General features: G+C 40.6%; 5 protein-coding genes and 1 long non-coding RNA gene across 6 annotated transcripts; 5 read left to right on the top strand and 1 right to left on the bottom strand.

Moving 5' to 3' along the window:
- Nucleotides 1-2,703: 2,703 nt before the first annotated feature.
- Nucleotides 2,704-4,962, top strand: LOC124268918 (chitin biosynthesis protein CHS5-like). The gene is made up of 3 exons (XM_046703938.1): nt 2,704-2,821; nt 4,144-4,404; nt 4,529-4,962. Exons 1-3 carry the CDS (start codon nt 2,704-2,706, stop codon nt 4,960-4,962), a joined length of 813 nt encoding a protein of 270 aa, XP_046559894.1.
- A 185-nt stretch (nt 4,963-5,147) lies between these two features.
- Nucleotides 5,148-7,166, top strand: LOC124268919 (sporozoite surface protein 2-like). The gene is made up of 2 exons (XM_046703939.1): nt 5,148-6,669; nt 6,712-7,166. Exons 1-2 carry the CDS (start codon nt 5,148-5,150, stop codon nt 7,164-7,166), a joined length of 1,977 nt encoding a protein of 658 aa, XP_046559895.1.
- Nucleotides 7,167-17,605: 10,439 nt separating this feature from the next.
- On the top strand, nt 17,606-32,927 carry LOC124268916. Its single transcript, XR_006896371.1, has 3 exons — nt 17,606-17,713; nt 22,862-22,867; nt 32,916-32,927. It is a non-coding gene; the product is annotated as an uncharacterized LOC124268916 (long non-coding RNA).
- A 25,949-nt stretch (nt 32,928-58,876) lies between these two features.
- On the top strand, nt 58,877-91,458 carry LOC124268920. The gene is made up of 7 exons (XM_046703940.1): nt 58,877-59,196; nt 81,961-82,155; nt 83,559-83,723; nt 84,276-84,296; nt 86,012-86,265; nt 86,678-86,769; nt 91,347-91,458. The coding sequence occupies exons 1-7, from the start codon at nt 59,130-59,132 to the stop codon at nt 91,456-91,458; spliced, it is 906 nt and encodes a 301-aa protein (XP_046559896.1). The 5' UTR covers nt 58,877-59,129.
- Nucleotides 86,175-111,819, top strand: LOC124268914 (von Willebrand factor D and EGF domain-containing protein-like). The gene is made up of 10 exons (XM_046703934.1): nt 86,175-86,265; nt 86,678-86,764; nt 92,573-92,909; nt 93,463-93,554; nt 100,211-100,274; nt 101,915-102,109; nt 102,903-103,129; nt 105,067-105,331; nt 109,596-109,744; nt 111,678-111,819. The coding sequence occupies exons 3-10, from the start codon at nt 92,871-92,873 to the stop codon at nt 111,679-111,681; spliced, it is 1,035 nt and encodes a 344-aa protein (XP_046559890.1). The 5' UTR covers nt 86,175-86,265; nt 86,678-86,764; nt 92,573-92,870; the 3' UTR covers nt 111,682-111,819.
- Nucleotides 111,820-128,349: 16,530 nt separating this feature from the next.
- Nucleotides 128,350-129,114, bottom strand: LOC124268921 (uncharacterized protein K02A2.6-like). Its single transcript, XM_046703941.1, has one exon. It carries the CDS (start codon nt 129,112-129,114, stop codon nt 128,350-128,352), a length of 765 nt encoding a protein of 254 aa, XP_046559897.1.
- Nucleotides 129,115-144,179: the final 15,065 nt, after the last annotated feature.

The following is a 144,179-nucleotide window of genomic DNA, read 5'->3' on the forward strand; positions in this document are numbered from 1 at the left end:
AATGTGCGTTGGTTGTATACAAGGCAGATCTGATCGGTACCCTCATACAGTTGTCGCCCCTGTTTTTGACGTTGACCATGGCTTGTTTTTTTTGTAGTAGGGGGGTAAGTTCAGGTACATTCCACCTCTGAACGGCATGTAGTTGCCTATGTCCAAGTAGACCTTATCAATTTTGTCCACGGCCCACCCGGAACCCCTGTGCGTGTAGCGTTCCAGTTACTCTTGTACTTGCTGAAGCGAGGTGTCGATGGACTCGTCTACCATCTTGGGTTGAGTCACGACTTCTTGTTTACCCCTGAAGTAAGGCTCAACATACTCTGTGCTCCCGTCCGCCTGCTGTTTATCGAGCCACATGTTTACCGTCATTTGGAATTTGAGGCTCTCAGTTGGTGATGTGGAAGGTATCGTTGGCCTTGACCAAACTGTCGAGAGACGACAGCAGGAACTGAACTAAGTCGATGAACCTCAGGATGTTCAGGGAGAAGGAGATGTATCTCTCCATGTTGTTGGGGATGCACGTCAGGCTGCCGTCGACCCTCGTGATGACCTACATGATCAAGTGAGAGTCGTACCCTTTCAAGTTGTGGAAGTTGATTGTTTTAGGGTTGATTCTGGGTTTGAGGTTGCACGCGTTGTGGGCTGTTCCTCTGTACTCACCGGTGATATGACAGTGATCTCTCACCGAATCACCATTCAGGGGTGAGTCACACATGTGGCAGTGAGTGCTAATGTCGTGAGCTCGCCGGTCGGCTTGGGTCATACGCGTGGGAGCGGCAGTGTACAGCCTTTTCCTGATGGTTTTCTCTTCCTTTGCAAGTACTTGAGGAACATATCAGCCGCACTGGGACCTCTGTACACCACGGGGGCATTCGTTTTTCCATCACATCAGATAACAGCGTACCTGAACACACAAGCCTTGTGCTCCTGCGTTTTATGAGTGAAGCTCTTGTCTGTGGATACCTCGATAGTGGTGTCAATGTGCTTGATGAGGGCTTCGAAGTCAGCGTAGATGATGTAAGGTAAGGGCATCTGGTTCTTGTGGTTGTCGAATTTTAGGGTGTTGTCGCCTTCCTTCGGCATGTCGATTCGTATTGCCGTCTGCCTCACACCTAGGCAATCCTCCCGGTGTGATTCCAGCAGGTCGGCCTGGGCGAAGCCGTGCAGTCACCGTTCGCAGAAGTGCCTCTTTTCTCTCTGTGTTGATTGGTCGTAGAGCAGCCTGCTGAAGTGTTTTATCCACACGTAGTGGCGCTTGTCACCTCGCTTGGTCATGAATATATTGATCGCCTTGCGGCCTTCAGTCACCGGGCTGATCCTGTGCACGATCGTTCTGTTACCTTCATACCTGAAGACGCTGATAGCTATGTGGGCGTTCTGTTTCTCGATTTTGGTGATCTGAGATGGGGAAGTCGTCTATGCCGTCCCAGTTGAGTCTCTTATCTTCAGGGTAGCTGGAAAGTCAGTCTGAATGTGCGTTGGTTGTATACAAGGCAGATCTGATCGGTACCCTCATACAGTTGTCGCCCCTGTTTTTGACGTTGACCATGGCTTGTTTTTTTTGTAGTAGGGGGGTAAGTTCAGGTACATTCCACCTCTGAACGGCATGTAGTTGCCTATGTCCAAGTAGACCTTATCAATTTTGTCCACGGCCCACCCGGAACCCCTGTGCGTGTAGCGTTCCAGTTACTCTTGTACTTGCTGAAGCGAGGTGTCGATGGACTCGTCTACCATCTTGGGTTGAGTCACGACTTCTTGTTTACCCCTGAAGTAAGGCTCAACATACTCTGTTCTCCCGTCCGCCTGCTGTTTATCGAGCCACATGTTTACCGTCATTTGGAATTTGAGGCTCTCCAAGTCGGTCAGATCCTCATTTTCTGGTATGATCCCTTGTTTTACAAGGATGTCCTTGGTGACCATTGCCATACCCAGGTTCATGATGAGCATGCCCATATCCTGCAGGACGAAATTGAGCTTGATAGTCTTGGTCAGACGAGCGTATGCTACGGCTAGGCCGGCGACCACGGTGGCGTGGTATGCTTCATTAACGAACGTTTTCCCCTCAGACATGATGTATGTGATATAGAAATATATTTATAATTATTCAGCGTAACAGATACAATGTCGATTTTTGAGACCTTATAGTGTGTAACCTAACCTTCATCTCACTATGTTTCGCTTGTACCAGGTATTACAGTATTAAAATTAAAAATCGCTTGATACATTATAGGATGGACTGCAACGAACTGCTCGAACAACTGATATCCGAGGGTGACGATACGCCCTCCCGGGTTGATGATAAGTGTGAAAGGTTAGTGGCCCTCGTCGTGGGTGGGAAGGGGAAACAATACTTTGGTGGGGACTATACCCCTGATAAAATCCAGAAACTACCAGCTGATGAGGTCCACAAGCTGTAGGTGAGATACGAGTCCAGACTCGGAGCTGAGATGACGGCAACCATAGGGTCAGCTATGACTCAGATCTACACCGGCATAACATCATACTTCCTTCCCATTCCCCCAGAACGTCGACTTTACTTGTGGGAGGACCTAAAGAAAGACCCGTTCATCGAACATGCTTTGAGCTCTGTCAGCTGTGTGCTGTACCACAAATACGGTATGTTTTTAGCCCCGGTAACTGCGGCGATCATCACAACAAAGCATTGCCGATTTAATGAGGTAAAAAATAATAGTAATGGTATACAAGATGGATCAGGAAGTGACTCTGACCCTAGAGGAGGAAACACTGACACAAGTCACCAATAAGAAGAACCCTAAAAGAGTCACCGCCGGTAGAAAAGGTGGTTTGGCTAAGCACCACATGAGTAACTATACTCTGTGGGTGGTTGTAGGTGCAACTGTTGATGCTACTGCTCTCTCATTATTCATGCTACATAAGAAATCCCCAAAGCCAACCCCACAGAAACAAGTAGAGGTCAACCCCCATATTATGCTATAATATCATATACATCATGTTTGAGGGGAAAACGTTTGTTAACCACCGAAACCGAATGAACCCCACGGCACGATAGGGAGGGCCATAATTACCAGTAAGTTTGGGGTGCGAACGAAAAGTGGTCGGTGAAATGTTGGGGGAAATGATAAGGGCCCGACAAAGGATTCATTTCATAGATAGAGACTTATATCAGATGTGGTCCAGAACCCCCACTGTTAGTCGTGGTCCTGTAGCCCAGGTCATAGTGGCTGAGGAATTCATACCCCATGACACGATGGGGCCACGGGACCAGGGAATTCCATAATTACCAGTAAATTTGGGATGCGAACGAAAAGTGGTCGGTGAAATGGAGGGAAGGGGTAAGAGGCCCGACAAAGACTTTACTGGATAGAAAGAAGCCTTATGTCAAACTTGGTCCCGTACCCCCAGTCTGTATACTACTAACAGAAAAGCGCAGCCATACTCATTTAGTCATATGTAACGTTCCACTCAGCCACAGCAATATTTCAGATATATCACACTGGCCAGGAAATAATCCGCAGGACCAGCCATTGTAGTGATCGATTTTATGAACGTCAATCTAAAGCAGACATCATGTATTGATATATTTCGTTGTCATTTCAACGACGGGCATAACTGAAACGCATTGTCATTTTTGCAGTTCAATCTTATCAATAAAATACCAAAGAGGGGATATCATGTGGAGACCACGTGTCTGCAGGTTTACAGGATCAACGGTTTTTATTCTGTTGAATTATCGTCTGTGTTTTACTATTTGTTTCAGAGCCTATAGTCCATCAAAATATATAATAGATTCGCCAGCTGACTCAGGCAAGAATCCAATGGATTCAAGCAGCAATTTAGTTGACCTACGAAACTTCTCCAAACAACAATTTAGTGAATCCAAGCAACACTCCAGTTGAACCAAGCTGCAATTTAGTGGATCCAGGCTACAATCCAGTGGATCCAAGCAACAATTTAGTGGATCTAAGCAACAATTCAGCGGATCCAGGCAGCATGTAGTGGATCTAGGCAACAATCCAGTGGATTCAAGCAACAATTTAGTGTATCCAAGCAACAGTTTAGGTGATCCAAGCAACAGTTTAGGCGATCCAGAGAATAAACCAGTGGATCCAGGCAACAAACAAATGGGTCCAGTCAACAAACCAGTGGATTGAGACAACAAACCAGTGGATCGAGACAACAAACCAGTGGATCGAGACAATAAACCAGTGGATCCAGGCAACAAAGCAGTGGATCTAGACAACAAGCCAGTGGATCGACACAACAAAGCAGTGGATCCAGGTAACAAACAAGTGGATATAGGAAACAAACCAGTGGATCGAGACAACAAAGCAGTGGATCCAGGCAACAAAGCAGTGGATCCAGACAAGAAACCAGTGGATCCAGGCAACAAACCAGTGGTTCGACACAACAAACCAGTGGATCCAGGTAACAAATCAGTGGATCCAGGCAAAAACAAGTGAATCCAGGCAACAAACCAGTGGATCGACACAACAAACCAGTGGATCCAGGTAACAAATCAGTGGATCCAGGCAAAAACAAGTGAATCCAGGCAACAAACCAGTGGATCGAGACAACAAACCAGTGGATCCAGGCAAGAAACCAGTGGATCTAGGCAACAAACCAGTGGATCGAGACAACAAAGCAGTGGATCCAGGCAACAAAGCAGTGGATCCAGGCAACAAACCAGTGGATCCAGACAACAAACAAGTGGATCCAGGCAACAAACCAATGGATCGAGACAACAAAGCAGTGGATCCAGGCAACAAACAAGTGGATCCAGGCAACAAACCAGTGGACCCAGGCAACAAACTAGTGGACCCAGGCAAGACACCAGTAGATCCAGGCAACAAACAAGTGGATCCAGGCAACAAAGCAGTGGATCCAGGCAAGAAACCAGTGGATCCAGGCAATAAACCAGTGGATCGACACAACAAACCAGTGGATCCAGGCAACAACCCAGTGGATCCAGGCAAAAACAAGTGAATCCAGGCAACAAACCAGTGGATCGAGACAACAAACCAGTGGATCTAGACAACAAACCAGTGGATCTAGGCAACAAACAAGTGGATCGAGACAACAAAAAAGTGGATCCAGGCAACAAAGCAGTGGGTCCAGGCAACAAACAAGTGGATCCAGGCAACAAACAAGTGGATCCAGGCAACAAACCAATGGATCGAGACTACAAAGCAGTGGATCCAGGCAACAAACCAGTGTATCCAGGCAACAAACCAGTGGATCCAGACAACAAAAAAGTGGATCCAGGCAAGAAACAAGTTGATCCAGGCAACAAACCAGTGGATCCAGGCAACAAACCAGTGGATCCAGGCAACAAACAAGTGAATCCAGGCAACAATCCAGTGGATCGAGACAACAAGCAAGTGGATCCAGGCAACAAACAAGTGGATCGAGGCAAGAAACCAGTGGTTCCAGGCAACAAACCAGTGGGTCCAGGCAACAAACCAATGGATCCAGACAACAACCCAGTGGATCGAGACAACAAACAAGTGGATCCAGGCAACAAAAAAGTGAATCCAGGCAACAAACAAGTGAATCGAGACAACAAACCAGTGGATCCAGGCAACAAACAAGTGAATCCAGGCAACAATCCAGTGGATCGAGACAACAAACCAGTGGATCCAGGCAACAAACCAGTGAATCGAGACAACAAACCAGTGGATCTAGGCATCAAACCAGTGGATCCAGACAGCAAACCAGTGGATCGAGACAACAAACCAGTGAATCGAGACAACAAACCAGTGGATCTAGGCATCAAACCAGTGGATCCAGACAGCAAACCAGTGGATCGAGACAACAAACCAGTGGACCGAGACAACAAACCAGTGGATCCAGGCAACAAAGCAGTGGATCGAGACAACAAACCAGTGGATCGAGACATCAAGCCAGTGGATCCAGGCAACAAACAAGTGGATCCAGGCAACAAACAAGTGAATCCAGGCAACAAACCAGTAGATCGAGACAACAAACCAGTTGATCCAGGCAACAAACCAGTGAATCGAGACAACAATCCAGTGGATCCAGGCAACAAACCAGTGGATCTAGGCAACAAACCAGTGGATCGACACAACAAACCAGTGGATCTAGGCAACAAACCAGTGGGTCCAGACAACAAACCAGTGGATCGAGACAACAAACAAGTGGATCCAGGCAACAAACAAGTGAATCCAGGCAACAAACAAGTGAATCGAGACAACAAACCAGTGGATCCAGGCAACAAACAAGTGAATCCAGGCAACAATCCAGTGGATCGAGACAACAAACCAGTGGATCCAGGCAACAAACCAGTGAATCGAGACAACAAACCAGTGGATCTAGGCATCAAACCAGTGGATCCAGACAGCAAACCAGTGGATCGAGACAACAAACCAGTGGATCGAGACAACAAACCAGTGGATCCAGGCAACAAAGCAGTGGATCGAGACAACAAACCAGTGGATCGAGACATCAAGCCAGTGGATCCAGGCAACAAACAAGTGGATCCAGGCAACAAACAAGTGGATCGAGACAACAAACCAGTGGATCTAGACAACAAACCAGTGGATCTAGGCAACAAACAAGTGAATCGAGACAACAATCCAGTGGATCCAGGCAACAAACCAGTGGATCTAGGCAACAAACCAGTGGATCGACACAACAAACCAGTGGATCCAGGCAACAAACCAGTGGGTCCAGGCAACAAACCAATGGATTGAGACAACAACCCAGTGGATCCAGGCAACAAACAAGTGGATCCAGGCAACAAACAAGTGAATCCAGGCAACAAACCAGTGGATCTAGACAACAAACCAGTGGATCCAGGCAACAAACAAGTGAATCCAGGCAACAATCCAGTGGATCGACACAACAAACCAGTGGATCCAGGCAAGAAACCAGTGGATCGAGACAACAAACAAGTGGATCCAGGCAACAAACAAGTGAATTCAGGCAACAATCCAGTGGATGGAGACAACAAAGCAGTGGATCCAGGGAACAAACCAGTGGATCGAGACAACAAACCAGTGGATCCAGGCAACAAACAAGTGGATCGAGACAACAAACCAGTGGATGGAGACAACAAACCAGTGGATCCAGGCAACAAACAAGTGAATCCAGGCAACAATCAAGAACAACGTACTGTTGCCGTGGACAATGTTATTGGCATGTGGCTTGGCCAGCTTGTAGATTGTTAGGTCTTCACATGACACCGTATCGATTGTCCATGTCTTAGCAGTTGCCTGATATGATGAATGTTGCATGGACATGGTCAGCTGATGGTGACCTTTCGGGCCACCGCCTTGTTTACCTGGCATGAGTTTTCACTGTTAAACGCCTTGTGAGTATAGCTGCAGGAGTCATGTAACGCACTAACTCAAACACTGTTGTATCGAAGAGGAACTGCCCTACGAAACTTGCCCCTTTATCTCAGCTTCGATACAGCAGCAAAATAATGACTAAACAAAGAATACATAGGAACACAGGAATACACGGGAATCAATTAGGAAAGTACAATGCATATATGCAACTTAATTCAGATAGCAACAGTTACAAGTGACCATTATGGAAACGTTCTTTTGTCAATCAGTTTACTGTACTGTAATATAGGCCATAGGCCCATAATTACAACAATGGTTACAGGCTTTTCCTTCGAGGATGTATAAGAGATAGCCACAGATGAGATGTACAATCAGGAGGATGTGGAGCGTTTTACATTTGCATAGAAAATATACATAGCAGTATTTCTAATAACTTCAGTATTTGCAGATGACATTAACATATTAAGTTTTTGTAAAGATGGATACTTGTAAAACCTTTCTGCTATATATTTAATCCTTAAAGGTCACATGCAACCAAAAAATCAAACGTAATTAAAACACAATTATCACTTATTCATAACATATAATATACATTGCTGGTTATGAAAAAAACATATAAACAAAATTATAAGCGTACAATCGCAAATCAAAAGTGCAATATTGTGTACTTCGCTTTACTTCCCAAGAAACGAAGCAGCCGGGATACCGAACCCAGTCAGAGCGGGTGGGTGTGCACTCAAGTGTAACGGCTGGTTCATTTGCAGATGCCCTCACGGGTCATTGTGTGTGTATATATAGACATGTTGGGTTTTGTAAATACATGTTCATTTTTTGTGTATAACATTTTGCAATCAACAGACATCATAACATGTCATGTGTTCAAGTATCACACCTGCCTGTCTGTGTAATTACATAATGTTGCAGAGACTGAACTCGGGCCATAAATCAATGCATTTTGTTTATGGTGTATAGCCTGATTGGTGTTAAGTTCAAATTGCATGTGGTCAGTGATAGCAGCTGTGTATTGAATATTGTCATTAGCAGACAGGCAGGCAGACACACATGTGTCAATAAAACAAGACATTGAGTTTAGTCTGTGACAACGACATATCTATATCACAGTTGGAAAGTCTGTCAACGCTAAATAATGACATTGCTTTTAAGTATCGAACTGAGAAAGTGACTCGGTAAGAAGAATGTGTGGTGAAATAGACAAATGAAATTATATAAACAGTTAATTAACTGTCATAACATATAAAAAGCTCGCGCCTGTGAGATATCAACAAAACATTAGAAAAATAGCTCACACCAAAGCCTTCACCGAGTATTCACCGGACAACCGCTTCCAAGCTGCGCGAACCTACTTCACTGCGCACGTGCTATAAGCGCAGCCCATCTGTTGAAACCCGTTTTCCCCAGAAAAGTCGGGGAAAAATTAGTGAAACGTTTGAACTCCGATTTCGCGCGTTTTTTTTCATCGCGTTATTTTTCAACTTTGTAAGCTGAATTTGCATTTTTGACGATTTGTTTCGGTAAGTCCATACCGAAAGGTATCAGAATCTGCAAAGTTGTGTTTTACGTTGCATGTGACCTTTAAGTCATTGTAATAGCAACATACTAATTAAAAAATGGTATTCATTTTCAATACATTGTCTGTTACAATATTCACACATTCTCTTATCAGGCTGCTTTTTATTGTATCTACCAGTTTCGATCCTAAGGTTATGAGATCCACATCTAAATCTTGCCATGGCTTTCCTAAACTTGTATATTTGTACACAACTTAAACACAATTCTCGCCAGAAACTAGGCTTAAAAGAGCATATAAGTTTGTTTTCTGACTTCCAAATATAAATGAGTGCCAGTTTTGCTCATAGCAAAATTTTAATCTAGAATCAATCTCTGAAAAGAACTTTTGTCTATTACTAACAGACTGCTATTCCCAAATATATCCAAAACCTAAACAATGAATCAGATATTGAACATTAGATACCCAGTTTACTTTACCAGAATCTGCTAATTTCAATAACATATCATATGCTAACGTTACATATCTACTTTTTTGCAGAGATACGATTCGTACCCAGAATTTAATGATTCTTTTATGAATAAGGATACTTAAGGGGTTCCGTCCACATTCCCCATATACAACATGATTTAGAGAATTCCTTTGTATACCTAATAAGGTTAACGTTTACTTACTTGTAGACGAATAGCTTCAATCTCATTTAGGTTACCAAATCCCCAAACTTCAGACCCACATAGCAATATAGGTATGACCTTAGTATCTAAAATCTTGAAAAATACATCAAGTGGTAATGGCTTTAAATTATGCATAGATTTAAATATACCACAAACAACCTTTTTGGCTTGTAATGCAGCGTTATGAACATGATTATTCCAAGATAATGTCTTAGGAAAAAAATACACCAACATAAGTATAGGATGCCACACATTCTTATCTATGTACCCCCAAATACCACTTTTCCATCTTACATATAATTCCTCCATTATTAAAAACGACTACCTTCGTTTTATCTAAATTTACTGTTAAATGATATTGAGTACCGATTTCACACTGCATTGTTTTGTATATAGATATAAAGGGACGAGTAAGTTCAGCAATGGACCAGAAATAACATTGGTGGGGAAACAATCTTCACGTTTATCATTACTTCCACCAAAAACGAAGGCAGGTCAGCTAAATATGCTAAAAAACAAGAAAAAGAAAAACGAATGGCAGACTTGGTAAGTGCCAAAAATGCGAATACGTTTCCAACGACACATCCTGACAATAGATGTGGAAGTGTAATGTTTCAGGCAATTTAGGGTACTGACTGCATTGAACCAAGGTCGGTTACCTGTTTATGAAGGATTGTATTCAACATCCTCGCATGTCATTGCTGCAATGGAAACTTACGTGCATGTTAAAGCACACAGCATATCGGGCACCACATACTTTGCTTTGTAAGAACTTGTCTAGGGCTCATCTTGTGGCCAAAGCTAGGTCTATATGAACTTAAAATACACATACAAGTACATCTACGACAACGGGGGCCGCAGCCCTAACTGCCCCTACCAGCCGGAGGAGTGTGACCGCTACATCACGGAGAACTGGTACCAGGTGGTCAACTACCATGGGGCTCTGGAGATGCCAACATATATCAACAGCGTTTGGTGGTGTGTGACTTTTAGTTGTAGTCACATTGTAGACCAAAAGTCACTGTGTTCTTTAATCTGATTGGTTGAAAAACATGATCAAATGGTATTCGATTCCAGGAAATTGAAAGACTTTTCACTGGGTATTGACACGTACAAATATTGCACACAATTGTATTGTTGGGTCGTCAGCAGTGGTGACGTCATTCAAATCATATTGTGACGTAAGATAATACAAGACAAATCTTATAGATAACAACTTCTTAATTTATTTGTTCACAACGTTGCTAGGCTTGTTCCTGCCCCTTATGTCCACCTGAAGAAGGGGCAAGAACATGCCCAGAAACGTTGTGAAAAAATAGATCAAGAAGTTGTTATCTATAAGATAAGTCTTGTATTACTACACCAACTTTTAAATGCCTTTGAAGAATTTCACGGAGAGGGTTTTGTCACTCCTCTTTCCTATTTACTAATAAGATACCATGTCTGTAATTACCCCACAATGTATTCAGTGCCTCTTTAAATTGGTTTCACTAAAAACTGCGATGTTATCGAGAAACTGATTTGATACGGTTTTACGATACTCTGGGTAAGAAATGCTACCTGTGAGAGCTACAAACGGCATGAAAAGTTTTCTTTGTCACACAAACTCAGCTTCACTGTCACACTACCTGATCACGTTAGTGTGTTATGTACCTTGAAAGTATTGAGTAAGCACCTTGTATGTATCAAGAATCAAGAATAATATTACAGAAACAATAAATATTTTTTGTATTACCGTCTTCACCACACTTGTGGCTTTTACTCTGAGCGCTATCCGTGGTACGGTCCAGAATGAGCAGAGGGCGTCATGGACAATGACAATTACAACATTCTTTGGATTATGCCAATTTTAGCCTCAGACATATGCAAGCCAACAATGCTGATCCTGTCCCCGGGTTCTCCTCCGGGGAGCACAGCTCACAGCTACTGACACTCTGGGTAATGCAGAAGGTTGCAGTGTCGGGGACCATTGGAACGTTCGTGGTGTGTTCGACAAGGCAGAAGTCCCATTCGCCGTCTGAGCTGCGCGCAGAAAGGGCAAGGGCCCTGAGCTGATGATGAGTCTAATCAGCCTGAACAACCAGGATCACTCGAACCCTCTTTGCTACATATTTTAATTCGTAAAACATAATAATACAGTAATGAGGACTGTCATACACGACTGTACAATAAATATAGTTATCAGTATAGTTTTCAGCACAAGAATACCTTATCCGAGGACTTTCATACATGATTGTGTCACAAGTTTAGTTAATTTGAGTTACCTGTGCTATAACGCCAATACCTTTCTGGAAGGAAAGCTAGTTAGAAATGCTTCGCTTATCAACAAATCGCACATTAACTTGGGTCTGAACATATCTGAAATTCGATGACGCGCATACGTTTCTTCAACTGACCATCTAGCGATATGATACTTATTGTCTGAAAGCCTATTGTCTTGGCAGCTTTAATACTATTTGTCACCTGTCACTGGAGAGACGTCCAGATCATGTGATCAGACCCAAGTATGTTTTAAGCCATGCATCATATTTGGGGACGAGGCATCCCTGATCGTGTTATGAACCTACATGGAACCTGTACGTTGACAGAACACGGAGTCATTAAACTTTCAACATTCCTTGCTATGTATAGTCACGTTTTCTTTTCATATTTTGCTTGATTATGAAAGAAATGTATTCGTTTGTAAATTACATTTCCCATATATTTTTGATAATTATCTTTGACAAAGAATCAAAACGTCCCATCCTGGATTCGTTTCACTGCATGCCTGCCACAACCATGACTTGTACTCTTCAATACATGACCTTTGTATTGCTGTGTTGGCCAGTGTAATAGAGCTCCATGTTCCTGTTGTTGATAACAGCTTACTTTGAGACACACATTCAACCAGCGTTGAATGAAACCATAAGTATGACTAAATCTATTACTCTCTTGTTTTAAGAAACCTTTCCCTATTTATATTAGCAAATGAACTTTTGATTCTTTGTTGATATTAAGCCATTAAAAATACAATTAAATGCTTTTATCTCATGACTTTTAAAATGCATACTTCGTCCAAGCATATGACATTAAAGAGATAAGACTGAGGCCGATCATTGAAACATGATCATGCATGGAACATGAAATATGAATATCCCAAGACTGAAATAGTGTCGTTTTTATCATCATTAATATTCCTATATAAAAACCGATTAAAACGTGACTTAAATTGGACAGAATTATTGACACGTTATGGTGTCACGACGCCCCTGTACCAGCTGTGCATGCTTCAGTGGAGACCAACAGATTGAGCTGAAGACGGGTATTTATACGACAGTTGAGAAGTAAACCACGTACAGTTAATAAAGTGGTTAGACATGTCGAGCGGATGTTATCTTGTGTTGATGCTGCTTCTTAGCTCTAACATTACACCCTGTCACAGTAAGTAATTATAGCATCAGTAATTATATTTGTTTCATTAATCTATCCGTCAGTTTCTGTACACGGCGTCGGAACTAAGTTCGAAGTCAGGAGTTTATTAGTCTAGGGGGTAGGGAAATGAGAACATACTCAAAATATTGTTTTATGCTCTTCAGTACATACCGTATTTCTTCGATTATACGCCGGGTGACAGGTATGAATACAATCGACAAAACAATTTCCATATTTTCCGACTATATCTCGAGCAGCTTTTTTATCTTACCTTCATGTAAAATACTTTGATTTCATTTGTCAGTGACACTTTAACTAGTTTCCGTGTCACCCCTTAGAGTAGGGTGACAACTGGAAAAGATATTATCCGCTGCCACGGAAACCGCCAAACTCTCCGCCGAGAAGCTAACAATCGTATGACGAAAACCGTTCGATTAGCTGTTTTTGAGTTCACGATATGTTCATTTATTTTACTGATTTATTTAAACTATTTTATATATTGAATCGTTTGCACATTCAACTTAAACATATTTAACCGTTTTTATAGCAGTTTTAAGCTTGTCAGAATATGTTTTACCGATTTTATAAATCCAGTCGAGAGGTAGACGCCATTTTGTTTATATGTCGGTAGCGAGCATATCGATCTTCAAAATAAAATAAAATGATATATTGTACATTTAACATGGCGGTAAGATAAATACGTTTTAAACGTCTCCCTTGGGTAATACGGTCTGATGTACGCCTTTTCGTAGCAATGCCATCCCTCGCCTACCGGTTCATATGACACTGCTACAAAGAGGCGTACATAGACTGTATTACCCTCGAGAGAAGCATACAACTTATAATGAATCATTATCAAGTATTCTCTGAAAGGGGAACGCATCCTGTCTCCGTTACAAATATTTGCAGAAGAAAGTCATTTTATCATCCAAAACTGTGTTCTACTGGAGATATTGCTTCTGTGACATCTCCTTGGATCTCAGTAGATTTTGTACAATGCCCTGACGTCATCAATTACATGAGTCACAAACAAAAACTTGATGACGTCACAATGCTATGACATCGCTGCACTGCAAGTCTAATGGCAGTACCGTGTTCAGCGATGTATATTTTTCATTGAAAACTAATGATGAGTGATTTTTATGATAAATAGAATATCACCCTCGTGTCTACTAATATCAATTATATCAACACTCGTTGATAAAAATATAAATATCCCTGGCGAGCGTCGGATATTTGTAACTTTATCAACTCGTATGGATATAATTGATATCAGTAGACACGAGGTTGATATTCTCTTCTTCCCTCCTGAGAATCTTCGAGAGAAAAAATAAGGCATTGCATGTATATCTGTTCTGTCCCTATTGCGATAAAATAGGAAATTTCCACCAAATTCCTACCTTCATGCAAGATATCCTTAGAACAATTGCAAATATCAATAACTTCGAAATACAAGTGAAAACGGTTGCCATACGCACGCACCGGTCGCCTGTATTCCTAAACCACGCGGGAAAAATCGTTTGAAGGGAATTGGCTAATTGATATTTAATGAAAGATATTAGATCACTGCAAAACCTGAAGCTTAAGTTAAAACGTCTTATCCAAATTACCTTGCTTTGATTTTGCCAACCGCAGCAGAAAGTCTTACTCATCTGGTTAGAGAAACGGTTCCGCAAAGAGGGAGCCAAAACGAGTTGTAATGCACGAAATATGATCAGCTAGACGAGGAACAGATCCTGGTGCACACGGGGATGTATAAGAGTCTTAAACACAAATCTTACATATCATATTATCAAGTCAGAAGTCCACTATTTGAAACGTGTTTTTCTCAGTTAACACCAGATGCAATTGTCTTGCATTTCTGACAAACTGTCCTGAAGCTTGAACAAAGATATGTAAGTCTATTAATGGTAACCACTTTTCGCCAAAAGTTCCATTTACTATGTTTGTAGTGTGTATGGTTTTACGCCGTGTTTATCTCAAGCAATATATGGGCGGGGACACCCAAAAATGAGATTAACACATGCATTGTTTTGTCGGGAGTTGAACTGGTAGGCTATTTAACTTCATTTAACTGGTGCCGTGATATTGCTGGAGTATTGCTAAAAGCGGCATAAAACTAAACTCACTCATTCATTATTTTGTTGCTGTGCAACGTTTCATGTAAAAAATTCAAGTTTTCATTGTAGGAGGTAAACCTTTCATCTGATAAGAGACTTATGGATTAAAGATACTCTCATTAGTCTTATGTGGTGTTAAGGAAATAGCGCCACTTTACCAACGGGTTGATATCGAAGCTTGTAACTGTTTCAATTGACATAACATAATTGTTATAAATGTTTAAAAAACAACGCATTTACTTAATGATGTTTACGTGTTGAAACTATTCAGCTGTACAATATCAGAGTCCAATTCCATGATATGATATATTGGATATACATCATATTTCTGTTTAGTCGCAGCAAATATGTCAGATTCAGTTGCCAAGGCGATAATGCATTCCCCTTTCTATTGTACCTCTCTGATCTCTTCCCAAAGGCAACGACTTAATCCAATGAACACAGTGATAAATTCAAGGGTAAGAAGTCTTTTACTTATCCACGTAATTTTACTTTACACTTGCATTTGCATCAAACTTCCATAACATCATAACATTAGCGATTGAAATGAAAATAAAATTTCATGCTTGTTTGTATTTTACATTTAGCATTTTCACCAAAATCCAGAAACATTAGTGAGTCTGAAATATAAATGATAAAATAATTCACCTTCAATAAACTAAGCCTTTATCGCTTTCTATGTAAACACAATGCAATGCATGTTTGTATTCTGCTTCAGTGATATTCTCATGCTTCCATACAGTAATTATCGCATTGTGATGTCACAATATAATGCTGTGTCAATAGAAAGAGAATCACATGTACATAGCATCAGTATCAAGGTATGAATACTGCATGTCATTCCTGAAAAAAGCGATAAATTATATAATTTTGTTTTGTTTGGTGTTTCAATAATATTCAAGCTGTATGCCGGCGGTCTGTAAATAATCATATTTGGGCCAATACATATAACATATAGTCCTCACAAAAAGTTAAGCAACACACATTTTTAGTCTCATTACATTTTCATTTATTGAAATTGCAAATCATGGAATGATGCAATAGAAACGTGAAACATATGTACACACGATTAACAAAATGAAATGAAATGGTATTGAGCAAAAATAGACTTACAAATCATCAAAACAGTCGTGCAAAATGTGCTGCACTGATGTTAACGTTAAGGTTCAAGTCAGACAGTGAAGCAGTGTTTAGTAACGCGTATGACCACCATGAGCACAAATGCAATCTTCTACACGTCTTGGCATAGACCAAATGAGCCTTTAAAGTTGCTATTGTGGAATGATCTGCCATTCTCAGGTACCATATGTGTCATGATGTTGATCTAAACAACACCATTAAAACCTTTTTCTCGGGCATTATTATATGACGGGTAGATTTCCGCCCTGCTGATTGGCCCACTTGGTCACATGACAGCTTTGACGCTAAGCGATGTCAACCTCCCGTGGCTAAAAATAGATTTGGGATATTCCAGCTGTGAACTCCGTACTCCGTGCGTCACGCTAGATAAGGAAGCGATAGGCATCGCTTCGTCCCTGTGACTGTGTTGGTTTAGAGTTACGTCCTATCTGTATCAAAATGGCTGCACCTCTGGGTCATGTGCAACGCCATCGGTGGTATGCTATGTGACAGAAGAACAGGTATTCAGTACTTTTGTCATAACATAAAACAATTATTGACTTCAGTTCGGTTGATCCAATGATTTATCGACCTTGGTCATGTGATATTCACCCCGGCTTCGCCTCGGTGAATATCACATGTCCAAGGTCGATAAATCATTGGATCAACCTCACTTGAAGTCAGTATTTGTATATTATCATCCATGGACAGGTATTATCATCCATAAACATGGGAATGATTGCAGGTAGGTTTACACCGATCAGGGTGCATGTGTGAAGAGTGGAGCACATCCATGCCACACAATTTGCATGTTGTTTCTGAGGTTGGATGTGTTCGGGCGACGTTATCAAGTTATCAGATAAATCAATCTGACAGTCACTAAAGGTTATGTAATCTTTGAATATTTACCTTTCAGTAACATGTCGGCAAAAATCGCTATCCAGATTGATAAAGATATTACACTGAAAGTACTTGTTGCTTATTTTTTTGCGATGAGTATATATACATTGCACGGAAGAAATGATGACTTGTGACATTAGTATCATTTGCTGAGTCTTTCCCATTTCATGGTTAGGTAAGAAGTGTTTACTTATCCTGCCAGGTCATATTGCTAATTTGTATATCACCTAACACCACTGACAATGAAATAAAGGTTAGAAGAATTAGTCGTCAAGAAAAAATCCTGTAACACATTTAAAATGCAACCACAGTTCACTCACAGAACACCCAAGCATACATCTCTCCAAGAACATGAATGTAGTGATCGATATGAGTTAGATCAGTGATAGCATTACTCCAGTATACTGATTTGTTGTTTGATAAAGTATATAAACTCACACATTCCCTATTTGGAAGTTATTTGCTATCTGCACACGATTGGATATCAAAGGTACAGAAAAGTGTCCTTAAATTGTATACTTTGCACAGACTGGATCCCTGGATGGTTTTCGCATACTGACACTTCCACAGGTACAGGCACAGACTCCAAGACAGAAACAGCCACAGACACAGGCTCGAACACTGGCACGGGAGTGGAAACAACGATGAGCCCAACCATAACCACGACTTCAGGTACCATACGTGTCATTTTCTTCATTGTAAGGGTTTGGTGTGCTAATAATCCAAAGTGTTATCAGCCATTGCTAGAACTGGGATCTGAACACTGAACCTACATGCATGGGAACAACATAGCCTAATGGTTGCACGTGTTGATACAACAACAAAAACAAAACAACAACAACAAAACAACAAAAACATAAATGTGCACATTGGTCTTTTCCCCAATTGCATCTGGATATAGATGTACCTTCTCTCGTAATGCATTCGTGACACACATAGGCACACAGCACTTGTGAATCCTCCATAAGTCGTCATTGCAAGTTGCTGCATAGTTACATTGGTCCGAAGTATAGCAATCTATTACTTCTTCTCATGCAATAAGTCATAGTCGTAAACACAAACATTGTACAATTCCAACCTTATCATATACGAGCTCATATGACTTACTATCAAATATTGACGATAGAAGTTTTTGCAAAAAGGTGATTATATCTTGCCCAACGAATGTCACTAACACACGCAAAGCTAAATCAAGCATTTACCCCCAAAAATCAGTAAAACAATGTTACATGTTAGAATAATGAATTGCATAGTAAGTATTTTGTCACTCTGGCATCAAAGAAATAGAACACCCATTCTTCGTACTTCACTACGTCTCGAGTTGTTCCAAGAGCTCTGGTACAGTTGTGGTAACTACAAGTGATGCTTCTGTCCATATTAAACTGTCAGAATAAATATTCAGGAAGTATATTGTTAAGAGGCAACAATGTTTCAACTATAAATTCAGTAAGGGGCACTGGTGTGCATTATTGAGATTTGTACTAGATTAAGATAGAAAAATCTTAAAAGGAATACAAGGAGCGTATTCCAAAATCATCTGCCATAGAGTAGAGTTCTCTAGCATCTTATTGTAGGGTATATAATGAGCGTTAACTCTTTCCTCTTAGCTCAAATTACATCTCAAGTCACCACAAAATCAGATTTGGGTGTTGCTGTTTCAAAATGGGAATCAAGTTCAATCAACACGTACCAGAAAGTAGTAGCTCGTCCAGGATCGAAATTTAATACATCACGAAATTGTCAAAGTTCCTGAGAGGATATGTAAGTCCCAAAACCATCATAAGAAATTCAAACATACCAGCATTTTTAAACGTAAAAGAATTGTTATTTAAATTATGGCTAAATTTCCCTACAATCGCCAGGATCTGAAGGGATGGTGTAAATCCACCTAGGGTCCATGCAGGCAGCAAAGGCACTGTAAGTCTCCTTGGTCCCTAGTTTGGCGATTTACCTTCAGTTGTTGGCGTTCTATATCCTGTTTTTATATTGTGTTGTCATGTATGGCTACAATGTTTTAACTTTAATTACTAGCTTTAAAATTTATATCTGTGATAGTAGTAGTACAATGGGGGCTCTGCATCATCTGCGGCTTAGAGGCTTATTTATGGGACTTAGCCCCCTCCAAATAGTGCGGATCATCATTGATATGCAAGTTCAAATAAAAAAAAAGGCAAAAGCCCTCTGCGGCCACAACCCACGGAGGAAGAAATTGTGTTTTGACCAGAGACCCGCCTGGTCCCTGGTCTGATGATATTTGTGTTGCGCTGGTATTTCTCCCGTGGAGTTCGGGATGGCAGTTTTCGAACCTCGGTGACAGAAATGTGCAACTCTGTACCTTGATTGTACCCAGCAGTCGTTCGACTGAGCCACAGAGGACCTGATAGCCGAGTGCTCGGTTTAACGGGTCTATCCTGAGACTGCATCATCCTCTTAAACCGGGCTCCGTCTATAGTAGCGCAAAGGATTCTAGCGCAGAAAATGTCTACAACCTGTATTAAGCTGAGCTCCGTCTATACTAGCTACAGTAGCGCAAAGGATGTCTGAAACCCGTTATTACACTTACGCTTCAATACTTCGTGCACGTTTAGTGGCTTTTTTCACCTCGAATCCATGTCTCATAAAATACAAACATGATGCCCTTAGGTAGTTTGAACCACGCTGAATACGATACATTAGTCGACGAACGCTGAAAAAAATTGAAGAGGCCACAATCCATTATTTATCTTGAGCTAGGCTTCGTCTCTACTAGCCACAGTATCGCAGAACCAGTCTCGCTTGCCTCGTGCACGTTTGGTGGCTTTTCACCTCGAATCAAGGTGTAATAAGATACAACCACGATGGTCTTAGGTAGTCTAGATCATGCTGATCACGATGCATGCGTCGAGGGACGCTGAAAACAAGTTTAGGAGCCACAATCGGCTAATTTAGAATCGGGTTACATAAGCTTGCAAAGCGTATGAGCTTTATATAGCTTGAATGCACCATCCCTGACAGAGTGAAATTGCTGGTCTGATGGGAACACGCTGGATATCTGACGTAGAGTTTGAGTGTTCGAATCCCAAACAGAACAGTTTTTATCTTTTGTACTCTGAAGGGAAAGTGCAGGTCCTAGAGTTTTAGCGTTCGAATCCCAGGCAGAACATGTTTTTATTTTTTTGTACTCAAGGTCATAATGATATCTACAAAGCAGTTTAACATGAATCTTTTATGGTATCTTTGTTCTGGGTCAGGAAGGTTTGAATGATTTGTTGTCGGCCTTGTTCTATGAGCATTTTTTCTCGTCTTCACTGATGCCAGCGGTTTTCCGAGTCTTGGTTCGAATCTCTTCCTTCATGCGGTGGTATTTGGCAATTTCCGACATCACCAAACGAAACTCTATGATCGTCGATAGTGTTTAGCTTGGCTTCGTCCAGAACCCTGATCTCGTCGTGTTTTAAGGCCTTCAGTTGCATACAAAGTGAAATGAATTTCAGGGTTACTCCCGCCAGCTCCAAAACCCTGGCGGCTATTTCTAACCCGAGGACGATGGGTGCGGCCACGATGGTGGATAACAAGCTGACGCCTGCTACGCCCAATCCCATGCCAGCTGCTACGAGAGATGTGTCCATGCAGTCGATGACATTGACGGCTCGATGGTATTTATTGTGAATCGCGTGTCACGTTATCGTTCCGATTGGTGTTTGATTTCACCGATCTGTCGCAACCAAAATCCATCCACAGTTTCGAGCGTTTGAGCCTCGTCATCCATGGCCAGATACAATCCCAACAGGTTGGTCGTGGGAACTGTTCCAGGTTGTATATAAATACGGCAACGTTGATGTTTATGTTCGCTACCCCATCCAAAAGGATCACCTCATTTTGGGGGGCATTTCCAAGATAGCATTCTAGAATCAGTGTTGAATGTAATTTAATACTGAAATCTGGATTTATAAAATCAAATTGATATGGGGGAATACCAAATATCAGTGTGGCTTGTTTATGGGTGGGGGCTAACATAGAGCCACTATGATCTGGTCTTTGCAAAAGTTCTATCGAATGAGGTGCTGGAGTGGCAGTCCTTCTATGTTTTACTTCGATGACGTAACCATTATCATCTAAACTTATGTAGGGGTAGATGAATTTAAGGTTAACAAACCAGTCAACTTTTAGCATCACCTCTCGTGATGTTCACGCTGTTTTGCAAGTGCAGGACGTACAAGGCGTCTTCCATCCCGGGTTCGTCGAATCATCGCGTGTCCCCGAGATCGGATAATGTAATTGTGACGCTTTGATTTAGGGTTGACACGTCGCCCATGGTTATGCTCGTATTAGGGAAGAGCCTTCAATATATTCTCCGATTTGGATTTAGAAAAATCTTCGTGAGTGAGATTTTATTATCCAAGGTAATCGTGACGTCTTCGAAACTCGCGTAAGCATTGCCGTCTTTCTGTATATATATGGAGCACACGTGATTTTGATGTTTTCGTGGCCAAGGGAGGTTTACTCCCGGTATAATTTCAATATTTTGGGTGGTTGATGCCTCTTCGAGAAAGACTTTGATATAGAGCATTGAATTGGTTGGAATCCCTTCTAGGACATCGGACACCTCTTCAAAGTCAAGCACCAACTGTAAACTCATATTTCGACTATCCAGTCGACTCGCTAGCAAATGACCTGCTTTATTCGGGATGAGGGTCACGAGCACTCTCCTTCGTTGCAAGGGGACGTAAGCTGCAATGAGAATCCCCTTATTGAGGACTTTTGTTAAATAATGATCCTTCGTCTCCGCAAACACGTAGGGAGAAATGAGGGTGATATCGAGTAGCCACTAGATTCGGGAGGAGATCAACGTCCATTGGTTATCATCGGCGAGGATCGCCTAGATTGCCATCGAATACCGGGACCATCACCCATTTGTTATTGTCGTTGCGGACGAGATTGTACTGCGTGTTTTTCAAGAGCCCTCCGGTCTCGACATAGTCTCAATCCCCTAGGTTAGCACCACCACCACCGCGGACATCCACTCGCCTGTAAGTATTGCTTCTTAATTCTAAGGCGTATATTTTGCCTTCGACCCAGGATTCGTCAATGCCGCGCGTGTCCCCGAGGTCAGATATCGGTGTGGTAGGACATTTTCTCACTCGCATGGCCGTTCCGGGACCCGAAGCTTGAGTCATGGTTGTTTGATGTGCAACGTGGCGCTTAGATAGCTGATATGTATGGGTTTATGTCTTATATCTAAAACGGATAGTTTGAGTTCCGTGATGTTGCCCCGCCTTAACTTTTTGTACTGTAAGGTCGAAAACAATTCCGTTCTGACATTGTTGCACTTTTCCGTTTTGACGGACACTGCTCTCAGCAGCGTGGAAGGACGTTCGCCTTGAATCTTGTCCGTCATGCTTACCCGGTCGAGATGAACGTACACCTCGTGATATGCCACGAGGCTCGGTAATTTCAAACGGTGTCTCGGGGTTGTATGTTGCCTGATGGCAACCCGAGCATTCTCTCCAAGACTTTACTGAATCGGATGGGTTTTTCCCCATTCGTGAACGTCATCGTGCCATTCGACTCGTTGAGTTTTAGGTTGGCTCCCGTGGGTTTGAAATTTCGTCGTTGAGCATGCACATGCTGTAATAACCGTCGGACAAATCGTGGCGATTGCCATCGATGAATAGCCTGGTGTTCCCTTGAGGTTGACTGATGTTCGTCCATCGTGGGTAGTAGGTGAGATCGCAGATCACGTGCTGCAGTATAACGGGGCTCGCCGTTCGTGATTCCTGGGAGCGTGACGTACATGTTACACATATACGAGATACTGCGGTATACTTTCAATATGGTTAGACTCGAGTTCAGGCCAAAGTTTTTTTTCTAAAAGCGATAATTTAAGTGCTACCTATTTCATGCAGATGAAGATCGTGGTGGATGCCAAGGAGGGTTCCCACTTTCAAGCTCGGTTTTTCGATGTCTTTGAAAAGTATAGGCTGACGGTCACGACGGTGTTGTTGAATGACATGTGTTGTTGAACGACATGTGTCCCGATGATTTGAGTTGGTCCGTGTTCTATTTCCACGTGTAACACCAAATCAGATGGATCCTGAAAGAAATCAGCGCCCCGATTCCGCAGGATACGACTAACAATCCGTTCGATCGACGGGCTTATGAAAGGATTTGCAACAAATTCGAAATCCAACCGAACACGGATTATAGTATAATGGGTGCGAACTACGGGTTGGGCTTTCCATAAGATGGAGGGCGACCCGTGAAAGAAGTCAGTGATGATTTACTCAGACATGGTAAACTCAACCAGAAAATGGCTTTGTCGAGTAATGAATGGCGAGATGATCGTATGAATTTTACGGGTGGGGTCGCTTTCACCGTTCAAAAGGTGGAGCAGCCTCGACACTCTGAAGATGATTGGAAAATGTTTATGATAAACAGGTCGAGAGGGCTCACTAGTATGGTTGAATGATTCCATTCGAACGTACGTGTGGGCACTGGTGGGTGCGTAGGCACAAACGCGTTCCGGCATCATCGGTAAGGGAACAGCTTACGACACACAGAAACAATTTGTGTCGAATGTTGCGGATGCCATCGCCAGACCGGTGGATTTACCGAGTGCCATCGAACGCTATCAAAACATGTTGCAAAACATCCGGTCAAAAGTCGACTACGTGTTCGACATGGTGTTGTACATGGCTCCTAGCGACATGCGACTGGAGATCAACAACGAAATCGTCATCGCAACCAGCGATCAAAAGTTTTGCACCAATCCCGATATCAACGTCTTGTCCCACCACCCACGCATATTGGTGAAACAGGCATAGTAAAACCATCCCCGGAGACGCCCAGCATTCGACCCACACCACCAAAGCTGCCGAAGCCCAGTATTCAACCACCACGCCCCACATCCGCGGTTGAACATCAGCAACACCTCGATCATAAAACGCGGTCAGAGTGTGCCTCATTTGGTTAAAAGTTCTTTCGTAGTGACATACACAAGACCGGCCACGCCGACGACGAACGCCCACAGGTTCTGGCCGCGCCATGTGACCGTTTTCGACAACATGACAAGATGCTTCCCAAGATGCTGGGTAGGGCCTAGGCGGCTTTGCCCGCCAGTCTCCCCAAGGCTTCCCCGAGTGATTTCAAATGTTTTTTTATCCAGTCTCTGACGTCGCCACCTTTTTTGGGTGGTGTCGGTGTCGTACCTCCGCTTCCACCGCCCATCAGTGCTAATATGAGGGTCGATATGATGAAGCCCAAAGCCGTCAGAACGCTGGCGATGGTGATCCCTTGTTCCCGGAACAACGTTCGGATCCTGTCGGCCAACAAGGTGTCCTCGTTCAACACTGCGGCTGATCTGGGATCGAAGCTCGTCTCAGTTGTATGACGCTGCTTCTAATCGGGTCGATCGTTCTTCGTGCAATTGACGTAACCTTTTCTTCGATCCGACGCCGGCTGATGTCGTCGTCCATATCATCTGCTTGTTCGAGTTTGGTTGTCTCATCAGCGATACGAACGTCTAGTTCTTTCAGTTTGGCCATGTTGTCCACGAGCGATCCACGAATGGTTTGCAAGGCTGACGGTCTGCTTTAAGAGTTCGTCGCTCAAGAGGTCGCTCGTTAACGATGTGTCTGTGTAATCATAATGATCATCAAGCAACAGGGTTCTATCGTCCCCGAAATTGGCCACTTCAATATCATCATAACCACCTTGGGCCATGGTTCAACTGAAGATATGAAAACATACAATCAATATAAACGATGTCGTCGCAATACAGGCATAAACTAAACCCTTTCTGAAGACTGAGAGAACCCCTGGGGGTCAAAGACGTGCGCCAGTCGGTGACGATCACCAACAATCCGAGCACCATTGACGAAAACCAAACCTGGGTACGGACAACGTCATCGTTCCGGGAACGGCTCACCTGTCCTTCCAGATCAGTTTGGAATCCGACGAAAAACGCGAAGTCGTGGGGAACCTGGGTCGTGCCATTGTGAAGAAAACGACCATCAAAATCAGCGGTAACGAAATTTTGAGCATCGACGACAGCAACATGTTCTTCAGCTACACGGACCTCTGGAGAACCACGAGCGAACGGGAAAACATGAAGTACCAAGGGATTTGTCCAGCCGAGTGTCGAGTGGGATAAATGCAAAGTCGTGGGGAACCTGTGTCGTGCCATCGTGAAGAAAATGACCATCAAAATCAGCGGGAACGAAATTTTGAGCATCGACGACAGCAACATGTTCTTCAGCTACACGGACCTCTGGAGAACCACGAGCGAACGGGAAAACATGAAGTACCAAGGGATTTGTCCAGCCGAGTGTCGCTCATGGGGTACGCTTTCAAACAAGCTGAACTTGCCGCGGTAGCGAATAAACACAAGGCCATCACCGAGGCGTATGGGAACCGATTTTGCATCCCGCTCAACTTTGAGTTGCTGGAATGTCATGTGTCCTTCTACCAAGCCACGTTGGTCGACCGGCTGGAGTACGAACTCACTTTTAACGATTACAGCCACGTGATCGTGGCGGAGAACGGTGATGAGGGTGACTACACCATAGTCATATTTCGCTGGAGTTCGACAAGGTGACGAAATGACATATTTGACATATTCGCAGCCAGTATTCGGGCACGTTAGCCATCCTGTACAATCACGTGCTACGCCACAGGAAGATCGTCGCGAACAAGAGCGACACGCTGTGGAACATCAATCTGAACGTACATGCACGATCGATGAAGGGCATTTTGATCCTGCCGGTAGAAGAATTTCAGCAATTTCAAAGGGTCAACGAAAAGTATTGGAACCCTGAGATCACAAAAGTCGAGCAGATCGTCGAGGGCGTGCCCAAACATCAGTTGGACGAGATCCCAAAGTTACTGGCGATCAAGCGCCTGCCGGAAATCAACGTGATCGTCAGGGACCTCAGTCTCGCCTACGTGACGCTACGTGACCTGACATCCAAGTACGTGCTGTGGTTGGACATGCGATCCACGGACGACGATCAACTGCACAGCAGCGAGCGTCGCATCGAGAACAGTAGCGAGGGGATCACCATCCAAATCGCCAAGAAGGCTCAAACCGACGGTAACTTAAACCTTTATTTGTACGTGATCATGGATGTGCAGCTTAATATACAAAATGGAAGATTCGGGCAAGCCATCTATAAATATCGAACTACCTGGAGATCGGCATTGCGCCATTGTGTCAGACGGAATGCAGGAAGACCGTGTTCGTCTTGGATCTGCTGGGTACTATCGGAATGTGTTCGATCATATTGTGATTCTTTGCCCTACAATACGCGTCAATAAAACGTACGCGGAGAGAGCGTAGGTACTGAACGACGCGGAGGTGTATAAAATCGACCCGGGAGTACGTTTACAGGACTGGTGCGAGCCTTTCACGAAAAGGTCGAGGGAGAATCGACGCTGTTTATCCTAGACGATTGCAGCGCCAACGAGGAGATCACCAAAAAGAGAGACATGTTATCGTCCTCATGCAAAAATTAAACTCGGTCCTGAAAGACCTGAGGAAACAGACGCGATGGCTCGCCCTGTTTCACTGCAAGGATAGGGATTCGTTCGAAGAATGTTTGAGAGAAAACGACGTCATTCCCACCAAACCCAAGCGAGAACGCATGAGAACCTTGTGAGAACGCATGAGAACCTTGTGCTGAAAACAGACAAACCCGTGGCTTATGCGGTGAGCTAGCTTAGCAAAATCAAGCAGCCTGCTTAGCAAAATCAGCAACCTGCTTAGCAACACTTAGCAAAATCAAGCAACCTGCTTAGCAAAATCAAGCAACCTGCTTAGCAAATTAAATGTATAACCTGTTTTACCTGACATTCCTCTCGTTCTGTGTGGGTTATGCCGAATTCCGTTATGTTAGATTTAAAAACAGAATAATGTATTACAAGATGGAGTTGGACCACATGCTGGTACAAATGGTATCCGAGGAGGAGAGTGAAAATGACCCTGTCAGGGATAAACGAGAAAGACTCGTGGCCCTAGTCGTGGGTGGGAAGGGGAAACAATACTTGGGCGAAAACATGACCACAGATAAAATTTATAAGATGTCCGAGGGAGACATTGATAAACTGTACGCAAGATACGAAGCCCGATTCGGGTCAGAAATGGCGTAAACCATAGGGTCGACTCTAACGCCATGTTACACCGCGATCGCTTCATCACTGCTTCCCATTCCACCAGCACGCCGACTTTTGTGCGAAGATCTAGATGCGGATCCGTTTATCGGTCATGCCTTGAACACCCTCAGTTGCGCGCTGTATCACCGATACGGCGTGTTCTTAGCTCCCATCGGCACGGCAATCATTACCGCAAAGCACTGCCAATTTAAACATAAATGTTCGACTACTGATACACCGAAACGATACCTGCGTTGGAGGAGGAGACAATCCCCCACCAAGTGATTGATACCGTCACGAAGAAACCCAAGAATTCGAAAAAAGTAGCCGCCGGTAAAAAAGGAGGGTTAGCTAAGCATCGTAAACCGACCCCACCATGGATTCTGTACGCCGTGGTACCGGTGGTGACGACCCCACCATCAACGAACCCACAATTAGAGGTTAACCCACATCTTATGTTATAATCATGTCTAATCCCGATGGAAAAACGTTGCCACCTGGGTCAGCAGACTGGCCATAGGCTACGCTCGATTGAGCAAAATGATCACCAAACAACCGGCACCCAAACTCGATTTCAACATGCAAGACATGGGCATGCTCGTGTTAGACGTGGGACTGGCGATGGCCACCAAAGAGATGCTCGTCAAGCAAGGCATCATTCCGGAAAACATATTGAAGTAAGGAGTCGAGACATGATATGTATAAAAATGGCCACGATCGCGTTGATGGTTCGCGGGGCTATAATCAACGCCCTGGCCTTTTCGGGGAGCAATTATCTCTTTTCAAAATTATACAAATCCAACGCAGCTGAAGTCGAAGGGGAACGAGCCCAACTCCAGCGTGAAAACCACGCCGTTCGAACGTTCAAGGACGCTGACCACGCCATGCAACAATACTACCTGCTCACCGGCAAACGACTCGACCCCCTCGGCAGCGAACCCACCCTCTCTCAGTATTACACCCCTTCCAATTCACAACAAGACCAGGAGCTGATTTTTGTGGCCTTAGGATTAGCTGCCACCGTAATGATTGACATTATCAGAAACCAACTGATTTACCACAAAAAGAAAGATTATCTCAACGAGCATAACCGACTCCTCACAATAAATATTTACAAGAATAAAAAAAAAAAAAAAAAAATTATGAGCGCTTCAGTTCAAGAGATGGTTGGTTGGTTGGTTTTATAGTTTTAGGGCGACGTGGGCCAATAAGAGAGGCCTATTTGCGCCCAACACATTGACTTGGTTTAATAAACAATCATATGTAATTTCATCGCCAAAAGGAATCGTTTAGCTAAGATAAAAGAAACGACAACACTATTAATTTGGATAGATGTATACATATATGGAATAACCTCTGCTTCGTGTTACGGATTAAAAACCTTAAGTAATCACTTCCATTTCTGAAACATGAAATACTCATTCAATAAAAAAGCAGTCGGTTCAGATGACAGAGTGTTAAAATGATTTAAAACCACAGAACTAAATCTGTCTAAGCCATTCGAGAGCCTGTCTAGATTACATCATATTTTCCAGATGACGAGACAAAATCTAAAACTGCTCGTTGCACAGACCCATGCATGATATTGGGGCCAAAAACTGTTTCTAATGAGAATACATCATCAACCTCAAGTACAGCACTTCTGAGATTTTGTCTTATGTTGTTATGCCCAGGGCATGTAATTAGATGTTTTCAGGCGTCTCCAAATTGCAATGGCCACATTTAGAAGAGACCGTCTTATCTATAATACTCCTGTAGGCATTTAGCCCACAGTGTCCAAGTCTTAGACGTGAAAGAATAACCTCATCACGCCTTTTACGACGACGAATTTTATGACCAGATTTTAGTGATGGTCTAAGTTTGTACATATGTCGGCCGGTAGTACCTGTATCCCACAACTGTTGCCAACTCCTTGCAACAGATTTCGATAAAACATTTTCATAATCTTTAGGGATTGGTTGAAATTTAAATAAATCAACTTCAGGAAACTGTAACCCGGATTTTGCCAAATTATCTGCAATCTCATTCCCATGTATTCCAACATGTGCTGGGACCCACACAATGTCGCATGCAATATACTTCATGTTTAACGATGTATCCAACTTTAATATCTCATGCACAATGTCATCTCTAGATCCATTTGCACCAGCTTCTATAGCTTTGATTGCTGCCATAGAATCTGTAAAGATAATTGCTTCATGGTCATGTTCATCTACCCATCTCAATGCTTGCAAAATGGACAAAAGTTCAGCTGCAAAAACAGAAAGATAATCAGGGAATCTGAACACTTAAGCGATCGATAAATTGGGTATCCAAAAAGCCCCAGCAGTACGATTATTGGATGGTTCTTTCGATGCATCAGTGTATATATGTGTGAAATTAGAATAATTTTCAGACAGAAAGTCTTGAGTTATCACTTTTATTATGTTTTGGTCCATTCTCTTATTCACGATTAAATTGAGTTCCGAATTCAATCCAGGCTTCAGCAGAACCCACGGAGGTGTGACAGGCGGAGCAGAAGGATCAACTGGGTTACAGTTGTAGATACCATGTTGATCAGCTAATCTCTGAATATTCAAGCCAAAGGGTAATTTGCCATGAGTCCAGTGACACATGACATATTCCACGCAGTCATTAACAATCTCAGTGACTGCGTGGTGTTTGTTCTTGGTTTTCATTTTCAAGAAATATTTCAAAGATACCTGTTGTCTTCGAAGGGGAAGGGGCATTTCTGAACACTCAACTTGAAGAGCTGAGGTTGGAGTTGTACAATATGCACCAGTGCATATTCTCAGAGCTTTAGACTGAATTCTGTCAAGCTTATTAAGATGACATTTAGCCGCCGACATATACACCTGACAACCATAGTCAAGTCTGGACAAGATAAGGGCCTTGTACAGCAATAACATAGTTGACTTATCAGCGCCCACTTTGTTTTGAAATACACTTTAATAGATTGATGATCTTGTTACATGTGTTATACAAATGTGTGATGTGATGAGATCATGTTAATCTTTGATCAAAATACACACCAAGAAATTTGAACACTGACACCATTTCCAGTTTATGATGTCCAAGAGATAAACTGATATCATGAGGGATCTTACGTCTTGTGATCATCATTGCCACTGATTTTGATTTTGAAATCTTAAACCCCCATTTTGAACACCATGTACTGACTTTACTTAAGCAGTTTTGTATAGATTCTATGACAAACTGAAAATTACCAAAGCGTCTCCAAAACGATCCGTCATCAGCAAACTGTGCTGCATTTATGCTTAGAGGCAGGTCCTCGATCAGTTCAAGAGAGAAGGCTGATGGAGTTATCTCCCTTTGAAAACAACAACCTATTAGACATTTGACTTTGCATGTGGATATAGCAAATCAATTAGACATTTGACTTTGCATGTGGATAAAGCAATCATGACTAGTGGGCCAGCGAACTTTGCAAAGCAATCATGACTACCGTCAGCGAACTCAAAGCTCTCGCTAAAAGTCCAGGATTGGTGTGTTGTTGTCGCATGAGGAAACCCCAACTGCTCACCTTGCTGGAAGACACCGAGCCGGTCGAGTTGAGATTCGTGCCGACAGACCATGCCGTGGGTAAGTATCTGAGAGGCTGGAATATGATTGTCCAGTCTAATATCGACGTCAACAGCGTCAAACCCCTGATCGCCGACAAAGTCGAAGAAAAGTTGGCTGATTTTAAACGTATCAAATACCAGTTGACCATCCACATGTCGCTCGACAAACAGCAGACGGATGGCAGTACCTAGTCCATCGAGCCTTATTTCAGAGGCAAGCAGGAAGTCGTACTTCAATCAGTCTCGATCACTTCAACCCTCGATACCTCGCTACAAAAAATACAAGAATCGCTGGAACGATGGACGCACAGGGGCTCCGGCTGGGTGGTGGGAAGTGTCAACACCATCTATTTGGACGTAGTGAACTACGTACCGATCGTACCTAGACTTGCCACCTTACTACAGAAATAAAAAAGACATAAATAACATTAAAAATAAAAACGATGCTTGTGCAGTATATTCGGTGAGAGCTGGCTTATTTCCAGTAGCTATTAGTAAGAACAGACCTTCGAGCTACTCCGAAGACGATGGGCTTAACTGGGATGGCTTATTTAAACCAGCACCCATTTCCTACTGGACCAGATTTGAAAAACTAAACCATTTAGCCATCAACTTCTTCGGCCACGAAGGCAATACGACCATCGTACACCGAATAAGCTCCATGCCTGATGATGTGGGAAGAATCAATTTATTTATGACCAAAAAAGAAGGTAAGTATCACTACACACATATTGAAAGTCTGAGCAGACTGTTGTACGATAAATCGATGCACAGAGAAAAGAAACATTTCTGCGACCGATGCCTGCACAGCTTCACTCGAGCCAACCTGCTGCAAGCGCACCGGGAGGATTGCCGAGGCGTGGGAGAGACGGTGATGATCAACTCGCTCACAAGCGTGCTAAGTGTTGCCACGTGTGCGACCAACCCCTGAACGGGGATGTTGTGAGAGATCATTGTCACATCACTGGTCGGTACCGAGGTGCCGCTCACAACGCGTGCAGCTTAAAACTTAGAAGCGATCCCCACAAAATCATCATCCCTGTGGTCTTCCACAATTTGAGAGGGTACGATGCTCACTTGATCATGCAGGCCATCTCGAACATCGATGGCGATATCAAGTGCATCCCCAACAACCTGGATAAATACACCTCATTCTCGCTCAACGGTCTGAGATTTATCGATAGCGCTCAGTTCCTCCTGTCATCGCTCGATAGTTTGGTCAAGGCCAAAGATACCTTCACCATCACCCATCAATACACCGATGAGGCGACTCGACCTCTGCTGCTCAAAAAGGGCGTGTACCCGTACGAGTACATGGACGATTGGCCCAAGTTCGACGAGATGCAACTACCTCCCATCGACCGATTTTACAGCAACTTGACCGAATCCCATATCTCCCAGGACGATTACGACCACGCTCAGAACGTGTGGAACAAACTGGGTTGCGAGAATCTGGGCGACTACCACGACCTGTACTTAAAAACGAACGTGCTCCTGCTGGCCGAAGTGTTCGAGATGTTCAGAACGACGTGTTTGAAACAGTATCGACTCGACCCCGCCTGGTACTACACCAGCCCCGGTCTCTCTTGGGATGCGCTCTTGAAGAAAACCAGAGTCAAACTGGAATTGCTCACGGATTACGACATGCACCTGTTCATCGAAAAAGGCATGCGCTGTGGGATTTCCATGGTCTCCAAACGGTACGCGAAAGCCAACAACCCATACGTGGCAGGCTACGACTCGAGCAAGCCCACCAACCATCTCTTGTATCTCGACACCAACAACCTCCACGGCTTGGCCATGAGCCAGTCTCTGCCTACGGGCGGGTTAGAGTGGTTGGACAATGAGATCGATATCACGAGCATTGCGCCGGATTCGAACAAAGGCTACATCCTCGAAGTGGATCTGGAGTATCCCGAGGCATTGCACGCTGCTCACAACAGCTATCCGCTGGCTCCCGAACAGTTGATGGTGAACCGAGACTGGATGTTGGACTATCAACTAACGTTGCTCGGGAAAAATAAGCTGGCCAACGTGGAAAAACTCGTTCCAAACTTAATGCACAAGACCAAGTACGTGGTGCACTATCGGAATCTGCAACTGTACCTGTCGCTGGGCATGAAGCTGACCAAAATACATCGGGTGCTGCAATTCGATCAAAGTCCCTGGATGGAACCTTACATTCGGTTGAACACCGAGCTAAGAAAACAGGCCACCAGCGACTTCGAGAAATACCTCTACAAACTGATGAACAAGTCGGTGTTCGGCAAAACCATGGAAAACTTGAGAAAACGGGTGACGGTCAAACTCGTGCGATCTCACGAGGAAGAAAAACTCAGGAAACTCATCGCTAGCCCGGCCTTCAACTTGAGCAAGCTATTCGAAAACTACTTGGCGGTGCTGCACATGAACAAAAGCCACATCAAGCCCGTCTACGCGGGGATGAGCATTCTCGACCTCTCCAAACATCTCATGTACGATTTCTACTACAACCGACTCAAGAAGCAATACGGTGATCAATGCGAGCTGCTGTACATGGACACCGATTCCTTGTTATTGAATATACGTACCGAGGACAGATACGAGGACATGGCAAAACACATGCACCGGTACGACACCAGCAATTACCCCCAAGACCACGACCTACACAGCACGGCCAATAAAATGAACCTCGGCAAGATGAAGGATGAATGTGCGGGAACACCCATCGCAGAATACGTCGGATTGAGACCCAAGATGTATTCCATCCTGAAAGCTGACAACGGCGAGATCTGAAAGGCGAAAGGGGTCAAGAAATACGTGGTGAAACAACTCATCCAACACACCCTCTTCAAACAGGCTCTCTTCGATAAACGCACGTTCAAACGCCCCATGAACGCGTTGAGAAGCGACAAACACACCATCTACGGCATCTACGTCGCTGTCGCCCATGGATACCAAACGGTGGATTGCGAACGATGGTATCCACACTTATGGCTATGGATCCCAACAGTCTGTCTAGACCTCGACGCGTTTGGAGTTTCCGTGACCCCCAATAAAGGAAACTATTTGATGGATAATAGCGTGTATACATCATGGAGAAGGTTTACTACAGACCCAGGGGTTACTGGAAAGGTGTGGGCGCCATCCCGAAGATAGCTAAAGCCGTTCGCGTCTCCGCGGATACCGCCAAAGCTTGGTTTTAAAAACAGGCCATATGGCAAGTGTACCTGCCGGCACCCTGATACATCCTGAGAAGAATGTTTGACATTTCTGTACCCAATCGTACCCATCAAGCCGACCTCCTTTTTCTCCCGCACGACAGGGCGAGAAACAAAACGTACAAGTACGCCCTGACCGTCGATGACGTTGCCAGTTGCTACAAAGAAGTCGAGCTGTTAACGACCAAAGATTCGAGTCAAGACGCTAAGGCCTTAGAACGTATATACAAATGCAGTCGCTTGACCTGGCCGACCGAGTTACAAGTCGATCCCATACGCAAGTTCATGGGAGCCATGTCACAGCTGTTATTGAAGCATAAAGTTCAGGTGAGACGGGGCGTGGACGGAGCTCACCAAAGCCTATGTTGAAAGATTCAACAGGACTTTAGCCGAGCGTTTGTTTGGACATCAGTATGCCTGAGAGATGGTCAACCAAGAAAAACGATTGACGGAATGGGTGGTACGCTATCGCCAGTGGTGTCGGCGATCAACAACGAAGTCACTCGACTCCTCGATAAAAGACCTGTTGAAGCCAATCGAATGAAATCCGTGATGACTGAATCGGCTACGCCATCGCGTCACGGCCAAGAGAAAAAACTACTGGACCGGGTCGTTGTGAGGTATCTGTACCAGCCAGGTGAACTCGAAGGAGGGGACAAACGCCACGCCACAGACCCCCTATGGTCCATGAAAACGTACCAAATTGACTGAGTGGACATTAAAGACGACGAACCAATTCGTACTACTTGCAAGATGGGCCGGGTAGGGGATCCGTCCGAGAAATTACAAATCGTCCCTCACGACACGGTATTGCCCCCTTATTTAAGATTCATCTTATGTTTCTCATACATGTGGAGATTGATTGAGAAACGGTTGTTCAGACGCGTCGCGGAGGACGTCCAGGGCCTCGATATTTACGCTGCCCTGCGTAGAGTCATAAGTCGAGGGAAATTCACCAGCCTGTACGATAGTTCTAGGTAGGTCTCATGGGTACCGAACGGTTGCAACGCCTTATGGATACGTTAATCGATTATAGCTTCGAGACCAGGGAATGCAATGTCCCGTACTGCTTAATCCACTTCGAGGAATTCATGGCAGACCCACCCAATAAAGTCGTCTCCGAATATTACGGCTACATTTAAATCAAATCCAAATGTTAAGCTCGGTCTAACCTGGAGGCACATCGGGGGATGCCTCGCGCTACACCCTCGCCGTTTTTTAAGGGGGGCTGGGGGGCTTAAGTTCCATAAATAAGCCTCTAAGCCGCATGTGATGCAGAATCCCCATTGTACTACTACTGTGATAGTCTAGTTGTTTTACTGTCCTTCGTTGACAGGTTTTTATACTTTACCTATTATTAATATATAACTGGATATAGTCATGATATAGCTGAAATACTGTCGATGTGACTTAAAATCTAAACTCACTCACTCACTATTTATCAAAGTTTTGGGATTAAGATTGTGTTGTCTGACATTGTGTGAAACCAATAATCACTGTGACGTTTAGTGTAGAGACGTTGGCTGGCCAACCTTCTAGGGAGCAAGCCTGTTTGCTAAAAAAATCTGATCTGGTCGGATTGGCCAATTAATCCAACTTTGACATCAAATCTGGTATGCTTAAGGCCGATTTCAAGAATACACCATTAGATTCTCAGTTGTGGAAGAAATGTCGGATGATGATGTTTTGGCATTGTTTGAGGAGAAAACAAGTCTGAAGAAATTAGAAGAGGAAATTCAGCTTGAAGAAATTGAAGATGTAAAAGAATTGGGATTCAAACAATTGAATTTACAAGGTCATTTCGCTCTCAGTACGTCAACAAGTGACAAATCTTACAAGGAAAGTCTGTTCTGCCTTTCACTTCACATGATGTTGAATGGGGTTTTCCTACATCTTGTAAATGTGGCTAACAATTTGAGAATCATTGTACCATGTTGTTTGCAAAGTGTATTAAGGGGAAAAGTTCAAGACGTTCATTTTGTCATACCTTTTGATAGGAGTGTTGATCATCAGACTGTTAAGGCTGCAGTTTTGAAGGCTTGTGAATTGGTGCCTGCAAACTTTGTTTTTTTCTTACCAGCAGAATGCTTAGGTCTGTTATGAATGGTTCTACTCTTGGTGACTTTGCTAAGGAGAAGCAAACTCTGTTTGCTAGGTGGTGTACTTCAAAAGAGGTCAGTTGTGATTGTGACTGTTTGAGGCAGTTGGCTTTGCTTTGCGAAGTACATCACTATATTCGGTTTGCTTAAGAGTATTCAGCCAAATCAAGGCTCCAATTCCAGAATTGTCAGACGTTTTCCAACAAGCTATGCATCAGTTAGGCATTTCACATATTAAGTCTAGTGCGTATCATCCTGAGGGAGTTCTAGAGAGATTCAATTTTAGATCATGAGACTGAGAAGGATTGGGATGAAGGCATTCACTTCCCGTTGTTGCTGTGAGGGAGGGAGCACATGAGTCCTTAGGTTTCAGTCCTTTTTACCTAGTCGTTGGCAACTTGAAGGAGCAACGGCTTAAAGATAGGTCTGAAGTTAGTTTGTTGAACTAAGTTTCATTATTTTGAATAATGCCTTCCAGATCTAGTGAAGTTGCTACGGATAATTTGGAAGAATCCCAGGACATGATAATAGTACAAAAGGCCTCAGGAAAGAAGTTTCAGTCCTGGTCAACTGTGGGCCATATGCTAATGATACGTGGTATGGTAGCACCAAGGCCATCGTAAAAGAAACGGCTTTGTCACGTCAATATGATTAAAAAGTATCATGGAAGAAATGAGGTGAGGTGAGGTGAAATTGGGTTTAACGTCGTGCTTGAGAATATTTCGCTCATATGACGACGCGCATGCGTGTGTATGTGTATGTGCGGCTGCTTGTACTAGCCCAGACTTAAACTGGTTTAATAGTGCTAGCCCACTGAGATACCATGCCGCAGTGAAGCATGAATACCCCACTTAGACACATTATACTGACTCCGAGCCGACCAGTCCTTGTTGTACCCATTAATGCCGAGCACGAAGCAGGGACCAACAAGTACCACATTTTAACGTCGTTTGGTATGACGCGGTCGGGGATCGAACCCGCGACCTTCCGGTCTCCGGGCGGACGCTCTAACCACTACACCACGGAGGCGGTTGGAAGAAATGAAAAGAGTCATATGTAGTATTCCCAGAAATAATTGGGAATGTTGTTTCGGCAAATGTCTAATACATGTACAGAAACTATAGAAGTTTTATTTAAATGAATCTGTTGAGATATGATTCTCTTACAGTCTAAGTGTTTTTTTAGTACTTTGTGAGACCTCCTTGCCCTGCAATACACGACTGAATGTACCTAGGTACACTACCAATCAAAGTTTGTTGGAAATTGTTTGACAGCGTATCCGCATATTCGACCACTTCTTTCTTCATATCCTCACTATTTCCAAGTCCTTTTTGGTTTATTCTGTCCTTCATTAGTCCCCACACATTCTCAATAGGGTTAAGATCTGAGCTGATCTAAAAGCACTGTTTTGTGTAGCCCGCAGTTTTTTTTTTGAGTCGTTTTATTATCCTGGAAAATCCAATTGTCTTCTTAAAGTATTCGGGCCGTTGGAAGGTGGTGACCATTTAAGATGTCAACATATCGTTCCTTCGTCAAATTTCCAGTGAAAATACTGAACAGCTTCGGGACATGTTTTAGGTTTTAGCTAGATAGGTTTCACGGTATCTTTTATCCACATTTTCACACAGTTCAGAAAAAGCCAGACATAACTTTCATCAGAACACATTATCCCAATCTTGTTTTTTGTGAGCCCTACACCAGTTTAAACGTGTTTCTTTTTGTGCATATTTCATCAATGATGAGGGAATTCAGCGCTTTTTCACCCAGTTAAGTCTTTGTAATTCTTGTCTAAGGGTTTCATCACATACTGAGGACTTCCTTTATTCATCATCTCATTTCTGATATTCTCAACTTTCACCTACTCACAATCTGACTAAGTCGCCGGTGATCCGTAGTACTGAACTGCCTGGGCCTCTCTGCCTCTGTCTTGTGCTCAATCAAATTCCCTTCCAGTGATTTAGCCACATGAACGTAAGGATATAAGTGAGACCACCTCAACCTTTTCCCATTCAGATCATAAAGATGCAAAGTGATAAAAAACTTTCCACAAGGCTGTTTGACAAAGAGGGATGATTTCAACTTTCCAGTAGTCAACTTCCCTTCCAATTCCAACAGCTCCATTCTTAGATATTTACGTTTCACAACCTCTGAGGTACAATCGAGCATGCTCTTTTTACCAAGATTTCCCTCTTGTTGTTTAATCAAGGTTACAACATTCAAGGCCTGAGGACCTTTCCAAATTTGATGCATCTGTGACAAAAAGGATGTCCGATGCAATTCCTTAATTTGACGAATTATTTCAGGTGAACAATGACATGTGCCACCTGTAAGACAGAACACGGTCACCTTTGAGCGAACACCTAGTACCCTCACTATTTCATAGTGATTTATAAACATAACAAACAACACAGTATAGCTGTAATAGTGTTGAAAAATATACTCGGCGTCATAAATGAAGGGTCAATCTGTTGGTAACACTATTCCTTTTTGTTTGAAATATATACAACGGAATGTTTTAACAGTATGGAAAAACACATCAGGCCGTTGAAATGTCATTATTACGTTCTTTAGCGTCCAATCCATTCTGTTATAAGTGGCACAGTTTTTATTCAAATTGTCAATATGGAAATCCACCGGCCACTTAATGTCAATGATTTGCACGTGCAAGGCGTTCTATCCATGGAAAGTGAAGGACAGCTTAAAATGAGACGTTTTTTAACACTTGCTCAAAGGGGTCTGGCTATAGGCCATTTGGAAGCTGGTCAAATTCAGTGGCAGGTTGTTGTGCGCCTTAATGTGAGTCAGAGTGCCATTGGTAGACTGTGTCAGAGGTTACAAGCCAATGAGTCCGTTGAATATGCATGTCGATCAGGTCGCCCCAGAGTCACAACAGTCCGAGATGATAGGCACATGATTAACACTGCGTTACGTAACAGATTCCTTAACGCAGCAGATCGTCAGACAGAACACTTCAATGTTAACAATGTAAGGGTATCCAGGAGCACCGTTCGTGGACGTTTCAGGGTAGCCGGACTCCACTGTAGGCGAACTGCAGTTCGTCCATCACTAACACCACGTCACAAGCAGGCGCGTTTGAGATGGAGAGGAGATCATGGCCACTTGAATCAACGTCAATGGTATCGTGTGCTCTTCACCGATGAAAGCAGATTCAGTTTGTCCTTCCATGATGGTTGGCAGAGGATTTATCGTCGCAATGGAGAGCGAATCACAGATGCAACTGTGGTCACGCATAACCGGTTTGGCGGGGGGTCGGTCATGGTTTGGGCAGGGATAACTCCTACTGGACGTACTCCACTGCACGTGGTCGATGCTAATCTTACCAGACAGCGTTATCGGGACGAGATTCTGGCAGTACCATTCCTGCGTGGCTTTTATGGTCGTCCCTCTTTACTATTTACTGCAAAACGACAGCGCTAGGCCTGATAGGAGTAGGATTGTCGTGGAATTCCTTCGGCAGCAGGGTGAAGAGCGGATGGAGTGGCCAGCATACTCGCCAGACCTCAGCCGTATTGGGCATGCCTGGGATACACACGTCACCCAGCACCAGTAGACCCCCCTAGACTCCGCAGAGCTCTACTAGAGGAATGGAATGCGATTCCGCAAGCTTTTGTTATGAACTTGACAAGGAACATGAGGACAAGGTGCACATGTGTCTTGGATGCGCAAGGAGGGTACACAAGATACTGAATAATCGAGTGCTTCATGTTTGTCATTTTGAGGGATTGGTCTATAGAACTGATGTTTGCTGGTGCTGTTTGAACGTTTTGTCTGTATGTCACGTTTGTCAACACATTAAACCTTATGATGACACTCTTAGTTATATTATTCTGAGAAACTTTTCTTTACATATGCTATATATCATTTGACCCTTTATTAATGACGCCTAGTATACATATTCATGATGTGGTCAGAAATGTACATGTATCGAATCTGATTAATCCATAATACAGCAATCTTACATCTTACGAAAGCCAACAAGCTGTTAATGGCCCATACCATATGCTCTTATCATCGTGGCGTAGTACTTGTTCTGACCACATCCTCTTAAAAGCTTCTATCCTTACATGTTTTACCCACAAGGAGTATCAAATAGGTTCCGGAAAAAATTATAGGTCCCTAAATATGATTCTTTGTACAACATGATCACATAGTTTCTTTGAGTGACATTTTAGAAGTTGGGCACTACAACAATGATCGCATAGCGTTATGGTAATCCACAGCACAGCAAAGAAACGGTGATTTGTCATGATACAAAAGCTACAGCCCTGACAGAACCAATCACGTCGTGTTTAAATTACTGAGGGGTCAAATTTTAACGCCAACGTGTAGGTATTATTTACATTGCTGGTCGTGTCTGAATACGATACGACTGTGGGGGATAAAATTATTCACCTAAATGAGGTGGCAGAATTTCATGTAGCAGTAAAAAGACACTATACCAAACAACCATTCATTCTCAAACACAATGATACGTTCAAGTTCTAAGAATACAATGTTTGGGAATATAAACTGTTCTATATCAATACGATTTGAGCTTACTTCATACAATATTTATTGCTGTTTTAGGAACATTTATCTGCCATGGTTGATACTTCAATGAATTTCACTTTTATTGCAGCTGAAGTGGAATCACGTCCAGGTAAACACTTTTAAGAAACTTTTAGATCTGAAAATTATTAATTGAAATATTTGTTATTTGTACCAAGCACATGAGAATCGTAACAGTCGTGTACGTCTGAGGCTTCAGGCGTAAGGCTGATAGACCGAGGTTTAACGGCTAATACCTCCAAATGGGGTTAGCAAGGGTACTGGGACATGCCTAACATGGTATTTGTGCATTCAAAAAGTGTATGCAAGAAATATTGATCAAGTTTGAGTCATGCTCTGGAAACAAACCCAACCCAACCAACCCATTTGTTGATGCGTCCATTTATGGTCAAGGAAGCCAGCAATATATTAAAGATTGCTTAAAAGCTGGAGAAAGCAGCCTATAAACGGACGGGACTGATGGGCAGCAACCTCTCCTAGCAACTTAGAGTTTTCAGTATCCACTTCAGTGATTTCTGCAAATCTCTAACGCCACCCTTAACACCATTCAGGAACTGAATATGAGCCTTCTCAAACGAACACTGTTTTGAATGTAACACTAGCGATATCATCTGGCCCCATTCTCGGAAAAACTTAAGTATGAGTTTTGTTGGCGTTTTTAGAGAAAATGCATTTCCAAAAATAAACTGAAATTGATATTAAACTCAAACATAGTAGTCAATTTGATTTTGGTGGATAGATTACATGTACTTATGTTGTTTGGGCTTTCTTATTTTTATAATGCAGTTGAGATAATAATTCACTTGCTTGAAATTGTCAAACTCAGTGTGAAATATGAGCAAAAACTTAAGTTTGTTTCGAGAAATCAGAGCCTGGTCTTTGGACACCTGATTCTTAACTCCATCATGTCTTTAACATAAGCCTAGTCTTAACGTATTCTTATCTTAGAAACCTCATTCTTAACGTCATCTTGTCTCAGAAACCTCATTTAACGTCATACTGTCTTAGGAACCTGATTCGTAATTTCAACCTGTCAAGCGAAAGTGAATTTGAATTTCATCCTGTCTTCGAAAAACCTCATTCTAAACGTTATGTTGTCATTAAACTTCAACTTGTCATACGTTTCGGAGTAGGGTCTAATACCGTTATCAAGCAAGTGATGAACAGAATGAACTTCCAAAACCAACGAATCCATTTCATCATAAAAGGAGAATCCACCTGTCATATATTCTTCCTTGATAGTCCATAGGCTGATGACATGTTAACATTAAAAACAAGCAAACAAAACAAAACTGATTCCCGAGGTACCTATTACGAGCATTTTTAATGTTGCCCGACGGCGTTAGAAACTTCTAATACCACTGTTTTATTCATTTTGCCTACAGTCTATGCCAGAAGGCGGTGGGTCATGGTCCGAACTGATGGTATGTCATAGGCCAAACTAGCCTGACATTTGATCTTTCAGATGTCTTAGCTACTTTTGTCCTTGTTTCCGGAGTAAAACATCCCTGCCCTGGTATTATTGCAGTCTGGTTTCCACGGCAGCAGCACCCTTGTTGACATTCGATGGCGGGTGGGGAATAAGGGTGCTGAACACTATTACAATGGCAGGTGTTGAATAGGGGTGCTGAACACTATTACAAATTTGGCCTGTTTCGTTTCCGCTAACAATGTTCTCACGCGTTCTCGCTCGGGTTTAGTGGGACTCATGTCGTTTTCTCTTAAACATTCCTCGAACGAATCTCTATCCTTGAAGTGAAATAAGGGGACCCATCGTGTCTGTTCCCTGAGGTCTTTCAGGACCAAGTTGAATTTTTGCGTGAGGACCCAAACGGTGTGTTTCATATGACGTCCCGAAAACGCTAAATATGATAAGATATCTCTCTTTTTGGTGATCTCTTTATTCGCGCTGCAATCGTCTAGAATAAGCAGCGGCGATTCTCCCTTGAACTTCTTGTGAAAGGCTCGCAACCAGTCCTGTAAACGTACTCCCGGATAGATTTTATACACCTTTGGGTCGTTCATCACCCACCCTCTCTCCGTGTCCGTTTTATTGACGTATATAGTAGGGCAAAGAATCACGATATGATCAAACACATGCCGATAATACCCTTTCAGCATATCCAATACAAAAACGGTCTTCCCACACCCCATCTGACTGCACACGATGGTGCAATGCGGCTCCAGGGGCAGCTTAATATCAATCAAAAAATTATTAATAGATGGTTTGCACAAATCTTCCATCTGTTACATTGAGTTGCGCATCAATAATCACATTCAAATATAGGTTTAATTTACAGGTGGTTTGAGCCTTCTTACCGGTGATTTGGATCGTGATCCCTTTGCTTCCGTTGTCGATGTAATAGCCACTCCCATGAAGCCGATCGTCGTAAGGTATTGTCCTATCCGGTGGGTGATTGATTGCTGGTAATTTTTGTATCCCATCCAACTGCTGGTAGGCTCGCATGCCTTGGCTAAAGAGTTGATTGGACACACCCTCAACGGTCACTTTCACTTTGATAACTTTGGGGTTCCAATATTTTTCGTTGACTCTTTCAAACGGTGTAAAATCTTCCACCTGAATGATAAAAATACCCTTCATTGATCGAGCGGGTACGTTCAGATTTGATTTTCCACAATGTATTGCTTCTATTCACGACGATTCTCTGATGATGCAGCACACGATTGTACAAGATGGCTAACGTTTCCCGAATACTGGTTGTGAATTTGTCGAGCCAATTCTGGATTCGTGAATTTGTCAAACTCCAACGAAATATTGTCGATGGTATAGCTGCAGCCAGTATTTGAAACAACAATGTGGCCATAATCGTTAAATGTGAGTTCGTATTCTAACCTATCGCCCAGTGAGACTTGGTAAAACGGCATGTGACCCAAATGTAGTTCGAAGTCGAGTGGAATGCAAAATTGGTTCTCGATACAAATTAAATATAACGGGCTATCGACAAAATATTTTTGCAAAGACCAAAGAAACAGTGCAGACAGAGCTGGGTGCTATGGCGAGTGCGATCGATCGAAACGATGATTTGAGAGACGTACCGCAATGCACTCAAGAAGCTTCCAACGGGCTCGACGATGTAGTGTCCAACTTATACGATACTGACTTAGAACTGGGAGCTGGAATTTACCGTTCGGCAACTGCAAGGACTAGACAAGGCCTTGCAAACCAATCGTGGATCACTCGTGGACAATATGGCCAAACTAAAAGAACTCGACGATTGTATCGGTTACGAGAGAACAAAATTCGGACAAAGGGATGATGACGATGATGACATCAACCGACGTCAGATCGAGGAAAGGCTTCATGACTTGCAAGGCAAAAGATCGACCTGAGTAGAAGCGGCGTCAAAAAACAGAGAAACGCTTCGATCCCAAATCAGCCGCTTCCACGAAAGCATCAACTGAGTCCTCAATGAAGACACCATGTTAGCCGAAAGGCTTAAGACGTTATTCAGAGAACAAGGGATAACCATCGCTAGCCTATTGACCACACTCGGGTTCATCATATCGACTTTAGTCATCTCTCTGACCGGTGTTACGACTCCGAGTCCCACACCTGGCCCCACACCACCACTTAGTGGGGTTAAAGAATGGATCAAACAACACTTTGTCGTCGCCTTGGTTGGTCTGTTTTACGTTGCCGCTAAAGAATTTTTAATTCGATAAGGCACAACGCGACAGCGATTCCACCGACCACGAGCACTGTTTTATGATTGGTGTGTTGCTGATTTTCAACACTTGTCGATAGGTGTGGTGTAGGTGCAAGTTGAAGGCTTGGCTCCGGTGATGGTGGTGTCACTATCCCCGTTTCACCGGTACTCGTGGGTGGTGTGACATGACTCACGTTGATATCGGGGTTGACAACCAACCTTTGATCGCTGGTTGCTAAATAGTGAAAGCAATGTTGCCTGCCAAATCCATACGATCATCTCGCAAATCATTACTCGACAGAGCAAAGTCCCGACGTAGTAAACCTCATTTCAGTAAATCATTACTGACTTCTTTCACTGTTTTTAGTCCACGGTATGTATTTTTTGGGGACAAGGTTGGAGATTGCCTGGAAAAAATTACCAGAACCAAACATATGGTGAGCTATTAATTTTATCGCTATATCTTTTCATAATGCTTTTATTGGAAGTCTATCTGTGTACAGAATACCCAAACCGTGGTTCTGACCTGGTATACACCAATCTGTTTTCAGATTTATTTCGCACGCACCCCGATCATACGGATTGTTCGATGCCTCCCACACCTTGTCCTGTGGAAGCGGGGCGCTGATATCTTTCAGGATGCGTCTGATCTGGTAGTAAACATGAAACTAGAACACAGACTGACTCAGGGGGATCACGACCAATGTTGTTCAAGGTCACACCGCACCCCATTGTCGCGCACCACACGGTGAAATATAATTGATTTTGCCAGAATTGCATCGGGTTGTTAAACCAAGGGTGTACTGCCTCAACACTCGTGACCGAAAGTCTATACTTTTAAATACATCAAAAAATTGAGCTCGAAAGTGGGAACCACCCTTTGCATCCACCACTGTCTTGAGATTGCATGAGATTGGTAGCACTTATATTATCACTTTTAGAATAAATCACTCCCGGCGTAGGTGTAGACATGTTGAAAGTAAAATGTAGTGCCTTCTATATATGTAACATGTTTGTTACTCTCCCAAGAATCACGAATGGTGAAACCATTCAACTGCTTCACACGATCGATAACACATCGGGGAACCCGAAGTCGTTCTCAGCAATCTCATGTATTACCTGCGATGGTCGAATATCAGTCAAACTAGAGGTAACACCAGGCTATTCATCGATGGAAATCACCACGATTTGTCTGACGGTTATTACAGCGTTTGTATGCTGAGCAATGAAATTTTCAAACCCATTGGAGCCAGTCTCAAACTAAACGAGTCGAATGGAACGCTGGCGTTAATGGCTGGGGAAAACCCATCAGGCTCGGTAAAGCCTTGTCGAGAACTCACGGGCTGCCATCGAACGAAAAATACGACCCCGATACACCGTAACAGGTACGAGATTACCGAGCCTCGTTGACTATCACGAGCTGTTCTTTCATCTTGATTGGGTAAGAACAACGGATAATATTCAAGCCGAACGCCCTTTGACTCTGCTGAGAGCCGTGGCGGTGAAACACGAAAGTGCAACAATGGTCGAACCGAATCGTTCCTGGTCTTACAGTACAACAAGTTAACGCAGGGCATGATCACAGAACTCAATATATCCGTTTTAGATATAAAATATAAACCGGGGTATATGGAATATTTAAGCGTGATGCTGCACATCAAATCATGAATGCTTCTGGTCGGAATGCAGTGCCTGAGAAAATGTCCTACCATCACAATCTCCGATCTTGGGGATTTCGATGAACCCGGTGTCGAAGGCAAGTTATAAGCCTTAGAATTAAGAAACAACACTTACAGGCAAAGAGAAGTGAGAGGTGGTTGTGGAAACCTAGGAGGTTTAGACAATGTCGAGACTTGAGGTCTCTTAAAAAACACGCAGTACAATCTCGGCCGCAACAACAATAACAAATGGGTGATGGTTACGGCATTCGATGTCAATCTAGGCGATTTAAACAATGTCAAGACCAGAGGTCTCTTAAAAAACACGTTGTACCAGTTCATCCTTACTGATGATAACCAATGGACGTTGATATCTCCACAAAATCGACTGGCTACTCGATATCAGCCTCGTTTCTCCGTACATGTTTGCGGAGTCAAAGGATCATTATTTAACAAAAGTCCTCAATAATGAGATTCTCATTGTGGCTTACATCCCCTCACAAAGAAGGAGTGTGCTCGTGAACCTCATCCCGAGAAAAGCATCCCGGTGCTAGCGAGTCGATCGGATAGCCAAAATATAGGTTTACAGTTGGTGCTTGAATTCGAAGACGCGTCAAATGCCATACAAGGGATTCCACCCAATTCTACTCTTTATATCTCAGACTTTCTCGAAGAGGCATCACCCGACCAAGATGTTGAAATTATACCGGGATTAAAACTCCGTTGGCCTCGAAAACATCAACATCATGTTTGCTCATGATTTGACGGAGAATCAATTGACGGCTATTGCATAATACCAGTATAACCATGGGTGACGTTTCAAACCTGAGTCTACACGCTTTCATTGAGTTCTCCGATCTCAGGGACACTCAAGGATTCAATGAACCCAGTACGGAAAATGCCTTATACGTATTGCACTTACAAAACAATGTGTACAAGCGACTAGAAGTGATAATCGAATCTCAATTGAACTGGATCATTAGTAGTATCCTTACCTACCCCTATCTTGTCATGGATGATGTTGGTAATGTCATCGAACTACAAAATAATGGGGTTCTACTGGGGGGATATACATAACAACATTACCAGATCAAACAGGTAATATGTTAGTCACCCGTCCGGAAACCAAAGATAAATGGTTACAATTAAAAACATATCATGATGAAATCCCATATACGTGGATCCAATTTATACAAGGCTCTACACTTAGTATTGAAGTCTTTCTTGGAGATGCCCCCGCAGAAAATGTGAAACTTCTGAATGGGTTAAAAATATGCTGCATGACCATTTATATACACACAGGAAGAGCCCCCGTCACAAACCTCGAGGGGGGTCATGATTCTTCCGGAGTTTAATATTATACTCTACGACATTTATTTATCCCAGCATATGTACCTCATCAGCTTAAAGTATACTCATCAAAGATTGTTGGAGGACCAATTGAAGCTTATTTCCTAACTTATAATATATACTCGAGATGGGATTGTACCTGGCCATGGACGAAGTGGCTTAACCTCTCAAAACCGAGGATGGTTTTCGTTTGTCACAAATCAGCGAGATTAAACGTCAACTGGAACAAGAACGGGACGTGCGACTAGGATTGCATAAAAAGTACCATAAAGCAACGAATGCTCTCAATGGTGTAGACACCACACTCGTAGCAACCAGCATGGGACTCGGTGCTGCCGGCGTCGGTTTATTATTGACCATCGTAGCCACTTGGATGATAATAGTCCCATAACACAAGATTTTCAACGTTCTTCAGCCTCACAGACAGAGGAAACACAATCAGAAGATATAAATTCTACTCAGACAACAGAGAGTGTTGCCCACCTTTCCAGTAAAGAAAAGCAAAAACTGATAAAAAAGAAAAGTGCTCTTCAACATCTGGAAGTGTATTCTACTTCGACACCCCCCGTGACAGTTTAAAATCCATTTGAGCCTCTGGACATGAAGATCACTCCTTCACGCCCAGGAGTGGTGCCCTCACGACATCAAGCTGAACCATCCTAAGCTGCTTTATGAAATTATTACAATGGAATTGCAGAGGTCTTGGGAACAATTTCAACGATCTACAATTATTATCACAAGATTTCAAACCATCAGCTTTCAGTTTACAAGAGACACACCTTAATAGTACACATGAATTACGTCAATTTATTGTCACCTCCAGGTAATAAAGCCACTTTAGTGAGGTAGGGTATTATCCATAGCCCGGTTCTTCTTAAAAGCAATCTTCAGGTTGTTGCTGTCCGTCTTACTTTACAGATAACCCTTAGACTTTGTTCTTTGTATATTTTTCCTTCGTCAGGACTTGAGCAGTCAGATCTTTAGGATCTATCTGACCAGCTTCCTCAACAGGAACGGATCTTAACAGCAACTAACTTGAGGAGTTTATTTCAAATAATAATTTATGCATATTTAATTATGGACACATATTTACATCCTCGTACGGGAACATTTTCTTTACTTGATCGTTCACTAACAGCTCCAAATATGTATAACGAATGTGAATGGTCAGTCCACGATAACCTGTGTGGAAGAGACTACTTTCCCATAATTCATTCAGCAGTGAACCAGAATGATGATCTTCCTGCAACAAGGCGGAATTGTAATAAGGCCAACTAGCCATAATTTCAGACCTATTGCTAGGTCCTCTGCGAGACCACACATCTGTAAACCATGGTTTACTGACGATTGCAAACCGCTCTGGAAGTGTAGGTAGAAGGATATTCTTTCGCTGACATCCTGCAAATAGCTTAAAAATCAATAGTACCAAGGCTCGACCTAATTTAAGCAAAATAGGCGACAGTCTTTGAAGATCAAATTCACGTACACCTATGACGAAAGTGTGGAACATGATACAGCCAATCAAAGACAAAAGTACAAACTCTAGTGTTCATCATCTAAAAGATGGACATAATATTATTACTGACACTGCAAATAAGTTGGGTGAAACTTTAGCTGCACATTCTTCATCATCAAATTGTAATCCTCACATCCTAAAAAAGTATCAAAATCAACAAGAAAATAAATTAAAATTGATTATAATTCTGATAATGGTGAAGACTACATTGAAGTCTTTTCACTACATGAGCTTCATGATGCCTTAGCACAAGCCCATGATATCGCAACAGGAGCTGATGATATCCACTATCAGCTTCGAAGACATTTACCCAACTCTTGAAATGCCTTTAAGTATTTTTAATGATATTTGGACAACTGGCCATTCTTCCCATTTGTGGCATAGTGCCATTGCTGTCCCAATACCTAAGTCTGGCCGGGATCATACTGATGTACATAATTATAGACCTATTTTATTAACGAGCTGCGTTTGTACAACCATGGAACGCATGGTCAATAATCGGTTAGTATATTTTGTTAGAAACCATTAATCTAACCATGAACATTCAATGTGTTTTTCGCAAAAATTCGCTAAGAATCATTAGTTAAAACATCCATTGTATACAGTCAATATGCTATATCAATCTTTTTCGACCTGAAAAAACCTTACGGTAAAACAAGGAAACATGATATTTTAAAAGATTTACATGACTTTTACCTAATGTTATATCCCGGTATCAGGCGTTTTCGATAATGTAAGACTAAAACGTAATTTTCATCTGTATTATCATTTAAAGCTTTTAGTTTTACAAACCTTGAGAGAGAAAGGATAAATTTATTTTTTTCACACAAAAATATCAAGTGTTTCCTACTAAAATAGCGTTGATGACATCGTATCGGCGAAACTGTTGCCGCTCTCCACATCTGGATATTTTGTATGGGTTTTCGACGATGAGGCATACTTGTTGCGCCGCACTGCGAGGGAGTGTTGTGATCACGTGGCATCCTATTTTATATATTGCCTGTCACTAGCAGACGACTGATCTTACTGAATTTTCGCTTGCTTTTTTTGTTATAAAGCCAATTAAATTTGCATCTGAAGTGGTATTAACGATCCCGGGTAAATATTATTGATGTTTTTTTGCTTTTTATATAACTTAACTTCCGGATTTCAATTGTTAGTAAAACTTCTCACGATAGTGACTTGGCATCCGCCCTGCCGATGAAACTGATTGCCCACATACTACCCCGATATAGCGCGAGCAATGCAATCGTCCAAATCACCAGAACATCGAATTCAGCTCGTGTTGGGATATCACAATTTTTAACAGACGGACAATTTCAAGTTCGTTTCGGATCAACCCTGTCTGACCATTATAATCATGATGACGGGGTTCCACAAGGCAGTGTTTTGTCTGTTACTTTGTTCATCATAAAATCAATAGTCCCTCATAAGTATTAAATGACTCAATAGATGAGTCATTGTGGATGATTTTAATGTTTCAGCTCAAGGTGAAAATATGCATACCATTGAAAGACAATTACAAATGTGTTTAAATAATATTCATAAAAGGTCACTTGAGAATTGCAATAACTTATCACAGATGAATTCCAACTAAATAAAATTTCTGTCGAAAATATAAATCTCATAAAGATCCCGAACGGTTTTTAGATGGCACTCCAATTAAGGTTGTAAAAGAAGTCAAGTTTTTCGGGACTGTTTTTTGTGGGGACAACCATTTGACCTTTTTGCCACATACAAAGTAAAAAATCTAAAAACTAAATGCATGAAGGCCTTAGATCTATTAAACGTCGCCTCAAATTCAAAGTAGAGAGGGGGTCAAACAACCATCCATCACTTATACAGATCACTCATCCGATCAAAACTTAATTTCGGTTCCATCGTGTATGGCGGAGCATGTACGCAACCTCACAATACTTGAATCTTTCCATCACCAAAGTTTAAGACTTTGTCTTGGATCCTGTACGCTGAAGCAGACGAGCCTTCTCCTAACCAAAGACGTATTCAAATGAATCCAGCCCTGCAAACTTATGTATTTAGAACTTGTTTTATTCACGATATAGCTGAAATATTGCCGATGTGATTTTAAATATCAACTAACTCACTCACTCAATCGAGTGAGCCATATGGTTTTGGAATATCCAGATTTGTGTCACAACACGGCCTATTTACAATTTGTAATTGCATTGTGCAATTAACAATTTTGATTCAATGCATTTTAGTAATAGTAATCAGGAAGCTATTATTTTAGTCAACACAACATAAATTGGCTGCCATGCAACTGTCATTCATTAAATATATTACTGATGACAAAATCAATTCATCATAATCAAATGAAACACTTATTCACCACGAGCACATAACAATACAAATAGGTTCCATAGAAACGATGATTAAATTTGAATACTAGAATAAGGTTCATCAGGCAGTTGTAAACTGTTATGCCTTATCTCAATTTCACCATAATGAGCGAAACACAGGATGCACTACATGTACAATTTTAAACAGCCAGTGTTTGGAAGAACTTATTAGTATTTATTATTCATTTTCAATAGATTTATGCCAGAACCTTATATCTCGTTCTATAACCATTCCTTGTTGCCTGTCATAAGAATCAATGAGTGTTTCATTTAATATAATGATTTATAAAATTAATTTAGTAGCATACGCCTATCCTGATGGATCTTCGTACTATAAGTTACAAGGAAACCTATTCTGTTTGAGATGGTATAACAGTGGTTGTTAGAAAATGCAAATTATCTTACGCGTTGTAATGTACTTATATGTGGAGATTTGAATGATCGGGTAGGAACAGGAAATTTCTGTTATATTTTTTTACACGTTTTTAACTTGTACATGTATATCTTAAATGGACGGGTGGAAGGAGATACCGGAGGAATGTTTACGTATATTTCTGATCAAGGTTGTAGTCTGATTGATTAAGCTGTATCATAAATTAGATTATTTCAGTATTCATCAAACATTGATGTAGGAGATGGAACAGAGAGTAAACACGGATCCTTAGATGCACTGGTCCTTGGGAAAAACTGAACACGTGAGTGCAAGTGCATTCAAGTATAGATGGAATAATGGACACGCCAGTACATTCATGGATAATAATCTGTTATAGGTATCCACTTAGACAATTTCATAAATGTCTTAGAGTAGGATTTAAATTTAGCCAAAGAAAGAAAATGAGAGCGACTGTTAGTCCGAAAGTATTCACTTTATACTGCCAGCGGACGAGGATGGAAGACGGAAAACGCAGTTTACGTATATTTAGAGGAAACAGAAGTGATGTAAATAATCCTGAGAATTATCGAGTAATATTCACTCTTCAAAAAAAAAAGAAAGAAAGAAACAGCAGTTCATTTCGATGTATTTTGACAGCAATACTCATTAAGACCAATCCTATGTTCGAATCCCGTTAATCATGTCGTGGTTGTTGTCTATTACGCTCAAAGCATCCCAAAATTTGTTTGTAAACGTTTGTCATCATGCACTTTTCATGTAACGTTTTCATTTTGACACTGGAAAAAAAGTCCATGTTTACAAGACATTTCCAATTTTGGAAAGATGATGTTTCCAAAGATTTACAATTTTGGAAACGTCCACAAGGGGAGATAGCATTAATCGCTCTGGATCAGTTCCCCTCTAATTACATGGGGATATATAATGAGAAGAAGCATGAAAGTGTACATTCGACTTCGAAATTGCTAATGCTCAACTTGAACAGAAGTTTATCCCTACACCTCGTTGGTGCACCAGTTTCAAAATGGAATGTTAACTGTTAGACAGTTTGCTGATTCAGCGTCTCCTCTTTCTCCTCTTTAATATATTTATAACGTACTTATAAATATGTCCATATAGTCTCCCGTTACCACTCGTGGCTTACTACGCCTTCTATGTTTTTTATGTGTTTTATATTTCAATGTATATATGCTAGTATCGTTGTCTCTATAATCCAATGTTAATTTGCTAACAGACGGGCATCAACATTTCTGTTAACTCATCCGTTTGGATCAAAGGTCGATAGAGGGGAGTTTCCATGTATATTCTCACGCCGTTATCAAGATAAAAGTTACTACAACCAGGTGAATAGAAGTATATATGCATAGTGACAAACAGCAAATTAACAACAGGTAATTCAGCAAGTAGCACGTCGTTGGGGCCAACAGGAGAGTAAGATCAACAAGTCGAAATCCACTCCATTCTCCAAGTGATGGAATCAATCAACATTCAATCAGCTTGTTTATCCTGAACGTTGTACATCGAAATGCCGCTCTATGCAATAAACGGGGAGTTGTTATCACGTAAGTGGTATGTTTCGTTGTGTATCCCCATACTGTTTACTGCAGTATAAGTGAGATCTGCTTCACTTTGCGAATGACCAATCTATTTCAGGTACTAAGAAATACTGAATTTTTACGTATTAGATATACATCTATCGGTACCAGTTTGACGTGTCTGGTCATGAGTTAACTAACATAGTGATTATATATTTTTGACCATTACATGTGTCATTTACACGTCATTTATGCCATGATAATGTTCTCTGATCCATTTCATCATACAGCATTTATTTCATTCAATGTTTTGAAGCTCATATGAAAACATGAAAAATGTTACTGTTCCGGTTCCTTTTGAAGAGTGAAATTATTTTTGTTCCTCAAGTGTTCCAACCAATATAGTCATTATGGTTACAAACGACCTAATTTTAATACCTATCAAGTTAGATGTTATACACGCGTGCATGCACACACACCCACACCCACACAAAACATTCTGTGAATTCTGTTCGGACGATAAAGAAATATCTAATTTGATCAGAATCAGTATATAAATTATCTTCGCATACTCTGAGAGAAGCATGGCATTATTCGTTCATTTTTTAATAATTTTATCTGCATAAAAGAAGGTATTATCAAAACTGTGAAACAAACTTTCGTATACTACCATATCACTAACATTGCGATATTGACCATGGAATAAATGTTAAGTTTAGTCTGTTTTCAATGTCATAATATGTGAGGTTCCTCATTCACATATACATACAAACTGACAGCATAACAAAAAACAATATGCAACCAACCCAATGTAATACAATACAAGTTTCACCGCCTGTGCATACCACACTGTTGACGAATCTCTCAGGTGTGTTAGAGCTATAATCACACCGCGACATGATTAACAAGCCTACAGCTCAGCAGATTTTAATAACTTACCTTTCTAATAAGAAAAGCAAGATTTATGGATGTCAACTTCTTTATTGTGAATAACACGAAGTTTCGGAGCATATGCTTGCTCCTTCTTCAGGTGAAAATCAGGTCACAGTAATGCATTCCACTTCTTAATGCCCATGAAAGATTTAACTTACTTCCAGAGGCTTATTTAAGAGGCATAAAAACTTGTTAATTAACAAGGCAGTAGGCCTCGTTAATTGGTGACTATTACTTGCCTTGACTCACTCATCAATCAACAAGGGATTAGGTCCAGTGTCCAGTGTTTTCCAGTGTCAAAATGAAAACGTTACATGAAAAGTGCATACAGAAAAAGTTTTCCACGTAATGCACGTGCAATGTGTCGGACACATGAGTAGAGACATCGACCAAACCAAATTCATCATTTCATTACGAAATTTGCGATGTAAACGAAGACAAAAAAATGCCAAGATTGAATGCAACTGATCCCAGTCTGCCGTTGCAGGACACTTCAACGTCCACCACAGCACCATATCTCGATTATGATATCTCGATTATGCCCGCTTCGACCAAATATTGTCCCAAAAGTGAAAGACCCAGAGTGACCACTCCTGCAAAGGACCGATTCATCCAGGAGTTCCACCTACGTCACCGATTTGCTAACAGCAGCATACACTGCAGGACAGTTGCCTGGTCTTCGAAGAATTTCCGACCAAACCATCAGAAATCGTCTGAGAGAAGTGGGAATTCGAGCATATCGACCAAAAGTTGGACCTGTCCTGACACAACTACACCGACAACCACGTGTCGAATAGTGCAACAGGGTACAGGCATGGAACCTGGGGAACGCATGGAACGCGCTTGGTTCAGTGAATCGCGTTTCTTCCTACAACGACGGGATGTGAGACAACGTGTCTATCGACGTCAAAACGAACGTTCGACAGGTGGACAGATTTTTGTAGAAGCGTCATGGTGTGGGGAGCCATGTCCTACACGGGTAGATCAAAGCAAATTGTGGTTCATCTTACAGCAAATCGCTACATCGACCAAATCCTGTGACCTCACCTCCTCAGACGTTTTAACAGCCAGCGGGAGCTGTTTCAACTCAACAACGCTCGACTCCATACAGCTCGTGTAACGGGTGCCTATCCCACCAATACAAACGTCAATGCCCTTCCCTGGCCTTCCAAATCGCCTGATCTGACCCTGATCGAGCATCTATGGGACGAACTTGATCGACGTGTCCGTGAACGTCACCATCGTCCTCAGACCCTTGCAGACTTGCCAACGCGTTGTAGGAGGAATGGCGAAGAATTCTCAAGCAAAGATTCGACTACTTGTGCAACCCCTTCCAAGGCGGTGTCGAGCAGTGACGGCTGCAAGGCGTGGTGTCACTAGGTACAGACCTGAACGCCCCCTCGTGTCCACAAGTGAACTGAATTAAGGCTGACAATGACAACAATATATATGTTCATCAGTGTGTCGAATTTCCGTCATCTATGTCCAAGCTCAATCGACTTAATTACACTTGAATACGTTTAATACATTTCCCTATTTTGGGACTATGGGTTTGCTCAGCTCACTCGGAAACATTTATATTTGTGTTTTAAATGACTGATGGACAAATATTTTGGATAAAGTTTCTGAATATCAGGTTTCGGATTCAGTTGTTCAATTGCTATCGTCGAGAATAAGATATAGAAATAAACTTTGCAAATTGCTTTCATCATATGGCATAGATGGTAGAATTTTACAAGCTCTTATACGCATTTAATACTAGTGAAATCGTCTGTCAGGGTATAATTCGAGCTAACTGAACATTTAATTTGTTCATGTGGTTTACGGGAGGGATGTATGTTGTTATTCTAGTGTTATTCTTAATAGTTTAAGTTTTAGTCTTTCTGTAGGATCACAAATCATGGTAAACATGGAGTCCAATTGTTTATAGATATCGTTATTTGCTGATGACGTAATTCATGTGTCAGATACTGATGGTTTTCTTTAGTGCCAGCTAGACATTCTAGAATCGTATGAAGATAAGTACGGATTTACTGTAAATTCAGATAAATCTAAAATTTCAGCTGTTAGGGAGGTGGGACATTAGCAGCCAAGAAACACTAGCTTTATCATGGGAGTAAATTGGAACGATAAATATCTTAAGTTTTGTGTCCACTTGTAATTTAGTCTTAAACAAGCAGTCTTCAAACTTCCGTTTCGTAGAAAGAAGGCTTTAATGGAATCAAACCCATGGTAATCCACATATATATCAGTGCAGGAGAAGTGTCCATAGACTTGCTCACCCCGCCTCTCCTAGGAACATGCTCAGTCCCTTGGAAGTCTACCAATGCCCACCACATTCTGTGTGAAAACACACACACGCACGCACGCACGCACACACACACACACCATATATATATTTGGTGTAAGTGTGTGTGGGTTAACATAACTATATGTTCATGTGTTATATAGTTAGAATAAAATATTTAATGCACATGTTGTTAACATGTATGTTTTTGTTTTGCATCTACTGATAGGAATTCACATATCTAACTTCCTGTGTGTTGATGCACTGTACCCTAGCCAGTGTAAGATCAAAACTAATGTCCAAAAGAAACCGTACCAAACATTTTTTAATATATTTTTAATTAAGTATTCCCTTTTGTATGGAAACATTCTTGAGCGTTTCCTTTGTTCCAAATCAAATCTATTCGATCGAAAACTCCGGGAACATTTGGTCAATTGCGAAAAAAAACCGCACACTTTGCCAAAATGATGTTACGTCCCGTAGCACGAAATGCACGTGCAGATAAACTGTGTAAAATGGCTGACTCGACACGTTGGAATTCCAGCAACAACACACAAAAAAAATGCCACGTTTGAGAGCGATTGAGAGAGAGAGTCGTTGGAATGGTCCAACAGGGAGCACACCGACGTTGCCAGGAGGTTAGGGGCGGTGGGGTACCTAGTGGTTAAAGCGTTGGCTCGTCACGCCGAAGACCCGGGTTCGATTCCCCACATGGGCACAATGTGTTAAGCCCATTTCTGGTGTCCCCCCGCCGTGATATTGCTGGAATATTGCTAAAAGCGGCGTAAATCTAAACTCAGTCAGTCAGTCAGTCAGCCAGGAGGTTAGGATGCGCATGCCCAACCGTCGCCAGGTTAATGCAATGATTGCGTCAAACAGGTTGGACAAGCAACAGGCCGAGAAGCGGGAGACTACGGGTGACCACGCCTATTAAAGACGTCAGGGTATTTCATATCCGGAACCGCTTCATCATGGTGACGTTAACGGCAAGGGCGGCACTGGGACACGTGGTAAGTCGACAAAACGTGTACAGGCGATTGCAAGCAAATGGTTTTCGAGCACGTCGATCCTAAAGCGGAGCGTGCCTGACACCTCAATAGCGAGCCAACAGACTGGTGTGGGCCAGCCGACTTCGACTTTGGCTACGACGAGACTGGGCACGGTTCGTGTTTTCCAACGAGAGCAGATTTTGCATCTTCAGGAACGATGTTCGGCAGTAGGTGTATCGAAGATGGTACAGAGGCGGAGGTTGTTTAGTGGTTTACCGGTTTGGAGTGGAAACTGCGGTGATGCCAAAACAAGGCTCTTCATAATTCGAGGAAACCTCCATGCACAGCGTTATCAATGTGAAATTTTACAACCAGGTGTGGAGCCATTCATCCAACAACAGCCTTGTTAAATCATTATCCATCACGATAATGCGAGGTCACACACGGCAAGGCTGAATTCCTCGCCAAAGCCAACATTCGGTTTTATCATGGGCGACAAGTCAATAATCGTTGGAACAATGCCTCATTGATGAATGGCAACGCATCCCCCCAACATCATCTGACGTTTGACGTTTGACGTCATCAGCCCGTAGACGTGTACTGGTGTGTATTGACGCTCATTGTGGACATACCCGTCACTACAGTCCGTTTGAGACAAAATGATACCGATGAATTGCAATCTAACACAAAAACAAATAGACATAAAAGAATCAAACCAACGCAGAGTGCAATAAAAGCAACAGACCAACTCTGGAAAAAAATTGCATAATCTTTGTCACAAAAATAAAAAAAGTTATTTAAGAAACTGTCATCATTTATTTGTGCGTTGTCCCAGTTTGTTACAAGGGCGCAGTTGCAAGGAAAGGAACAGCGCTAAAAGCGAGATGCACGTGCGTTAACGCAAACAGTGGATGAGGAGTTGTGTCAAGATATTGGTAGTGAAATAAAAAGAGAATGGAACAACTACAATGTGGTTTTAAATTTATGAATATGCGCTTTTCATACACCTTTGGTTTCCTGAATATTAAATTGGACAGACGGCATTGTCTCAGGGATGTTTTTATTGAATAAAGATGGACTAGACTTATTTTAAAAGCCCGATCATTTCGTCTCAAAAGGGCTTCAACGTGACTTTGAGACGTCTGTTGTGACATTTTCCACACTTTCCTCGTCATGTTTGTTTGAATGAAATATATATTTTGGACCCCTCACGTCTTTGGAGGCCTGTCCTAATGATTGATTAAAATGAATGTGTCAATGAAAAAATTCTCAAATGAAATATACCAATCTAAAATTTCTGTAACGTTTTGTTTGTCTTTAATGTCTTTTCTAACACGTGGTATCGTTTCTTTTGGACATTAGTTTACACCTATAGACCACTGAATGACGGCAGTTAAATTAATGATATCTGAGCAATAACCCAATACCTTTGTATGGGGTCTCGCTGGCATGACGGTGTTTTGTGCATTGTTTAGCCGTACTCGTCTTCATAATAGCTACTGCATTGACGATTTCAGGACAGGTCATCACGCATGCTTTGATAGATATTTACCATAGATATTTCCATTCAAGGAACGTCATAGACAACTTGCTATGTAGAATCATGTTTCTCTACAGTGTATGGTAGCCTGTTGTGAAGGCATATATTGCCTTCTGCAAATGTTTACAGACATTTGGCAGACAAAACCTCAAAGACATGTCACACTTCTCCTGATAGACGTCTTCGCAACCGGTTTTGCTGCACCCGAGACAATGACTTTCTAACCTGATTTGGATATCTAAAGGTAGAACTTTAGGTCAATCTATAAGTAACCACGGAAGATGTTGGACACAAACTCGTATTTTCTGGCCCTTGTTACATTGTGCTTCACAATGGAGACAAGTCAATGTGAGTATATTATTGATTATTATTCACCCGTTGAAGATATCACTGTTTAATGATTTTACAATGTCATTACACATTGTGTAAAAGGGTTTACAGTTATGACGTCACAATCCTAATACCTCTGTCGCAATAGTATTAGATCTTGCTTGACTCGCGGAAAGCTGAGAGTCATCACACTCGTTGAATTCTTAGGAAAGAAGTACTTTGCTCGATATTATGTTGCTAATGTTGGGTGAGTAATATATAAAATACTAAACTATGTCCCGTGTATTACCATATTTATGAAAGTCGTGAATGGTATTGGTATCTAACTCGCTTTCGCTCGTTAGATACCAAATCATTCACTCGTTTCATAAATATGGTATTACAGGGGACATCGTTTAGTTTTCTCTATATGAACATAATTTTTAAATAACTATGTTCATTCTATATTTACCATCGGTACGTATAAATGTTTTACAATGTGATTGGACTGTTACTATTAGGCAGAGCACTGTGTTGAAGTATTTGACCCATTAACTCTCATGCACCCCAGTAGGGTGCAAATTTTCAGAGTTATCCTGAAAAACAAATACTTACAATTACTTTTTGACATTTATTGCTGAGCTGCCTGAGTGTGTCAGGAGATGCGGACATGTGTGAAAAAAATGGCGGCGGGTTTGAAACGTTCTGCAAAGTTAGTGTTAAATCTTGAAAAGTATATCTAAGTTTTGCATATTAATAGTCTCTTCCGTGTAATTAGTTTGAACAATGCCTTATTTGTGAAAAAATGTTTAAAATATATAGACATGATTCTTAAACGCACCCCGATAGAGTGCATATCATTAAAGGTAAATGTATCAAGTAAAAGTTGATAGAAACATTGTTTTTTAGTGATTACACGACCTAAACTGCCGAAAATGTTATGATTTTTTCCTAAATATTTATTGTCAGACAACGGAATGGTACTGAAGTTTTAAACTAAACAACTTGAACACAATCTTATTATGAAACACCATGATTAATGTGTAGTCCTTGCAGAATTAATAGTGTACATGATGTTGTCAGAATCATTGAGTATTATGACAGTTTTATCAAAATGGAGATAAAACATTGCCTGAAAACTACCGTGTTATACCACTGCTCAGTGTTTTAGGCAGACTTTGGTATACAAAGATCTTATACGATATACTTGTATTCTGGGCTGAGAGCTGTGAAAAAATTAAAGAAGAACAAGGTTTTTTCAGAACAGCATGCTCTAACAATTGATAATATCTTTACCTTGCAGGCCCTTATCAGTAAATACCTCTCAAACATGGGTGGAAAATTCAATGCTTGTTTTATTGATTATTCAAAAGCATTCGATTCTGTCAAAGGACAAATACATTGGTATTTATTTATAAAGAAACGACTCAAAAATGGATAAGGGTTACGAACACTTAAAAGCCTGTGCAAGTACATCGAATAATATAAACAAAGAAGTTTCTGATTGTCCTCTTGGGGTACGGCAAAGTTGTGTTCCTAGTCCGTTTCTGTTCTCATTTTAGAATAATGAATTGGTCGACGAAATCATGTCCACTTCTACAGATGGCGTTCAATTATTCCCTGCCGTTCTCTATGCGTTCGTTCTTTCATTTGCTGATGAGGTTGTTCTGTCCAAAGGCAAATTGATATTTTAGAAAATTACTGCGAAACATGGATTCTTCAAGCAAATTTAAGCAAGACAAGTATTGTGGTATTTAAATATGGGGGAAGACTTTCTGGAGCGGAAAAGTGAATCTACAAACTCGCTCCAATTGAAGTTTCAGCGTCGTACAACTCTTGGTATGCTATTTTCTAGAAATCTCACTTAGCAGGCATCTATAAACCATCTGACTCTAAAAGCTAAGAAGACTTTCAGAACTGTTCAGCGTAGTTTGAAAATCTCCCATATCAACTATATATTAAAAATCGTTATTGTTCTGGGCATCCGCAGATCAACAACGAATGACATTGTACTAGGTGAATGCGGAAGTTACTCAAGCTATTTGTTGGCACTGGAACGTTCTATCTTTTATTGGTTGAAACTCATCTCAATGCGTTCTCACTGCCATCCATCAAAAGTCAGATACGTAAGATGGTTTTGTATTTAGTTGAAGATGCAAGTTATGCTAGAAATAGACAAAACTGGCTGTGTTAATTAATAATACGCTGTTTCAACCGGGTCGTGGATATGCATGGATTGGGCACGGGGTTGGGGATGTTACAGATATTTTATCCCTTTTTGAACAAAGATGTAAGGTTTGCTTTCAGCAAGAATGGGCTAGGAATATTCAAAAGTATTTAACTGTTGTAAATGTAAGGAAATTAAAGGTATCGTTATCGCAGTTTCGATGTGGTTAATATGATCTAATGTATTTTATAGGATTATGTCATGCTACTGAGAACCAGTCCTGCACACTTTGTGACAGGGATAAAACTGATGATGAATATCACCTTCTTGCCATCTGTCCAAAGTATAAAAATATAAGGCGCCATTATATCACATCTAAGTATGTGAGTGTGTGAGTTAAAATTTAAAGTCACTTTGGCAATATTTCAGCCATATCGTGACTAAATCAAGTTATAGATGAATAATAATTAAAGTTAAATTATAAAAATCTGTCAACGAAGGACAGTAAAACAACTAGAGTATCACAGACAGAAATTTAAAACTAGTAATTAAATCTAAAATACTTTAACTATAGAGGACAGTACATTTGCTTCCTACATGGGCCCTAGCTGGATTTACACCATGCCTTCAGCCGTTAGCAATTTAGCAAATCTAGCCATATATTAAAAAGACACGTATTCTACGATTAAAAATGTGGAAAATTTGAATTTACTTTGAATGTAATGGGACTTACGTACCCTCTCGGGAGGACAATAATTTTACAGTACTTTAACCCCTTTGAAGATATACAAAATCGGATATACACTTGCCAAGGATGAACGTTGAAAGCAGGCAGAAGGACTTCTTTGATTGGCATTCTAGAAGTTGAGGAGATGAAGAAAGAGGACACTTTTTGTGGATATACAACTTCGCTTATACAGAATGAAGAAGTTATATATCCATAGCAAGTATTCTCATACTTCAGGCGAAAGGAGATACAATTAGCAGTAGAAATACAAGATTTAATTATCATTCCTAGTGTCGGAATAAAAGAAGACTTTTTTACCATCATAATGAGGACTAAATTGCTGGGGTATGCCGGGATGGATTGATTTGAATAAAGTTTTTTTGAAGTATTGTAAATATTATTTTACACGGCGTTGTTTTTGTCTTTTCTCAGAAGCACATTCGCAAAAGATCTGAAACGTGAACGTTGCGCGAAAACTTCGGATCAACCTACAGCTATAAACTTACACTAGAGTTGTCCGAAAGTTTGTTATGCGTTAAAAAACATTAAATATCTGCGGCCTTTTATCGTACACCAATAAAAAACCCTGTGCGACGATCTTTTTATTTGGCATCTTTACGGAATGGCTGAGCAATCAAGATATTGCCTCATACCATATATGTATAACCACATACACTTAATATGAAAAACGCTTGAAAATAAATGACACAAATGGAATATCTAGCTTCTGATAAAGGCCGGGCTCGCTTTCAGTTTCTTGAGTCTTTCTTCCTCGTGAGATCTGGGTAAGTTCACGTTCATGTGTTTCCTTAAGTTATCCATCGTTTTGCCAAATACTGAGTTGTTCATGAGCTTGAACAAATTCTTTTCGAAATCGCTGGTGGCCCGTTATCTTAAATCCGTGTTCATCCTTATGTAAGGTTCCATCCAAGAAGTTTGATCGAACTTAAGAACTCTGTGTATTTCCTTCTGTGCATTTCCCGTCTAGTGACGACAGGAGAAATTGAACGCTATCTATGAATTTCAGTCCATCCAGCGAGAATGAGATGTATTTTTCCATGTTGATGGGAATGCACGTCAAGTCACCATCGATCTTCCAGATGGTCTGCATGATTAAGTGCGAATCATACCCGCGAAGTTTGTGAAACACCGTGGGGATTTTTTTATGTTTTGGGGCTTATTCTAAGCTTCAAGTTGCCCTCGTTGTAATCGCCATTCAGGGTTCGATGGCACACGTGACAACTCTTGGCCTTCTTGTTTTTTCTCCAGTCCTCCGGGGCCATACATGTGGGTATGATTTTGTACAAACTGTTCCTAGTCGTTTTCTCCTCGTTAAGTACACAGGTGAGAAATCGCCCGGCCACGTCGTGGCCTCTGTAGATCATATGAGCTTTCGTTTTCCTCTCATATTGGACCACCACGTAACCGAACCATGTTCTTGCAGTTTGAATGTGAAACTTTGTTCGGTGGTGTCAGGTGTGTCTCGTTCGGTATTTTTGATGATGGCTTAAACGTCGGCGTATTTGTTTGTTATGGTTGACCAATTCGAGAATGTTCTTGTTTTCTTCGGGCATGTCTGCCCCATGCCTTGGCAGTCCTCTCTGTGTGCTTCCAAAAGGTTGGCTCGACTGTGACCGTGCAGACATTGTTTGCAGAAGTCTCTTTTTTACTTTATATTTCAATTGGTCATTCAACAGCCTGTTCAAACTTTTGATCCATGCGCAGTGAAATTTAACATCTTTTTCAGTTAGGAATGAATTGATCCTGCGCACGGTTTTATCCATGGTGCTGATTCTGTACACAATAACTTTTTGGTAGAATATTATGTTTTGTTTTAACTTGTTTGTTCTGGTTAGTTAGATACTTTCGTTGAGATTCTCGTTCTTCTTGCATAAATAAGGCAACCTTGAACCATGGCCGCTCTGTGGGCTTTGCACAAACGATGATGGCATTTCACTTCGATACCGCATACAGAACACGTGTTGTTCACGAATCCCTTTCTGATAGACACAATGTATTCCGCAGTACTCAGTCATGCATTTCTTGCCGCAGGTCTTGGCTTTTCCCAGAAGCACACATTTACAACGCATGCCCATGTCGTATGCATTGAAATCAAACTTGGGAGTTCGTTATTTGGTGATCATTTTGCTCAGTCGCTAGTAGCCTATGGCTTGGGGAGTTTTCTAGGCAGTTGCTACGTTTTGCTTGAGTTTTCTTAAAGTTTGCTTGGCTAGCACAAAGTATACGCCATGTCTTGGTCTCTTTTCAGTAGGAGTTTGGCATGTTTCATTTTGGCCAGCAGTTTTTTCATTCGGTCTTGCTCGGGTTTGGTGAGAATCCCGTTGATTTCCCGCAGTCATTCCTCGAATGAAACCCTGTCCTTGCATTGGAATTGGGCCATTCATCGCGACTGTTCCTGAAGGTCTTTCAGCACTGAGATATTTTTTTGCGTCAGCACTCACACGCTGTGCTTCATGTGGCGACCTGAGAAGGCCAGGTACGACAGCATGTTTCTCTTTTTGACGATCTCTTTACAATCATCTATAACTCGCACTAGAACTTGACGTGAAACGCTTGCAACCAGTCCTGCAGATGCGTATCCGGATCAATGTTATATTCCTCTGCGTCATCCATCACACAGGCTCTCCCGTGTAAGTGTTTTGATGCACAAAGTAGGACAAAGAATGAGGTGGTCGAAAACATCCGGATAGTAACCTTGCAGAGAATCCTGCGCTAAGGTGGTACCCTCGCAACACGACTAACCGCATATTACGGTGCCGTGGGGCTCGCGGGGGGTATCAATAGATGGCTTGCACGAATCTTCCATTGTCTATATTAATCACGTACAGATATAGACTAAATTTGCTTGCATCTTGAGCCTTCTTGGTGCTTGGATCGTGATCCTCCACCACACGAAATGACGGTATTACCCAAATTTTCTAACGGTAGTAAATAAACGTGTCATCCGGCGGCCATATGAACAACGTTTGAAATCTACGTATCATCTGGCCGTCAGATTTACACACGTTTAAAGGGGTGTTAAAATAAACGAACACCCAACTCTGCATTTACATGTATTTCACAGGTGTGAAAATCTGTCCATTGTTTTCATGTATTTTCTAGCATGTGCCAACATATGTAAATCCTGTGATTGTAGGACATGCATTTCAATACCTTTGAAATCTCGTATGACCAGGGTTAGGTTTGTCATATATTTAGTACATGCGTAAATGGTTGGTAATGGGTAAAATAGAGTGTTACAAGATTGACCCTACTTTAACATGTATTTCAATGGTTCTGTATTATAACTGTCACATAGGGTTCGTTAGCGCGTCTGACCACGCCATAATGTACTGAGATAATTAGAAACACACATGGTGAAGTGATACCCATGACTGAGCACCACTAGTATTAACATGCTTGTCTTTCTTAACATACACGTGATGTCTGTTTGAAAGGTTCAAATATAGGGTCTATGGGCCAGAGCGATATGTATGTTAGGGAGTGTGTGTACATGTGTGTGTGGGAGGGAGAGGGGTGTGGGATGGGGTAGGCATAGGGTGGCGGTGGGTCGGTGTTGAGGTACTGATAAGTCATTCTGATCAGTAGGTAATATCGTTTATACTTGTAATGGAAAATACATTACAGTTTAAATAACTGACCTTAGGTATACTTCTTATTTATACCTAATTTTGAGTGCTCACTTGTATAAGTTATCCTACTGATCATAACTTCACAAAATTTCATTATCTATACTTTCAAAGTAGATGATTACAATGTATTAATGATTCCCGGTGTAAGTGACTGTTGTAAATATGTAACCCTACACGGACGTTTTCTCAAATTTCAGTTACCCGACGGAATATTCTGTACACCTATTTTGATTCCATCTCTTGGATAGATTATAGAAAATTCTAGTGACTGCAGCTAGTTCATAAACTTAGATAACTAAGCAGTTTCGATAATTATTGAAAGCTTACTACCTGACAGCATTTATGTTGCTCATGCGTTTTCATTTTGCTTTTGCTCTTTGCTGTCTGATTTGTTATACATTATACAATTATGTTAATCATTTTGGCATCCCAATATGATGGAATATAATTTGTACTTATTAATCTATCAAAGTACCGAAACGTATTATCTGTATGTTTTATTGTTATTGGGTGGAACTGTTAAATGTACCTTCGTGCAGAATTTCCAGGAAATAGAAACTGAAAATTGATAAATAAATGGAAAACTAACTTGGGTAAAGATTGCAAACAATCATTATTTATATACCTGTTTTAAATTATCAGTGTGCAAATCATGTCACTAACATAAAACTGAAAAGATATATAGTGACAAAACTGGGTTCAATCTTGAATGTATAATAAATGTATTAAGGTATATTCTTTATCAGTATCAAGAAATGATGGGGTGCGCTCGTGGTTAAAGCGTTCTCTGAAATGAACATATTTTACAGAAAAAAGTTCATAGTAAAGAAAACTAATCATAATGAAAGGAGCCCTGAGACTTTCTCCTGAAGCTGTGGAAGTCTAGACTTGCCAGATTTTCTAGACTTGCGAGGACTTAAATATATTTGCTTCAGGGTCTGTATGACAGACTACGTCCCTACATACGCTCAATCACAAGTGTCTCCAGGTCAGGGAGAATCTGTGGTTTAGGGGCCCGTATTGCAATTCTCATGCGTTTGCATGTGTTGTTGACGCGGCATGGACGCCTTGTAACATCACTATTTGATTATGATTCACAAACACATGCTCATGATATGGTCAGAATCGTGCCACGGATTAGCAGATATTTATCATGAAAACAGGTTTTATGTTGGTGGCTTGAAACTTGCTTTTACAAAGGCCTATAGATTCGATAACTATACATTTCGTTTTACAGCTTCTTTTTCTCTTAACATGTTGACGTCAAAACCGATTTAAATTCTAATGGCTGATTAAAGAGTAAGACAATAAATAGCATGACAAATTATTGTTTACCATGACATCCCTGCGATATTTCACCTTATGTAAACAAGTGTAATATATACGATGCTAGGTATGGCAGTACTACTGCAGATTATACTGTCGGCCGTACATTTTAATAAGTTGCTTCAACGCTATCACTACTCACTGGGTATCTATACAATTATACGTGTGATGGAGGAGAACTTGCGTCGCTAGTTTTCTCAATAATTTGAATACATGTATGTAGCGTGAAACCGGCAGATACCTACAGAAGACAGTGTTTGCCCTACCTGTAACAACGATGTCCCGTGTCTATAAAGGGATATAATATGGGGATGAATGACATGTACTTTTATCTTGGCCCGTTTATAATGATACATACTGCGATCGTTCACAATAACCTCTATCAGATTGAGGGTACTTGTTTAACATAACCAGAATTTCTATTATTGTATTTATACAGTAACATTCTTCGAACGTTCTCAATATACGTCCGTCAGATATATCACGCACTACCCCTTTCTCTTTTGATCTTCTCAAACGGCTGTTACAAGTCCGAAGAACCCTGGTCAAAGTAGAAGAGTCTTAAGACTATGCCCTACAATTTTGTAACATACACAAGGACGGCGATACAATTATCTCCAATGGTGTAGTAGGCACTCCACTTACTTAGGAAAACAATAACCCACTGAGATATTGCATTCATGTCGTAATCAATATTTTCGGCCCTGTCAGATCTGAACTTGAACATTCGGGGTCTGCGTCTGTGTTAGAGTAAAGGTCAGACTCTACAAGCTATTTAGCAACACGGGGGCGTAATAGTCATAGAGCCTGCTCCAAACAACGGAATATATATCTTGTGAGAAGGACTTCTCAGACGGGAAAAGTACAGCAATGCAACACCACATTTACTTGTGTGATATTTTCTTTCGCAATCTGAGTTTATCGATCGTCAATTTAAAAGGACAATCAAGACGAATTTCACAAAAGGCACGGAGGTCCAACATGCCAATGGTATACTCAGAGAACGCGCCCACCTGTGTTATCCGGTCATAATCGCTACACGATAAAAACATTTTTCATTTCATGTCTCACAGAATTATATAATTTGATATGGCATTGTTTGTTGTCGCATACTTTTGCGTTAGTGAAACAATTGTGGACAAAAGTTTAAAGTTGATGTATGGCGTTATTACAGCAAAGGCTGAGCGGAATGAGAAATAACATGGTTCAGGCACTGTGAGACTATTAAGAAAGGTCTCATGCAGTGCAATAATATTCCAATTATGTACTGCCAACAAATATTTTACAGTAGTGAGCTGAATAGACTTAAGAAATTACGAGTTGGTACGTGTGGCATATTTGGCTGTGCTCTAAGAGAGTTAAATTGCTATTCTATTGGAACAGCTAGGGACACTTGCGAGGACACAAAGGGCACCCCATCGCCCTTTGTTCACCACTGAATCTTTTAATCCCTCGAAACAAGCACCTCACAAGATCTGCCAACACTGCAGACAAGGCGTAACTGATACTGGTAGCAAGAGCAAATGCAGCTGAATAAGGCGAGTTAGCTTGCGTAATGCTGCTTTCTTTGTCTGGCTCTTTTGGTGATAAGAATAATGAGGTCACGTGAACGTTGATTTCAAACGTACTAAAATGTGCGAAAAGAAATTACATGAACCAAGTAATTCACATGATGGAAACGCATGATCATCTTGCTTGAGCACAGGTAACATGACGAAATATGAACTGTTCATTTACATACCCCTGATATCCGGTATGATCCATACATATCTAAGCTGTGTAAACATTTGCAAATTTGTAAATTTACAAGTGTTTCCCCACCTCAGTAAATTTACATGTTTCCTACCCGAGTAAACTTAGAACAAAATCGAAAATTTCAGCACCTACTGAAATTCAAAGGAATGCATCCGAAATACTGTATGACCATGTATTTACTGGGGTATCTCTTTTGCAATTCATGTTTGGAAATAATTGACAATCCGGTCAGGGCATACATGAATGAGGTGCTTGTGCATACGAAACTGTAAGATATGCATATGGTTCAAAGGTATAGATCCATATGAAATATATGCCCGAAGTTAGGAAATAACGGAAAACATACGTAAATCCGATGATGGCATGTATTTCCTACTGTATTTACGTTTATTTCAATGGTTTACTATCCGGCTTTTTGGTCCTGTGCTCGGTTCAATTTACTAATCAACGCCAGCTGCCGTGGTGCCAATCGTCGTCCGTTAATCACATGTCCAGCCACAACCGTGCTTCCCACAAGAAAAAAAATGGTGATTTCCCAAAATTTTCAATTTGGAAATATCATATTTCAAAAAATTTCCAAAATTGGAAAGATGATGCTTCCAAGGCTTGGAAATTTTTGGAAATTTAGGAAGGATTTTACCACTACTTCTTTCAATTTCTCATTTTTCCAAAGGATCCCCGGCCCATGAGTGTATAGACTCAACTATTTCACGAATCTTTTGATCTGTTAGAGTTCTTATTGTTGATATGCATAATGTATCTTGCATGTGACATATTTATTCATGAAAACTGCAGGAATAAGCCATATTTTCATATTATCCCTTTGTGCTTGATATCAATGCAACTGCGTCTCACGCGTGAAGTGATACATTTTTAAAGTTGGGATTATGTTTAGAGTAAGTGTTTACTATTCGCCGTCCTATGCGACCAACTAGGAACCAATTCTATATATTAGTTTAACTTCACTCATCTGCATTTTTCTTGTTCTATGTGTCAAAAATTGATATTGACTGTTCTATTTACAGCTAGTATGGCGGACATTTTCAAAAGTCAGTTTCAAGTGTATGTTTTAGTTGTTATCCACGAAAGCACAAATTTGCTTAATTTTTCCCCCCTCTCAATGTTCGTATGAATATAAATTCCATACACCTACGCTATATGGACTATATAACAGTGTACCAGACCCACTGACTGAGTGTATTACATGCCATAAAAGTGATCCCGTGCCATGGCGTAATCCCGTGAAGTAGGATTTTGTTATTACAGTATAATCTCGTGCATGTTGCGTCGGTGTTGTTATACGGGATTAAGACACTGGGTGCTATGAAATTCTGAACTTGTTTGGAAATATGATCGAATTTACTGAGTTAATTTACTGAGTTTAGCTCACTGAGATTATAATGATACTGATTGAGTGTTTACTCAACGTCTACGGAGATGATACGTTCTACGTCAAAGTTATTGATTAATCTACTAATATCTAACAAAGTGCTAGAGTTTTGGGTGACCTTCGTAGGGTCAGTAATAAGTTGAAATAGGTCATACATGATTTGAAAATTATGTATCTTATTATTACTTGGGGTGTTGGCATGGCAGATTTAAGAAGATCGTTGAAAAGGCCCTCCAAATGATAGTTGAGATATATTTCACATGATATGTTTCATCTTGTGATGATTAATTGTGGCAACACCAAATATATTATGTCATGAAAATGTCAAATATCAGTTTAGGCTTATTTCATTTCTTTACCCCTTCAACTTTTTCGTATCAACCTTGTGCCTGTTAAAACATTAACTGGCCTTTGTTCGAGATCACCAGGTCTTGGAGGTAATCACCCTATGTTTTACAATTCTGCTTCATGGGAACTAACCGTAGTAGAATACATTCTCCAATTAACACCTGTCACAAGGGAGAGGCCATTTGAGTTTGTGCTCAATAACGGTGTTATGCAATTGGCGTATTCACGAAGATCTCATGAACTTGTCAATAGAAAATTGGTTGTGTTGTCCAAACATGTGCGGATTGAAGCAAATACTCAAATGAATTCTCTTTTTACTGAATCATAACTGTATCTAGATTAATTTGATCATTTAGAAGAAGTATGTTCATTATAGATCAAGAGAAATCAGCCCACAAGCTCACAGTTGATTCCAGAGACAAATATACATTTGAAAGATTCCAGTTTAGACAAGACATTAATTTCATAATAAGCCAGCCAATAGCAACTCCATGCTTGTTTGATAGGTATTCTTGTTGATGCTTAGAGAAGGGTTCCCATATTTATTCATGTATCATTATCGAGATAAAGGGTAGGTTAGACATTTGGGTCAAGGTAAAAATCGTTTGATGTTTTGACAACGGTGTTGTTTTAAGGGATTCTACAAGATGAAAAAAACGTGTTCACTCAAGGAAAGAAATAAGCCATGTATACCAGACTACCAGTATGAGATTGAATCCATGTTAGTGAGTTCACACAGTCACTTTGATTTATAAATTAGTTCACTCAATTCATAAGTTGTGAGTTATTCATTTTCTTGCAGAAACTTGCTATAAGAATTTTGGAAATGACAGTTTTCACCATTATTTCCACAAATTCAGTTATGTAAATGCACAGTTAGACTAGAAGTTTCTTCCTACTTTTCGTGGTTGAAGATATCTATGTGTAAATGGTTACCGGTATATGTTCATTCTGAACAAGAGAAAAGGAGAGAATGGATCTCATATAGATACAGTCAGAAAGACTGCAGAGCAACAGTCTCAACATTGAACGACATAATGTCTAAAATTCCTGGAGACCACAACCACGGACCAGTACACAACGAAGTCAAGGAAAATCAAATCTCAAATAGATTGTAACAAAATAACGAATATTTTTAAAAAAAAGGTAAGAAGTATTCCTAACGTTATGTTAAAGGTCACATGCAACGTAAAACACAACTTTGCAGATTCTGATACCTTTCGGTATGGACTTACCGAAACAAATCATCAAAAATGCAAATTCAACTTATAAAGTTGAAAAATAACGCGATGAAAAAACCGCGCGAAATCGGAGTTCAAACGATTCACTAATTTTCCCCCAGCGCTTGGGGGAAAAGTGGTTTCAACAGCTGGGCAGCGCTGGCTGCGCTCATAGCACATGCGCAGTGAAACAGGTTCGCGCAGCGGGTTGTCCGGTGAATACTCGGTGAAGGCTTTGGTGTGAGCTATTTTTTTTAATGTTTTGTTGATATTTCACAGGCGCGAGATTTTTATATGTTATACCAGTAGATTACCGATTTAACTGTTTATATAATTTCATTTGTCTATTTCACCACACGTTCTTCTTACCGAGTCACTTTCTCAGTTCGATACTTAAAAGCAATGTCATTATTTAGCGTTGACAGAATATCTAACTGTGACACAGATATGTCGTTGTCACAGACAAAACTCAGTGTCTGTTTTATTGACACCTATGTGCCTGCCTGCCTGCTAATGACAATATTCAATACACAACTTCGATCACTGACCACATGCAATTTGAACTTAACACCTATCAGGCTATACACCATAAACAAAACGCATTGATTTATGGCCCGAGTTCGGTCTCTGTCACATTATGTAATTACACAGACAGGCAGGTGTGATACTTGTACACATGACATGTTATGATGTCTGTTGATTGCAAATTGTTATACACAAGAAAATGAGCATGTATTTACGGTTCATTGCCGGGAAGGCTAAAATCGTGACGCTTCTCGGTTCAATGAGCGTAGCCTTCGCGGTACTTGCAATGCAATGTTATGGTTAAATGAACACGGGGCGCCTCACTCGGAGGCTCTGACAAATTACAAAGAAAACAGGATTAACGTGGACGCTCTTTAATTTGGGCACATACAAAAATATTAATACAGCTATACGTTTTCATTTTCAGTATACATTTTCTTGAATTCGACATTAAATTGTCATTATCCATAGTAAATCACATTTCTGTCAATCTACGTCGAGCTTAAGACAATTTGAGAAGTTCAGACACGTGGTCTGTGTAGGCGATGTCCCCGATGATGTTGTTCACAAGGCCCTTCAGGATTAAGTTAACTCTAACCTGCGCACCTGCCATCACGAATATGTGTATGATAGTTCGGTGTCAGTTTGCAACTTAAATATTATAGCAATGTTTTTCGAATTAAATACATCTGAAATAAAAACGCCACTTAAATACAGGTCTAAACAAGCGAAGAAGATAAAGATGCCTGCTACATATTGAAGTTGGAAGATACCATAATGTACCTAGGGAAGAAATAATATGTGTCCATTGTTTATCTTTAAATCTTAATCGAATAGAAGACTGGTTCAAGTCTTAATAAAGTCTATGTTCTATTCTGTTCTGATAAATACTCTATTATAACAATGTTTTGAAAAGAAATGTATCTACTCCCGGCATGGATTATGCTTCCCGGCACCGTATCTTTAGCTTTGGCGGTACTCCCCTAATTAGCTCTCCCGGGAAATCCGAAATATACATTTTAGCCTTCCCGGGACATCTGAAAAATAAATTTTAGCCTTCCCGGTACGACACCGTATTTACAAAACCTAACATCTCTATATATATACACACACAATGAGCCGTGAGGGCATCGGCAAATGAACCAGCCGTTACACTTGAGTGCACACCCACCCGCTCTGACTGGGTTCGGTATCCCGGCTGCTTCGTTTCTAGGGAAGTAAACCCAAGTACAAAATATTGCACTTTTGATTTGCGATTGTACGCTTTTAATTTTGTTTATATGTTTTTTTCATAATCAGAATGTATATTATATGTCATAAATAAGTGATAACTGTGTTTTAATTATGTTTGATTTTTTGGTTGCATGTGACCTTTAAGCAATCCACTCCTTTGATGATCTCCTCGGTGCATTATCGCGATAATGACATCGCGAGATATCGAACGAGCCTACAGCTCAGCAGGAACAGAAATCGTGACAATTGTTGTGAAAAATGAAAGCTATATGTTCTCACAATCTGCTGTCATTTAATTTTGTCACCTGCTTTGCCTAGCCTCTGAGTGGGCCTAGGACAAATACCACCCGGACAAAAGCCCCCCGCACATATGCCACCTTGGACAAATGCCACCCAAATAAAAATAAAAACCACCAACACAATAACATTTTTAAAAAGTCAACATTACTATGAAATCAAAATTTTACATGAAAATCAACTTTTTTATCAAAGTGAATATATTTTTTTAAGAAACCAAATTATTCATCAAAGTCTACATAATTTTACAACAAAATCAACATTAAAATCAATATGGGTGGTAATTGTCCTCTCTGTAATGGTAAAATAACTGGGTGGCATTTGTCCGGGTGGCTTTTGTCCTGCTCCCCTTCCGAGTTACAACTTGTTTTCATAGACGATTCTGTCGTAATTGCCTGGTGTCGCTGGGCCTTATTTGTTCGAGCCAGCCGCTAGTGATAGTGAAAACTATGATCAGCCTCGCTCATCTCGGTTACGGTTAATTTCTTCAACCTAAACAGTGCGACATTAGGAAGGGTGGATGCCCATCAGATGCCGTTATTTGAAAATGTCCCCGGTAGTTCTTGTCTGATTGTATTAAAGTATCAAAGCAGTGTGGGCTTTTGCAGGTTTTCTAATGCCTGGATGGTATAATGACTGATCATAATTGATCCCATTTCTGTTGGTTTTTTTACCTCGATATTTATTCACGTCATGTAAAAATATGACGTATAATATTAAAAAATGACATTTGATCTATTTGAATCCGTAAACTAAACAACCCCACTTTGCCATTGCTAGAAGACTCTGAAAATTTACTTAGGTAAATAGGTACATACAGTTTTAGCACACAGCAAATGCTTATATGTATTTCTTATGCAACAATGAAGTTCTGTCCGTATTCTCAAAATAGTGTCGGCCCATAGGTTTTCACATGCAATTAAAATTGCATGCAATACAGCAATTAATACTCCCTTGTTGTAACCCGTGTTAGGTGGTATAAACCTACACATGTTATTTGTCATCATTCACTTGATGGTCAGTTAATGAATTTAAAACAGGTATAATTAGTGGTAACACCACTTAGATAACCCGACAAAGGTTCCCATTTTGCATTTCTTGTGTCTGGAGTAAATACTCAACATTATAAACATCGATCAAAGGATTAACCGATAACACGCTGATTGATTAATTACTTTTATCTTACACAGCGGATTTGTCAAAAGGTAGTGTTTATGTATGTAGATTCACTAATCTATACTGAATACACTCTGTCGTGTCTGTGTCTGCGTAAAACAACTTCCTTCTTTCAAAGGATTAACCGCCAAGACATTGATTGATTGCTCATTATTGGCTAACTAAATTACTTTTTTGTAAAGAATGGCGGACATTATGCAGTTAGTTCCCAGGTATGCTATCTTGGGTGACCAATGAGACTATATACCAATGTGAAATACCTGAAACGATATATCACTTTTCGTAAACATGTATTAGACTGTTAAAAGACACATCATTTGGAACAGCTGCAGGTGAATGGCATATCACTCGGTTTTGTGGATATTGATGGATACATTCCTCGAACAAAGTAATTGCCTGACATTGTTCTTATAACTCTAATCTGTTTTAATTTTAATAATTGCATTTTGTTTTTATTCATTTGTCGTAGCATTCCACAGAATCATTGTTTTCGTCGTGAAGTAATGAGACAGACAACATACACTAGGGCGTGTGTGCGAATTATGATTTACATTGGCAAACTATAAAATGTTTAGATATTCAAGTTATAAGTATAGGCAGATTATTTAGTTTTATTTAGGTTAAAAATGCACGTTGACTAGTATCTACATACTGGTGAGTGGACGTTAACCACGTGAATGTAGCAAGAAATTTGTTGCGCAGTATTGTCACTTCGACCCCCACCTCGCTTCCGAGGAAGAAATCGTTATGTTACAAGTTGTGTTATGCCAAATCCTGTTGGCCATGATTCAAATACATATTTAACTACGAGTAGAAAGTAGTTTTGATTTTCTAACGTGATGAAAGAAAAACATAATCTCATTAATTCTTTAACATACTTTAGCCCGTGATGTCACGATTATTAAAAATGGCAGCGCCCTGTCGCGAACATCCGCCAGTTTGAGAATAAATGCTATTTAGGTTTGTTTTCACCGAGTTACAAAATCAAAAATACTTTCTACTGGTAGTAAAATATGTATTTGACTGATGTCCAATAGGATTTTGCGTGACATATCTTATAACATAACAATGTCTCTCGTGGAATCGAGGTGGGTGTCAATATAACACTACTTTCAATATTATTGTCACTTCCACCACAACCTCGCTTCCGAGAGAAAGAAATCGTTATGCTTCAAGTTGTGTCATGGAAAATCTTTTTTGGTCATCAATCTTATATATATATATATATATATATATATATATATATATATATATATATATATATTGTACTACAACTAGTAAGTAGTTTTGATTCTTTCTTTAACTTCTGCGAAGCGATCTGAACACATTTAAGATATCGTTCCAAGCTTCCACAACGCTCGCTTCGCACTCACAAACATATCCCATTTTGCATGAACTATGGGGTCCGGTGGAAATTAGTGCATGGTGACACCATCACTCGACCCTCTAGGTGGGCAACGCAACGATTGACGGCAACGCAACGATTAGTTTTGCTTTGAGTAAGTTTCGTTGTTCAGACCATCTTTTAATGTTGGAATATGGGCGAAAAGTAAATATAAAACAACATGAGCGATTCTGCCCTCTGTGTATTGTACTTACCATTTAATCAGAGTACCAATTCTTTATTGAATGTTCATTTTACTGTGATCTGAGAAACAGCCTGCTCCCACAATACTACATAAGTAATCCATGTGAAACTAAATTTATCAACTTATTATTGTCTTGCAATTCTACAACTGTTAACAATCTTGCTAAGTTTATATCTTATATTTCTTGCATTGACAAAAAGAGCGAAGTTTTTGAATATAGAGTATAAGATTAAATGAGACATTGTACATGTTAGCATACAGCTTAATATTATATATGGCGCTGGATTGTATTGTCATCTTTATAATTGTATAACGGGTTGGTGGCCCTTGTACGAAATTAACTCTCACTCACTAGATATAAGCTTTCGATGACACATACTTACTAAACGTGACAAAATTCACTTTTCACCCAAAACATTGAACAATTAAAATGTGTTCACCACTGCAATTTCGACTGGTCAAGTCGATAATCCTTTCGTTAATCCCTAAACAATCATTACTTAAACAACACCAAACATCAAAGACTACCGCCAGTCGCCTTAACGCCCCCATGAAACACTCATGCCGCCCCCATGCCACTATAGCAATTAGCCCATGCAGAACAATCATTACCATCACCCACCAGTTATCTCCCCTTGCGGATATTTCCAAAATTGGAAATTTTTGGAAACATCATCCTTCCAAAATTGGAAATGTCTTGGAAACATCATCTACCCAAAATTGGAAATGTCTTGGAAACATCATCTTTAATCATCTTTCCAAAATTGGAAATGTCTTGGAAACATCATCTTCCCAAAATTGGAAATGTCTTGGAAACATCTTCTTTCCAAGACATTTCCAAGCTTGTAAATGTGGATTTTTTTTCCAGTGTCCTTGTCAGGTATTGTCCGACTTTGTGACAAAGATCCTTGACGACCATAACGTCAACGCTGTAGCTGCTGTCCTGGTCGATCGCGAAAATGACTTTGCTGTAGTTGTTGAACGTGAGTTTGTATTCCAGCCTGTTGCCAAGCGCGTCTTGGAAAATGGCATGTGTCCCTCGAGCAACTTGAAGTTGAATGGAATGCAAAACCGGTTCTGAACAACTCGGCACGATACATTTTAAATTGTATTTGACTTCATTTAGATAACAATATTAAATTTAAAAGTTCGAATGAATTTATGCAACATCGCATTAAATCGACTCGCCTGGCATCTTATTTCAAGTGAATCCCATAGAGTTATGTGTTATTAAAATGGACTCCGTCCGTGCGTCCGTCCGTGCACATTTGTCTTTTCCGGAGCAGAACTCTAAAACCGTTCACTATTTCTTCGCCAAACTTCGCACATAGATAATTCTGGTGGTGTACTGGTGCCTGTTGGTAGTTTTGGAATTCTGAATAAAATATTTTTAGCGTTTCCGTGGCAACAAGTTTGACTTAGCCTGAAATTGGTGGAAGTGCTCTTTTCTGGAGCTCAATTCTAAAACCGTTCACTATTTCTTTACCAAACTTGGCACATAGATTGGTCTGGTGGTGTACTGGTTCCATTTTGTTAGTTTTGGAATTCTGAATAAATATATTTTTGGCATTTCCATGGCAACAAGTTTGACTAAAACAGAAATTAGTGGTGGTACACTTTTCCGGAGCAGAACTCTAAAACCGTTCAATCTTTCTTCACCAAACTTGGCACATACATAGATCTGGTGGTGTACTGGTGCCTTTTGGTAGTTTTGGATTTCTGAATAAAATATTTTTTCCTTTTCCATGGCAACAAGTTTGACATAGACTGAAATTGGTGATAGTGCTCCTTTCTGGAGCAGAACTTTAAAAACCTTTCAATACTTTCCTTCTACTTTTCTATATACACACCTAAATATTTGACATAATCATAACCCGTAGACATAATCATGAAGAGTATTTTGCCATTGCGGGGGATATTGATAATTTAGTCTTCTTGTTAATTGATGGATTCTTTCTAGATATGTGTATGCATACAATTATTATCCCCCGCCGCGCGTTTAGCGCGAAGCGGGGGATATAGTATTAGGCTCCGTCCGTCCGTCCGTCCGTCCGTACGTACGAATTGGATTATCTTAAGAACCGTTCTCTAGATTCTTTTCATATTTGGTATCTAGGTTCATCTCAGTATAAGAAAGGTCCAAGTCAAGTTTGTTGACCTTGACCTTCATTTCAAGGTCACAAGGGGACTTTCACGTTTTACCTGCATGTTAAGCTATCTCAAGAACCGTTCACTGGACTTTCTTCATCATCAATACAAAGCTTTATCTAGGGAAGGCGCAGGCCCAGTCGAATTTGGTGACCTTCACTTAATTTTCAAGGTCACAGAGACACTTTGAAGATTTTAGCATCTTAACCTGCAGGTTATGCTTGTCAGCGAGATACCTCTAGAACCATTCACTGGATTTTCTTCATATTTGACACCAAGCTTTATCCAGGGAAGGTGCAGGGCCCAGTCGATTTTGGTGACCTTCACTTAATTTTCAAGGTCACAGCGACACTTTGAAGATTTCAGCATGTTAACCTGAATTGTAAGCAAGATATTTCAAGAACGGTTCACTGGATTTTCTTCAGACTTTCAAGACTTCCCTTAAATGTTTTTCAATAAGCAATTTCTTTAGTACTATTTTTGCATATTTCATACACTATGACATTCATGTCAAGGTCAAAGTCAGTCTTGAAAATATGTGTGTGTTTGAACACCTAAAGAGCAAGATATCAAGAGAGGTTGGCAGGTCATGTTTTTGTTGACATATAACTTAAACTTTCATTACTTTATAAGTTTGATTTGATAATTTGCGGCGGGGGATTATGTCACCTTAGTGACAATGATTGTTGTAAACTTATATAGCCACGTAATGAAGATGAAGTTACCGTTCCACGTAAACAGTTCCACTTTCAAAAATGTAAATCGGAGTAGTGTGCAAAGTATAAGGTAATGACACATGCCTTTATGAGTAACTGTAGTCACCTGTATTGTATTGTAGTGTCCCGGAGCTAGACGGTTATCCGGGTGGTGAAATATCTCCGATCGCAAGGAGACAAGATTCTCCGCGGACTAGTAAGGAGATGTTTATATCCGAGTGAGAGTGAGGTATAGATGGCACAGCCGTCATCGACCACACAGGCAGACTCTTTTCTATGAGGGAAACCATCGCCCGTGTGCGAGAGGTACCACGATGTTGTGGCAAGAATCACATCAGGACTGAAATGCTCTCACCAAAGTTTATTTCCGTTTTCTTAGTGTTTATCTTCGTTGTAGCGTTGTATTATGTACATATCTTTTATCGTTGCGTACAAAACAGTTGACGAGAGGTTCAGAAAACACACAAAAGAGAAACAAATTACTTGCTGAGTAAACAATACAAACTTGAACGTATTAAAGTGTACAAACATTCAAATTCCATATTTTCTAAATAAGCAAATAATTAAATCAAATGTATTTTCTCTTAACTCGTTTTGGACATAGAAGCAACATAAATTCAAGAAATAACTCACATCTGTGTTCTGCTATAACTCAACATGTGCTGCTCACAGCATGGATGCCTTCTGTCTGACTGAGCCCATGTGCTTCTGATCATGTGATCAGATTGCCAGGATATGAATTAGCCTATACATTTGCAGAAGTTTAGGCAGCAACCTGGGTTTGAACCTGGAACCGGTATGTATCTGAATTATTAACATAAGTGGTTCCAGTGAATAATCCGTTATACAACAGGCACTTGTGTTGACAATTTCATAATATTAAACTTAAATTTTATGTAAATTTAATTGAGAGGCTAAACTTAGTGTTCTGCGCGTACACACATCAATACACAGCACGTGTCATAAAGTGGAACAAAAGTGCACCGACATTCTCATGAGGAAGTATTATATACCTGAGTGGCATAGAGTGGCAATTTTCATTGTTGTTATTTCATTTCTTTAGGGTTCAATTTCGTATATATATAGGCATTGTCTATATTAATGTGGGTATTAAGTATAGTATAGTATAGTATAGTATAGTATAGTATAGTATAGTATAGTATAGTATAGTATAGTATAGTATAGTATAGTATAGTATAGTATAGTATAGTAGTAGTGTTGATAGTGTAACTTTAGCATTATTAGAGGTAGGCAGAAATGTACGTGCAATTAGTTTAGGTAGCTATAGTTAGTTGTATTAGTTCTGTTAGAATTAGTTTATCTTTGTATAGTTATTTGGGTTTAATTATATCTTAACAGAAGGAATAAAGTTTTAAAAACTTATTCTTCTGTTGTGGTTACTTTGGTACGTGACACCAACGTGAGTGCATATGCCCCCAAGTGATAATATATAGGCCAAAATATTGTCGAAAATATGTGACATTGTGCCTTTTATGCATATTTTTACCATGAATGGAACCATTACGGTCATCCACGTAAAGGGATCAGTCGATTAATGGATGATAAAAACCTGTTGATATTAATACTAAATACAGTCACAGAAAAAATTACTGCCTTGTGGAACACCTTGGTCCTGATGGTAATGCTGAGACATGGTTAGGCCAACTGTAACTTTAAATTGCCTAACTGTTAAACACTGTGATATAAAATGAGGCAAACGACCCTTCAAACTAGCATCATGAAATCCTTAAAAAAACGCAAAGCTTCTAGGTAGCATCATAAGCTTTTTTCAGATTAAAGAAAATTGATACTGCATGTCGTTGAGTTATTGTAGCATTTTAAGAAAGCATTCCAGTCGTATTTAATTATCAACAGTAATCTGAGTTTTCCGGAAACCAGATTGAATATTTCTGACGAAGTTAATAGTTTCCAGGTACCAAACTAATCTATTATGTGCCTTTCGTTCTCCGGGTTTATATAAAAAGTTGGTTCAAAAAAGGGTCTGTGATGTGAAGGATCTCTATGATCCTGGTCAGGCATTGGTATTTGGACTACAATAGCACAATGCCACGAAGTTAGAAAATTCCCTGAAGTCCATATTTGATCGTGTATTTCGAAAAGGATGTCGAGACATGATTCATGCAAATGCTTTAAAGGCTGATAGTGAATATTATCAGCCCATGTTGATGTATCATTTGCCTGCAAAAGGACAGTATGGACGTCATGTAATGAAAATAGTTTTTTGTGTAATCTTCACAATGTCAGAGTTAATATTTATTCTTGTCTTCTCCTGTTGTTTAGGGGCATTGTTTGTTGGGGAATATTGTCAAGAGATTCGCCGTGATTATTTGCAATGTCGGCTTTATCAGTTAATGAAGGATGACAATATATAGGTTCGTTATCAAGCAAGTGATTCACCACAACGATGACAAGCCACAGAGTTAGGACATGAGTTTAGAACTCTCTCTCGAACAAAAGCATTGGGTTCCTGGTCTTCTGTGTGCCAAAACATATTCCTAAGTTTCCATTGCAGCAATGACATGCGGTGGTGTTGAATACAAGTCCTTCACAAAATTGGAACAGAGGATCCACACGTTTGAAAAGGAAGTCTTCGATGACTACGGCATGAGTACTGAAGGAGCATGGTATGGGGAGCCGGGATACAAGCTGCTGGACTTTGCCCCTGGACTACTCCACTGTGGAGGGAGGTACCCGGCCTGGGTTCAAGGTTTGATCATGTTTGATTAAGATTCGATTACTATATCTGTCAGTTTTGTATATTTAGCTCTCCTGCCTCTGTTCTTGGTGGAAGTAATAAAAACCTGAATTGAAGCAGCTGTTGTCTCGAAGGTAGAACGGTTCCTTCGTATTGTTTAGTTATCATTTTGGAGTTCAACCCCTGCCCTTGCGATCGTTCAAAAAATTTAACGGCTATTGAAACGCATAGCATGCCAAGGCTCACGTCTGCACAACGTCACGAGGCCATTGGGATGGTCCGTGGGGGAATGTCTCAACGACAAGTGGATGCACATTTCCACTGCCACCGGAACACCATTTCTGCACTTGTGAGACGCTACCAGAACACAAATGACGTCATCGATCGGCCACGTTCTGGGCGTCCACGTGTAACAACGCCAAGACAGGACAGATGGATAAGGGTGACCCATCTTCGCCACAGGTTTGAGACTGCAGTGATGACTGCCCGAACCATCCCAGGACTTCGCCGTATCCACCCCAACACAGTTCGACAACGGTAACGTCATCACGGGATCAGACCACGACGTCCTGCCATACGGCCTATCCTGACACAAAGTCATCGACAAGCTCGCCGAATGTGGTGCCGAAATCGTGTCCGCAGACCCTTGTTTTGGTGGATAAATGTTGTTTTTTACAGATGAGTCCAGGTTTAACATTTCCCATAGTGATGGACGTCAACGTGCCTATAGACGCGTGGGAGAACGTTATACGGCAAGGGTTGCTATAGATTTCTTGCAACACCACAACGTTGACTTACTGAATTGGCCTGCAAATTCACCGGATCTCTCCCCGATAGAGCATGTTTGGGACGAGATGGATCGACGTCTACGCCGTCTTCCTCATCCGCCAGATAACGTCCTTGACCTTGCAACAGAACTTGAGAGAATCTGGCGTGACATCCCACAAGCCTTCCTTGCATGTTTGATAGGCTCTATGCGTCGTCGATGCACTGCTGTTCTCAATGCCGATGGTGGACATACCCGTTATTGAGCTTGTGACATGGTCGTTTGACCCCTGTCCCGCTTGTGGACTCGTAACGTCATTGTGATTGACTTTTCAATTGAAATTCTCCCGACTTGTTATAGTCTCATGATCCCTCCATTAAAGTTTATATGTACTTTTGACATTGTTATCATACTTATCAACTGGGATAATATTTTGACAATGCACAGTTTCTCTATGTGGCTACTATAGTAAAACATTGTCCATGCGTAGTTAGTTTTGCCATCATTTTGCGGTTGTGTCAACCCTTGAATACCTCGAAGCATTTTCGTAGGTTCTTTCAAGCTCGATACAACGGTGTTTGAGTGTATTCTATTGCGCGACTCCTGCAGCTATACTTACAAGACGCTTAACAATGAAAACTCTTGTCAGGTAAACAGGGCGGTGACTCAGAAGGTCAACACCAGCTGACCATGTGCATGCAGCATTCATCGGACGACTGCTACAGGACATGGACAATCGATGCGATGTCGTGTGAAGACCAAACAATCTACAAGCTGACCAAGCCTCCGACGGATAAGATTGTTTACTGTGTTGGTAAGTTTGCAATTTTATTGTACAGCCACAACCATAAACAAACAATAATTTAATTATCAGAAAGGAAGTTTATCTCCTAACCTTTTGACGAACTATAACCTCTAGAAGAAATAGTAAAATGCAGATGTGGATGCAACAGAAAACTAACTTCTCATAATATATCTTCCTGGGTATTTAATTGAGAAGAATAAATTTGCATACATTCTATGGACAATACATTTCAGTTCTACAGTTCGTTCCCCTGACACCGCAATATATCAATACTTGGTTTTGGATCGATGTTCATAATATCGAACTCTAGAAAGACTGCCAAGCCAATCTACAGGCCAGTGTCATATATCTAAAATATTGCTATTGCTGAGTGGAGCGTTAAATATGAAATAAATTATTTTCCTTCGCTCATTGTCTTAATACATAGTTTGTATTTACTTTAAAAAAACACAAATCCTTATCACCTGATTTCATTTTTGCAAAGTTCGGCATCTGAACATATTTTGCTGTGATCCATATGCTTGTACCGGTGGATACTAAACGATTAATATTTATTTTCAGGTTATGTCAATGAGGACAATCGTAAGTAGATGTGCGGGTTAGAACAGATCCAGACTTGCTTCAGGCTCCTTATGATTATCCTTGTTTGGCGTCATAACTGAGTGGTCCCTTTATATAACTGTCGTGTTAAGTCTGTAATGGAGGATATTCGTGGGAGTTTTGATTTGCTACAGAGGCTGTGCAAAGTCAAATTCGAAAATTCATGTTTCATGGACAAAAGTATCCCAAACCCCTATATTTTTATAGCATCAATTTGTTATCATTAACCAGAGCAAAAGACGTATCCAAACCTTAATTTAAATAACTATCTGAATGATTTCGTACTTATCAAATAAATGAATGGCAAGTCTAAGCCCCAAAATAATGTAAAACTAGTATAGCTTATTCATTGAAACAAACATGGGGAAAAATGGACTCATTTTGTAGTGCTGATAACTATGATCATGTTCAACCTACTGCAATAACTTTCGTGACATTCCTGATCATACGTTGGATTTGACGGCGAGGTAATTCCTTTCATTCTTGGTGGAGGGCTTGTTCAAATACATTACAATTGTGTACTGGAAAATCTCTCTAGCAAATTTTGCGATCCACAATATCCTATATAATTATGCTCCATGGGATGACAATCCAAAGTAGTTGTTACTGTCTCGGGCATTTTGAAGACGTGTGCTTTTTAGAACAAAAACTGAATGGACAACGGTACATCACTGGGTTGTTGGGTTTCACATTCTGATGACAACTATATTAACAAAGGACAGGCTTCATGGACGACACTGCTAAGTCACATTGCAAGTGCCTTTAGTGATTTGTGTACGTTAAGAGGGCATAGAAACTCTACCCTTTTCCACCAGGATATCCGCCATAATAGACCTGTTGCGATACTTTTCCATATGTGTATTAACATATTTTGCTTGTTTTTCTCAATGTTCTTTAAAGCATTCTTAAAACATATTGTTAGAAACTATAAAGATATTTAACTTTTGGTTAAATGTTTGGCATCAATCTGGCATAATTTTAACTAAGCGTCTTGTTGGAAAGCTTCTTAACTTTTACCAACAAGACGCTACGGGAACATGTCACGTGAACTAAACTGTAGTATGAATAATAAAAAATAAATGGATATCTGTTATGCACCTATAAACAGATGCTCAAAGTGCCAAGCTCCTGGGGTAATGAATGAGTGAGCACTCGCTCGCCTCATACAACTCCGTCACAGTTCACAGAGAATGTAGACCTTTAAGTGCGTGCACAAGATGCAACGCTGAAGCCACAGTACCTTTGGTAGTTGTTGTTGTAGAACACCATGATGTGCGTCATCCTTTAGGGTTCTATTCTAGTTCAGTAAACAATGTTTCAAGAGCATGTTCCACTTTTGTTACTGGTGCCAAATTCTAGAGATGTTGTTCCAAATGTATTTCAATATGCAGTTAACGACGTTGTTCCTTTATGCTACATTGTGTTATGCTATTGTCGAGTTGCTGTCAAGCAATTCATCCAATCTAAAGGTGAACATAATGTGCATGCACAATCTTACAAACATATCAGATACAATCACCCTTGTGTTGAACTATGATGTTTTGTCTCAAAGAAAAAGCTTGGTCAATGAATATTTCTTAGCACTCATCATTTTACAGTCGAACCTGATACTTGAACCTGATACTTCAACACAATGGTGTCCGTAATTATTACAAAGTTTGTTGTTGCTTTGGACAAAGACAATGGTTATTTTGCAGCACCTTCAACTCACCTTGTTGACAGCTGTAGTGTGGAGATACAAACAAGGGAGAATGATTATCAGGGTTTTGCCGTTTTCCTCTGCAATTTTGAAAGACTGAATATGCCCCTTCATTACGAAACATACTGGTTTGTGAATGACAAGTATGTCGCTGTCAAGGATGTTGCTCTCTGGTCTGAAAATTACGTTGAAAGTTCCAGGTTGACAGAAGATGATCTGAAAAAAGCTGGGTTCCACAAGTTTGGATTTGATGTACGTCGATTAAACTAATTGCACACATTACATAATGTCTCATAGCTTCAAGAGATATTTCTTTGATGTTATTCCTTTCCCATTAAGTATAGCCACTATCACTCAAAGTAGATTCATTGGCGGACATTACTTTTGAAGTGTTAACGACTTGATATTGTCATCCCCACTTGCAACTAAGTTTGGATAGAATAGGTCAGTATGTTTTGTTTTATCATCTTTCCATTTTGGAATCCGTCTCTGTTTGTCACGTAAATCTTCAATGAGGATGTGCATTTGAAGAATAAACTAAAAATCAGAAACTAAATTTGAAACTGTGATAGTGTAATTACTACTTTAATCCTGTGTATTCTGGGTACTTTGATAAATTTCTGAACATGAAGAATGACATTGCCTCTTACATTTGTTTTGGTAGGTGCGGTGCAGTGTTAGACTGCGGGACACGGCAGGTGGCTTCCCGGGACCATCAAGACTGAGTGCACCGCAGTTTGCAGGAATAACGGTAGAGTGAGCTTTATGCCCGCATTCGGGAAAGAATGTCTAAATAAACAATTTTCTTCAAGCTTTGTAAGAATGATGTTGGAATACTTAGAACGCACTTTGAACCCGCCTCAAATTATTCTTACTCATTCCAAATGTACTAGATCACGAATGCAGTTCGAATGAATCGGAATACAGTAGGAATAACTAGAACGTCGTTACAATACACTAATAAAAATTAAAATGAATTAGACTGCAGTACGAGTCCGGTTCGATTGCTGCGTGAATAGCACTCGAATTTCAATTGGAACGTACCTCGAATGCTGCACGAATTTACATAGAATGCATTCAGAACCTTCTTGGAATGGCCCCCTAATTTGGGTCGAATGTTAAAGAATTAAAACAGAATGCAGCTCGAATATTTCAAATGTCCTTCAAATGCAATTAGAATGTAACACGAATGTCCGGTATGCATCAAGAATGCTGCCGGAATTTTCCACGATGGGGTATAAAAACCGGTTGAATCTGGACTAATCATCAGTCTCTGCCCAACTCCCATAGAGTATGGACCACCTGGACCATGTTGTGGTGCTCCCGATTGCTGTCCTCCAGCAAGCCCAGATTGAAAGAGATGTGGAAAAGAAACAGGAAAGGCCCAGGAGATTCCAGACCGGACCATGGCTGACAGAGGAAAGGAGGAGGCTGTTTGACATTACACAAGACTGATGGAAGAGCAACAACCTTAGGATGGAGCCTGCCATGTTTGATGGGGTGGTGCAGAAAGAGGGACCAAGAATACAGAAGCAGGATACATATATGAAGCTAGCCATCACATTGAGGTTCCTGGCTTCAGGTGATACCCCAGCATCATGTACAGCTTCCGCGTGGCAAGGAACACAATCAACATGATCATCTCAGAAGTATGTAAGGTCATTTGGGAGAATACAAGGCATGAGGTTATCATCTGCCCTTCCACTCCAGAAGAATGGACACCCATTGAAGAGGTATTCAGAAACTGGTGGAATATACCTCATGCCGTAGGAGCTTTAGATGACAAACATGTGGCCATTAGGAAACCTGCCAAGGGAAGCACATTGTACCACAACTACAAGGGCTTCTTTTCTGTGGTCCAAATGGCCCTTGTGGGCGGACGTTTGTGCTTACGGAAGTATGTCTGATGCTCAGATCTCCAACAAGTGCGAGCTCGAGGATTGTCTTGAAGACGGGAGCATAGGATTTCTTGATCCGTTCTCCTTACCACAAGATAACTAGCGTAGACCATGCTTTATTCTGGGAGAGGATGGCTTTGGATTAAGAGCCTTCTTGGTGAAACCGTTTGGTCTTATGACTCTCCAGAGAGACGAGAGAATCAACAACTACAGGATCAGTCGGGGCTGATGGGTAGTGGAAAATGCATTTGAAATCAAGGCCCACAGTTGGCAAATCCTCCTCATCACCATGCTGCCAAGGCCGTCCGTTGTGAAGGACATCATTGAATGATGTGTCTGCCTGCACAAGTTGATGAGGACTCGTTATCCTAATCTCCACAATGGTATGGTGGATGAGGGAGATGAGCGGCACAACGTGGCGCCAGGAGTCTGGAGACAACTTGCGCAGCTTGAAGGTGTGAATGATGTCTGAAGCTTCAGTGACGTTTTTAAGGGATTCGGCGGTGTTCTGATGACTCCAGGGCTCATTTGAAGAGCACTCGAGACGTTCTGACTGTATTCGAGGTGCATTCGATGTACATTCGAGCTGTATTCCAAGTGCAATCGAAATATTCCGATATGTTTGAGGAGTATTCCACCTAAATTCCACCAGCAATCGAAGTACATTCGAGGCGCATTTGGGACATTCTTGCAGGATTTGAAGTGGCTTGCTTTTTTTTTATTCTCCCTCGAATACGTTCAGAATACTTTGAATGCAGTAAGAATACTTAGAATGCAGTTAGAACGCACTTCAAATGCTGTTCGATATTTTTCCACTTCGAATGTACCTCGAAAGTTTTGAACATGTTCAAAACATTCGGGCATGCTACAAGAATTGATACAAATAGCTGGAGTGCATTCGGAATGGAGTAAGAAATTTGGTAAAAAGGTAATGGCACACCTCTTTCAAGGGAGAAAGAAAGATTTGATAGGAAATATTCTTCTAAAGGGATCAGTAGTGATTGTGATATTTTAAGGAAGTTGGTTTGATTTTTGAGGATTATAGGCAAACAGGGTTTTCAGGCAGTAGTGCAAGGTTGTAAACTCTCCTAGTTCTTGTTCAAACATTTCAAAGTCTGGTTCTAGGTTTGGTGACAAATGGTCAAGTTCTAAAGTTCTACTCCAGTTGATTCTACAGATACTTCTTGAACCTACTTGTTGTTTGGCTAAGGAGAAGTTAGTGTTTGTAGACCTGTCAGTAGAGTCTTTTATGCGAGAGCTGCTATATGTGGTTTACAAGTGTGCCTCTCAATTTTATGGATTTGACAGCTGACTCAATGTCTGGACTTGCTAAGGTGCGGGTTGTAGAAACTCCTGTCAAACTCCTGATTTGGCATAGGGCCTAGCCTAGCACTTCAGAAAGTAAGGAAACCCTTGAAAAAGAAATTCCAGGTGTTTTTCCTTCTAGTGTTCTTGAGAGAATGATTCCACTTACAGTATGGCTAACACGTTCCTCGATCATTCAAACTGTTGAGTATTTAGGCATTAGAAAAGGTTCTGGGCAGGAAGCAGTTGATTAAGTTGCAGGGAGCAGACTCAGGACTCCAAGTTCTTGTCAATAGGGCGCCCTCTTTGAAAGGTGGTGGCAAGGTTCCAGTTTGCTATAATCATTTCAAAGATAGCATTTTGGTGAGGAATAAAGGCCACTGGGTGTATCTGCTGATGATGAATGATTAACTTTTCCATCTGATTGACATTTTGGTACATTAAAACTCTTTTGGCAGATCTCTTAGATGTGAACAAAGCTTAAGACAAAATTGTCCTATTTTACCTTTCCAAATGTTGCAGCAAGTTCTTGGTTTGGTGCGTTCCATAATCTGAGACGTAGTAATTGGCGACGAACAACAACAGTATTTGTGTCGTAACAATGCTTATGGAGAGACTGTTAGTGACAATAGAGAAAGAAGTAGAAAGCAACAGGCAACATTATGTGTGCCACACTAATGGTAAATGCATTATGTGCAGACACAAACATCAAGTCGGATATGGATACCCGTGAAGGTTCGTGTTTGAATGAACTTTCAGTAACCCATGCTTGTCGTAAGAGGCGACTAACGGGATCGGGTTGTCAGGCTCGCAGGCTTAGTTGACACATGTCATCGGTTCCCAATTGCGGAGATCGATGCTCATGCTGTTGATCACTGGATTGTCTGGCCCAGACACGATTATTTACAGACCGCCACAATATAGCGGGAATATTGCTGAGAACGGCACTAAACTCACTCACTCACTCCATAAATGGAACGTTCAGTAACATGCGGGGTCACAATATTCTGGCTGCTCTAGAAGCTTCTAGATACCGAGTCTAAATTTAATAACATGCACACTGCCATCTACTGAATCTTCGCTGTAACACAATTACAGCACTGTACAACAATGAATAGGAGCGACTTTTAGTATTTCAACAGTATGGAGGGGGGGCACCAGTAATGAGCTTCACACTTTGAACCTGGGTCTTTGGCGTGACAGTTGTCCTGTTCCATCAGCATTGTCGATGTTGAATCATCCATAGTAACTCTGAGGCTCATTACTTTTGTTTTGATGCATTATTTGTGATCACCCGGGCTAGAATTGATTTTCAGTAGCTCATGCTTGTCGAAAGAGGTGACTAACGGGATACCAGGCTCGCTGAACTGGTTGACACATCTTACAGTGAGATCAGATATATTAATTGAAGGTTGTTTACGGTATCAGCAGACGATCGGTCTTGACAATATTGACAGACAGTCGACGAGCGTAAGCAGATGACGGCAGACAGATGTACACAATTCCAGTGATAAGAAAACTCCCGTGTAATTCCGTGTGTGATTCCGTGAGTTGTCAACACAAGCAGCCTTTATATATACTGACACAGTGTCTAGAACATTCGAGCAAAGCCCAGTTGTATCATTATTCACTCAGTACATTCTTGAACGGCGGAAGTCAACAAGTTAAACAAAATATTGTCAAGGGCAGGTAACCCAGGAGCGCTATCAAAAAGGTGTACCAATGAAAATAGTACTGCCATTGAACATATATGATGCGAAATGTGACTCACAACCCACACTCAAAACTTTAAACATTGTGACCCATAATAACTATCGCTCAATCAATGATAATACAAATTACAAAAAGACACACTCTCGTAACAGTGATGACAGATGCGCAGGTTAGAGGTAACTTCATCGAGTCAGTTCGTGGAGGAAGATAACTTTACTACGCTAGAAACAAGTTTCGTCTGCACCGATATAAGAGAGAAACGGGTTACTGGAAGTTCACAGAGGCTGGATGTTTAAGTGACAAGTGAACACAGACTTTGGACATTGAGCACACCCACAATCATCCGGATCCGAACACATTCCAACCTGAGGCAGAGTGTCAGATGTTTCCTCTTGTATTCTGCTTGCTGCCGAACAGGTCGGAGGGAACCGAATCCCGAATCCGAGCCCTGAAGGACGATACTGTGAACAACTTTATCGGGGACATCACCTACACAGGCCACGTGTCCAAACTGCTCAAACTTTCCTAAACCTGAAGCACATTGACAGTAGTCCGATATTTAATGTTGAATTAAAGAAAATGTATATGAAGAATAGGCCTGAAAAACCTGTGTAAATACCTTTATTTATATTTTTATATTTGCCTAAATTAAACAGTGTTCACGTTAATCCTGTTTTCCTTGTAATTTGTGTGAGTCTCCGAGTGAGGCGCGCTGTGTTCGTTCAGCCATAACACTGCATTGCAAGTACCGCCAAGGCTATGCTCATTCAACCGAGAAACGTCGCGAATTTAGCTTTCCCGGCCATGAACCATTTCCAAGACAAGGCAAATGTGTTACGACTGGCACGAAGATGAACTGCTAGTAGACGATTTGCTCTTTTTTTTTGTTACAAACATAAACGTCCTGGTATGGGAAGTTTGTCGTCTCATACTATACTAACGGAAAAACAAATACATAACATAAAGTAAAAGTTATTTGAAAAGTTTTATAAAAAATAACTCTAAATAAGCCTGTAGAAACGCACTTTGTATGAAATTTGATGTCAAGTATTGCGCGTAGCATGTAGCATTTGAAGAACGGTTGATTATTTTCGAGCCTCTAAATGTTGTGGAAAACACGATACTTTTAACCTAAACTGCGCATCCGCTGTGCCAGGGCTTACTGAAAATCAGCGTCTCCGTGCCATGGGTATGCTGGAGACTGGAAAGGCCCAAAATATAGTGGCCAGAAATGTTGGTGCCAATCGAAACACGATCTCTTCTCAATGGAGACATTTTCAATACAATGGGAACACGAGAGATTTGCCGTCCACGCGATGAGTCAGGTCAGCAATACAACCTCATTTGAATGACCCATTAAAGGAAAAGATTCCAGACTGCCAGTTTACCTCCTCGGACCATTCCTGGCTAACGTCTAATCAATTCCAAGACCGAATTACAGAACCCGACTGAGGGAGCACAATATCTGGACCCGACGTTTTGAATACGTCCAATTTTGCTATGGCGTCACCGACAGGCACGTCTTGCCTGGTGCAAGGGCACAGGATGACAGGAAAATGCAGTTACTTTATTCCAGTAGTATACTTGCTATTTTACCTTTGCATTTCATGATTTCCTATGTTTATATCTGTTTTCATTTTCAGATAGAGAATACCACCTTATCTGTAAAAACAAGGTGAAACAAAACAACTGTCTGTATTTTCAACTGTGCCATTCAAATGTGGCACTAAGTTTGGGGATTGTCGTGTCAATCTGGAAGTGAGAGCACCACCTGGAGACAACACAGGATGCAACCCCAAACCATTGGTACAAACAGACTGCAATTTAGCTCTCCAGAATACGAACACGTGGTATCATTTCCAAGTCACAGGAGAAACTACGCTGGATAATGGAGCATTTTACAGCTTAACAAAACTGCATCTGACGACAATATCCAATGAGATGTCATTCTTTCATGAATACAACGTCGGGATAGCTACGGTGAGAAAAAAATATTAGAAAAATATGTGTTGTTGAACTTAAACATGATAATGAGTCAGAAATGGTAATGTTTGTTGTGTAACGCCGCACTCAGCAATATTCCAGCTATATGGCGACGGGTTGTAAATAATCAAGTATGGACCAGACAAACCAGACAACAGCATAAGCATCGATCTACGCAATTGCGATACGATGACAATTGTCAACCAAGTCAGCGATCCTGACCACCCAATCCCGTTAGTCGTCTCTTATGACAAGCATGGGTTGCATGGGTTGCTGAAGACCAATTCTATCCCGGATGTTCACGGGTTGTTAATGCATGAACTAGAGACACGTCAGATCGAGTTCATCAGGATATTTATCGCTATCTCTGAAATGTGGCAGATATTGATTCATAGGTAAGAAAGGAGCATTTTCTTTTCTTTTCAACTACAGCAGGCACGAATTCAAACAATTTTATTTTTCTATGAGCGGATTCTGACCTGATCTTGTATGGCATTTAAGGACGTTTTGGACTCCCGACTTCTCATAGCGAATTCAATATCTTCTCTAGGTCGAGGTCTCGAAAGACGGATCTGGGTCTGTTGCCGATGGGAGTGTATGCCATGCTGTGTGTGACCCTCATATGTTGACATTTGATGGCAGGTAAAGGAATATACGTACACATAATGTGGTCGGTATCTAACGAACGAATTGATTCTACAAAAGGTTGACATCAAAAATGAATTTTCAACCAACCAACGTACAAACTTGCCACTTGCCACTTGTTAAACTGAAATCCACATTCGAAGTCATGTATTAATTGTTATGAAAAGAGATTTGTTTCATACATGTATTATCTAGGTAACAATACAGACCATGAAAAGTGGATTATAGCACCAGTCTAGTTAACAAATAATGCATATGCCATAACCCTAATTGAATAGACTCTTGGAACAGAAGAAGTCAGTAATAAGTGAGGCCTCCATAAGCGGTCGTGACGGCAACATTTATGAGCTGCGGTACACATTAATCTTGCATTATTTATGCGTTTTCCTGTTTCTTTATTGTGGGTGTCATGTTTTGCTGTACCGTCCAGCAGGACATCACCATCAACAAAATCAACCTCAAATTTCTGTCCAACAACCTCGGCACGCTTAAAACAGGTTTGGAATTCCTTGCTTTCATCATGAGCCTTGACATGCATCACCAGAGGATCATCTGATAAAAAAATATGTGCAAAAGTACACGAAAAAAATCTATCATGAAGAGCTTCCACATTAATCAAACCCCGACCTCCCGAATTGTTTGGCATATATAAACGATTATGAGAGGAACGAGGATGGTGGTGGGCCCTGTTGTCAGACATGATCCTTCTGAGCTCAAGATTTCCTTTAAGCGCGATCTGTACTCGACCCGGAGTTGTCCTGAATCTGGGCATTCGGGAACAGATGCTCGCGCTCTCTCTCTCTCTCTCTCTCTCTCTCTCTCTCTCTCTCTCTCTCTCTCTCTCTCTCTCTCTCTCTCTCTCTCTCTCTCTCTCTCTCTCTCTCTCTCTCTCTCTCTCTCTCTCTCTGAGCTCGAGATTTCCTCTCAGCTCGATTTGTCTCTCGGCTCTCGAGTTCTCTCTCTCTCTCTCTGGCTCTCTCTCTCTCAGATGCTCAATAACTCTCTCTAACACTTTCCTATTATCATTATTGTTATAATTATCACTTAGATCATAGGTTTTAGGTATTACGTACATGGTGTCTGTTTCTCATTCAACTCGTGGTCTATTTACATTCATGAGGGATGTATTTCTCTGCAGATTTATAATACTCACTACTCGTAGACTAGTAGCCACAGGTCGAGGGTTCGCTCGTCACGCCGAAGACCCGGGTTCAATTCCCGAACCAGTCGGGCATGAAATTGGTAGACAAATGTAGCTAATTGTGTTGTTTTCTCTGGAGTATAATACCCCTGTATTTCTGGTGTCAGCATCTTGGATACCCTTTGTTATTTGACACTGTCCTTGTTAACACTCCGTGGTGGATGGGGAGCAGGGGTGCTGAATTAGTTCCATTCATCATGGAGCTTACACATGCTGGTTCAATTCGAAATGAAAAGAAAAGACGTTTAGAGGACTTAGATCTCTCAACTGGAAAACATACTCCAACCAGTGATTCCTGTCCACGATTTTTGGTGATTGAGGCTGCAGATTTCCTACCCATTAAACTAAACCCGTTTGTAATCTCACAGGCTCTATCTGGTATTTGCAGTAAAGTTAACAACGCCACCCGACGGGTCAAGTCAGAGAAGCCTATTGCTTCAGAATCAACAATGCTACCTTCTCAAGCTACTCAGTCAACGTCTGCATCGCAGACGGACAACAAGTCTACGGCAAAATCAAGAACGTCTGTTAAACAACCAGCAATAAATCATTCGACAAAAAAGAACCAAAAGAAAATATTAAACAGAACAGAAACAACTACCGTCCCTTCACCATCAGAGGTTCCTTTACAGAACTCATTTGGGCCTCTGGATATGGAGGTAACTCTGTCCGTGCAGGACAGGAGGAGGAACAGCTCCCCCCTCACATTCACGAGAGAGATCGCCAATGGAGGCACCAAGACTCAGTTGGCCAACAGAATTCAATGGGATTGCAGACGGCTGAAGAATAGCTTCAATGAGATACAGTTGTCATTATATGAGACTTTGTGTGTTGAACACTTGAAGCATGATCTTTTTAGGAACAGTAAAGATACTATACAGTCTTTTTCGGATATACTAAATGACATTCCTGACAAAATAATTCCTAAGTGCCCTCTGCAATTCCATATTCCTTCCCTGGATCGCCGATATTCGTAAACCATGGTTTAATACTGAATGTAAACAGGCCAGAAAATGTAGGAAGAATGTCGAAAAATATTTTCGCCGACGTCCTACTGTCCATAATCTAGAAAGGTCAAAATTGCTAATGCTAAAGCTATACGGATATTTAAACAAAATAAGGGTCAGTCGTGGCGAAATTATGTTTCCAAAATAAATTTACGTACACCTATGTCCAAGGTGTGGAACAAGATCCAGTGAATAAAGGACAAAGGTTCCAAATCCAATTTATTAACTAATAAAACTGATATTTCAAATAAACAGTGAAATTCTTGCCAAGCATTCATCTTCATCAAATTATGTCCCTGAGTTTCAAAACTATCACAAACGGAGAATAAAAGAATACATTTTAACTCAGACAATGGCGAAGATTATAAAGAATTATTTTCGTTACATGAGCTCCATACCGCCCTTGAGCAAGCTCATGATACAGCAACAGGAGCTTATAATATTCACCATCAGCTCTTGAAGCATTTGCAGGAATCATGTTTAGAAATCCTTTGAGAATTTTTTTATTAAATATGGACTTCAGGGAATTTCCCAACTTCGTGGCATAATGCCATTGTTGACCCTATTCCAAAGCCTGGCCGGGATCATACTGATCTTTTAGTACCGAGTCTTACAAAAATCATCAACACTAGTCTTGAATATGGAATAGTACCGTCTCCTTCAAGTCTGCACTAGTGATGCCACTCCTGAAAAGGCCCAACTTAGATCTGCTTAGCAACTACCGGCCAGTATCTAATCTCAGTTATATTTCCAAGTTAGTTGAGTGTGCTGTATGCACACGACTTTCTGAACATCTTGATAAACATGACCTTCATGATCATCTCCAGTCCCCCTACCAAAGCCATCACAGAACGGAAACTGCATTGCTGAAAGTGATCAGTGACATTCGACTTAGCATTGATAACAAGAAGCGTGCAGTTTTGGTACTTCTTGACCTAAGCAGTGCGTTTGACACCATCGATCACTGCAATCTTCTGGAACGTCTGAAGTTGGAATTTCTCATCGATGGAACAGCTTTAGAGTGGTTTAAATCGTACCTGTCCGATAGAAGTCAGTGTGTCTCCAGACCCATCATGTCTAACGTGTGGGGTTCAACAAGGATCCGTCTTAGGAACGGTTCTTTCCACCTTGTATATGAAGGGGCTTGGAAGTGTCGTGGAAATACATGAGGAGTATAGACATCACTATGCTGATGACTCTCAAGTCTACAGATTCATGGAGTCAATGCCAACCTAAACCTGAATAGCGAGAAGAGAAAAGGAAATTACAATGCGGTCTTACATTTTTCGAGTTGGTGTGATTATCGACTCAGATGTGTCACTGGATGATCACGTTTTCTATGTAGTTCAGAGATGATTTGCTCAACTGCGTACTATTGGACATATCCGACCATATCTCACCACCGAATCTGCCACCATTCTTGTCCTGTCTCTAGTTATGAGCAGGAACGATTACTGTAACTCTCTTCTTGCTGGTGCCAGTAAGACACAGATAAGGAAACTTCAGCGTATGCAGAACGCTGCTGCACGTGTAGTGACCCAGTCACGTAAATCTGATGACGCTCTGAAACTCCTACATTCTTTACACTGGCTGCCCATTCACTACAGGATTCAATTCAAGCCTCTGTGCCTCAATTTCTGCTGCCTGTCTGGATCTGCCTCTTCGTATCTTGCCCAGTGCCTCACACTGCACCGGCCATGTCGCCCTCTCTAAACATTTCCTCGTTATCCCCTTTAGCCTTTTAAATTGTCTGAACTAAAATTCAGTGAAGCAGGTTGCAAATTTTTTTATGGAACACTTTTATACTATACGAGACAGAACATTATGATAAAAACTGGGAACATAACTTGAATCTCAATCTCCTACCAAAAGGAAATATCCAATATTACTCCATGAAAGTGCACCTATAACATTGATTTAAGATGGTTACAATATAAGTTGTTCACTGGTCACGAGGGGGGCATGGGTTGATGTACCCTCGATGTTTGTTTATGCCCGAAGGGCGAGGGGAACAAAAACAAACACCGAGGGTACATCAACCCATGGGCCCCGAGTGACCAGTGAACAACGTATTTATCTTGCTGAATACCTTAATGTTAATTTTGAATTACTTGAAGCACGGGTACAAATCTTTCTGTAGCCATCGCTAGATTTTGTTGACAAGAAAAACAGATTTAGAGTTATCTCCCTTCCATCGATTTGCATTCGCAAAACATCGGTAATTTCCGTACATCATACATGATTAAATGTAATTCGAGATAAAGAATTACTACCACGAAGTACCAAATGAGTTGCCATTGACAGCTGGGTACATTGAAATGTACCTCGCTTGTAAGCAGGGTACATTGAAAATAATAGAAGAGCGCTCAGCCAATCAGAAAGCGACATTTATGTGTGAGGTAAGATAATACAGAATTATTCTTAATATTTTACCTACAAAACAGTTTTTGTTGAAGATTAAGTATATAGACTCTCAATTTCCTGTTTTTGCAAACATAACATTGAATAAATTACCCATCTATTCTGAGACTGTGAAATTGTTCTCCAGTCATTGCTTTTAACCGATTTGAATATTCCGTTACAGTTTACAAAACAGAACAGTTTATTTGGTATCAAAGAAAAAAATAATTCAGTTAATATCATAATACTTGTTGTAAAGCAAGTTAAGTTTAGACAAAGTAGAATTTCAACTGTACCCTTTATCAGCCATGTCAAAAGGGAGATAATTAAGTATTTTGTTTATCTTTTAACTTGATTATGTTGATGTTCAAACAATACATACCTGCATACTTGCAATACATGTGTACACAAACACACACACACACACACACACGGGGAAACACATACATATGCATATACATACACAACAGATATTACTAAAGCACTTACAGACTATTCTTTGTGCAAATGTTACTGATCGCTCTGTATACTTGTATAATGTGCCTGTTTGTCATACACATTGGCTACATTCCGTATCAAACATTGTCAAAACAATCAGTGTAAAGCACTGGTCTAGAAGCGTCAAGTGAAGCTGGAATATTCAATTTGTGACTCAGATTATTACTGAATGTGTTAAATGTATGGAAGCTTTATATACTAACTAAAATTGCGTAAAATATAAGTCATTTGAAAGTTAAAAATAGCCCTAAATATACACGTAACAAAACACTTTGAATGAACTGTAATATCACGTATCGCGTGTGGCACGTGCACTTTGTGCACAATGAATTTACTCACTTTGTGCATGCTTTTTGACACCTGAAGTTCACACACCTGATATTGATATTTGAAGAACGGTTGCTTATTCTCTTGCCTCTGACTTTTGTGGAAAACACGTTAATTTCAACCTAAACTGCGTGTACGTCATGTCACGGCTTACAGAGAGATTTGTCTCCAACCGGCTGTGCAGGCAAGACAACCACATTCAGCTGACCCATCTAAGGGTTGAACGGGACCGACTGAAGGAGCACAGCATCCGGCCCAGATGGCCTGCAATATGTTCAGTTTTGTTCTAACGCCACCGATAGGCCTGGTGCACTCAGCATCTACGGTGCAGGGGACAAGATTAGGACAGTGTTTTGTACACTGACGAGACGAGATTTCATCTGGACTGCTCAGATGGCAGGACAAGAGTGAGCAGACAGTGAGGCGAACGGTATACTGACGCGTGCGTTGTTCAACGTCGACAGTTTGGTGGCGTAAGCGTTATCGGGTGGAGGACATCACATCTCATGGTCGGACACAACTTGACATTGTCAATGGCAATATGACAGTCTGCGATACAGGGATGAGATCTTTGGGCCTCACGTGCAGCCGTTCATTCAAGGACAGAGACGTAACTCCATGCTTCAGCAAGATAATGCCCGCCAACATGTCGCTCATGCTTTCCTTAGACAACTGAACATTCCTAACCAGCTGTTTCTCCGGACATGTCCCCTATCGAGCACGCTTGGGATGAAATGGAGCCACGTCCACGTCAAGCCCAGAATCAGCCATTTACGTTAGCAAAATTGGGACAAGCGTTGTCAAGCCTGCATCAACGGCAATGGTGACACCACATCTCTTCAAGGACGTGCCACGAAATTATACTGATTTCGATAATGTTTTATATTAACCTGTCGACAGTTAAACAGTGATTACGGAAAACACCACAAATCATGTGTTCTTCTTTTTGCATAAAATGGCTTAGCGTCAAATAATGCACAGTTACTTTATTCCAGTACTATATCTACATATGCACAGAAATGGCCAAACCCGCACTCATTCACTGTTGCAAATATGATGACTACAAGAGAAAACCATACACCAAATGTTGCAATGAACCAAGGACCACATTGCCCAATATACGGGGACATACATGTACATTATCAACGCATACATCTGCAGAAATTACTTGCGCATGTAGCATGTGTTAACCCTCTTCAAAACCAGTTGTTTTGTTTCAGATACTACGAACATCAGTATACTGGTCACTATGTGCTGTACAAGAATGAAGAGAATAACATTGAGGTATAAATTGGGGATCATATAAACGTCGCTTTAATAACCGTTTTGATATAAGTAGTTTTACGGGCGTACATTCTTATCAGATCTAAACGGCAGCACATTGTTATTAGATCTAAAAGGGCGTACATTGTTATCAGATCTAAAAAGGCACACATAGTTATCAGATCTAAAAGGGCGTACATTGTTATCAGATCTAAGAGGGCGGACATTGTTATCAGATCTAAAAGGGCGTACATTGTTATCAGATCTAAAAGGGCGGACATTGTTATCAGATCTAAGAGGGCGTACATTGTTATCGGATCTAAAAGGGCGTACATTGTTATCAGATCTAAGAGGGCGTACATTGTTATCAGATCTAAAAGGGCGGAAAAGGTTGGACATTGTTATCAGATCTAAAAGGGCGGACATTGACATTGTTATCAGATCTAAGAGGGCGGACATTGTTATCAGATCTTAGAGGAGGGACATTATTATCAGATCTAAAAGGGCGGACATTGTTATCAGATCTAAGAGGGCGGACATTGTTTTCAGATCTAAGAGGGCGGACATTGTTTTCAGATCTAAGAGGGCAGACATTGTTATCAGATCTAAGAGGGCGGACATTGTTATCAGATCAAAAACTGGACGTCGTGCAAGAAATGCGGTTCATATGTATGTTTGTGGACAACAGAGAACAGGAGATTTCAGTCGAGATTCAAAACTGAAGTGACTCCGGGTGTCGTAGTTTGAATTTTGTCATTCTTCATACTGTGTGACATTCTAGTCACATCAGCAGCATTTCAGCAATACAGTGACCAAATTAAAACAAGTGTCACATATGTCAAGAATCTTATAACCCGCTGACTGACGAAATACACCAAAAACAACCAGAAAATCACAGATACAGATGTAAAGCCAGCATGTAAATCTAAAACTATAGACAACACAATATAGAACCAGCTCAGATCGTCAACAACTGAAGGTAGATCACCATACTAAGGACCATGGAGTCTTACTTTACGTTTGCTTCTTGCATGGGCCATAGCTGGATTTACACTATCACTTCAGCCATTGGCATTTGTGTTATTTAATATTTACAAAATATACTTATCTAGAATTTACAATCACTTCTATTTCTTTTAAACAGACAATTATTAATTGTTTTTTATACTGAAATACTGATCCGTCTGTGATGGAAAAAGCAACGCAGTCATGCAGAACATGGTTGACCGTGATTATTTTATCACAAGGGATGCATATTGGAGGATCCTCACCTTTCAACAGTTACACATGGGTATATCTAGAATGACCAATATGAAATGGTCGCGTAATAGCTTCTCCAAATCTGGACTGACAACCCAAGCACGTATAACCAATAGGTATGATTTCATGTTTAATCTTACATGAAGCGGTGAAGTAGCTTCATGGTTAAAGCGTCAGCTAGTCATGTTGAAGACCTGGGTTCGATTCCCCCCATATATATGTTAAGCCTATTTCTTGGGTTTCTCCCGCCGTGAAATTACTGGAACATTGCTAAAATCGGCATAAAACCATGTTCGCTCACTCACTTATTCCCTGTTTGTTATTTACCCTATTCGGTATATGTGTTTGATGGTTTGATGATGGTATTCCATGTACATGGAAGCAGCTGTGATTTTCTGCAGGTTCAGATGACAACAGCTCCATGTGGGTACAGAGCAACTCCAACGTGTCCATGTGCGATCGCTATACGTTCAGGACGGACTGTGTTCCGATTCGACCGGTGTGCTGGCTACCGCGTACCTTGGGAAATCGGGTTTGCCACATGTGGAGGCCGCCCTGAGGAGATGACCGTCTACAAGAAACACAGTCAGTATCAGGTAAACATCGCTTCGTTTTATGATTCTAACAAGCAGCTTTGTGACAGGTAAATCAGACAGTTTCTCTTAATTTTGAATATTAATATTATGGTGACTAAATTACTGACAGTAATTTAGTCTCTCTATACATGAAAATTATGTTATTGATTATGGAAATTTAATGGGTTATTTATGGACAGAGGAATGTCCATTGTGAACGGTAGCGTCACAGTCTATTAGCACTATGCCAGAGGTATGTCTAAAGTGAAAGGTAGCGTCGCGGCATATTAGCTCTATGTCAGAATGAGTGAGAGAGTTTGGCTTTACGTCGCTTTTAGCAATATTCCAGCAATGTCACGGCGAGGAACACCAGAAGTGGGCTTCACACATTGTACCTATGTGAGGAATCGCTAACGCTTTCAGCACTATGCTACCCACCGCAAGGCATATTAGCGTTATGTCACAGAAATAGGCCAGGTGAAGCAACTCGCACGGACCGCGTAACCAGGGAGAAAACCATTTCCACGGCGTTATAAGTTGCCCATCGGTTTACCCACTGAATTGACTAAACAAAACTGTTTAGATGAAACATAGCTGATAAAGTAGTGAAACAAAACAAACATACATACAAAGAATATTGGAACAGCAAACCGATGATTTGCGGCACCTAAATCAGTGAGTCAAGTCATACCTTAGCCAAATTTCGTAGGGGATCACCAGATGCTTGCTATTTTGGTGAAATATAACGACAAAATGCTTTTTACCTGAGTAATTATGTTACATATCTTTGACACGACATTTTATTTAATTTAAGGTGTATTTGCCTACGGGAACAACGATCAAGGTTGACGTAGGAAACATTATTCTGAATGTGTTCATCTATCCATCCGAGGCTGACATAGGCCTCACATCGGGTCTTTGTGGAACACTGACGGGAGACTGCTGCGATGACTTGAAATTGAAGAATGGGGGATATGCTGCAGGTGCACAATGTGGGTGTTACGATTTTAAAACCTACAAAGACTTTTCAGATTCATGGAGGTATGTACAACTGCCATTCGTCTCAGCCCATATAGACTATTCTCCCATGACCGATTAAGTTTAGATTTGTTGGTTTGTTGTTAAACACCGCACTCAGATATGTTCCACCTAAACGGTGGCGGTCTGCACATAATCGAGGCTGGTCCAGACATCCCAGTGATCAACATCATAAGCATCGACCTACGCAATTGGGATACGATGACATTGGTGTCAACCAAGTTATCGAGCCTGACCACCCGATTATTCGGTTGTTGAAGACCAAATCTAACCCGGATCTTCACGGGTAAGAGCAGTCAGAAAATTATTATTCCAGTGACTGTAGTAAATATTGGATTTTGAAGCAGGCAATGTGGTAATGTGGTGTGGTCCTGTGCACAGAGCCCAAATCAGAAATCAGTTGAAGTTAAGCAACGTTGCTCACGGAGATCTTGCATGGGTGACTGTGTTTGGCAGCTTGACTTTTTCCGGTTGAATGCCGTTTGCAGCTTATATTGGAAAAGTCACTTACAAGTCGTGTTTACGCAGAATGTTCAATTGTTCTAGCACTGCTACTATAAGAACGCTTTCTGTAGGTACAATATTTGTAGGAGTGTTGAGGTAGCCTGATGGTTACAGCGCTCGAAACGCAGAGGACCCGGGTTCGATTCCCCACATGGGTACAATGTGAGAAGCCTATTTCTGGTGTCCCCCGCCGTGATACTGCTGGAATATTGCTAAAAGCGGCGTAAAACTAAACTCACTCACTCACATAGTTAAGCTTCACGGGTCACTTAGTAAAATACAAATGCTAGTACGTTTTGGGTTGAGTCCCATCTAAGAGTGAGGCAACAATCACCAGCTCATGAAGTTAGCCATCTAACCCACTCAGCCACCTTCCACACAAATGCTGGAATATTGCCTAATGCGGCACAAAACAATGCTCACCTATCAGGAGTTTGGCTAGTTATTAAATTGATATTTAGGTCTTCTGAAGCTGCAAGCACTAACTTTGTCAGTCTATCAGGTATGCATGCATATGTCATGACACCACTTGATTCACTGCGTGATCGCCGTTAGCAGCCCATGGCGATGATTTCGAAGGCTTCTGAGGGCGAACGGATTAAAGGGTTGTTTGATTGTCAAGTAGCGTTAAGGCATTCGTGTATTAGTTTTGAATCGAGTAAAGATGGATTGCCGTTTATATCTGTTAGCAGTGGTTTATGCGAGGCACAAATGTGCGTCAAGTACGCACAAATATAGATAATGGATGCAGATTACTCAAAACACTGGTCTGGTCCAGATTCGATTATTAGCTGGAATATTGCTGAGTGCGGCGTAAACTTAAACTCACTCACTCACTCAAAACACTGCGTCCGGAGAGACGCACAAAAAATACCGAGAGCGTACCTGCAGCGCATCAAGGGGTAGTTAGATGTGACTGTTATGTCACCCATCAGTCATGACCACTGTCCTAATCGTCACTGGGGGCGGTGGGGTAGCCTCTAGCTGTTCAGGCGTTCGCTCGTCACGCCGAAGAACCGGGTTCGATTCCCCACATGATTACAATGTGTGAAGCCCATTTCTGGTGTCCCCCGCCGTGACATTTCTGAAATGTATTGTTAAACTAAACTCACTCACTCACTATTCATCACTGATTCAGTCTAGGCTCTGAAGTAATTATCTGAACCTACACTACATTACACCATCTCAATACTTGAAATGCTCAGGGGCGTTCGCTCGTCACGCCGAAGTCCCGGGTTCGATTCCCGACACTGGCATTCACTCACTGAAATCCTGATATTACCAGCAAGGATAGGTATTAATGTATTAATAGGGGGTCCCCTGGGCGTGGCAAGTGTTATGAATCATCTACACATAACGGATATGTGATCATATTTTCGGTATCGCATTTGTGTGATAAATCCTCCAAACATTGAACATTTATTTATTTGCTTCAGTCTGGATAAGCACAATTCCCTGTTTGACGACGAAGTTGTAAGGGACCTGAACGCCACAACAGTCTCGGCCTCCTATTGTACGTGTGAGATTAAGCCTGATGAATCTTCAACCAGCGCCCACGATAACGTTCTGTGTCCTGCCACCAACGCTAAGCAATGCATATACCCATCGAACTACATACGAGTGAATGATAAGAATTCTTGTGCAATCAGGACAAGACGAAGACGATCGATTGGACCGAATCTTGAATCACGAAATCGAAGGGTATTGTTATATACTTTTAATCCTTTTTTTATATCAGAAGTGTGTGGATGATATTGGCTTTCTTAGAGAACGGCTAGTATTCAAATATTGCCAGAAAACTTAGAAGGCTGAGTGAAGGTTAGTCATGCACTGTTAAAAAGGACAAAGTCAGTAACCCATTTTGTGTTTGCATTGGAGTTATTCAAGGTTGGGTTTGGCGTCTTTTATCCGTAATCTTTTTTTATTAGAACTGCAAGTCCACGTGGGTGAAATCCTATCATCTGACTGAAGAGCATTTCGATATATAATGACATGTCACTATAATACAATATAACTTAGAAATGGGGCACTGTAATTTGGTGAAGCACAAGCAATGCATATTGCTGAAATACCAAGGGTCCTAGTTTACCCATAAAACATATACCATTTTGGCACGATGGCATCTATTCAGAAGCGACAACAGGTAGGAACACCTCTCCCAATGCTTTTCCCACATATTTTCAAACCGTGTAGAACTGTGAAAAGAAATAGAGACGAGTCTTTCACCTCTTGAAAATAAAGTTGATGAACATCACCGAGCATTTGCAGAAAAGGACTAACACTGAACTGTCATTGTAGTAGAGTACAACACCACATAAGGAACTTGTTTCTTATTAGACACATAGGCTGTTTTTCATCTGGGCAAAGATAAGTTTGACAGGGAGAACTACTAAGGCGACACCTGTCCTGCATGGTCAGTGGCGTTAGCAGCAAACGAAATAATCACGGAAATCCACAAGGACCGCTCACTGAGTGACTGAGCAAAATGTTGACAGTACAGTACATATTTCCAATGAGAGAATATATATTCCGACATCCCACAAACTTGAAAAATGAAAAAGTATTATCTCGCTGGATTCCGAAGTTTGTCGTCTGATGAAAATAATAATGTCAAAAGTCATAGCAGGAATTGTGTATCAGTGTGAAAGCGAATTCTTAATATCACGTTAATATCATAAGGTCAAGGTAAGTGATTTTTGTGGCGCTCTTGCACTTCAAATATAACAGCCGAAACATTGAGACTACAACGAGTCTATAACGTTGTACACTGCAAATGGATACCCTATTTTGGTCATAGCTGAATTTCTGCATTGGTTATGAGTATAAAATAGTTACAGGTAGATAGATTCAGGTAAATGTGAAAATTATCTTTTGCACACAAAGGAAGCTGTTGATACATTTTGTCTATAAACAGTTTTAAATAACCGTTTTCCCATTTTAGCGTGAAGACCTTACCAATTGATTAATTATGTACAAACCTCAATGTGACATGACCCAGTGGTTGGTTGGTGGGTTGTTTCACGCCGCACTCGGCAATATTCCGGCTTTATGATGGCGGCTTGTAAATAATAAAGTCTGAACCAGACAATCCAATTATCAACCGCATGAACATCGACCTACACAACTGGGATACGATGACATGTATCGACCAAGTCAGCGAGCCTGACCTCCCGATCCCGTTAGTCGCCTTTTACGACAAGCATGGGTTACTGATGACCAATTCTCACCCGGATCTTCACAGATCTAAATGACCCAGTTAGTTACAAGTTTTCATTTAATGAAAGTACCTTTTTTTATAGGTGTTAATTACTTAAAATTGTGTGGTTATATTGTCAGTCAACGGATGGACAATATTGATATGAGTTAATTACTTAAAATTGTGCGAGTATATTGTCAGTCAACGGAGTTGGTCAACGGATGGACAATATTGATATGTGATAATTACTTAACATTGTGTGAGTATATTGTCAGTCAACGGATGGATAATATTGATATGTGATAATTACTTAACATTGTGTGAGTATATTGTCAGTCAGCGGAGTTGATGAACGGATGGAAAATATTGATATGTGTTAATTACTTAACATTGTGTGAGTATATTGTCAGTCAACGGAGTGGATGAACGGATGGACAATATTGATATGTGTTGATTACTTAAAATTGTGCGATTATATATATTGTCAGTCAACGGAGTTGGTCAACGGATGGACAATATTGATATGTGATAATTACTTAACATTGTGTGAGTATATTGTCAGTCAACGGAGTGGATGAACGGATGGACAATATTGATATGTGTTAATTACTTAACATTGTGTGAGTATATTGTCAGTCAACGGAATGGATGAACGGATGGACAATATTGATATGTGTTAATTACTTAACATTGTGTGAGTATATTGTCAGTCAACGGATGGATAATATTGATATGTGATAATTACTTAACATTGTGTGAGTATATTGTCAGTCAACGGAGTTGGTCAACGGATGGACAATATTGATATGTGTTAATTACTTAACATTGTGTGAGTATATTGTCAGTCAACGGAGTAGATGAACGGATGGACAATATTGATATGTGTTAATTACTTAACATTATGTGAGTATATTGTCAGTCAATGGAATGGATGAACGGATGGACAATATTCATATGTGTTAATTACTTAACATTGTGTGAGTATATTGTCAGTCAACGGAGTGGATGAACGGATGGACAATATTGATATGTGATAATTACTTAACATTGTGTGAGTATATTGTCAGTCAACGGAGTGGATGAACGGATGGACAATATTGATATGTGTTAATTACTTAACATTGTGTGAGTATATTGTCAGTCAACGGAGTGGATGAACGGATGGACAATATTGATATGTGTTAATTACTTAACATTGTGTGAGTATATTGTCAGTCAACGGAATGGATGAACGGATGGACAATATTGATATGTGATAATTACTTAACATTGTGTGAGTATACTGTCAGTCAACGGAGTGGATGAACGGATGGACAATATTGATATGTGTTAATTACTTAACATTATGTGAGTATATTGTCAGTCAACGGAGTGGATGAACGGATGGACAATATTGATATGTGTTAATTACTTAACATTGTGTGAGTATATTGTCAGTCAACGGAGCGGATGAACGGATGGACAATATTCATATGTGATAATTACTTAACATTGTGTGAGTATATTGTCAGTCAACGGAGTGGATGAACGGATGGACAATATTGATATGTGATAATTACTTAACATTGTGTGAGTATATTGTCAGTCAACGGAGTGGATGAACGGATGGACAATATTGATATGTGTTAATTACTTAACATTATGTGAGTATATTGTCAGTCAACGGAATGGATGAACGGATGGACAATATTGATATGTGTTAATTACTTAACATTATGTAAGTATATTGTCAGTCAACGGAGTGGATGAACGGATGGACAATATTGATATGTGTTAATTACTTAACATTATGTGAGTATATTGTCAGTCAACGGAATGGATGAACGGATGGATAATATTGATATGTGTTAATTACTTAACATTGTGTGAGTATATTGTCAGTCAACGGAGTGGATGAACGGATGGACAATATTGATATGTGATAATTACTTAACATTGTGTGAGTATATTGTCAGTCAACGGAGTGGATGAACGGATGGACAATATTGATATGTGTTAATTACTTAACATTATGTGAGTATATTGTCAGTCAACGGAGTGGATGAACAGATGGACAATATTGATATGTGTTAATTACTTAACATTATGTGAGTATATTGTCAGTCAACGGAATGGATGAACGGATGGATAATATTGATATGTGTTAATTACTTAACATTGTGTGAGTATATTGTCAGTCAACGGAGTGGATGAACAGATGGACAATATTGATATGTGTTAATTACTTAACATTATGTGAGTATATTGTCAGTCAACGGAGTGGATGAACGGATGGACAATATTGATATGTGTTAATTACTTAACATTATGTGAGTATATTGTCAGACAACGGAATGGATGAACGGATGGATGATATTGATATGTGTTAATTACTTAACATTGTGTGAGTATATTGTCAGTCAACGGAGTGGATGAACGGATGGACAATATTGATATGTGATAATTACTTAACATTGTGTGAGTATATTGTCAGTCAACGGAGTGGATGAACGGATGGACAATATTGATATGTGATAATTACTTAACATTGTGTGAGTATACTGTCAGTCAACGGAGTGGATGAACGGATGGACAATATTGATATGAGTTAATTACTTAACATTGTGTGAGTATATTGTCAGTTAACGGAGTGGATGAACGGATGGATAATATTGATATGTGATAATTACTTAACATTGTGTGAGTATATTGTCAGTCAACGGAGTGGATGAACGGATGGACAATATTGATATGTGATAATTACTTAACATTGTGTGAGTATATTGTCAGTCAACGGAGTGGATGAACGGATGGACAGCAGAGTCAGCTGGTGCCTACTGTGAAGAACTCTTTAACAAATCAGCGTCTGTCAACCAGTGTCAAAACATTGATGAAGAAAGCATAGAGCGGAGTAAAAGGACTGCATTCTGGATATACAGGTTAGAGAAGTATACACTCAGTCTGTCATTTGTGCTTCAGTCATTGAATCCCTCATCTTTCCAAGAAATGATTAATATGGATTTCCGAGAGACATTGTAATTAGGTGCGTTGTGTTTATTCAAAAAGGCATCATTCGTGGTTAATACAGTACAACCAGAAATTATTGAGAATTTTAAGATTGTAAATTTTTAAAGTTTTTTCACTCATTACTCACGTATTAAGTGTGAATATTAGCAGAACATGACCAGATTCAAAGACAGGTGAACAGTTAGTATTTTGTCAAGTCACCATGGGCAGCAATGCAGGCTTCAATGCGGCGGGGCATACTACTGATCAAAGAAGTTAGAAAGTCGTGGTCCATGCTGTGCCAATATCGGACCACCTCTTCTTTCATTTCAGCAATATTTGTCAGATTTTTCTTATTGCCACTTTCCTTCATAAGTCCCCAAACATTTTCTATTGGATTTAGGTCAGGGCTATAGCTTGGCCAATCTAATAATGTCATATTGGGTCCGAAACCAGGCCTGTGAATGCTTTGAACGATGTCTTGGGTCGTTGTCCTGCGGGAAAATCCAAACATTTCCATAGAACACGTGAGCAGATGGAAGTAAGTGTCCCTCGAGAATATCTGTGTACCGCTCACTGTTTATATTCCCTTCAAATACACAGAGGGGCGTTGCCCCTAACACAGATATGCCACCACACACGTTAAATTTCGGACTGTACTTTGAGCGCTGATACAAAGGGTTTTTAGTTTGTTTGGTCCAGAATTTCAGTGTATTAGGAAACAGCCACACAGAACTTTCATCGGCGAAAATCACATTGTCCCAGTTAAAATTTCTATGCTGTAAGCACCAGTTCAACCTTCGCTCCTTTTGTTCAGGTTTCATGATCGGTGATGGAATTCCTCGACTTTTCTGCCAACCCAATGCATGCAGCTCAGTTCTAATTGTCTCCTTACAGACAGTCACAGTTCCTCTATCAATCATATCCAGCCTTAAGTTTTCTAAATTCCTTCGTTTGTTTTTAGAAACAAGTATACCAAGCCGCCTCCTGTCATCGACAGTCAATTTTTTGGTCCGACCTGCGCCTCCCTGGTGCTCAATGCCATATCCATTTGCAATATTTTTCAAAACACGATAAACAGTGGACAAAAGAAAAACTTGAAATCACTTTAGCTGATCTGATGTCCTTGTTATAATACTCTAAAGGCAACTTCCTCTTCTCTAAATCACCCATACTGAAGATCACTGAAAATGTCGTCTGCTAGCAAGTAAACAAAGGGGGATAACTCTTCACAAAACTAATGAAAAAGGATTAACGGAGTTGTCTCTCTTGAATGAAACCAAGCACTTGATAGCCGGTCAATGATGTTTATACTAGAAATCCAATTAAACATATTCCTAAAATCCTCAATAATTTCTGGTCATACTATAGAATCACTACATAATCCAAAGCAGTTTAGATTCCATTCAGGTTGGAAAAACATGAGGTTTTATTGCGAAAAAGCAATGATTTTGTAATACAAATCAGGAAAATGACAGAAAAAATCATTTGTCCTCAAGTTGTGGATCAGTGATCTACTGGAGATCTGAAACTTAGTACGTACACACAGTCAGTTTTGTTTTCACATTTTTTAACACCCTTTGTCGCTTTTATTCGAAAAGTTACTTACAAGTCGTATTTACCCAGAATGTCCTTTTGTTCAAAACCAAAGCATTGCTACTATAAGAACGCTTTCTGTAGGTATAATATTTGGGGGTACCACAGGGTTAAAGCGTTCGCTTGTCATCCAGAAGACCTGGGTTGGATTCCCAACATGGGTACAATGTGCGAAGGCCATTTCTGGTGCCCCCGCCGTGATATTGCTCGGATATCGCTAAAAGCGGCGTTACACTAAACTCGCTCACTCACCCAATATTTGTACTACAGTTGATGGGCGACACCACCTTCTCGGACATGGCGGTGGCGACAGCGACGGAACAATGTGGGAGGAAGGTGATGATGAACGCCACAGCTGCTGCTAAAGCTCCTGCAGCCAATGGAACCACAGCGAGTCAGTGGGAGCAGTTTCAGAAGGTCTCCTGCGTCAACGAATGTAGTCACAGAGGAACATGTGTAAAAGGTAAGACTTTTCTGGATGAGTCATTTTGTGTTGTAGCATGAGATCCAATTTGCGTCCATATATTGGATATTGTTACTGAAAAAGGAAGAACATGTCTTAAACTTTGCAACAATTCTCGTCACGTTGCATATTGCTTAGAACTGATGGCATTTCTCCATGATGCGAATGTGCTGATGGGCGAAACTCTGACATGGCTATGATCACTGATTTGTCATCATTGTATTGATAATTTGGGGAAACGTTGAAGCAAATGAAACTTTAAAAAAACATACTAGGCGTCATTAATAAGGGTCAAATGATATATAGCACATGTAAAGAAAGGTTTCTCAGGAATAAAAGAACGAAGAGTGTCATGATAATGTATAATGTGTTTACAAACGTTCAAACAGTACTAGCAAACTTCAGTTGTTTAGGCCAACACCCCAAAATGAAAGTGACAAACATGAAGCACGCGCGGGATCGGTCATTCAATATCTTGTGTACCCTCCTCGCGCGTCCAAGACACAGGTGCACCTTGTTCTCGTACTCTTTATCAAGTTCATAAAAAAAACTTGCGGAATCGCATTCCATTCATCTACTAGAGCTCTGCGAAGTCCTGAGAGATTCACTGGTGTTGTATGACGTGTGTTCACCCCAGGCATGCTCAATTCGGTTGGGGTCTGGCGAGCTCTACAACCCGCTGCCTAAGGAGTTCCGTGACCTATGAGGCCTAGCGTTGTCGTCTTGCAGTAAAGAGGGTCGACCATTAAAGTCATGCATAGCTTGCAGGAATGGTACTGCTATAGGAGCCAGATCAAAGTCATTCTCTGTGGTCTAGTCGATAGAACATTAGCTAAGGTCGGGAGTTTGGTCATCGTCCGCGATGTATCAAAGGATTTACTTGATGTTACATATACACTCTTGAGCCGCATGAGCCATTTCAGAAGAATTTGTTGCGTTAGTTTAAGAGCAATTATTTCATGTACTTTCAACGGTAAAAAGGTGAAAATTCACACGTCTGTAGACAACGAGTTTGCCAACACAACAGTGCAGCATTTTATTGTTGTGTTACTGTTTACTTGAGTCCACAAGATAGCTTCAAAGTCAGTACTTTGTATGGCCATGATTGGCAGCAATTACTGCTTGGCACCGTCTCGGCACAGACTTGATAAGTCGACAAAGTTACTCTTGTGGAATTCTTCCCCACTGTTCCTGCAATGTGATGGCCAGGTGTGGATGTGTCTGAGCGTGTTTTGATGTTAACGTACACATCGGTCGAGTTTACCCCAAGGTGTTCTATTGGGTTTAAATATCCTGTTCGGGAAGGCCATAGCAAGATTTTGACGTTAGAACTGGCAAAGTGGCGGACCGGGAGGCGTGCTGTTTGTGAAGTAGCGTTGTCCTGCAGAAACAACTCCCTCAATCAGTCCATAATCGGAATCATGTGACATGCAAGGTTGATGTACCGATATGTTGTCAAATTTCCCTGAACCACCACTAAATCAGATCGTTGTGTGTTGGATAGTTCACTCCACACCATGACATTTCCGCCATCGAATCTGTCGACCTATTGCATGCAATTAGGGGCAAAACGTCATCACTGAACCAAACTCGCCTCTAGTTCCTAAGGTTCCAGTTCCAGACTCTACGACACCACCGCGAGCGATTACGCCTATGGAAGGTTATCAAAACAGGGGCGACAACTGGCCTTCTTGGTCGAATTCCCACTTCACGCAATCGATTCCTGACAGTTTGGTTGGAAATTCGTATCCACGGCTGTGGCAAGACGATGATGCAAGCGAGCAGCCCGAATGGAGCGGTCTTGGGCCTAGGTGGTGACTCTTGGACGGTCCATTCTCGGGCGATCTTGGGCGGAAATGGTCTGCAGGAAACGATCCAAAAGGCGAGATATGGTGCTCTGATGAACGTTGAAATGTCGGGCAACTGCAGACTGCGACTTTCCCAGATTCAACGCCGTCTATAGCGATGTTTTGACTGGCGGCCTCAGTCGTGGCATGACAATTTCCTCTTTTTCATGCAAAAACGAATGACGAAATTAAACACGTTTGTCTTTTTAGAGTAATCGATACCGCATGCTTTTTCGCTTACTTACACGTGCATTTTGCTTTGAATGTTTTCTTGGTGACGTTTTGGCGAATATTTCTGCAAATGCTTTTAAAGCAAAGGGAAAAGTTGAAATTGCCGCGTTTTGGCGCTGAAAGATTGTATATTTATATCGTTTTTCCCGCAGCTACATAGGTCCAAGTTTATTTACTTGAAGGATGTATTTGGTAAACTAGGAAATCGAGATTAATACTTACAATTGTATTCGCTAATTCCCACTCCCATTTAATTCAGGCCGTAAGTCAGTTGAGTTCAATATCAATAAACCCTCTCGCACACACCAACATGGCTCCATTATAACGTAACTGTTTACTGTCAAGTGCGAATCATGCCTCTCATCATTCGTGTTCAGAGGAGAAAATCTTTACTTCTTTCTAAAGTCACCTCATTTTTAGGGTATTGTTCATGTTTGTCATATTTCTGGAACGGTACGCAGAATATTTGTACATAGCATTTGTAGCTTGTCTTCTCGTCTATTAATTGACTTTGAGAATGTTTCTCAACCAGGTGAATGTCAGTGTGAGGCTGGATATGGAGCGTTGGATTGCTCTGTAGATATCACCGAACCGCCGAGAACATTTGGGCTGAAAGAGGATGGCGTCTGTGATGTCACCGCCCGCACCTGCAACGTCAGCCACATGCTGACAGAGCATATCGTGCAGAACGGTTTCAGCAATTGTCGCACTAGATCCTTTGAGGTATGTTGTTTGTCATTATGTATGTGTACGTGCGTGCGTTCGTGCGTGCGTGCGTGCGTGTGTGTATATATATATATATATATATGTCGAACCTCAAAATAGATCTGTTGCTTATTGCAGCAATTGTCTACAAAAGCACATTCATTCCTTCAAATTTAGAGTTATTTACAATTACTTGTGCACAATATGTTAGATAAATATCTGACACTATTATATACACAGAAATGTTTGAATAACAATTCTGATAGCACTAGTTTCACTATTACTGTTTAGTGTAAGTTCGTTTTCATTTAATGATAATAATTCATTTATATAGCGCCTAGTATCCATCTGGATCTGCACACTGGACGCTGGACATTTACACATTTCAAGGCGTGAATCTATACGGAATATATACGTTATACATTGGCTGTTGACAGATAGACTACAACAATAGTGTAACTTATGGTGAAGCGTTACCCCAGGCACTGGAAGTGGAAAGCATTGCTGAAGGCGTCTGCTCCCTGCCTGCAGCACCTCTTGTAATGAGCGCTTCCAACACCGTTGCCCGTGGTTACCTAGTGTCAGTCTCCAATGATGGAAAAGCATACAGTGATGAAAGTGCCGTCGTCATCTTCAACTCATCATGTCAGGAGTGTGACGTTGCTAACAACGTTGTCACGTGCAGATTTGTGGTAAATAACATCCCTTTCCATATGCATAAAATGTATTCTGAATATCTAGGTCAGGTAGTTACATAAGTGAAAATGAATTAGCTATCCGACGATTACTGCAATATCAGATCATAATTATTTTGTGTAAAAACATATTTCATTCACAAGGAAAATTACTGAGATTGCGTTTTTACAACTTCGGGAACCCTTTCACCGTTGTCATGGCATACCATTTGCGTAGATCGATGCACATGCTGTTGATCACTGGATTGTCTGGTAGACTTGATTAATTACAGACCGCCGCCATATAGCTGGGATGTTGCTGAATGCGGCGTTAAACAACATCCAAACCAATGCTAAAAGAAACACATCACTATAAACGGAGAGGACAAGTGGTGCCCATGGGGATGCCCACTACTTGTCGAAGTATCTCATCCCCTTTTATTATCTCCGCAACGCATTTGCGTTGTGTGTGTGTGTGTGTGTGTGTGTGTGTGTGTGTGTTTGGACTCCGTCCGTCTGTCCCTGCATCCGTGCGTCCGTCCGTCCGTCCGTGCAAATTTGTCTTTTCCGGAGCAGAACATAAAAACCGTTCAATATTTCTTAACCGTTCAATAATTTTTTAGTTTCCATGGCAACAAGTTTGACTACAACTGAAATTGCTGGTAGTGCTCCTTTCAGGAGCAGAACATAAAAACGAGTACCACTCTATTTTCAGTATCAACATTACTGAGGTACATCAAACCGAAGAAGCATTCAGGCAGTATGTTGTTGATACAAGCATGCTAGTATATGAATAGTTTATATATACTATCCTAAAAAGAAACGCACAGACATTTTGGATTTGGTAAAATCTATTAATTACCTATTGTGTTCAAACAATCCTCAAAATATGTAACAAAAGTGTTGATAAGTAAAAGAATCGACTTTACTTGAAAATGTTGATTTTGATGAGATTTCTTACAAGGATTAAAGAGGCATCGCCACAACGCAACAGAAATCACCTTGAAATTTAGCAGCAAAGAGCACTGTCTGGCTATAAAAATCAGATTACTTTCGGAAATCGGCATTCGTTTTTAAGAAGTTTCAAGGCCAAATGACATTTGAGACCTTTTATGAAATATATTTCAAATGTCTGCAATTTTGCAACAAGTAAATTGTGAAACCAGTAAAATGGTGTTTGAACTTGAGAAGTTTTTTAATCCCCTACCCCTGAGACAGTCAGTGGATTGCACAAATCAGATTTATTGCAAATTTCTTCACATTTCAAACTTAAGGCCAAACATGCTATGAGGAAATTTCAGATTTGGAAAATTGTTTTGAATCACTTTATTGATAAGGAAGTTTTTGGACATGAGGTGAAATGGTGAAAGAAGAAACTTCAGAAATTTTGAGATTAAGAAACTCAAATTCAATTGCAAATTCAGAAAGAAGAAATAGAATATAGAAAAGGAAAAAGATGAAAGGGAAATTAAAAAGGTTGAAATGGAGAAAGAAATAGAAAGAGAAAGAGAATTGAGAAAACTGGAAATTGACAGAGAAATTGAACTGAAATGGCTAGAAAAGTCTTCTCCTCCCTCAAATTCTTCCTCTTTTGACATTGCAAGGCATGCTAGACTGGTACCCCCTTTTAATGAGAAAGATGTAGACAAATATTTTCTAGATTTTGAAAAAGTTGCTGAAAACCTCAAGTGGCCTAGAGAGTCATGGACTATGCTACTGCAAACTGTTTTGAAGGGTAACGCTCAGGATGCTTACTCAGCCTTGTCGATACAGCAAAGCTCAGACTATGATCTTGTCAAAAAGACACTTTTAAAAGCTTATGAGTTAGTGCCTGAGGCTTATCGTCAGAAGTTCAGAAATGCTCATAAAAGGGACAATAAGACTTATGTAGAGTTTGCTAGAGAAAAGGAAACTTTGTTTGATAGGTGGTGTGGGTCTAAGGAAGTCACAGATTTTGATGGTTTGAGGCAGTTAGTTTTAATGGAGGATTTCAAGCAGAGTGTTCATTCTGATCTCAAGACCTACTTGGATGAACATAAGGTTGATGACTTACATGAGGCAGCGATGTTGGCACATGATTATTGTTTGGCAAGAGTTCTTTTAGGTTTGACCGCCTCCGTGGTGTAGTGGTTAGAGCGTTCGCTTGGAGAGCGGAAGGTCGCGGGTTCGCTCCCCGACCGCGTCATACCAACAGACGTTAAAATATGGAACTTGTTGGTCCCTGCCTGGTGCTCGGCATTAATGGGTACGACAAGGACTGGTCGGCTCGGAGTCAATATAATGTATCTGAGTGGGTTATCAATGCTTCACTGCGGCATGGTATCTCAGTATGAGCGAAATATTCTCAAGCACGACGTAAAACCCAATTTCACATCACACACATCTTTTAGGTCTCCAGGTCATACCAAGATTTCTGGCCAAAAAGTTTTCTCCGCGGGTAAGACTTTAGGACATGCATGTTACAGTGGTGTTAGAACAGGTTCAAATTCTTGTGACAAGCAGTCACATTCTTTTCAATCTAAGCCAAAGACTTCCAGTGGTTCTGATCCTGTTTGTGCATATTGCAAGAAGCCAGGTCATCTGATTTCTGGATGTTACAAACTCCAGTTTAAAAATCAGGCTGCAGGTTCCCCAAATGCTTTTGTGTCTATCGCACCTAAGCCTTTCTTTCCAGGTGGTTCTGAGGAAGTTTTATTTGTGAGTAAGTCCCCAGATTCTGTAGTTCGGAAGGAGGTTTGCCCTTTGTTTCTAAGGGTTCTGTGTCGCTTATGGGAGATAATTCTACCACACGGCCCAGTATTATCTTGAGGGATACTGGAGCTCTTCAATCTCTGCTTTTGAAGGATATTTTGCCTTTTTCTGATGAGTCTTCAGCGAACACAGATGTTTTGCTTCAGGGTATAGGTGGCAATTCTTCTGCTCCTCTCCACTTTGTGAATTTGTCTTCAGATCTGATTTCTGGTAAGGCGAAAGTTGGTGTTCTTGACTCTCTCCCAGTTCCGGGTGTCGATTTGTTGATCGGTAATAATCTTATGGGAGCCAAAGTTAGTGCTGATCCCACTGTCATTGTTTCGCCAGAGAGTTCAGTTAGTACAGAAAAGTTGGAGGATGAATTTCAGGGTATTTTTTCTTCTTGCTCAGTGACTCTTTTGATGTCGAAAGGCATTTTTTCCAAAACTTCTTTGCCGAATGATACCATTTGATTTGTCAGATACTTTCATGGATCATTCTTTTTATGAGGTAGAGGGTGACGACTTATCTTCCAAGACTAGTAACTCTTCAGGTCTTCTTGATAAGATCGGATAGTTTGTCGGGTGGTGATCACACTCTTGCTAGAGAGCAATTTATTAGTGCGCAGGGTGAGGATGTTGAGTTAAACTATGACAGAAAGTCAACAGAGAGAAATTTCATCCATGTGAGAAAGTGTTAGTCTTACTTCCCATTCCTTGTCAACCACTGAGAGCTAGATAGCAAGGTCCATATGTTGTTGACAAAAAGGTTAACGACGCAGAATAGTTGTCCTGACGCCTGGCCGTCATAAACAAAAGAGATTGTGTCATGTAAACATGATTAAGAAATACCATGACAGGTTAGAAACCAAACAGGTCCATTGTATTGCAACACTCTCCCGAGTTACTGATTGTACTAACGACAATGGTGAACATGTTGACAATATTAATGATGGTGTTAGCAATGTGAAGTTTGATGACCTTAGTGATAATGCTTCACCAAAGTTAAGAAATTCTGATGTGTTAGCTCGCCTTGATGAGAAACTATCTCATTTATCCCCTGAGCAGAAAGTTCAAATGTCAGATTTGATTCATGAGTTCTCTCATTTATTTCTTAGTGTGCCTGGTCGAACTATTGTTGTTAGCCATGGTATAGATGTAGGTGATGTTGTGTCTGTAACACAACACCCATATCGTATGAATCCAGTGAAACGTGAGATTCTGCGGATAGAAGTGAAATACATGCTGGACAATGACATTATTGAACCCAGTGACAGTCCGTGGAGTTCACCATGTGTTCTTGTGCCGAAGAGTGGTGGAGGTGGTTGGCGCTGCTGTGCTGACATGAAAGCTGTCAATGCACTCTCACGAACTGATTCGTATCCAATACCGAGAGTGGACCATTGCATTGATCGCATTGGTCAAGCTAGATATGTTTGTAAGTTTGATTTATTGAAGGGCTTCTGGCAGATTCCACTCACAGACGATCGGCATTCGCTACACCAGATAGACTGTATCAGTACAAAGAGACTCGTCAACAATGTCACTTCTGGTCTTGATAGTGTCGAAGCTTACATGGATGATGTCATCAATTACGACATGGAGTCGGAAGACCATCTGAAAAGAACTCGCACTTTCTTCGAAAGACTGTCTGAAGCAAAATTGACTGTGGATCTTGCAAAGTGTGAATTTGGGAAGGCACAAGTTGAATTTTTAGGGCATGTTGTAGGGCACAGCCAGGTACAGCCAGTTCATGCTAAGGTTGAAGCAAGTGTACATGTTCTAGTCTAAGAGAGAACTCATGATATTCTTGGGTATGGCAGGCTATTATGGAAAGTTTTGTCAAAATTTCTCAGATGTTGTATCACCACTTACCAACCTTTTGGGGAAAAAGGTAAGATTCCAGTGGGATAGCAGTTGTCAGACTGCATTTGAAATATAAGTCATACACTTGAATGAAAAGTTAATGTTAGTGTGCGTCTACAGCACTAATGCACCACCATAACGTGGGCATGACTATCCACCATAACGTGGGCTTGAATATCCACCATAACGTGGGATGAAGAATAGCGAACACAAGACTATGAGTTACTTCACGCAGTCAATTTAACAACTTTACCAAAGCCTGTTGGTTACACTGCCGACCCAGTGACATCACCATGACATCACAGCTGACGACATTCCGAAAAGCTGACGACGTTCCACACAGCTGATGACGTTCCACACACGAACATGCATGTAGCCGTAGCTAGGACAAGACAAATACTTGACGTGCATCATTTGTCAACAACTACCATGCCCCTGATGTTCAACATCAACACTGGAAAAAATAGATACTGGGTGTAGCATCTATTTTAATATGAAATATGACTTCTATGAAAGTTGCAAATTCTGAACGTATATAGCTACAATATCACTATCAGCAGCGTAATTACATTACCAACTGAAATCACCTGCATATTTTGTTAACTCAACATAAAATACTTCTCTTGTCACATATCAAATATATACCACACAAAGTGAAAATTACACTCAAAACACAAATGTTCAATAAATACAAAAACCATACTTACAGCTCATAATAGCCCATGCATCCACTTAAAGCAAATATATCATCTGTTTAACACTCCTCTCCAATCACTCTCTTAAATACACAACAGCACATGTATTCCACATGCAGCAAATGCATCAACCTATTATCAGATGGTGTGTGTGGGCGATCCACTCTTGGTGATTGTGGCTAAAGAGCTATTTTTGTGATACTCATGTTATTCATATTATTACATGTCATCTTATTATGTTAATATTTTGCTATGATTGTAACAGAAAGTTTCTGTGAAACTTTCTTTTCCTTAACGTGGAGAGTGTTACGAGAGTGTGTTTTTTGTAGTTTGTAATAACATTGGTTAGGTGATAATAATTATGAGTCACAATGAGATCAATGTGAAGAACAATGCAACATTTGACATAGCCATGACCAATTGACATGTTCTTCAAGAGTATTTTACCATTACGAAGGCTATTGATCTGTGTATCTGGTATCGATGAGGAGTTGCAGCTCTTGACATATGATTTTCTCAGTTAATTCTTGATGATACTGACCTTAACCCTACGTTAGCTTGGTGTTATGTGCTCGCATATTCGCAATATTATTCCACCAGATACCATAGTCGCCCTTTACGACAAGCCTGGGTTGTTGGGTTACAGGTATAAGCCGGGTTTACATATCATTCCTCATAAAAAAGTCAAAAAGTCAAATACTTTAGATTTTCGGTAGGTTGGGACTTTCAATTAAATATTTATTATCTAGCATGACTCATGTGGTTTGCAAAACTGAAGGGATTTAGTTCAAACAGAATTTAGTCAAAGTGTTTAGTGTACAAAAGGCGTCATTCACAGTCTCACGCCATCTCGAGACTTATAGTATGAAAAAATTGAACATACCGTTTGATGTTGAAAGTTCAATTTGCTTCTTCTAACCATGCTTTGGGATTATCCTACCTTCTCAAAGTTACAATGTTTACAATAGCTTGTCCAACTGACAGAAGTAGAATTTACTTAGGAGTATATTTCAAATATTAACTTGGCAAATGCACAGTGTCATAACACTTTGTTTGTCACCAGTCAGATAAACTTCGTTCACAATTTCTATTCTGTACATAGAAATAGGAAATTAATTTATATCACAGATTGTGAATATGTTTACGCTACATGCTTTTACTTGACGTGTGCAAGCTCCGATTGCTTTTTTTGCGTGGACTGACATGACTGTTTGATATTTATTTATAAACAGATGCATATGTTGTAAGTGGAATCAGAGCGGTGCAATGGACTTTTCCAGATGTTTCTGATCGTGATGGAAAGGGACATTTTCATTTTTTTGCATAGCATTTTCACTCTGTGAAAAAGAGGATTGGTTTCAACTTCTGTATTCTTTAAATTTATGTTTCAGTACACGAATCTTATTCCTTTAATGTGACTTTTTGGTACATCTGCAGCCGTTGGAATGAGATATCTTCTCAACTCTTCCTTACTACTTCAGCTTTGAACTTTAAATGCCTCCTATTTGTTTAAATATGTGTACTTTATCTGTCTAGTTTGCATTTCATATGCCGATTCTGTATATATTAGCCATGTTCTGCTGCATCATGTCACGTATGGCAAATTTGATGCTGACCAGCTGATGTGATGCAAATGTTATTTTATCCATTGTTCTGATTCAGAGCCAGGCCTGTAAGAGTGGAGACGTCTGTGTTTCCTCTGGTCACCCTCATCCACTTGACAGCTGTCACGTGTGTTCAGGTGGCCAATGGGTACCAAGTACTGCGTTTGGTAAGCCGGAAGTGCATTTTAATGACAAATTGATAACAGTTTTTTGAGTGTTGAGTGTCATATGTGCGTACTGCAACTGTCCCGGAAAACCATCACCGACGAAAACATATCTTATGGTGTTTGTTTGCTTAAGTGCGTGTGTGCGTGCGTGCGTGCGTGCGTGCGGGCGTGTGTGCGTGTGTGTGTGTGTGTGTGTTTGGTTCATCAGAATCAGAACGGATGCCTCTGTCACGATACAGGATCAGATCATGAAACCCACATACCCAACAACACCCATAAACCCATACGGTCCAGAAGTACGAACGATAGCAGCACACTTGGATTCATATAGGTACAGCGTCTTATTTTTTTCATATTAACTTTAAAGGTTTGTTGGCCCAGAGAGCGCGAACCTTAGACAACTTACACCAAATCTGTTGAGCATGTTTAATATCATCATGTGAACCAGATTTGTTTAAGTCCTTAATTTCCCGAGAAAATAGAAAAGGTCAGAAATCAAAAGCATTTCGTAACAAATGGAATCAGCTTGTTTTGCGGAACTAAGCAAAAGTCTAAATCGTGTAGGACATAAAGTTTAAGCATGTATTTTGTCTTGTCGTGGAATTATGAAACCAAATACTCAAATGTTGAAATATGAAAAGATTTCCAATTGACTCATTTTGAATGCATGACAATTCTCTTTTTAAATATTTTTGTTCTTGCACTTGAGAATCGTGGTCCTACTGCTGTTGGATCAATATTAGCAGTTTGTATCATAATGCTGGATCATGATAAATATAGCCTAATAAATCGGGAGTTTTTCCTAACGAGAATTTCCCGAGGAGGTATCTTATTATGATACTTCCACATAGAACGGGTTAATATAACACACAGGATAATCGAATCTGACTTGATTTTTATGTAAGTAGACATCAACTAAGGCCTAATGTGTCGTACTCTTCTTGTTTCAGATGAGAGGTGCCAAACGGATAACAATATGTTGATTATTGCGTGTTGTTTTGGTGGAGCACTAGTTATTGGCCTATTGATTGGGTTGGTCTTGTGGATCCGTTCACATTCGAGGTAAAAATTAATTTATCAAGCCTTACTTCGGAGATGGATGTTATGTAGTGTTGACTGACCCTTTACGAACTTATTCTTTTCTTACTAAGGTACGATTCGATAAATCATATGTAAATATCGTGAAGAGTGGGTGAGTTTGTTTGTGTGCTTATTTCTTAACGCCTCACTCCTCAAATGTGAAGCGGCATGAAGGCGGTGAATAATGTCCGAGTCTGGACTAGACAATCTAGTGATTGACATCCTGAGCATCGCCATGCACAATTGGGGTACGACTATAACGCAGCTCTTTGTGAGCCGGGTGGGTGTGTCAGTGTCAGCTAGACCACCCTCTCTTACATCAAGACTAATGTACACTTTCTATCGTGGAGTAGACACATGAAGGAATGTAAGAATAATCAACTATCAAAGACCAAGCTTCTGACTTTCCAATATCAAGTTGAGTTTTGTGGGAAGTTTGTCCAATTTACCCAGCAGTCAGCAAAGGTTAGCCAGGTTGACATTGATGAATACTTTCAGAATGTATACGGGCATATATCTTCAGAAACGTTTGATGTTTTGACACACGAGATGCTTTCTGTTAGTGTCAATTACCAGTATTATGGGGTGATAATGTGTGTGTATAGCCCAATCTATTTTCAAAACACTCCAACTTATAAAATCAAATACTTCTAAATTCACATTTTGATTGCAGTGTTTCTTTTGTTTCAGATCTCCGAACGCACGTACTAAACAAAGGCAAGAGAACACGAAATAAAAGTCCACTTCCTGAATACCCATTGAGGCAGATATTCATTCAACATATCTTCTGTAATGATGCTAAATGATAGTTTATGCCATTTATTTGAAGTGGAATGTGTTTGTAAAATTAATACAATCTGTAAAATCTAATGAAATAAATATGTATTATGAGGTATTATTTTTTTTATGTTATGTCGAAAATATAATGTTGAATATAATTTGTAACCTGGTCCTAGAGCTCTGAAGTACTGAATACCCTCTCTCACTCATATTTGTCTTCATATATATTCTACTCTACAGTTTTACCTTGCAATGTGGGAAATGTTTCAGTTATCGAACCATGAACCGTTGATGTGAAGGCTGCCTTTTGCGTTCCGCTCACGGTTTCACACATACAGGTTTTATTAAATAGAAGCCACAAAACTGTTTCCTCACCCATAAGAAATCTCTGCTAAAAGCAGAGTTGATTGCACACTTGTGACTATATCATGAGTATATATTGCTTTCAACAATATTACAGCCGTGCGATGTTGTTTGTCAAAAATCGAGTCAGGATCAGACAATCCAGTGATTGTCACCTTGCGATACGATGACAGAGCATGTGTTTATGAACTGAATCACTATGAAATAGTGATGATACCAGGTGTTCGCGAAAGGTGAGCATATCCTGCCCCACCGGTGGCATGCGCCATAAACATATGCTAAGTCTAGTCAATTGTTCACCTGAAATAATTCGGGAACATATGGTAAGCCAAAACAGGGAATTGCATATTTTGTCACTGGTGCATCAAATATGGAAATTTCCTCCACATGTCTACCTTTAAACTTCTTTAAAGCTTTACTGAGGTCTTGAATGTTGTAATCTTGATAAAACAACTTCTGAGCAAGAGTGGCATGAGGCTCTTTGAAGTCCTGATAAAAAGATCACGCTCGATAGTACCTCAAACGTTGTGAAATGTAAACACCAAAGGCTGGAGCTGCTGGAATATTGCTCGACATAAAAGGGAAGTCGACTACTGAAAAATTGAAATCATTCCTTTTGTCTTCCTTTTAGTTTATGCACAAAGCGAGAGTGATTGTGATGTGGTGTTAAATTTTCGAACAAACCTGCCACTCTCCCGCACCACCTATAACACCGCCATAAGTATAATGTTTGAACCATGTGACATCAATTCCCGTAAACATCGTTCAATATTGGTTTCCAAATAGCTCATGCACATGCATGCTATCCTTGCGACTAAGTCGACGGCGTTTAACCACAGCACTGATTGGTGCTCACACTATCAACCTTTGGTTTAACTGACCATACGCGGTTACTAACAGAATTGATTCCATCTACATTTCGCCTCTGTAACATGAACACAATATATTGAAATACCTTTGATTTAACCAAATGCGCGCTGATATTTTCACAGCTTTTGACCAAATAATTAGCAGCTAATTCCCCCTCATATGCATAGTGTGATATTAATTCTACGTTGAAAAAAGATTTTGCTGTGTGAACATTTGAGTCGGCAAACTCATACCACTCATAAAATAATTGAATAATAATCACAGCCCACTAAGGTGAACCTGAAGGTCACACACACACACACACACACACACACACACACACACACACACACACACACACACCTGGGCCGGAAAGGAACTCCCAAAGGAGGGTGGGGCTTAAGGGTTCAACAGTCGATTAGGTCACACAAAGGTCACACATATGTGACGTCATCAAAACAAAATTGCCGACCAAAAAATCCTAACACCACACCACACCCCCACACCCACACCCTTACAACACGTGACTACGTTGTCAATCAAGGGGAGAGTCAAAGAACTACATTTTGGAAATTGCTCAGGTGCGGCACTATCTTCATCAGTCGACGAACTTCAACAAATACACCTTTAAACCTTTAAAAACACATATCATGTCATCTCATTTTTAATCGATGTAAACTACGGTATGAGGGAAAAAAGCGTTCGATCATCACCCCGTGTCTTGATCCCAGGAAGGATGCTGACGATGCTTACAATGACACCGGCAATCACTCAGTCATGTGACCCGAACTTTTTGAAACTAGTACCTGTATTCGCATCATGGAATTAATTTTTAGTTTTAGACAACTCCAACGGTCTATATACCTGATTAGAACAGTAACAATAAGATTCACGAGTATCAATCTTCGCCTGAAGAACAATTGATCTTTCTTGAAGTATAACTGACTAGATGCGACCTGACCTTTGTGTCAGTTGTCTGCCCTTACTGTACGTAATTCGCCGTAAGGGGACGGGGTAATAACGTCAACCAGTACGTGAACTTGTGTTGAGACAGCTCCTTAGACAGGTAAAGAGGTTTGACCGCCGCGGGTCTGCGGCTGATCGGACAATGATAGTGGCAGACACTAGACCAAAAACTATACATGATTATAAAAGTCTGCGACAAGTTGTTAGAACACGGAGCAGTGTAGATGAGATTCTAGCTGTGCACAGAGAGGCGGAATTGTCACACAGAGTTCGAGGACATGATAGGCAATACGGCTGTGCCAACGCTGAATGTGGTGAAACGTTGATTCTGGCTTTCCATTTTAGTTCCGGGTTATGCTTAAATTGCTTATTCTGTGATAATAACGGTCGTTCTCAAAGGTATTATATCCAAATATGAAGAAATTATCCGTATGGTGTGTCTGCATATACGCACCTAAATACGACCCTCAAGACCCATGTTAGCCGCTTAGATATAAACCGACACAATTCCTCCACTTGTTTCATGGATCGTAGCATTTTATGGACGAACTACATGCAAGTCGTCAACCTTACGTCATTAAGGGGAATATCACGTTTAGGGTATTGCAAGCTTACTTTAGGCTACAACTTCATTGTGTATTTGCGCAGTGTTACTGTAACTCTTTGTCTTGACCTTACACTTCTCATGGCTTTAATTGAAAATAAATAACAGCTACTGCTTTTAACCTGCTCTAACTAACGTGTCACTATTTCACATGCAGACTGCTTGTAGAACTGGTCGTTATCGGTAATTTCACGCAGGTGAATTCAGTTGTTTAAATTTTATTTTTAAAGTTTAGATTTTAATTAGGAGCCAAATATCACGACTGAACAACGCTGCCAAAGACGGAATCACACAATGCCAACGTTGGTGATCGTTGAAACTAATTTACGTGGTCCTCTCACGATACCAATTTAAGTTGTGCTTTATTGGCACTGATGTTAAATGTACGTGATAGAAGTACATTATTCTCACGAGTGTCCAAGTACGACCCATTTATGGTGTCCCCCGCCGTGATGTTGCTGGAATATTGCTAAAAGCGGCGTAAAACCATACTCAGTCATCCAGCCAGTCCGAGTATGATCCATCAGCTGTTCATAAGAAACAAGACAACAACCGGAGGAGGTGGTAGACGTGTGGAGACACTGACGTCAGTTGTTAAGAGTATAGAATTTGTTAATGACCGAGGGAATGACCCAGGTCACGATGACCCGGAAACGAATGTCATGATGTTCAACATACACTAAACGCCAAAAGAAACGTTACCCTCCTTTCTTAATGAGGGAGGTTGTGATGTGTGGACGTCCACTTCTTGGTCTGTCTACGGTGACCCCAGTCTGTCTGAAGCCCTGAATAAGTCTTATAACCGTGATACGGTGGCATCCGAGGGCGTTGGCAACAGCATTGTATGTCCACCCCATCTGCACCACCCCAATGGCTCTTTCTCTCCCTGCAGCTGTTAATCGTGGCATATTTCTCGTACTTGTGTATCAGATCATGTCTTGTAAGCTCTCTTTATACCCTATGGAATCATTCTACATGTTAAATGGATGTAAATACTGCTTGAACATTGCTGCGTTTTGGCGATTGATATTGTTATGTGTGTAATATCTTCGTATTAATGACACAACTCTAGCTCAATACGAGCCAACTTTACTTCAGCCATGTGACGATCAGTACAAAAACTTGGTCCGGCAATCTCAAATTCACAATACATATAAAACTCGAATCTGTAAACGAAACAGGATCCATTACATCCCCTTTTACCCATAAGCTAAAAATAAAGATAACACTACCTTAAGTGTCACACTGTTAAATGAAATGTCTGTCTCCCCGAGCACAATAAACTTTAACACAAATAAAACCATTATTGCAATTTAGAGTCACTCAGAGAATCGCTGTGGTCTGAAGATTGGTCGACCACTTGACGAGAATGAAATGGGGTTCCTCGATGGAGCAAGGCTTTGCGACACATTCATGTCTGGCGGAGTGTCTGCAGACTGTACAGGAACATTCTCTGGAATAGCATTAGCCGCTCCTTGAGTGGTTCCATCAGGACTTTGGATGGTACTGCAGTCGTCAGGAAGATTTTCCTTTGTTGGAATCAGGTCATACTTATTCCTTCGGTACTCTGTGCCACCTTGAGTTCTTACTACCAAAGACCGTGGAGTGCTTGCAGATTTCACAACTTTAGCTGGGATCCAGTCCTTCCCTTGCCTCAATCTCACACTGTCATTCACCTGTATTGGTGGTCTTGGATGAGCTCTCTGATCATAGTAGACTTTCTGGGTCTCTCGTGACTGTGAGATTGTTTGTTTTACTACATCGCAGTCAACAACTTCAGGTCTGAGCATTTCATATTGCACCGGTAAGTCACTTCTCATTCTGCGTCCCATCAGCAGTTGTGCTGGTGAGGCGAGTCCATTTATAGGCGTATTCCTATAAGCTAACATTGCCAGATATGGATCTGCATGACTCTGCCTAGACTTTCGTAACAGCTGCTTGAGAGTTTGGACTGTCTTTTCGGCAAGACCATTGGCCTGGGGATACAGTGGTGACGACGTTATGTGTTCAAACTTCCACTTGTCACTAAAGGTCTTAAACTCAGCGCAGGCATACTGTGGCCCATTATCAGAGACAACACGCATAGGCACGCCATGTCGTCCAAAGATGGACTTGATATGTGTGATAACTGTAGAAGCCTTTGTGTTGGTTAACAGGGCTACTTCAAAATACCTGCTGTAGTAGTCTACTACTACTAAATACTCTCTTCCATCCATATAAAATAAATCTGTGGCTACTACTTGCCACGGAAGAGTAGGTACTTCACTGGAGATCATGGGTTCCTTACAAGGACTTTTCCTGTGCTCTTGACATACTGCACACTGCTCTACTGTTCTCTCAATATCTTTGTTCATACACGGCCAAAGAGAATCTCTCTAGCTCTTTCTTTTGACTTGGTCATGCCTTGATGACCACTATGAATGCATTGAAGCATTTCAACTCTGAGTTTCGAGGGAATGACTACTTTACTTCCCTTGTACACAATTCCATCAACACAGGAGAGTTCTTCTCGAAATGTCCAAAAGTCCTTGACTTGAGCGGAACAGTCTACATGTGTAGCTGCCCAACCATTTAGCACTGCACTAATCACTGCCTGCAGCTGTTCATCTTCAGCTGTAGCAGATTTTATCTCAGACATCTTCCTATCTGAAATAGGTAAGCCTGTTGTCACCATATGAACATATGCGCTAACTTCCTCATCAAAAGAGTTCAAGTCTGTCAGCTTATCTTCTATAAAGTGTCTGGACAGCACATCAGCCACAGGAATATCTTTTCCTGGAATGTACGTGACAACCACATCATACCTTTGCAGTCTGATTCTCATCCTCTGGAGACGTAGTGGTACAGCATGGAGTGGCTTCATGAAAATGCTCTCCAATGGTTTGTGATCTGACATGACAACAAATCTTCTACCCATCAAATAATGATGAAATTTCTCACAGCCAAATACTATAGCCATCATCTCTTTCTCTATCTGTGCATAATTGCGCTGGCACGACGTCATAGACTTGGATGCAAATGCTACAGGGTGTCCTTCCTGTAACAGAACAGCCCCAACACCATTCTGGGATGCATCCACTTGCAAAACAACCTCTTTCTGGGAATCAAAATATCAGTAGAACAGGACCTGGTGAACTCGTGATGAGATCCTTGATCTCTTGGAACGTTTGTTCATGGTTTGGAGTCCAATTCCACTGACTGTCTTGTTTAATCAGATCACGCAGGATGCGAGTTCTCTCAGAAAGACAAGGGGAATACTGTGCAAGATAAGTGAACATTCCCAGATACCCGCTCAAGCTCTCCTTCTTGCTTTGTTGGAGTTGTCATTGTGCGCACTGTTCAACTTTATCCGGGTCTGGTTTCATGCCATCAGAGCTGAGTATTTCACCAAAGAATTTCACTTCCTGCGAACACAGTTGAGTCTTGTCTGCATTTAACTTGATACCACTTTCTTTTGCAGTCTCAAGAGTATCCATGAGGTTCTTGTTATGTTCCTCAATGGTTCTGCCACTGATGAGAATATCATCTACTATTGGGTGAGTATAGTTCAGTTTTCGACGATTTTGTCCATTCGCTTTTGGAACACTTCACTGGCGCTTTAATTCCAAATGGAAGACGTAAGAACCTATATCTACCACATGGGTGTTGAACGTGGTCAACATGGAGGAGTCGTGGTCAAGTTGTACTTGCCAGTATGACGATTTCGCATCTAGGACTGTGAAATACTTGTGGTCAAGCAACCCTTGAGGTCACATCTTGTATCGTGGGCATTCTGTAGTGCTCACGCTGTATCGCCTTATTTAGGTCAGCTGGGTCAAGGCACAACCTAATTTCACCACCGGCTTTAGGGACGACTACCATAGAATTTACCCACTCAGTGGGCTTTTCCACTTTCATGATCACTCCCAAGTCCTCCATTCGCTTAAGTTCCACTTGAACTTTCTCATGTAGGGCAATCGGAACTTTTCGTGGAGCATGTATTACTGGTTTCACTTCAGGGTCAAGCTGAATACTGTACTTGTCTTCAAGACATCCTAAGCCTTGGAAGACATCTGGAAACATCCTGAGTATTTTCTCAGAACTACTTGTATCGGTAACCAGGCGCTCAATGTTCAACAGGACTTTTATCAGGTTTAAGTCCTCACAAGCTCGAAGTCCCAACACTGAGGGTGCCTCTTCTTGCACTATATAGAACTTTAGGCATACAGACACATTTCTGTAACTACACTCCAGGTAAGTCATACCTGCAATTCTCAAGCACTTCTGTCCATAGCCGTAAAGCCGTGTGTCCGGTTTCTCAAGAGGACCTGCAAACTTACAGACTTTTAGAAAGTCTCTCTCTGACATAGCATTAACTTGTGCTCCTGTATCTATCTTCATAGGTACTATGAACTTCTTGTTCACTTGGATATCTGCATATTGTTCTGAATAGTCTTCTCCACTTTCACACTTTCTATCCTCTATTGTCCCAATAAAGAGTTCATCAGTCTCTAAGCTGTGGACTTTTGGGTTGCTTTGACTTTGTTTCCATCTTCCTGACCTTCTTGTGTTCTGTGTTCTAGGTGTGTTCCTCGCTACTGTTTTGGACCTACAAACTGATGCATAATGTCAAATTTGTGACACTTCAAACACTCAGCACTTCTTGCTTGGGACACATGTCATTCTTTGAATGTGATTTTCCACATCTTTCACACATATCACTACTTGTTTCACACTAGCCTGTGCGCTTGCTGATCGCTTCTGACTACTGTCCTCTAACTTCCTCTGATGAGTATAAGCACCACTTCTCTTCTGAATGCTACAAACTGCCTCTGACTGAATTTCTTTCATCTGTTTTTTACTCACTTCAAAACTTCTCGCTATTTCAAGGGCCTTATCTACTGTCAAATCTGCTTCTTGTAACAGTCTTTCTTGAACTTGTTTGTTACTCGTTCCACAAACTATTCTATCACGAACCATGTCATCAGCAATCGCACCAAAGGCACAATCTTTCGCGAGGGTTTTGATTTCTGTCACATATGAATCCACTGTCTCATTTTGGCCCTGAACACGTGTATTAAAGCGAAAGCGCATGATTGTCACATTCGTCTTAGGAATGCAGTAGTTTTCAAATTTTGTGTACAGAGGTTGCAATTTTTCCTTTTCTTCATTTGTCAATGTCCAAGTATTAAATACATCTCTGCCCTCCTGACCAATGTACAACAGAAAATAGCTACACTTTTCCTTCTCATCTTTCGCCGCGAGTGGTCCACTGAACAGCAATTCTATCGTCTGTTTCCACTTTTTCCAACTTTCTGCTACATTAGCGGCATCGAAATTCATGGACGGAATGTCAATTCGACCTGCCATGACTTCTGACACCATGTAATATCTTCGTATTAATGACACAACTCTAGCTCAATACGAGCCAACTTTACTTCAGCCATGTGACGATCAGTACAAAAACTTGGTCCGGCAATCTCAAATTCACAATACATATAAAACTCGAATCTGTAAACGAAACAGGATCCATTACAATGTGTAAACAGAAACTGGAAAAATGTTACTTTGCAAGCAAAAATGTTAACAAAGATAATTTAGATGTTCCCTAAACATTTTTTCACAATATCAAAGACACGTTTCACTTGTTTTCACTAATGCAAATCAGCAGAAAATGTTTTAAAAAGACTGAAATCATAGCAATGATTGGTTTTCAATTCTACACTCTTCAACAGTTGTTTCTTGTTTTAATAGTTGGTGACTTTAAATGATTGGTTTATCATTGTCCCAAAGCAGAATTTTATTTCAACCTTTCATTTGGACTTATAAATCACTATTATTGGTTTATTTTGGAATGGACGAATATAGGACAATTTAACTCTTCTGAAAAAGATGCATTTCACCAAAATATGAATGCATTTAAGATCTTTTTTCGTGGTTTGCATAAAGCTGTGTTGTTAAGCTTTCTTGTAAACTAAAACTTTCTAAAATATCTTTGATAGTTTTTCAGTAATTCATAAAGGTAGGAGGGTAACGTTTCTTTTGGCGTCTAGTGTATATTAGTGATTTCTCTGCATGTACGAAATGCAAGTAATTGTTTGCAGTTTTGTTTGTTTGTTTGCTGTTGACTGCCACACCCAACAACATTATATCTATGTGGCTGTAGATATTCGTTTCTGGGCCAGACAATCCAATCTCCGCAAGTGATATATGATGCCGTGTATGAACCGAGCATAACCACCTGATGCCGTTAGTGGCCACAAAAACATGGGTTACTGAAGATGAAAATAACTCTTATCTTCACGTGTATATCAGTACTTGAGATCAGTGGTGAGAGTATCAAGTCTCATTGTGCACGATGATTCACGTTAGTGTGTGAGTGTTGTCTAACGTCCCTTTGAACAGTTACATCATGTGTGGCGAGATCTCGAGGGAGGCAGGTCATCGGTGAATCAGTGATTGTGAACGCACGGATTCTGGCTCACCTGAAGAAGGTAGCTCTGTAATTTCTGCGCCTTAGACTACTGGGTCACCATGCATTCACAATGGTCTGAGGCAATAAGGCATTATGAAACTTTGAGTAAAATTATATTACTTCATCAAAAGAACATGACTGATGACGGAGCTCATTCTACGAATGTGGAAATATCATAGGCATGTGTTATGAGCCACTATAAAGCGTATCCTGATTTTCATCGATGGATCCCGTTATAAAAATGTCTAAGTCAAGTGTTCATCCTAATCATTAGGACAAAATAACGAATGTGATTGAACATGTTGAACATGTCATGTAACACAATTCTAGTTACTTATATCAAACGTTTGGTATGTTAGTTATGTGCAGGCAAGAAAGATCTTTTTACGTGAAAGTTCCAGTTATGGTGATCAACTAGTTCATCTGACATAGTTCATCTTGTCATATCCAATTGATCCCACGTAGAGATGATTCAAATATTCACAACAATGTCATGACACACACTATTTCTTCATTCATCAGGGAAAGTAACTTGTTTCTATGTCGATGACAAGTCTTCATGAGCTTCATTACTTCAACTGCTACTGTAATTACATCCGTGTTTGTCTCTGACACTGGTGTGCAGCCCAACGTAACAACGTATCGCCCATGCATATAATCCCCCCGTCTCAGGAGAATGAGATCACGGCCAGGTTCTTACTTTACAGTTTCCATGGCATTGGAACACTGCACTGAATGCTTTGAACATTCATCTGTCGTCGCCAGTCAGTCGTGAAGTCTTTATTGTTATTAGCTGGGATGTATTTTTGAGCATGACTGTATAGCGTGTGTTGGGGAATATCGAATTATTTAGGCATGTTGGTTATTGCAAATTAAAGGTTTGTTCTAGGAAGAGTTATTTGTTTGGTTGGTTTGTTAAACAACGGATAAACGTGTTCTTCAGCTAAATATATAAACGTGTTGAACATGAAGTTAACGCCATGGAAACAGTTCTAGAAATTGTTGAGTTAAAATGAATTGTGTTCTCTATAATTTCTTAATACATATCGTTTTCAGTGATTATGTTTAAACAGATGGAAGGACTGAAATGAATAAATAATATGTGTTAATTTAAAGAGTTTGGAATCTCTGTATCTGTACGTCATTCTACTTCCATTGCCTATTTACAGTCGTTGTTTGGTCAGGATTAGAAACTATTCATTGTGACATACTGTTGGGATATCGGTCGACGCGGGCAACATGAAGATGGTGAAACACTGAACATAGTCATGTGTCACCTTTGTTATATCCGTTTAATTATTCTCCGGAATAGGTCTGGGTAGTTCGACTTACACGTGCTATTCGCGGATAGTTGTTGCCCAGCCCCCGTGCACAAAGGTAGTTCACCAGGTTGTGCATGTGATTTGTGTAACTAGGTGTTACAGGAAAGGTTTCCAAGGCTCTGGTGGAAAATGTCTGTGGCCAAAGTTAATCGTGACTACTCCATTTTATATTTATGTCTCTAACTGTGGTAAATCAGGTGATCACTCGAAGTACGTGCACCGATGAACGGGCGAAAACAAGTGATTACGAGAACTGTGTTGTCAGGTTTTAAGTTCATACCAAGAACTCCATGTAGCGTTGCCAACATACCAAGAAGGTGGTCTAAAAGTACCAGCTATACTTGAAACAATTAAGTCCCAGAAAATATCATGGATCGGAAGATTATTCGTACATGACTCAAACTTAAATAACCGTTTATATACTTCACAGCCAGTGAATAAACTAAACTCCCATAGATATGGGACCATTGTGTCTGAAGACACATTATATTCCAAAACTCATCAGCCCATTCTGGAAAGATGTATTTGAAGCCTGGTCAGAATTACAAGGACAAAGTAAATATGAAAATGACCATCTCAGCAGACAGTACATATGGGCAATAACAATAGGGAGAAAACCAGTAGTATATGACCACTACCTACAATCCAATGTAAAATTTATAAGTGACTTCCTAAAAATGACAATACATTTCTTTCTTATAAAGAATTCGTAGAACTGTATGGGGTTAAAACAAATTTCCTTGAATATTCAGGATTATCATCTTCATTGAAAACATATTCAAAACAGGTTTCGTTCAAATTAATATTCAGAAAGATTTACCTTTTATTCCTCCTAATTTGGAAATACTATTTCAAGCTAAGAAAGGATGTAGCATATTTTGAAACCGGCTTCTTCACAAGGAAGTTAGACACTAAAACCTGCCTTATCAAAGTAAGTGGGAAAAAGAATTGAACATAGATATCACACTTAATCTATGAATAATACATAATTTTATACCATTTCGAGCATCTTATAGTGCTAGTCACAGATGGCTTCAATACCCTATTCTCCATAGGATCCTCACAACAAATAAAGATTTATACAAATACAAATTAATAGAATCACCACTTTGTACATTTTGTGATGATGAAATAGAATCGATCATTCATCTACTATATGAATGCAAATATGTCAAAAAGCTGTGGCAAGATCTAAAATGGATTGAAAAAAAACCAGACACCCATTTGAAATTTAACGCAGAAACCATTATTCTCGGATTCAAAGAGATAAGAAATGATGTACTGAATTTCATTTTCATATTAACTAAAGAATACATATATTCTAGAAAAGTAGCAAACAGTGTACCTTCTCGCGCTGGTCTGAAACCAAAATTGAATTACAATTACCAATTACATAAATGTTTACATAGATAATGGCTGTAATTTGACTTGCTATATAATACAACAATTATGCCGACCTGTTAAACGTATATGAAATGCTGTAACCAGATCAAAAAGAAATAGAGTGATAAACAAACAAAAAAGAACTCCATAGCGTTTCCAGGTGCTAAACTTCAAAGACATAAACATCTGTCAAACTATTAGTTTGGAGCTTTGAAAAGTTGCACAAAACCCTAAAGTCCCAAATAGCTATGCCATTAACTGTATGAAACTAGGATCTGTAAGAGAAACCTATTACATAATGGAAATTATATATTCATGAACTGCAAAATTCCTTTCTGATATTTCTTGTCTGTTAATGTTTCACTGTTGTCATTATCACAACAGAAGTAATGTGCGTATCTCTCAACATGCCCGCTTCCACTTACACCACTTGTTTGAGCTCTTTGTGGATCTCAGAATATAATATCAATCAAGCAACCAGTTGCTTCCTCATTCATTCAAACATACACAGGACCAAGTAACAGACAGTAACATCTTTTACTGTCTTTTGGTAAGTTTCGACGATGACCTTGAAATCTTGGAAGGTGATTTCGGGAAGACGTTCTTTCCACTACACCACGGAGGTAGTTGTGAGTGTTTCTGACTTTGTATCGGTCCTTGGACTACCTACAGGAGCACTCGAGGACATCATGGCTTTATGAAGTCCTGTGCCTCCATCGGCTTCTCAATACAATCTGTCTGTCAAAGATAAACTTTACGTAATGTCCTTGAAATTGATTGAGAATGGGGCGAACCTGAGAACCAAATCACGTCGACACACACACAATCAAGCCCGGGTCATTGACTGGTACTGCATTAAACAGCATCACATGGTTAATGCAGCTGGATATCACGTTAATGTGCTCTATATGACACTTCCAGTTGTTTGAGGCTGTAGCTGTGACGTAAGACCATTGCCTTTGACTCATATTGATCAATGATAATCTAAATGATATTTCTGTTCCCGGGTTCATGATCAAATAATGTTTCAACAGTTTTTGCATGTCTTTAGATCTTCCCGTCATGGCCTCCGATACATGATCGTTGTGATGTTGACTCAGCTTTATGTCATGAGTTGTGATTGAGTGCTGCAATAACCTTTTATACACAATAGAGACTTTCATCTGTAGAAATGGGAGGGTTGCGTTACAGAGACAAAAGTCAGTAGAGGAATACTGTTTGTAATGTGAACTTGACCATGAATCGTTAGCACATCGATGGGAGGCTGTGTGGTCAAACATTTCCTCCACAAACTTCACTAAAACTTCCCATGTTGTTGTTGGAGTTCACACACACACACACTTCAAACTTCACGGGCGTTCACGGAGTGTTCATCACAGACTCTTGTTCACAAACCTTCACACAAGGTCTTCACACAACCTTCGCCTCGTGTTTTTCACAGCTGATAAACGATCTGCACAGTTTACACTCGGATTTTTAAAGTATTCACGTGAATATCTGAGCAACTTCCTTCACTTCACGCGGGGATTTAACACAGTATTCACACAAGCTTTTCATAGAGGGGTTTCATATAATATCCACATAGGCTCTTCACACAGGTTCTGACAGACTTCATATTCTTCATACAGGCTCTACATTCAGGTATTTCACACAGCCTTCAAACAGGCACTGAGTTAGGTAATATTCACATAGGCCCTTCACATAGCCTTCACATAGCGTCTTATGACAGCATTCACACATCCTTTATGTTCTTCACACAGGCTCTGAATTCAGTATTCACACAGTTTTCACACATGCTTAGAGTTAGTGACTTCTATAAGAGTAATTACCACTTGTGTGTCGTTGTTGTTGGACTCCGCCATGACGATGATGTAATTTCTGAACTATCTATTCATATTTCAAGTATTTACCCTTCGTCTTCAACTATCCAGCATGCCACAGTTCAGGGGTATCTGCATCCAAAACAATTTAGAGAAGTCATCAATACGTGTATATCCGTTAGAATTACAAATAGCTGATGCCAATAAGTGAAAACAAAGTTTAGAGACAACGTGAAAAAGACGGGATTTCACTTTTTGTGCTCATCCCGTTAAAACATCCCAAGATCTAAGACTAATTTGTTCAACGGTTCTTTGGCGCTAATCTGCCTCACCGTGGCTCAGGTAATAGGCTTAGTGTCGGGCCATATATAACCCTCTAATATCCGATGTCGGGTTTTAAGTCGTGAGTTGTGATATCTCCTGTTGCTTTGATGTGAGTACTCGAGCTGACTGCGTAAAGGAACGACCAATAACCTGCGTTGGAGTTAAAACATCTAACTGTGCGTGTAGCATTTCTTTAGCTGCTTGCTTAACTCCAGCCTCTGCAATTGACCAGATATATTACATAGGGTCTTGCACCGTGTGTTGAGCTTTGATGTGATTTGAACATATTTGCATCCATTGAGGAATTGTGAACAGCTTATGTGAACACCGATTCCATATAACATACCATGTAATACAGAATGTAACGTTAGACCATATATGTATACAGCAATTCCAAAGCATGATTAGAGAAGTTGGCGATAGCTAATACATGTACGTGTAATGTGTAGTTTTAATTTCCTTTATCAAAATCTATCGAATCTGCCTCTTTATGCCATGAATCAGTGGAATGTAGAATGTTTTCCTTGCGACATATCTGTTGCCAGAAGAAATACAATCTAATTAAACCTTTGTAATAGAAGCTCACGTTATCGTGGAATGCAGTACAATTTTGACAAGGAACTAAAATATTCTTCAGGAAGTAAAAAAAGTAAAAAGCAATCTTCATACTGATGACCACAGGAGCAGTATGCGTTCTCGGGGACGTATCTGTTTTATTTATGGGCGTTCAGATCACTTTAGCCGATCCGTAGGCGGGAATGTATAATTTGTCAGAAACGATGTCCGTACTATAAAACAAAACATATGCAAGGTTTGGTTTTCATCTTTGATGTGTCGAAAATACGGCTGTCCTTAAGTAGACCCTTGGTCCCTGGGACTTCCGTATCTAGTTCCGGTTGTGTCGAACATCGGATAACTCACAGTAGTTCCCTTCAACTTCGACACAGCGTTGTTTGAATATGTTTGAGCAGACTTACCAATGGTTGATGTCATGAGCAGGTGTCTAGTTTGCTGGGCCACGATGACACGCAATCATCAAGCCTGACCACCCACTAATGCAAAATACCCACGTTGATGGTGGCCATATAACATGTAATTATAGTCTGTTTGCAGTGAAAACGTACCGATGAATGTTACTTTAAACCAAAAAGTAAAACAAATAAAGTGAAAGTAAGACTGCGAATCCTCATGATTTTACCTTGCCAATTGAATATTTAAATCTCAAAATTTTATTCAAATTAGGATAAAAGTTGTTCATCAAACGATCATAGTTTCACATGGCTATTATTGGTTTGTAATACAAGGGTGTATGCACATCAAATGAAACACCGAAAACGACAAGGTTTGTTATAAGTTAACGCTCTTCACGTACCGCACGTGCATTTGTTTCACTGTTCCAACTACTGCGCTTACCCCCTTGTAATACAAACCAATAATAGCGATTTGAATCTATGATCGCTTGTTAAACAACTTTATCTAATTGAATAAAATTGAGATTAAATCATGTTCGCAAAGGTAAATATGGAATTCGCTAATTTCACTTTATTTGATTTACTTTTTAGTTTAAAGTGAAATTCATCGGTACGTTTTCACTGCAAACAGACTATATTACCTGATCAACACTTAGATGAATCATGGCTCTCCATGTCTGCTCAATGTAATATAACCATTTAATACACACACAAAGAAATACACATACGCACAAGCAAACGCAAACACACACACACTCACACACACACACAAACACACACACAAACGCACACACACACAAACGCACACAAATACATATGCACATACGTGTATCGGCTGATATACAGCATTGGACCTGGTTCGCATGAGCACAAAGTGGCAATTCTGACTGAGCGAATTGCGATGACTAAGATGACGTCACTGTTTCGCGTTAACAATATCGAGATGTGAAAGTATGAAGTTGGTCAGATCTGTGTTGTACGATGCCCTAGATACAGTATCTGTGGCGGGATGGAGTTGGTGGTGTGTGGTAATTTGGTGTTCGAAGTAGATAATAAAAAGTATGCTCCATTAATCCCCAAGTTTCCCATCAATCAGCTGTATTCATACGAAAATGAAGCCCTCCATCTCCAGTAGTTGGCTCGCATTGCTGGAAAGATTGTCTTCATCCTTCACACGTGTACAAGCAGACAAACCATGAGCAGCATTACTGGCGAGCGATAAGATTGATGGTGATCTTCCATCAAAAAAGGAATTTCTAAGAAGTGCATGTAACTTGCGATCTAGATATTCACAGTGATTTTGAATATACTGAATATAATTCAAACAGCAAAACGAAAAGGTAGTTTTTAATGATTATCGTTAGAACCTAAACTGTCTTTAGTAAGTTAACAATAATCAAAGCAAATGTATCTTGCCGAACATGTTTTCTGAAAACGGCTTCTTGATAAAACATTCAGTGTCATGGCAAGGCAGACACAATCGAGCATTCCCTTCGTATTGCTTCTCTATTGGAGACACCAATCCTCCAGTAGCTTGTACCTGATACTGCTGTATTCATTGACAATTTACTATAGTTAAGTGTTAATGCATGTTTCATCTATCTCGTCATCAGACATGGCCCACAACTGACCATACACGCACAGGTTTCGATATACGTGTTGATTTGTCCTTATGCGATCAAGCGTGAACACTACAGGCGAATTCCAATGCAGAATCTTCCTGAATATGTGTCAGATCTATAAGGGTGTTCGTGGGTGTTACCAGAATAAACAATGTCTGAGACTTGTATCACTTCAGCCTTCAGCCTTGCCCCCACATCAAGGCCCAGGTGTTGTTCAAGTCATGTGTGAATCAGAACTCATTTTGTGACTCCTGAGAGGGTACAAGGAAGGACATTTCGCTTTTTTCTTAGACTTTAATCATGAGTAAAGGTATTAATTCATTAGAAAGATGCATATCCTCACTATACATTAGAAACATTCCTTACCACTGATACCATTGCATTAGATGGATTACTGTTTGCCTGTGTGTCTTTGTTTCTGTCTGTTTCTTTGTTTGTGTGTTTGTTTGTTTGTGTGTTTCTTTGTTGTTTATCGCCACAATCTAGTGAATGAGCATCGCTGTGGAAAACAGCCACGTATCAGCCCCGTCAACAGCATTGACCACCTTACGCCTCTTACGTCAAACATGGGCTGCTGAAGACCACAACCCGGATCCTTACGGGAGCTTGTCAAAACAACCAGTTGTTCCCTTACCTAAAATATGCGGGGCCAGGCTAACAAAAAGTAACACAGACGGAGGAATTGATCAGGCGACTGAAATGTATTATATGGTGAACAGAAGTTGACGAAACTGGGACGCAAAAGTCAATCAAATTATGCTTGGCCCTATCAGAGCAAGGGTAAATTAGTGATTCCATGTAAATGGCTTTAATGCTTCTTACTGTAAATTTTGTACACCAATGTTACAAATATGCAATGTAGCGGATTTTTTAATTTCATTTCGTTCGACCGTGACACATATGGCTGAAATATTTCAGAGGTGAATGTTTGACACTCACTGATGATGTACTTGTGACGGACACTACCACGGAAATAAGTAAATTTGAGAGATGATGAGATGAGAGAATTTGAATAATTCTGATGGGTCTTTTAGTGAATTATTTGCAATTTCCTTATTATCCGTGAGTGTATTGTCTATTTGTTACTTATTCATCTAAATGAATGTTGACACGTCTGCACGTAAGACCTTAACCTTTCTAATTTATACATACAAATAAATATTAGATTCTGATTGGTCTATTGCATTCCAATAAACAGTAATTTGCCACTAATGTATCGATGTCAGCCTACACCTGCTGACCTGGTACTGTCTGTAAAAGGCTCCTGGGGGAAATGTGTCGTGATTGATTCACAATTACCTCCACACACAAAAGGACAACCTCAGAGCACTCTACTAGTATTCCTGCAGCAGACTGCTGGATACCACTGCTGCTAGAAATCCAGTTTGAACTGCAACGCGGTAGTTTAAAATAATTACCCTGTCCAGTCTGTGCTGCAGTGAAGGAAAGATATATCAGTGTTACTGACATGGGTCCGATTACTTCATTTTAAACAGTTTATGAAGAGATTCATGTGATCAAGGAATAATCTGATATATGAATCCATGATAGCGATGACAAATCGTGACGCGTGAACATGTTCGTTTTTGTTTTTAAATGTGAACGTCTATAAATATTTTCAGAAGTATTAACTTCACGCAGCTGAATATTTTGAATATACTGGGGAAAGTGTTGATCTGAGGTGAAAGTGGTGCTTTATATCTTGCTTAATCTGAGCACAATGACATTTGCAATACACGCGACAAAACCCTTGCTAGAAGCAGAATACCCATATTCCTCCTAATGTGATACAGAGGGTTCATGGCGTCCATGTTCTTCTGAATGCATTTATCTCGCACTTTCAGGAAAAAACGTGCCTGTCGCACCCCTGAGAATCAGATGTTTGTTCCATTATCATGCATCCGAGTTCTATGACCAGGTGCGTTCAATACACTGTGACACGTTCCAATGTCGCCACTCTGAATTTTATTGAGAGGATCGTCTGAGTGAAAGGTTCTCCTATCAAGTCAATAATATACAGGCGATAGATATCAACCCCTTGGTGAAAAAACCCTCCATCGTAATAATGTCTGAACCTACAACAGGCATTATGACTATCACCATACACATTAAACCAATCCGCGGTCATAAATAAAAGCGAGTCAAGCTTAGCCAGGAATTGCTGTCCACGTTCTTAAAGAAAGCCTCCCACCTCTGGAAGGCAATGTGCCATTGATTCTCCCGTCGGGGCAAAGGGCTATCTTGGTAAAGAGATTTATGTATGTTTAGTTTGAAAATATGTCCCCTCCACCTTATTTGCAGAGAAATAATCAGCTCTAATCAGCACTAATAGCAATCACATTAACGCTGGTTTTGTTCTAGATATTAGTTATGATGTAAACACCTGGAAGTGGGCTATTTCATCATGGGCTATAAGAAGAGAAATCCTGACAGGAAAATATATCGTACTTTGCAGTTGTTAAAGCAACAAGGAGAGCGGAACCACTCGTCGATGTGTTTACAGTGGCATAGCAACATAACCTATCAATATCATTGCAAATCGGAAGTGGTGTCTCAGACTAAGGACAATTTCACTCAGTTACAATGTTGTAACATGGAACCTTTTGAAACAATCAATTGTTCGTGTTTTAGTTTTCAGGCTTGAATAGCTTTTGATTTCCATGCTTGTACTGGGGAGCTTGTGATTAGATGACCTGAATTAGGGATTTGGTGAACAGGCTCTGTGTATTTGGTTACATGTGTGTTTAACCATTCCATGGAGGCGTGCGTGAATGTGAAGAAAGTGTTCCGATAACACAACTAAATAGCTTCATTTATTTAGCTTCTGTTTGAAACAATAAGACAGAGACACAAATACTCATTGGGGTCTAAATCCCAAAATTAATCCACCCATACGTCATATACTTATATGATATAAGTGTAAAGTACATTATGATTTAGTCAGTGTTGTGCCTGATGACTCAGGTTTAGGTTTCCTTCAAAACGTAGATTTTGAGTGTGAATGGCATTTCTGTCCCTGTTGTGTTGTCACTGAACAATCTACTTTTGTTTTCAAGTATTTGCCACGGGTGGGCAGTGGGCCATGATATACTCACCTTTTCGTAAACACCTGGTATCTTCGCTATTCGACATGATTCATAAACACTTCATATTGCAAAAGTCAGAATTACACACAATACCGTTATGATTGTGGAAGAGATTTGTTCATGTTTGTTTTATTTTTCTTAACACTGTTTTTAGACCTAAAAACTTT

Source organism: Haliotis rubra, unplaced genomic scaffold (assembly GCF_003918875.1).
Source record: "Haliotis rubra isolate DU_JTF1 unplaced genomic scaffold, ASM391887v1 Scf1402, whole genome shotgun sequence".
In the NCBI taxonomy this organism is placed as follows: domain Eukaryota; kingdom Metazoa; phylum Mollusca; class Gastropoda; order Lepetellida; family Haliotidae; genus Haliotis; species Haliotis rubra.

Excerpts from the sequence above, each read along its gene's own strand:
- LOC124268918 (XM_046703938.1), top strand. The coding sequence starts at position 2,704 with ATGGATCAGGAAGTGACTCTGACCCTAGAGGAGGAAACACTGACACAA. Across the intron at positions 2,822-4,143 it reads TTTGGCTAAGCACCACATGA|TGGATCGAGACAACAAACCA; the intron begins GTAACTATACTC and ends ACAACAAACCAG. Across the intron at positions 4,405-4,528 it reads CAACAAACCAGTGGATCCAG|GCAACAAACCAGTGGATCGA; the intron begins GTAACAAATCAG and ends AAGTGAATCCAG.
- LOC124268919 (XM_046703939.1), top strand. The coding sequence starts at position 5,148 with ATGGATCGAGACTACAAAGCAGTGGATCCAGGCAACAAACCAGTGTAT. Across the intron at positions 6,670-6,711 it reads CAACAAACCAGTGGGTCCAG|GCAACAAACAAGTGGATCCA; the intron begins GCAACAAACCAA and ends CAGTGGATCCAG.
- LOC124268920 (XM_046703940.1), top strand. The coding sequence starts at position 59,130 with ATGTTGGACACAAACTCGTATTTTCTGGCCCTTGTTACATTGTGCTTC. Across the intron at positions 59,197-81,960 it reads CACAATGGAGACAAGTCAAT|CAATGACATGCGGTGGTGTT; the intron begins GTGAGTATATTA and ends TTTCCATTGCAG. Across the intron at positions 82,156-83,558 it reads GTACCCGGCCTGGGTTCAAG|GTAAACAGGGCGGTGACTCA; the intron begins GTTTGATCATGT and ends AACTCTTGTCAG.
- LOC124268914 (XM_046703934.1), top strand. The coding sequence starts at position 92,871 with ATGTCATTCTTTCATGAATACAACGTCGGGATAGCTACG. Across the intron at positions 93,555-100,210 it reads ATGTTGACATTTGATGGCAG|ATACTACGAACATCAGTATA; the intron begins GTAAAGGAATAT and ends GTTTTGTTTCAG. Across the intron at positions 103,130-105,066 it reads GACTTTTCAGATTCATGGAG|TCTGGATAAGCACAATTCCC; the intron begins GTATGTACAACT and ends TATTTGCTTCAG.
- LOC124268921 (XM_046703941.1), bottom strand. The coding sequence starts at position 129,114 with ATGCGTGTTGTCTCTGATAATGGGCCACAGTATGCCTGCGCTGAGTTT.